At 40.4% G+C, this 121,896-nt stretch overlaps 9 protein-coding genes across 9 annotated transcripts; 5 read left to right on the forward strand and 4 right to left on the reverse strand.

Moving 5' to 3' along the window:
• The first annotated feature begins 2,138 nt into the window (after positions 1 to 2,138).
• On the forward strand, positions 2,139 to 34,109 carry LOC306742221 (neprilysin-like). The gene is made up of 23 exons (XM_079224564.1): positions 2,139 to 2,447; positions 5,516 to 5,692; positions 6,977 to 7,012; positions 8,428 to 8,589; positions 20,682 to 20,762; positions 21,150 to 21,245; positions 21,338 to 21,456; positions 21,618 to 21,686; positions 22,260 to 22,394; positions 22,983 to 23,084; positions 23,190 to 23,326; positions 23,481 to 23,574; positions 24,301 to 24,429; positions 28,281 to 28,379; positions 28,481 to 28,558; positions 28,777 to 28,880; positions 29,224 to 29,282; positions 29,389 to 29,508; positions 29,873 to 30,006; positions 30,424 to 30,489; positions 31,259 to 31,354; positions 31,570 to 31,646; positions 31,841 to 34,109. The coding sequence occupies exons 1-23, from the start codon at positions 2,405 to 2,407 to the stop codon at positions 31,938 to 31,940; spliced, it is 2,313 nt and encodes a 770-aa protein (XP_079080690.1). The 5' UTR covers positions 2,139 to 2,404; the 3' UTR covers positions 31,941 to 34,109.
• Positions 34,110 to 59,379: 25,270 nt separating this feature from the next.
• LOC306742082 (extracellular calcium-sensing receptor-like) lies at positions 59,380 to 63,270 on the reverse strand (the record flags this gene model as incomplete). The annotated part of the gene is made up of 10 exons (XM_079224422.1): positions 63,041 to 63,270; positions 62,565 to 62,868; positions 62,235 to 62,321; positions 61,961 to 62,068; positions 61,672 to 61,838; positions 61,054 to 61,531; positions 60,711 to 60,941; positions 60,481 to 60,604; positions 59,902 to 60,374; positions 59,380 to 59,820 (listed from the first exon to the last, which is right to left on the reverse strand). The coding sequence occupies exons 1-10, from the start codon at positions 63,163 to 63,165 to the stop codon at positions 59,380 to 59,382; spliced, it is 2,538 nt and encodes an 845-aa protein (XP_079080548.1). The 5' UTR covers positions 63,166 to 63,270.
• Positions 63,271 to 75,068: 11,798 nt separating this feature from the next.
• Positions 75,069 to 78,254, reverse strand: LOC306742357 (extracellular calcium-sensing receptor-like; the record flags this gene model as incomplete). Its single annotated transcript, XM_079224726.1, has 6 exons — positions 75,069 to 75,982; positions 76,115 to 76,238; positions 76,346 to 76,576; positions 76,666 to 77,478; positions 77,621 to 77,906; positions 78,049 to 78,254. 6 exons carry the CDS (start codon positions 78,252 to 78,254, stop codon positions 75,069 to 75,071), a joined length of 2,574 nt encoding a protein of 857 aa, XP_079080852.1.
• Positions 78,255 to 78,862: 608 nt separating this feature from the next.
• On the reverse strand, positions 78,863 to 84,901 carry LOC306742083 (extracellular calcium-sensing receptor-like; the record flags this gene model as incomplete). The annotated part of the gene is made up of 6 exons (XM_079224423.1): positions 78,863 to 79,761; positions 82,645 to 82,768; positions 83,040 to 83,267; positions 83,360 to 84,166; positions 84,386 to 84,674; positions 84,765 to 84,901. 6 exons carry the CDS (start codon positions 84,899 to 84,901, stop codon positions 78,863 to 78,865), a joined length of 2,484 nt encoding a protein of 827 aa, XP_079080549.1.
• A 1,948-nt stretch (positions 84,902 to 86,849) lies between these two features.
• LOC306742085 (extracellular calcium-sensing receptor-like) lies at positions 86,850 to 89,872 on the reverse strand (the record flags this gene model as incomplete). The annotated part of the gene is made up of 6 exons (XM_079224425.1): positions 86,850 to 87,757; positions 87,918 to 88,041; positions 88,137 to 88,364; positions 88,446 to 89,201; positions 89,282 to 89,570; positions 89,652 to 89,872. The coding sequence occupies 6 exons, from the start codon at positions 89,870 to 89,872 to the stop codon at positions 86,850 to 86,852; spliced, it is 2,526 nt and encodes an 841-aa protein (XP_079080551.1).
• Positions 89,873 to 93,394: 3,522 nt separating this feature from the next.
• On the forward strand, positions 93,395 to 97,050 carry LOC306742086 (extracellular calcium-sensing receptor-like; the record flags this gene model as incomplete). Its single annotated transcript, XM_079224426.1, has 6 exons — positions 93,395 to 93,627; positions 93,812 to 94,109; positions 94,230 to 95,024; positions 95,164 to 95,391; positions 95,489 to 95,612; positions 96,137 to 97,050. The coding sequence occupies 6 exons, from the start codon at positions 93,395 to 93,397 to the stop codon at positions 97,048 to 97,050; spliced, it is 2,592 nt and encodes an 863-aa protein (XP_079080552.1).
• Positions 97,051 to 98,895: 1,845 nt separating this feature from the next.
• Positions 98,896 to 102,042, forward strand: LOC306742087 (extracellular calcium-sensing receptor-like; the record flags this gene model as incomplete). Its single annotated transcript, XM_079224427.1, has 6 exons — positions 98,896 to 99,059; positions 99,167 to 99,455; positions 99,619 to 100,431; positions 100,512 to 100,739; positions 100,872 to 100,998; positions 101,123 to 102,042. The coding sequence occupies 6 exons, from the start codon at positions 98,896 to 98,898 to the stop codon at positions 102,040 to 102,042; spliced, it is 2,541 nt and encodes an 846-aa protein (XP_079080553.1).
• A 5,272-nt stretch (positions 102,043 to 107,314) lies between these two features.
• Positions 107,315 to 110,502, forward strand: LOC306742089 (extracellular calcium-sensing receptor-like; the record flags this gene model as incomplete). The annotated part of the gene is made up of 6 exons (XM_079224429.1): positions 107,315 to 107,424; positions 107,526 to 107,814; positions 108,006 to 108,818; positions 108,903 to 109,130; positions 109,351 to 109,474; positions 109,589 to 110,502. Exons 2-6 carry the CDS (start codon positions 107,560 to 107,562, stop codon positions 110,500 to 110,502), a joined length of 2,334 nt encoding a protein of 777 aa, XP_079080555.1. The 5' UTR covers positions 107,315 to 107,424; positions 107,526 to 107,559.
• Positions 110,503 to 118,084: 7,582 nt separating this feature from the next.
• Positions 118,085 to 121,487, forward strand: LOC306742090 (extracellular calcium-sensing receptor-like; the record flags this gene model as incomplete). Its single annotated transcript, XM_079224430.1, is given in 7 exon segments — positions 118,085 to 118,287; positions 118,426 to 118,696; positions 118,809 to 119,612; positions 119,806 to 119,943; positions 119,946 to 120,038; positions 120,322 to 120,445; positions 120,571 to 121,487. Coding segments are annotated over 7 exon segments (2,550 nt in total).
• Between the last annotated feature and the right edge of the window lie 409 nt (positions 121,488 to 121,896).

Consider the following 121,896-nt stretch of genomic DNA (forward strand, 5'->3'; position numbering starts at 1 on the left):
CACATCTTTCATGTCGGTGAGGCATGGTTTGCATCCAAACGTTCCTGACGCAATAGGCGTGTTGCCACATGTTTCGTGCGTATCTCTGTGTTTGGCACTTGTTGGTTTTATTAAGAAATACTAGAGGACATAAAGAGTAATGTAGAGTGCATGCACGCCTGTGTATCTGTCTTTGCACACATGTGCCTATTTTTGCAGCAAAAGACTGTTTAATACCTGTGTCACCCCGGGCTCAGCGCAATTAAAATCCAATATGCTCTAGGAATCTATAACATGCTGGGTTTACTGACAGCGAATAGAGCTCAAATAGCCAACAGAGAAGGGGCGAGGTGTTTTATTTGAAGAGCACAGCCACAAAATAATGGAAAATGTGATCACGGAGGTTGCATTGCTGGCAAATGAGAACAACCTTTCAGATGCATTGACAGGCAGCTGCTGTGTACATTGCTGTCAATTCAGCTTCACAGATATTCAAACGATGTACACAGATGGACATTCTTTGAAAGTAAATCATGCTGTTTTTTAATCGGAAGCAATGGCACATGGTATGATAAGGTGACACAAATAGGCTTGCTTGAACATGTATCATTAAAGTTCAGTGTCTGTCAATGACACTGGCGCTGCAAAGAGAGCAGATGCAGAGATGAAGTGGTTCGGGATAAGATTTTTTTTTTTAAATGCAGTTTCCCAACCCTTTAGGTGACATTCATGTCCGTCTGTTTCAGCAGATGACTACTCAACCTCACTTAAATCTAACTGGTAAATAGTTATATCTAAATAGTTAAATGCACATGCAAGCTTAAAATAGATCTCCTGACTACCATGTGTCACTACTCTGGTGTGAGGTAGGCTTTTCTTTCTTCTCACATTAATGTTAACTTTCACTTTTAGACACAACATACTCATGTGTTTGCAGAGTTAAGTTGAACCTTCTGTTGACAGAATTCAGTTAACGTTGATCATTTTAACCACACTTCCATAAAAGGTGCAGCTAACTGGTTCTGTTATTGACATTGTGTGTGTTGCTGTGTGAGGATGTGTGGACACCAGTAAAGGAACCCAAAAGCATTGTGATTTGCATGTCAAAGGAGTGTCTGTTTAGGTGTCTGGAGTTTCAATTTAAAAATGATGTAGCAGCCTATTATAGAGTTAATATTTTGTATAACCTTGTGTAACCTTTCCAACCATGGTAATGGGGATTTAGTTGCATGCTTAAGATGGTTACTTTCAACATTTAAAATTCTAACACTGGTCTTGCTGCATAGCGTCAAACTGACCGCATCCTGTATGCAGCACTGACGGACCTGACACTATGTGCTTCAATCAAGGGTTTACATGCTTTAGTTTTAAGTGACATGCTTTAGTTTTAAGTGACATGAGTGGTTCCCAAAGTGGAGTACATGGACCTTCAGGTGAACATTAGGGCTATCTTGCAGGATGTGGACCATATAAGCATGACCCTTATAGGAAAAGGTTATATTCAAAAGTAAATGTAGAAACTTCTATTTCACATATACTTTATATAGAGTGTATATACTTTGTACTTTTGCATTTGATTTATTATTACATTTTCTTAAATGTAATATGTTCTGCTCTGGTATTGTATTGTATATATTGAGTATTTTCCATACTTAATATGTTGACGTTTACTCTGTAACTTGGTTGCTGCTGCTACAAACAAATGTCCCCCTGGGGATGAATAACATCTATCTATCTATCTATCTATCTATCTATCTATCTATCTATCTATCTATCTATCTATCTATCTATCTATCTGAATGAAATAATGCCACTAAACAGCTGTTGGATAACAACAACTCACAACAGTGCTCACAACAATGGGAATTTGTCTTTATATCCGTAAAGTGCATTGTCTTTTAAAGCTCTTGACAACTCTGTTTCCAACCGCAATACAGCCCATGATCACACACCTGAACCTGCGCCCGGAGAGCCGCCGACAGGGCCACTTCTAAACGCCGCCCTGACTGAGGAGGCAACGACTCGGAGGACGGGGAACTTAAGAGGGCTGCTTCCTCACTATATGTCATTGGCTGTATAAATATGCGATCTCGCCCCTGTGGATCACACACTTGACCAATTGCGCGCGCAAGAGTCTGATGGGTTATTTGAATTCAGCGATCCGCGCAGTTTCAGTGAAGGGTCTCTGTGCGTGAGTGTGCGCGCGTGTGTCTTCGTCTGAATGTAAAGCCAAAGAAAGAAAGAAGAAGAATAAGGAGAGGTGGAGAGAGAGAGAGGGAGAGAGAGAGAGAGAGAGAGAGAAAGAGAGGCGGGATCGGTTTGCGCCTTGTTGAAATCCAGCGTGAAGCAAAAAACAATAATCTGTAACAGATCGATCAGCACTTCGCGCCCGCTTCTTTTTGGATTTGATGGATCCGTGTATGTGATGCCCATTTATATCATCGACCGAAAATTTCCCGACACATCTGGTAAGTCGCTCACTTAGCACGAGCGCTTCTTTTAACGCGGTGCCATCTGTGTGAGTCTCCGTCTGTGTGTGTGAGTGTGTGTGTGCGCGAGTGCATTATTTGTGCGTGTGCGCGCGTGCCGGCTGGGTGACACGGGGCAACATACACCAGTTGATCATGCCACCCCCTTGGAATTCCCGACGTGCAACAGGAGATGAGGATCTGGCACGTATTTAATCGGCGTTTTGCTCACCATATGTGCTGCAGCTGCATATTTTTATCACTGGAGTTTTAACACCTATTGCATTTGGTCCTATCAGAAAACCTCTCAATCTACTGTCATAGAATCCCAGATGGGTATCCAAGCTTATACTTTGTGGTTTTGCTTCACTGTGTAGCAGCAGTATGAGTGCTATATCCATTTCCTTTCATACTGCTATCAATATCGTTAGGAAAGCAATTTAAGAGGTAGACTTCTTATCAGTTATATCACACCTTTGGGCATCAAGTCACCTCCTCCAAAAATGGATTTTAAAGTGATTTTATTCTGCAGTGTGCAGTTAGGGAGGCCCAGTGCATAAAATCATATCCCAGAGAAGGTGTTATTTTAAGTTTAAGTAGGCCACATTCCTGTACGTATTCAAACTCAATTAAGTACATGACATGTTCATGGCTCTCAGAGATATAGGTTGTAAAAAAGTGACTTTGCACAGGCAGTGTGTGTGTGTGTGTGTGTGTGTGTGTGTGTGTGTGTGTGTGTGTGTGTGTGTGTGTGTGTGTGTGTGTGTGTGTGTGTGTGTGTGTGTGTGTGTGCGTGGGTGTACAGACAAATGTGTGTTTTCAGGTGTCTCTGTGAATGATGGGTTTAATTTTGAAGGAGTTTGTGAGGTCTCACAAGGCACAGGGACTGTTTATGTTTCAGATATATCATGACTGACAAAAAAAGAAGAACAAAAAAAGTAAGAGAGAGTTTTTTAAACATACACACTGAAGACCAATCATCAGAGCCACATCAAGACAAGTATAACCAGTGACTGCGTCCTGCAACAGGAGCAGTCACACCAGCAAATGACAGCTCCCTTTACAAATAACTCACACTCATATTAGGACTTCTTCCCTCACAGAGCAAACATCCTCAAAGGAATCTGTGCCATATTCATACGACAGTGAAAAGTTCCTTAATCCACCCTGAAGCAATGTTGACAGAGAACTGGAATTATCCGACTTTAAATGACTTAAAATTCACATAAAGGAATCAGAAAGCATTACGCAAGGATGATTAGTGCATGTGCAGTTAGGGTTCATTTAGATTCATATCTAACATGCCCTCAGCTCACTTACACATGATTTAGTACCAGTGTCCAGTGTCCATCTCTGCTGTTTTTACGTCCCCCCTCACCCACCTCCCACCACCCTCATTTGTGCACATTCCTTTACTCCATGTTTATGTCCCTTTTCCTTTGAAATAAATTTCACAGACATTTTAATTTCTTAGCATGGAGCTTGCCAGGATTAGCGCATATAGAAATAATACACAGCCTCTCCAATGCTTACATGCACAAAGGAATTCATTAAAGTGGTGAGACTGCTGCCACTGGGAAGTATGTGCTTGCTTGGCAAAGTTTATGCTTCTCCTGCAGCCAACCAGAAGCAGTTTGACGGGAAGTTTAGACTAACACATCAACTTGTGTCATTCTACTGTCTCGTCTCCTGTTTTTAATCTTCCGATCATTCATTTTCTGCCATTACTTTGAGCTGCCCTTATGCCTGCTGTATAATCCCACACAAACCCTGCAAAAGGAAAGGAACCCATTACATGCAGGGTCACCACTGTCCGATCGAGTGGCCCAGAGTGACATGCTGTGTAGCCTATAGTGCTGGTGTGGAGTTGGGAAAGAAGCCTGTTGGGATCTGAATATTTAAGGCCAATGACACGCCTGAATACTGACTGTAGTTTACTTTGCACAGCCTCGAAGAACAATGATATGGGATTTGACATTCAGCAGGTTTGTGGTTATTACAGCAGGTGTTGTTGTGTGTGTATGGCTGTCTGCTCATTCAAAGGAAGCTAAGAGACTTTGTCCTTTGGTCGGGCGGCGCTCTCATCTCAGCACGCAGAGAGACCCACCCATCTGCACAGATGCCTCATGACACCAGCTTGTAAAAGTGTGTGTGAGAGCATGACTGTGGGTGTGTGTGTGCCGTAATTGCACGAGTGTGTGTGTGCCTTCAGTAAGGGATTAAGGATTAATTACCTTCAAAGATAGACTTAAGGGCTTGTTACATGAACTTTGTAAAGTTCTCACTTGGTACCAGAGAGGAAAACAACAGTGAGGAGCAGAGGAAAGGTCTCTCTTGTTTTCCATTCTTCAGAAGTGTGTGTTTCTTCTTTTTGTCTGGAGTGTACTGCCACTAGAGGGTAAGACCTTCCATTGTTCTCACCTTTTGCTACAATACTGTTTTAAAAAAAAAAAAAAGTTTTTGGTTTAGCTTTTTTGCTTTCTTATCACGGTATCTCACTTTCACTCTTTGCTTTTTTCAGCTCGTGTCTAAAAAGTCTGAAGATATAACTGAATGTGTGTCTTATCAATGTCAAAATGTATATACTATAGTTGAATATAGTATTTTGTAGTAATACTCATTTGAGAAGTGTTTGGCATTTTTGGTTGATGGCTTCAAAGATTAATTGATTTTTAGATTTTGAAATGATGCTGACATGATGAAAATGTATGTGTGTTATTTAGTTCATGCATTCATGTATGAATTAGACTTGTTTGTATTTTTTCACCAAACATCTATGTTATCTATGTACGTCTTTATGCCTCTTTCGGGCTGCAACTAATTATTATTTTCATTATCAATTAGTTTATCTTCAAACAGCTTGTTTTTTTCCGACCTACAGTCCCAAAAAAAACAGTACACCAGTGAAGCAGCACATTATCACATTTAAGAAGCTGCAACCAGCAAGTGTTTGGCATGACTGCTTGGTGAATGACAATGTTTTTGATAATTGATATTGATAATCAGAATTGCTGCTGATCGGTCGACAAACGGTTTCAGCTCTACCTCTGTGCTTTTCCCTCTCTCAGGTGAGTTGATACAGCTGGCGGCTGAAGGAGGAGACCTGAGAATGACAGAGACCAACCCCCCCAAGTCGACTAAGAAGCCCCGCTGGACCTCCCTGGAGGTCGGCCTCATTACTATCGTCTCCTTGCTCTTCATCGTTATCATTGCCCTCATCATTCTCTTCGCCACACAGAAAAATGGTGAGTTTTAAGAACAGAGTGAGAAAGATATGAAAACACGAGTGGTCCTGCATAGATGAACAGACTATTGTTGACAACAATTTAGTAAACCTGACAAAAAAACGGTGATGTCCTACAATCAACAACTTGTATGTTGGGAGCCATTCAGCTTAGAGGAAGTTATTTGATTTTTCTTGCCACCACATTGTTAAGTGTCTTTCAGAACTTTTGAAGTTCAATTCTAGCTGAGTTCATGGTTAATGGCAAGCATGAAGGAGCGTGCCTGAGAGCAGCATTTTGTTCAGGTGATTCGAAGACACTTGAGCTGTGTGCTTTTAAAGCATAGTGCAAAAGTACAACTACTGAGCCATAAAGAAGAATGCATTGTGCAAAGGTCCTTTTTAGACGTTTCCTTCTGTTTCAGGCATTTTCAAACAACCATGTTTACCTCAAAACATTGAGCTTTTTCACAATTTAGACTAATTATCTAACGTATCGGTATCTAATATCTTGTTGTAAATGTCATCAATTCAAATGAAGCATTTAAAATAGACACGGTGAAATCAAACAGACACCCCCACCAATCCTTCCTAACTGATGATGTATTAATCATTAGCAAGTCCTCCGTGATGTGGTACAAGAAAATCTATATTCTAGTATGAAATTAACATGAATAGTAAACAGCTTATTAATAGATCCACTTATTCAGCATTGACAAAAAGAACAACTTGGAAGTTATCAAAAACCTAATCAAATTAAATCTCATGATACATACCCAATTGGTTGACATATTTGTGTGTGTGTTGCACTATTATTATCTTTCGCAATCTTGTGATTAATAAACGTGGAAGCTGCCATGCCAGAAAAATGTTTAATCACTATGTTTGTACCTGCGTGCACTCAGCTGTGTGCACATCATGTGCATTCACACGTACCACATGAAGCAATGTATTCATAGTCAAATGACAGCTCGCTGGTGTGTGTGTGTGTGTGTGCGTGCGTGCGTAAATGTGTGTGTGTGTGCGTGCATTGCGTGCGTGCGTACGTGCGTGCGTGTACAGACAAATGTGTGTTTTCAGGTGTCTCTGTGAATGATGGGTTGTGGGTGTAAATTATTCCTGACAGAATGAAAGCAACACTTCTAAGTAATTTGGGCTTATATGTGTGAGAAAGATGAAATTGCAATAAAATTAAGTAAAAGGCTAAAATGAGAAAGATGAGATGAGAGAGTATGAGCATTTGACGTGATGACGGATGACTGCAAAAATCCTACTGAATAATGATTTGTTTGACCTTTTCCTACAGATGAAATCTGCACATCCGCTGACTGCACGCAGTCAGGTAAGCATTGTGTCTGTTTTTGTGTGTTTGTACTTTCTCTTGATTGTCTCATTCTGAAGGCTTTCCTTTCTCTCAGAAGGGGACGGATTGTGAAAATTGAGACTGCTGCAGACACACTTAGAGAAATAAGCCACTTCAACTGTGAATATGTTGCCATTAAGTCAAAACAGTGATCAAACAGGAACAGTCCTGATAGGCAGAAACATGTTGCAAAGGGTTATTGTTATCAGATCAACAACTGCACAGGAGAAGTTGTTAAACTGGTAATGTGTATAAGCATGTGTGTACGGCTTTTATGTGTGCAGCGTGAGTCCAAAACTGAAATATTTCAACACATCCAAGCTCTTATAACTTAACTGCAGTAATGCTGTTGAAGCCTTTTTTTTATCACACGCACCCATTTTCACATCATTTCAAAGTCTTTTAGCATTCCAGAATATACCAGTGTCAATCAACAACCTCTTAAATATGACATTTTTCTTTTGACAACAGTTTATTGTAAATTAAAGATAAATAATTCTTCCTCTAGTTTCCAGCAACAGACAACGAATCATTTGCGATGCATTTTTTGGAAACCAATGTCCCAATTCAGTCAGATTTGCCAGACAGACTTGTCACTAGAGATCGGTCAGCTGTCTCATGTAATTTAATTGCAGCTCAGAAAAGTTCACACATTTGCAGGACTGGTGCCAAATTTATCCCAATCAGTGCCATGATACAGTTTTACTTTTTCTTCACGGGTCTATTGATGATATTTGAATAAAATTGTTTCCATTTAAAAAAATGTGTTTCGGGGTAAATGTTCCTCGCTACAAGAAGAGCAAGAAACATTTTGCAAGCATCCAAGATTTAAAGTGGTCTGTAATCCTGAACTGAGCTTGGTAATAGTCAGAGGAGAACATTGATTCCACTCTTAACATCTGTCCATTGCCTGTGGGGCTTCATCCAGCAGCTGCTTATCATGGCTCAGCTCAAAGATCAGAAACAGGTGGAAACACCAGGCCTGAGTGTGTCTGAAGGTAACAAAACCAACACCTTTAAAGCTCACAAATGAACACAGTATATGTAGTTTAAAAGTTTAAACCAACACAGTATGTGCCAGGCGGACCGGCACAATGACCTCTGCTAAGGAACGTTTGTGAGCTTTACAGTTGCTGGTCGGTGGACCCTTAGTCAGAGTTTGTTAGCTTCTCTTGCGTTTCCAGTGTTGTGCTAAGCGAAGCTAACCGGCTTATACTGAACTCTCCAAAATAAAACAAATAAGCATATTTCCCAACTATTAAATGATAAAATGGTAGTCATCTCTGACATCCTGCATACAAACAGTCTATGTATATATAGACTAGTGTATTGAAGTGTTTTTAGGTAAGCATTTCCTCCAGTTCTCAGGGCTTCTTTCCTCTCTGTCCTTGCAGCTTCTCGCCTCATTGAGAACATGGATGCCAGCGTGGACCCTTGTGATAACTTCTACCAGTACGCCTGTGGGGGCTGGCTGAAAAAGAACATCATCCCTGAGACCAGCTCTAGATACAGCACCTTTGACATCTTAAGAGACGAGCTGGAGGTCATTCTCAAAGGTCAAACACCTGCTCACACACCCACCCACACAAACAGATCAAGATCCACAGACAGAAAGGCCGTAACGCAGACAGACACGGGAGCTAATTGAGTGTTGATACTGTGTTTAGTCCATGATCAAAAGTTGTAAAGCGAGACTAAGTCATCTTGCATTGTAAGAGGACGGAGAACAGATTGATTAAGTTCTTTGAGAACACAAGCTGAAGTGGACTGTCCTTTCAGGCACTGCAGCTCTATAGATATCACGGATGCCATGGGAGTTTGGCTTCAGTAACACCATGTGAGTGGAGAGTTTGTCAACAGAGCTGGCATTATCAGTGTGTGTTGCTTTCTGGCTGTTTTCTAAAGATGTCAACTAGGCCGTGAGAACAAATCTTAGTTGCAAGTTTGTATGTGCGCGTGTGTCTCATGTGTTTTCCCAGCTTTTAGCGAGCAATAGAGTCTTGTTAGTGTCCTTTTGGCATGCTTGATATAGAGCGGGTCAAGTTACACTGCAAACAGCATGCGTGAGCGCTAGTGGATTTGTGTGTGTGCGCCAGGGTCCATGTTTCACTTCGACTTGTCTGTGAGAAGGCCAGTCGAGTCCTGAGCAGTGGGTGCTAAATCTCCAAGGCGCACAAACTTTCCACGGACAACTGAAACTGTTCTTCTTCCATAAATTTACAATTTATATGCCAGTGCCTTCAACTATGAAAATGACAGTGCAGATATACTGCAGAAGAAATAGAGTGATTCAGAGGGCTGAGAAAGATGGATCCTTGGAGGGAAGGGAAAACCTGGGTTTAAAGTACAGCCTGTCTTGTGGACTCAGATCATCACCACGAGCAATGTATCTTTCCAATCTAGATGGAAAAACACACCATTGTGTCTTGGGACAACATTTTTTCCTTTTGCCATCTGGCCTGTGATGACAATTTTATTTTCATAAGGATAAAGCTGAATGTGGGGGGTAATGGCGAGATGTATTTATTCAATCCAAAATGAGATATGCATGGTATTTAGTCTTTCACAAAAATTGGTTATAACACATTCTTGTTTGAAAGGATAGCGCTGCTACCATAAAATGCTAACTTTGTTCAATGTGTACTGACAGCTTTCACATTTTCTTTCTTCTTCTTGATAAACACCTTTTTACAGATCAAAAAATGTTCATTAGGGTTTAGACATTTCATGTAATGGTCAATATGCTTTTGTATACCTTTTCTTTTGCGGTTGCTTGTTGTAGCAAAAGTGCGTCTTCATTCCCTCTGAGTTGAGTAATTATAAAAATGAAACTCTGGCTCTTATTCCTTCACAATTATTTGCTTGATCACAAGCTTCTATGTGATTTAGATATCGCTCATTAGATTTAGAAACCAACGTGACATGTTGGTTTGCAGGTTGCAGGAAAAAAGCATGCAGGCAACTATGTGAGTTGTCAAAAAAATTATGCATGTTAACCTTTTGGTGTTATTGTACATTGCCAACAACTTATTGCCCAACTTTTTTGTTCTGCTTTGCTCTCTTCTCCTCGCTTTTACATGACTTAACACACATACAAATCACATACAGGGGGAGGACAAGGAAAATAAACATTGCTCAAAATGGGCTCATTTGCATTTGCGTACATAGCATGTCTATGTGTAAGTGTGTGGCGTCATTTCACACTTTGTTGTATTTGTACTGCAATTCATCCGATTTATCAGAGATCTTTATAGTTGCGGCCTGTCTGAACGCAGGGAGAGAGATACAAAACCCACTTCTGCAGCTCATGATGAATTATTGGACAAAGTGCAATGGTTGATGTTTTAAAATCATTGACTTAAGTGATCTAAATTCTGCAGTTACCGCAGAAAGTAATGGAGCAGCTAAAGAACTGGTCAACAGCTTAAATCTCCCCGCCAACCGCTGTTGTTGTGCTCATTCCTTCAGGGCGTCTGGCTTACCAGTCAGAGTTGGAATGCCTCCGACTGTACTGTATCACATGTTCAGGTTGACTTTGTGTGTTCGGGTATGTGCGTGTTGTAGAGAGCAATACAATCGCCATGATGTGTATATACAATCATACATGATATTTCAAACTAAGGTATGTGCGCATTCTATTTTCTCGAACATGTTCAGTAGCAACGAGACATACTAGCTGGCAGAATCTTTTTCTTTCTGAATGACTAGTGCTTCGGCAGTGTGAGGCCCGGTGGCGGGCCGTGCAAAACCTAGCTACACTGTAAAATCTGATAAGTATAGTCAACTCAAATAGTTTAAGGAAACCGATTGCCTTCAACCATTTAAGTTAAATAACTCAAATAGTTTCAGGAAACCGATTGCCTTGAACCATTTAAGTTAAATAATTCAAATAGTTTTAGGAAACCGATTGCCTTCAACCATTTAAGTTAAATAACTCAAATCCTTTTTGTGGAAAAAATGCTTAAATGGAGTACTCCTAACTCAAGTATTTATTGTTAGGTATACCCAAGTACATACATTACTAGTACTAACTCCATTCTTTGTATTGAACTTAAAACATATTTACTATTTAAACGTATTTTTAATGTTTGTATGAACTCAAATGGAATGAATTTATTTGAACCAATATGATTATTTGGCCAAAACATTACACATAGTGCTGTGCGGTATGCCGGCTCTATTTGAAACCGGTATGAATTTTTCATATACCGCATGACCATAACGACTGTTGTCGCTCTTCGGCAGGCAGCCACCTTTATTTCTTCACCACTGAGGGCGCTGCAGTCGGAGCTACTTACGTGTCATGGTTGTAACTTTAGTCATGGTTACAACATTATAACAACAATCAATAACCCACAACTAACACTCTTTAACAAGGTAAAACACCGTGACACAAACTATTTGTAACACTAATAATTGTAATAATTGTGCCGAACTGCATGCTGGGTAGACTCGCCCACTTCACAACAAGCAGAAACTCCGTCGCAGGAAGAGACAGACCCTTCCGGTCTGCTGGTTAAAATAACGGTGTTATCAGATAGTACAGTGTATATTTCTCGGTAACTTTTGAAAAATCAAAGTGAAAAAACGCCGAAAAATGTACATTTACAGACACCCGTCTTAACGACAGATCAAGATATTGAACACATCCACTGTCTATAAAATCAATTTAGTTCAAATGAGTTAATACAACTCATTGGAATTGATACACATAACTTGAAAGTCTACCAGAAGTTGATCAAACTCCAAATGACTGAGTCATTATGACTGCAGTTCACTTTCGAGTTCATGTTAGTGTATCACTCAAGTAACTACAACTTTCTATGCCATTTAAGTTGGGTTAGCTTACTTCTTTTATTAAGATGTGCTGGTAGGTTTTACAGTGTAGGCCTGCTGTCTGATATGTCACATGTAGTTATGTATCTGAGGGTTTATCTTGCGCCTATACTTCACTTTATTAATAAAACAACAACAAGATATTTGCACAAGACGGCAACCACTTGCATTCTCGTTCCACACTTCACTAGAGCATTTCCTCTCCTTCCGTTTTTCCCTTCACAATAAAAGCCCCATAAACTTACATCAGAACACTGCTCCGTAGAGAACTGTCCAAGTAATCAATATAATAGCTTAGTTAGCTGTATGGAGGTGTGAGCCAGCGGAGAGCCAAGCAGAGGGAAAAAACAAACACAAAAAGCAAAAAAAGCTGTGCACTCACCCGATGCTGTCCACTTATTAATAAAGACAAAGTCCATCCGCCTCTCGTTAACACAGTTCAATGACGTGGTTGTTCAGTTCATCTGTGCGCTTCAGTGAGGATCGTCAATGCCAAAACATGCTCAACCCTTCATGAGAAAGGCATAAAGTAAATCCCCCACCAAGTCCAGGTCTCCTCCTTCAGACATTAAGTGTTAAAACACGTAAAACACTAAACATTACTTGTTTCAGCATGAACTCTTTTTAATCCTGGCAGCATGGTAGCTTTCTGTTGTGTTGACAGAATTCATGCTGGCACACTGACCAATCACAGCGCATGTTAATCATTATATAATTATAATACATGTAGTGTATTTATGAAAAACAATTACATTATAAAATAGATATAACTTGTAATTGTTATAAAAAAAAAATAGCTATAACTTTGTGATTCTGTTTAGGCCAGTAGAGAAGGCTTAGCAGGCCCTGACGGCCCGCCACTGGTGAGGCCTCAGTATAGAGCTGTGACCTCTACTGTGGAGAGCAAACATGCGACCTCTGATCTCGGGACTTGCTGCTGCCACCTGCTTGGATACCACCGCCCGCTGACAGGCGGATCCTTTTCGCTGTCAACAGCTGCAGGGGCCTGGAAACACCTGGACTCTGCAGCGCTCTAAGCTGCAAGACAGCAATAAAAAAGACTGCGTGCATGTGTATGTGTGTGAATAGCTGTGTATATTTGTGGTTGCTTGTAAATGCCTTGGATTGTTCTCTGCTGCTGTAAAAGGCCATAAATGATTCATAATGAGGACACTGATCGTGACCACAGCCTTGTGTGTGCATGTGTGTGTGTACGAGCCCGTGTGAGCTTGTTTTTCCACCTCCCCCTACTCAGGTGTGGCATACTGTGCAATCATTTACCCAATTGACCGAGAGCATTTTAATTACGAGCTAGTTTGTGACAGGAAAGGGAAAGGAAGGACAATAGACAGAAAAGATGGAAAGAATATATTTTTCAAGAGTTTAGTACTGAAGGGAAAGGAAGGACAAAAAAAAGTGATGAAAGAAAATAAAGGGGAGAAACACACATGAACCAGGAGGCTTTGAGGTGAGGTGAGGAAGAGCTGTGTAAGCTTTCTAAGATGATAGTCGATTGAAGAAAGCTTTGAGGATAGGTCACCAAATGTGAAACAGCATGTGGAAGTCATCTCCAAGCTAAGCTCTATGCTGACATCCATCCGTGTTTGAGCATATGCGTGTGAGCACGCTCTTCTTTATTACACAAGGTGCTTCTTACTCCAGGTCTAAATCTCACTGAGCAGAGACATTTCTCGCCAGAGGCAGGCAACACAAGAACCAGCGAATGTTTCTTATAGAACTTGGCATCAGCATCGAAGCACGTCTGAGAGGTGGCTGTACCGATAGGATAGTACTCAGATGTATAAAATCAGAGACTGAATGTCTGTGTTTTTCCTGTGATGACAATCACTGAAACAGAACCTGCGTTAAATGATACCGACTGCAACAAGACTTTTTCACGATAAATGGTTTGTTCACATGACCTTCAAGTCAGAACCATTGCATAACACCAGTTACAGTATTTCTCATGAACACAATCAAACACGCATAGCAGACCAGATCTATGTGGCCAAGTAAAATAATATGACTATTAATGCAGCAATTCTTGGCCAACAAAAATATATTGAATAAAAGATCCTGAATTGAACTTGTTTATTTGCCACCAAGGATGAGTATGAATAACAGGAAATAGTTTAGACCCCCATCAGAGTAGAAATATGATTGGTTAGCTGTTTCTCAGCCAATAATGGGTACATTTCATTTCATCTACGACTTGCCAAGGGGCAATACTTTGACTGATGACATGTTACTTAGTCAATGACATACTTGGTATTTGGTGTACAGTAGATGGCCAATGTTTGGCTTGATGACAGGCCAGTGGGTAAGTCAGGAGCTCCCCAAAATCAATTTTTTCTTGTTGCTGAAAGCTTATTTATTTTCTACAGGACACTGTAGCAACCACTGTAATGATGTTAGTTGACGCCATAGTTACAAAGTGAAAGTGAACTGGTTTGTTCCCATTTTAATTTGTTGTCTTTAGAAAAAAAAAAATAATAATATATATATATATATATATATATATATATATATATATATATATATATATATATATATATATATATATATATATATATATATATATATATATATATATATATATATCGATCAAATAGTTAAGGGAGTTTCTATTGAGCTGTTGTACTGGTTTGAATGGCAAGTTCCCTTTGTCAAATGTGTTCCCTTTCAATGCAGTCTTCATTTGGTCTTTTATGTTTGTTATATGCTTCATAATGATAAATTGAAAGCAGAACTCTAGTAGGAAAAACACTGAACTGTGTAACTAACGGCAGTCAAGGATAAAATGGCAATGCAGAGAGATGAAACTCCAAATTCAGATACTGTATCATGCTGAGTGGTTTGGCTCAAATTGACGTGATGTCTCAAACAAACATCAGGTGGCACAACATCTATTCTCAAATAAATCCAAACATGCACACACATGGGGCGTGAGAGAGAGAGAGACAGAGAGAGAGAGGAGTTAAGCCTCTGCTGTGGTTAAACATTAGCACCAGGCAGTCAGTAATCCAATCATACACACATGATTTGTGCCCTTTTGCAGGAAGCGCCCTGTGAAGGGTCCCTATCACAGAAGTTCATTCAGATTATATGAGCACATAAATAGTGCACACATGGTAATGAGAAAATGGAAGGATTAGAAAAATGAAAGGATAGACAGTGAAAGGCAGTCATGCAATGAGTGAAACAAGTAGACATAAGGGACATAAATGACTTAAAGCGCTGAGCAAATGAAAATAATTGAAAAAGATTATGATTAAATATGGAATTACATTTAGAATATCTTGGGACTGCTAAATTGAAGGAGACTGGATATTTCATAAATTATGCAATAATAAGAGGTGTTTTGAACACACGATGATCTGTTTTGACATTAAATGAAATTGGAGGTTTAAGAAAGGGATAAACCTTTAAATATGTTTTCTCTAACAGTCTTTAATGTGACATGAGTCATGGACTCAGGGGAGAGTCTGGTGTCAGTTGGCTGTGTAATTCAAGATCCAGCCTCTTTCCTGTATTGATCTTGGCATTGCATTGAGATGTGCTGTTGGATGGTGTATATCTGTTGATCCTGATGCAGTATTTATAAGAGTTAACTTTATCAGTGACCATCAGTACAGAAACCACGAGTTGTGTGATGGTCTATCCAAATCAAAAGGTTGTCCTACTTTCATGATACCCCTTTACAGGGTTTCCTTTTAATTGGTAATGATATTTAAAGTTCATTCTTCAGAAATACTTTTAACTTCACAGCTTGACAATACCTAACATATCTGCCTATACACGCACTTCTGAATCTCTCTGCTTGTATCTTATTTGTTTAATCTGAACAGTATGATCTGATCTCCATGTTATGGGAGGTTTGTGTTTTTCTTGGCCAGTAACCTCCTGAAGGCTCTATTAGTTGCCTGGCAAGAAATAGTCCAGCACAAATCACTGCATGAAACGACAAATAGTTTTTTGCCCTTTGGTTTCCGATTAAACTTGAGGTACAATATATGTGTGTTAATATGTGAGCTTTATGCTTTATGGTTCTGGTAGGTGGATTTTCAATCTTTTGACAGTGCCAAAGCACCTTACAGTCGTTGTTCTTAGCAAAGCTAACCGGCTGCTGGATGTAGTTACATATTAAAAGAGTCTTAGTTACATATTGTAACTCTAGGTTTTACAGACGCAGCCCTCTAACCCCATAAGCCCTAGGTCATTGTTTTAATAAACTGACTTAATTGCATACCTAAACTAAAAAGGGTGTATCTCTGCAACCACAAGGTCTATTTTAATAATTCTGGTGTTATAATAAACAGTACACTTGTGAGACATTGTTCAGATGTGTTAATACCACTAAATATGCTACTGTTTAAGAGTAAATGAAGATGGCACACAGCCCAAATTAGAGATTTCAGGTTTGCCTAAAAAAGAAAGCACTTTCAGGATGATTATCTCCTTGGAATGATGCATCAGCATGCCTACGCCTCTTCCAAAGGTAGCACAATATGTGACCAGTCTCTCTGCAAAGTTTTACTTTGAAAAAGTGAAGCAGAACAAAATTAGAGCATTTTTAGTAAAGGAAGTTTAGGCGAGGTCCCCAAAATGGACATTTGGGAATGAATCATCATCGTAAGCCGGGTACTCAGCGTCCTTTTGGACTAATTCAATGATGTCACAAATGGAGAAAGTTTGCTTTTTCACAGGTCTTGACATCGTAGCTAAAACAAGTAATTCTGAAGTTCTACAAAGTGCTCAAAAGGTCTACAAAGTTCTCGAAAGGTCTACAAAGCAGTGCGTAATAGGAGCTAGAGAAACAGTTGTTTTCCGTCCGTTTGTCTGGTGCGTAATGAAGACGTTTTCATCCCTGGCCACTTATGACTACGCACGGCGTTATCTCGGTAATTAGTTGGTCGATTTCAGAAAATGAACTATCCCTGGACTCGTCACAGCCTATAGAATCGATCTGTAAACTCAAAAAGACGATTGACAGCACTGTGAGCCAATAGGCTACAGATAGGCGTCGTCATTGGTGAAGCATATGATCCGATACGCTGATAGTCTGCCCATCTACCTGGTCAGAACGGCCCCTCCCAAAGTTTGCGATGATTTGAAAGAGACACAGGATATCAGTTGAAAATAAAACAGTGTGGATTTACCGGGAAAAAAATTGTTTTCTACGTTTTATCATCAAAGGTAAGACGGATTGGCTGACCGTAAAGCGATAAAGCTATTTGTGTTGCTGGTGTTCCTTTGCTCATAAGTTGCTGATACTTTGGGTTACAGGGATTTGCTTGATATGTGTGGAATCTGTGTGGAAGCGGCTTGCTTTCTGCCATCTCACTTTGTTTGCTAGCTGCTAGATACGGATCGCCTGGTCCAGAAACCTGCCGTGAGAGTATATTTATGGCGATTTTCGTCTATACTATATTTGTAATCTTTTATTTATTGTTTGAGTTGTACATGGTAATGCAATATTCTTGTAGCCCTGATTTTACTTTTTTTTTCTTTTTTTTAGGTCTTATATTTCTGTGTTATTTAGATTATTATCTAAAGTCCCCCAATAGGGATACCCTCGGGCTGATGGGGCTAAGAGCCGTCACCATGGGGTCCATCCCAGTGCACAATCACAGTCATGATTTTTTTTCCACGCCCTTCTGCCCTTTACGGTCCGCTCTGAAATCTACACTTGCGACGTATAAACGCTGTGTCTCCCATTGTAGACTAGTATTTATTCAGAACCAGAGGGACCCACAGCTTAGAGGGCGTTATACAGCTTGCATCCTCTCTATTGGAAGGATGGCGAGGCTGACACATAGGTCACTCACTCACTGAGCTGATGTGAGGGCGAGCAAGAGCGTTGTCTTGAGAGAGATTTAGGCTATCGGCTCAAACCTACTTGGCACCCCTAAAGATGCGCAGAACCATCTGTAATATTTAAAAAATAGATTTCACATTGAAAAAAAACGCTTCACCAAATAGTGCTTCAAAACAGATCTCTCTGCATGGCCTTTGTGGCAGGGTGAAATGGCTTAAGCATTGCACAATGGGAGACGTTTGGCTGGTGGCTGCTGCTGGTAAAAGTCTCCACCAAAGAGATTTTTGATGATGCGGAGAAGGAGAGAGACGCTTTTGCCGGGCTCAGAAGAGAACTGAGCCAGCAAACTTGCGTCCATGCCAGCGGTCTTCATCCGGGACCCAATAGCACCAGCTCTTTGAGGGCGGAGCCTTCATGCAATAGATCAGACAGGAGAGTGCATCCTCTCATCTACCTCTTAGCAAGAACGCCAGTGAGCAGTTTCCCTAAAACCAAGCATAACTCTCATTCTTCGTGAATTGCTTTCATTTGGAAATGTAGTGAATTATGTAAACTGTAGCAGCATTTATTTTGGCACATTTTATTGCAAAAGTGGCAGGATTAGTTTGAGGCAGGTTGGGTTTGACATTGCTTACTCATGTTTGGTTCATGGTTTGTCTGGCAAGTTGACAGCCACATACAGTTTTCCTTTTTTCAAGTTTTTGTATTCTTTTTTTTACATGGAATTCATAAAGGCGAGGAAGCAATTGGTATCATTAGGTCTACATTTACAAGTTGCATAGAGATGACGTTTGTCACATAATATAAAAAAAAATAGTTGTACATCATCCATTATTGATAATGCAGTCTTAAAGAACAAATAGATACATCATGAAGTTACGCATGTATAAAAATGCTCTTTTATTTTACATAATGATTTATTTGTCAGTTTAGTTTCTTCAATTAGTGCTGCTCTAATGAGCCATATCATAACCAGGTGTTATGAAATTCAAGGGATCCCATCAAAACATTATTAAAGGTATAATAACTATTCCACGTAAAAATGTCTAAAAACAACTTAGAACACTATCACAACAAAACACTTGCATTCACCATGGTGTTTTTTTTAGCAAATACCGAAATCACCATGTGAGTTGACTCTTGATGATCACTCACTCTCATGTTCGATGCTGCTGAGACGCGTCTGCGCATCCTGAAGGAATGGTTACTTTTTAAAGCTACAATATGCAACTTTGTGCCTTGGGTTAGAGCAGGAAAAGTGCATTGTTGGTCCTACTCTCTTCCCCCTCAGTTGAGTAAGTTTACACACTGATCACTCATTTTGATGAGCTGTCTACCTAGAAACTCTAGCCTGGGGCTGAGCTACTGGCATTCCTGCCCACAACAGGTGTTGGAAGAGGCAATGAACGCAGACAATAAAACAAGCAAAGGTGTTCATTCTTGTTTTCAAATGGCCTTTCACTGCCACACCTTCAGCTTTGTTGCTCCCGGATTTTGTTCCAGCTTCTTATTTTTGCTATGACATCCCTGCTCTGAGGTCGCTGGCCTTGCCTTGATTACATGTTGAGAATTCCCTTTATAGCAACTAGGGATAAACATTTGCATTACACTGTGCAATTTGTGGTCTATATGAGTGTTGACCTCCACAACAAATGATCCAAATGATCTTAACCAGTCAAATGCAAAAATCCATTGCAATGCAAGTACTACACATGTGTTGAACCATTTAGTCAATCCGTCAAAGCAAAGATTGGCCATGCACAGTGTAAGGGAACAATTTCTGATCGTGCACTGGTGTACTTGCTATTGCTATGGTTCCTGGTTCCTGGTCTATACGTTAATTAATGCTACGTTTCAGTGCATTCAGTGTTAGATGAAACATTTTATCTTTTCAAAGCTGGCAAGTGAACTGTTGCACCATTGCCAGAATAGTGGAAACTGATTGGCTATGTCTGTTTAGTAAGGGAAAGTCTGCATTAAAGTTACAATGTGTAAGATGTTGCCCAAAATTTTATTTTGTTAGTTTTGTCAACTGGATTAAATCCCAAGTGGTGGAAATGAGAAAATGACTTACACCCTCGGCTCATCCTCCCCACAGTCCAGAGACTACTTAGCAGGGATTATTGCGTGTGGCAATTTTTGGAGATGGACACACACTTTAGTTAGTAGTTAGCTCGAATTCAGCCAGATTAAACCTCAGCTCCAGCAGTCTGATCCCATGGTTCTGCCCCGACTTCCCGCCGAATCAGCAACAATTCTGTTGCTCCCAATTCACAGGTTAGTCCCAGCTCTCCATTAGTGCGCTGTTATTCCCGTTCACTGGTGTTTTTGCCGGTGGAATCCGGGTTGTCACAGCTGCCAGCTGAAGCTCTTGATGCATCGCATTCTCCACTCCCAGCGATGCCTCCCTCATAGGCGAGGCGGATGAAACAAAACACAAATCATTCCCCATCATGCCTCTGCCACCCCGGAGTCAAGGCAAGAAACAAACTATCAAACGAAGGTTTTTTTAAGGTTTGTCTTGACTGATAACCGTAAATGTAGATTAGTCGAAAAATGCTGGAACCTATTTCTTTGGAGCAGGTGACTATGCGTTACACAGTGCACATTTAAAAACAGTGTAGTCATTATACACAATCTTCAAAAAAGATGTCATCTGAAAAAAAGTTAAATTTGTTTTTTTGTTCTTTAAATTCAGTCATAACATTTGTCTTGTAACGTTCTTGTTTCCCACCCCGTGGATCAATGTCACATTGTGTGTTTTGTCACTGGTCCATATGGATTGTCACAGTTTGAAGTCATCACTTTATATTAATCGGGGCTGTCTGACATAGGGGTAGACAAAGTGCCTTTATTAAAATGATGTAATGCATCTGGACGGCAGCTGGATGCTATTTTAAATCAACAAAGGCTCATTCTTCCTTCATCGTTATGTCTTTGTCTTTATTTATTTATTTCCTTCATGCTTGCTCTGTTTCTCTGCTCAATTTGTAGGTGTCCTTGAAAAAACAGTGGAGGGTGAAGCTGCTGCTCTTTCCAAGGCTAAGACCCTTTATAAGTCCTGCACCAATGACAGTGAGTCAAAAGGCATTACAACTTAACACAGACTATTCATTTTTGTATCTTCTATTGCCTTACAGTCGTCGGAGGTTCGGTTTGTCATTACGTTTATTGCATTGTCAAACAATAATTAAAAAGCTGTCATCTTTATCAATTATTAGTTTAAAAACATTTATTGTATTTCAGTTTTACAGTTTTATATGATCCAAACAAATAAGTTATTCAAAAACATTTCTTTGAAGTGACATCAATAAACCCTCAAATGCCCTATAAGGCTTTATAATAACTACAATGTATGAACACCGATTCTTTTCTTTTTGCTGAATTTTTATTGGCATAAAATAAATGTATCCATTATTCTAAACACATTGTTTGCTTGTTTGTATCTATGTTTCTCGTAAGGTTTAATTGAGCTCAGAGGAGGGGCTCCTTTGCTCGACATGCTGCCTGATGTGTTTGAGTGGCCCATAGCTGTGGACAACTGGGAGACCGACTATGGTAGAGTTTTCTTTTCCACCGTCACGCACAGCAGATGTTATCGACAGGCAATCCTTTTCTTTTTCACTTTTCCTTCCTTGTCCTTTACTCAGGTAAAACATGGAAGTTGGAGAACGTCATCGCCAAGCTGAATGAGAAATATGGAACTCAACTCTTGGTTAACTTTTTTGTCGGCACCGATGACAGGGACTCCAATTCACACATCATTCATGTAGGTGTGAAACTATAGCAGAAAACTCTCGATTGTATAGACCCACATCCATACTCACACTCATGCATCATATCCATCCAGCTGGAAACCCACCAATGTATTCCAATTTCATGTCTTTATAGAGATAAATATGTATTTTTTCTTGTCTTCGTCTTTGCCAGTTTGACCAGCAGACAAGCCTCGGCCTCTTGTCCAGAGATTACTACGCTTGCACCGGACCCTATGCAGAGGTAGGGTTTAGGTGTACACACATGCACACTCTCGTAATATCCATCTATCCATCCATTTTCATCCGCTAATCCGTGGTCATGTCGCGGTGGCGGAAGGCCCAGCAGGCTGACCCAGGCTTACCTCTCACCGGCAACATTTGATATAATATTATTAAGGATTTCAACTGATGCACGATGATAACAGCTACATTTGTTCATTTGGGCCCAGGAGTTTGATATGGTAAACCGGATACCCAAAGAATGGTGAGGGCATCAGTTGATACATCAGTACCTGACGTGACTTTATGTTTGTTTCTACACTTGAATGCATTTATGACCAGGTGTGTAAGGAACAATTAAAATGTGCTCTGAGGCAGTAAGTGATGATTGAAGTCAAAGAGGCAAAACAAAACATATTTGGTTGTGTCTCAATCCAGACCAGATGTGTGCGATTGGAGCAAAGATCCTCTGCTCTGGTTTTACTTTAGAACTTCCATGGAACCCCGGTCATCGGTTAAAATTCAAACGAGTGACCTCCTTTCCTTCCTGTTAAATTCAAAATATGATTATCATGAATGAATGTGTGTTTGACAGGCATGTCGGGCCTATGAGCAGTTCATGATTGACCTGGCAAAGCTGATCCGCTCAGACCGGAGATTGGACATCAATGAAACCCGCATCAGAGAAGAGGTGACACGAGTAATGGACCTGGAGAGGGACATCGCCAATGTAAGCATGCATTCATTCTTTTTCCCAGCAGAAGTCTAAATAGCTGCTCTGATCAACCTCTTCAAGTCTCCAAAAAAAACTATTTTTTTGTTCCTGAGGGGACTAGTTTTCCAGCAGTAATGCATACCTTATCTTCTATCTTAGCTTCACACAACAGGAGGATTTTAAGAGCAAATTACTTCTGATAGAATTACCTTCCACTCCTCCATTTGTAGCCCAAACCTCTCTCTCCGCATGTGTTTGTGGCTCCAGTCTGGAGCGGCTTCTGTGTAAAACAAGCCGTTAACCAGCTTGATCCCTTTTCTCAGACACCAACAGGTTTCCACGCTCCACGTTTGTCATTCTCTGCTGGTTCTGTTCTCTGCTCACTGCCACGCTTTACTTCCCCTCTGCTCGGCTGCTGGCTTTTACAAGGCACTCGCTCGCACCTTTCAAGCCCTGGCGTTTTCAGACCTGAAGCCTTCTGGGACTCCAAATATGTTTGTTGCTGCTGGACCTGCACTGCCGTTGTACACGTGTCAGGAAACAGGAGAGTTATGTTGTGACAGCGTTCTTGAATTTCTACCTCCCTGTCTTACTCACTCCAAGGCTACTGATACTCCAGAGGACCGTAACAACCCAGTGTTGCTTTACAACAAGATGGAGCTGGGTGAAATGAACGCCAACTTCACCCTTGAGGTTGAATCCCAGGTAAAAAATAGGCTATTTTTCTGTCGAAATGTTCTCTTTCTTCTTTACCTTTTATCCTCTTTCTAATGCTGTTTTTCCTCTTTGTCTGTGCTTTTGGACTTGAAGGTATTTGATTGGAGTTACTTTACAGCAAAGATAATGGGTACAGTCAACATCAGCGTTCCTGACACAGAGAAGGTCATAAACTACTCCCCCAACTACTACAGACGACTCAACCTCATCTTGGCCAGATACAACAAGAGGTGTTTGTGTTTGTATTAGCCTGTAGTTGTGTTTGTGTATGATAGCCTGGTTGTGGGGGTGGGAGTGCACTGCAATGAAAACGGCACACGACTGATATGGCGTAGCTTTATGTGAGTAAGATAGTTTCTTTTAACATCCCTCCTCTCCCCGCAGGGATCTGCAGAACTACATTGTGTGGCGTTTTGCTATGAACATGGTGGTGGGCCTGAGCAGGAATTACAGGGACACCAGGAAAGCCTTCCGCAAGGTACACTGCCACTTAATCTTTCTGTATCTTAAACGTTCTGGTTTCCAGTTGTAGTTGACCAATCACGTTCGGGCAGGCTTTGGTTTCATGCAGGTAAACGACCAAATGAGGTGGAGCATATTGCCGAAAACGCTATCCTGTAACCCGATGGCTAGCATTTTACAATGGTTTTTATTGTGATTGGCTTAAAATGAGCTTTTAAACTTATTTGGATACATTCCAGTCTTTTTTTTTATTTAGCTTTCTGGGAATGTCATTAGGTTTGCAGTTATTTCGTCTTAAACCACAGTAGTGGGCCTTGTCAAATTTTGACGTGCTGGTGGCACCTGATGGAAAATGAAGGGATCATTTAAGTCAATACAAATAATTCAAGCAATGCTGCTGGCACAAACCTGTTGGTGTTGTTGCTGTTGGTGTTTATCCTGGTGATAAAAACAAACAAACATGTAAAATTGTTTCTGAATTATTCTTTACTGCAGGTCCTTGCTACAGTATTTACAGTATCAGCTAATATACCGTATCAGTTGGGCAGACGTCCACTGCATTTAGATTTTTCCTCCAGATTTATAGCTGATCATTTCTCTTTCATCCTGTTTCTTTTAATCCTAGAGTGGTAATGCTACATGAAGGTGCAAATACAGAATTGGCACGAGTCTCTTTACCCAACATGCTGAATGGTTTACACTGCATCTTTAATTGATCGATGCCTCTTAACTTTCTCTGCAGGCTTTGTCTGGTACAACGTCAGAGGCAGCAGTGTGGCGACAGTGTGCACTTTATGTCAACAACAACATGGACAATGCTGTGGGACGACTGTATGTGCAGGAGGCCTTCTCTGAGAAGAGCAAAGAACTGGTCAGTAGGGGGTGGATTATGCTTTAAATTATTTTATCAGATTTTCTGCAGAACAAAAAAGCGAGAAGAATTCCTTATTAGACAGAGACGATTCTGTGTGATACAACATTGAATGTTATGTGTTATGGTTTATTGACTCTAGAAACTACTATTGAATAATAAAAATACGTCTGTGGTTTATTCAGTTATTGATACATGCAGTATTTTGGATGTTAAATGTGTTTTTGTATCTTACTCTTTTGTCACATTTGTGTAATGTGTCCTCACCACAGTTCCTTATTTTCTGCACCCATTAAAGGCAGCTGAGGTTATCACCCCCACACGGCTGTGTGTCAGATTGTGAGAAGAAATTATCCTTTATAAATTCTTCTCTGCATTTGACCCATCCTTGGTTGGGGGGCAGTGGGCTGCCCTGGGGGCCACCCGGGGAGCAGCTAGGGGTTGGGTGTCTTGCTCAGGGACACTTCGACATGTGAGCTATCGGGGGACTGGGGATCGAACCGGCAACCTTTGTGTGTGTGTGTGTGTTGAAAGTGACACTGAGCTCCAAGTACGTATCAACACCCCTTTGCCCAAATACATAGCCATAATGTGTAGGTGTGTAATTGTGCTGAGGTGACTTGCAGCTGGCACACATGCTGCACTTCTTTTATACCGACCTTCTCTCAGCACTTTACTTGTTGTACTACTAGATTGTAGAGTTACTTATACTCTACTGGAGTACTTATATTCATGCTACTTAATAAGGATACTAGCTTACTTAAGCAATAAGGTACGAGAGGCAGTACTGTGTCGTGCAATAATGTACTGTTCAAGGGAGTTGTTAGGCCCGACGCGCAGCGGAGACACAGTTGTATTGTAAACACAGTACTGCCTCGAGTACTTTATTGCTTTTATAATACGGGTACCTGCGACTTTATAAATAGTAATAGTAAGCTCCCTTTCAGCACAAAATAGTTGAAGCCACCAAACGTTGTGTATTGCATTTCAGCGACAGAGAAAATAGTCCCGTAACGCACATACGAGACTATAAAACTGACTGCCTGGTGGTCGGTTGGAAGCAGGTGGAGGATGACACGCAGCCACCGATGTAAAGAAGTGCTCTCGCTGCTTCTGTCCGTCTTTTCTCCGTCATTTTTCTCCTCCGTGATGTTTAGAGAACTTGCCTCGCGTCGGGAAATGACCGACGTAATTATCTCTCACTCGAAATTATCACAATTTTGTGGTCAAACCCTTTTCATTCCTCATCTCATTTTAGGGAGGAAGTGACGTTGTGTTGTCGTTCGTTGTGCTAGTGTGGGGGATGCTAAGTGAGCTTGTTAGCTGTTCCGTTTGAGCTAACGTTACTGTTAGCGAAGAGCCCCGTTGCAATACTGTGAACACTCAAGCAATACACCTGCAAGTTAAGGAAACCAACGTATGCGAGTCGTTACTGCGGACGATACAATATCAAAGTTTACAAGAACATGTTTGGTAACTGTCAAGCTTGAAATGACAACTAACGGTCGCGCAATTTAAATCTACCTGTTATTTTAAGTGCGCACTGATATGGAACGCTCTAAATGTAAACAGGCTGTACAGTACTTTATGGCTGAATAAACTACACCTTGTGACTCACTCTCAACCAATCAGAATGCTTGATTTGATCTACCCGTATTATAATATGATTTAGAGGCAGACCGTTGAACTACAGTCACTACTGTAGTTCCTACTACTACTACTGTAGTTCATTTTTCTGATAAATATTTCACAAGCAAATGGCATCAGCCTTTACAATATGATGTTTTCCTATAGATACAACGATAAAACAAGTATTAACTAAAAATATTAACATTGTCAAGACTGTCACAAGGGGGGGGGGGGGGGGGGGGGGATGGACCAAAAAACCGAGAGACATGCGGGAACAGAAGGATGATCATTGGTGATTTTGATGATAAAGGAAATCTTCCAAAACAAGGCAGGGGAGTCGAACATGTATACCAAACAAACTTAAACAAAATCCAGAATTGGCAAAACACAAAACAGGGTCAGATAACACAGAAAAAAAAATAGGAGGGAGACCAACAGGGTAACAGGGAAACATACTGGGAATAGAAGCAGACCAACCAACATTGAGACAGGAGACACACAGGGTTTAAATACACTGGGGAGGTGCAGGTGGTTAGACACAGGAGGATTCTGTCAGGGGCGGGCAGACAACCACACAGGCGGGAAAACATCCAAAGGCAGGAAGTGAAGTGAACCTAGGACACGAGAGGCAGGGAAATTCAAAATGAATCAGAAAACCAACTAAGACCATGACAAAAATACTAGCTACACATTAATACTAATCTAAAATATAACATGTCATATTATATCACTTATGTGTGGTGAGTAATTCAACTTTTGATTGTATATACTTAGTGTATATAAAGATATATTCATCAAATCATTCCATTTCATACTATCATGATACATAAAGCTTTAGTAGGCTAACCATTGCATTATAAACCCATGTAATTTATATTATAGCATTTCACAAACAGATATAGACACACACACACACACACACACACACACACACACACACACACACACACACACACACACACACACACACACACTTGTGTATGCTGAAAGGTTTTCAGAAAAAGCCTCATCAGTATTGTCCCTGGTGGTTTGAGGCGAACCGCAGCGTGTTGTCCGAGTGGTCATGGAGTGTGTAAGCGAGGGGTCTGCTGATGTGATGAGACATTGGAATGCCTCTGCAGTCCTAGAAGGTCGACCTTCACTGTCACTGCAGTTTTGTTATTTCTATCTCCTATAAGCCTTTCATAATTTTGTGAATTATTCAAATTTAGTTTTCATTTTGTTGGTGGACAATATTTGGCCTTTCACTTTCCCAAGACCATGGTACAGTTCATGGTTTGCACAGTATTGTGCCATTATGGTGGCCTCAGTAAAATACTGCAACTCAAGAGCAATACATTAAAGAAACGTTTAACTTGCACTACAGGTTACCTCTGGAAATTGTGCTTTTGATTTTGGGGCACCTTACTGTGTGAATTCGTATATACAACATAGAAATAGTCATGATTGTGAGAACTTTACATTTGTGCCAATATGTAATGTGAAGACAAGAATGCTGAAATGGAAATATTTGTTCTGTTACACACAATTATTCGTGAATCATTAATAAGTTAAAGCTCCTCTTCTACACAAAGCTTTGGATTATTATTATTAGAAAAGTATTAAGACAACAACTTGAGCCTTTAAGCAGTAGAAATGTCCCAACACGTATTTATTTGTATTCCATCTGTCCTAATAATCACATTACACTTTAGCCATGTTAATAATAATCTGCATGTTCACCACATTCTACACAGAGGGAGTCTAACCCTAAGTGTGTCTTCTGTACATTGATATGTGACTATGTAATGATGAGGACTGCTTCTGGGAAGTTTATTTTTTGACTGCGTTGCACAATATGTTGCAAGACTGTGTGTGTGTGTGTGTGTGTGTGTGTGTGTGTGTGTGTGTGTGTGTGTGTGTGTGTGTGTGTGTGTGTGTGTGTGTGTGTGTGTGTGTGTGTGTGTGTGTGTGTGTGTGTGTGTGTGTGTGTGTGTGTGTGTGTGCTTTCCACTGGGTCCTCTCTGCAGATCTTATGAGGAAAACGTATACACTACACTGACAGTTGGTGTTTTTTCATGATATGCCTTTGATTGTCAAATCTCAGTGACGTATTTATGATTGTAGTCTTATTCTCCCTTTGTTTGTGTGTGTGTGTGTGTGTGTGTGTGTGTGTGTGTGTGTGTGTGTGTGTGTGTGTGTGTGTGTGTGTGTGTGTGTGTGTGTGTGTGTGTGGACAACAGATGGAGGAGATGATTCAAGATATTCGTTCAGTGTTCATTAGCAACCTTCATGACCTGACCTGGATGGATGCAGAGACCAAGATAGCAGCTGAGGAGAAGGTATTGTTATAATGAATTGTCTATTGTATTGCTTGTACTTTATTCTATATGTGATGACTAAGTCGTCTGTCTATCAAATTGTCTCCTCTACTTTTCCGTAGGCCCGAGCTATTCGGGAACGGATTGGCTATTCTGCTAACATCACGGATGACGAATATCTTAACAATGAGTACAAAGATGTGAGTCTCTGAAAAGACGCAATTGTGAATGTTTTTCTTCTTTCGCGGAATGAATAGCAGAATCCAGTGTGGGTTTATCGTAGCAGCGCATCAGCTTTGTGAAAACATCTCGGTAAATTCTTGGCTTTTATGAGTTTTACTGGAGAATATATGACCAAGTGTTGATAGGTCTCATCAAGGCTAATCCTCCTATTTCTCTGGCTGTGTGTTGGTGCTAGCTGGGGTACAGTGCAGAGGAGTACTTTGAAAACATCCTACAGAACCTGGAGTATGTGCAGAAGAAACGCCTGCGGAAACTCAGAGTCAAAGTCAACAAAGAGGAGTAAGATTTAATTGATGTCATACTGGGGACAGGATTAAATCATTGCTCTGTAAACTGTAATTTAAAGAGGTAATGTTAAGTGTTTAAGTCCTTAAAAATAAATGACTTATTTGCTTATGGTGCTTGTGGTCGACACAGCAGCTTACATTTAGCACAGTGCCTTCTCCCACACAAACTCCTACTCACACGTACAGTTCAGCCTTCCACTAAGCACAGCAACAATGCTAATATTAGCTCGCTGTTATTGATCCCGGGTTAATTCTAATATCAAATGTGAATCATGCTGAACTATGGTGCTCCTTACTGTATCATTCTTTAATTACATGTTCCCTGTCTTCTGCAGGTGGGTAACTGGAGCTGCTGTTGTCAACGCCTTCTACTCATCCAGCAAAAACCAAATAGGTATTTTCACATGTGCACCAGCAAACATTCATTTGTGTAATTATTAAACATTCTACATGTGTCAGTTTTGTGAAGACAAACCTATTTTGTTATTCCCTGGTGGCAGTTTTCCCAGCAGGTATCCTCCAGCCGCCTTTCTTCAGCAAAGGTCAGGCTAAATCTCTCAACTACGGTGGCATCGGCATGGTGATCGGTCACGAGATCACACATGGCTTTGATGACAATGGTATGATTTTCCACACTGTTGCTCTCTGTTTCGCCCGGAGGCAGTTTTGGCAGATTATAATACTTTGGATGGAAATATTTCCCTCTCTGTAACTGGTACCACAGAAAAAAAGCCTTTTGAAATGCCATTTTTTTTTGTGCTGCCTCAGATCATTTTCCACGGCTTTCATTTTCATTGGGTTATGTTAAGTTATTATGTTCAATGTCAGGATTATTTTTATAATGATATCCACAACTGCAAGCCACCCCGAAATCCAATGGCAACGGTGGTTGGGATTAGAAAAGTGTCACAATCCTTTTTTTTTTTCTTGTTGATGAAAATCCAACCAGCCAACCTTTTATGCATTTGGCTTCTTTTTTATAAGGTCGTAACTATGATAAGGATGGTGACCTCAAGGACTGGTGGACACCAGCCTCCACTCATAGGTTCCTGGACCTATCGAAGTGCATCGTCAATCAGTATGGCAACTTTTCCTGGGACCTGGCCAATGGACTACATGTATGTCTTCATAGACAATCTCTCTCACCTTCTTCTCCCCACAAGTTTTCATAAAATATAAATTTACTCAAAAAAAATCCCAAAACCTTGCTCATTGTCTCATTTGTTTGCTTTCCTGTTCCCTTTGCCAGCCTATCAATTTCTATCTTTCCCCCAGTTTTGCAGGCTCATCTCTTCTCTGCTTCAGGTGCCTTTCATATTCTGTGTTGACATATCAATCCCTCTCGCTCTCTTTGTTTCTCCTCCTCTGTCCTATTGCTTTAAACAATGTTTCATTTATCCCCTGGGACAATGATTTCTTGTATCCCAAAAAAAGCGATATCTGTGATTTGCTGACATAACTGTCGAAACATGACCACCTCCCTCCCTTTTTCACTGCCTATCTATGTGTTTTCCCTCCTTATGTCTCTACTCTAGTTAAATGGTAACAACACCCTCGGGGAGAACATTGCTGACAATGGAGGGATACGGCAGGCATATCAGGTAATGAGCCTGAACACAAACCAGGGAACTCGGTTTATAAACACTTGTTTAAAGATGACAGAGGATGGATTGAGTGTGGTTTTGTTTTTGTTATCTGCTTGCTTTCATTAATATATGGGTAATGGTGCCAGTTCACTGACAGGCTCATTAGCTATTGTAAACACAACTATGAAGGACATGATTTTGCTGCTGATTTCATCAGTTTTTACTAAAGGTGTTTAACAAAGAAAGGGCATTCACAGATTAATATGCAAGACTTGAGATAATAATAATTTAGGTATGATTTCATGTAGTATTTATATTTCATGTATTTATATTAAAATTGTCCATTTGAGGCAAAATGGAGATTTGATTTAATTCATGAGAAACACCGTTTCAAACAGGCAACATGCCGGTATTATATTCTTAGTTTCACACTGACTTTCTATTACACAAAGTGACATGATTTGGCATTGACATGATAATCGAAATGATGGAAACATAGGTTAGATATAATGCTGCAGCAACTTTCAATGTATTGCAATAAACCAATTGCAATTGAGTTGACCAGGCTATTTTCGAAACAACACAGTTTTACTTTTTAGCACACACACACACACACACACACACACACACACACACAATTCAACAAACAATCCTGCATGTAAACTGTCTAAGAAATCTACAGGAAGTATCCATAGGAAAAATACATTTTGACGAAGACAACAACAAGACAATAACAACCAAAACTGCAAACATGTCTTTAAAATGTCTCATATTAATTCTGCAGGCCTATAACAACTATGTGGCGGAGCATGGAGAGGAGCCATCACTGCCCGGCATTGACCTCTCCCACAATCAACTCTTCTTCCTAAACTTTGCTCAGGTAGTTGATGGATATATGGTATATATGGTATACTTGACTGATTGATTTGCTTGATGACTGATGGATATATATATATATATATATATATATATATATATATATATATATATATATATATATATATATATATATATGGATGAAAGATTGGAAACAGTGCAGTATATTGGAAATGCTATAGGTCGATTGAGGTACGATCCTAATCTTTGTTATTTCAGGTGTGGTGTGGAACAAATCGACCCGAGCAAGCTGTTAATTCCATTAAAGTAGATGTACACAGTCCAGGGAAATTCAGGTAAATTAAAACAATAGTATTTTTCTGTTACATCAATGTGCCATGTGAGGCAAAGGGCAGGAAGCAAATTACAGTAGTAGCTAACATTTTAAAACCTTGAGAAAACAACATGCCTTTGTACGTTTCAATTTCAAGTAACTTTCAAATACAACAACTTAAACCCCAACCTACAACCTCTTCTGTGTGTGTTACAGAGTACTGGGCTCCCTTCAGAATTTCCCAGAATTTGCCAAAGCATTCAACTGCAACAAGGGCAGCTACATGGTCCCTGACAACGTTTGCCGTGTGTGGTGATCCACAGACTTCTGGGACGAGGACAGTTCTGACATGGGTCGTCCCTGTCCCACTGTACCTCACCCCTCTGACTGTTGGAGCCCTCGTAGGAGCTACAGGGAAGTGGAATCTCCTCTTAGCTCTTTACTGGATGGACTAGGGCCGGTGGACTGACACTGCAGTATGCACTTCCTCTGATGAAAGCAGTGGACTGCATCCTCACGGACAGACGGAGCATTGTCTCTCCGACTCTTATACTGTAGTTCATTCAATCAGTTTGATTATTCTGCTACTCACTGGATACAACCACTCCTTGTATGTTTAATTTTTTTTCTCTCCATTTTCATCTTATTTTACTCATCATTTGTGAGTCGGCCAATGCGAGTGTGAGTGTATTTCAGTCAAAATACTGTACTTGTCAAGAGAGGGGAGGACAGACAAATGTGCTCAAATCCACTGGCATATGAATACAACAGCCGCCCACTCACACTCAAACACATCTAACAGGGCTGAACCACTGTACTGTATGTGGGACTGAGCTGGATGCCTCTCATAAAACCTCAGCTGGTTTCAGCCTTCATCTACATGCTGATACGCTCTACAATGCATCTGTAATGTACTCTTTGTTAATATGTATAACCAGATTAGATAAATCATTACAGATAATCTGAATTTGCTGAATAGATCAGCACATAGTTAACCCTAACCATATATTAAACAATACTATTCTATATTTAATGATAATGACTTTACTGCAGTTGAAAGGCAGCTGCTGTTCATTAGCAGTATGTCAAATAAACCAAATTTAAATTTATACCTTTACCAGTGGTCATGAATCATTGAGCTGACAATCGACACCAAATCCTTTTTATATGTTCATTGAGCCTCCTGGGTGTTTCTGCGTGGATGTATGTCTCTATGTATTTTCCAGTCTTTTTAAGTCATCATGATCACTGCCTACTGTTTGTCAAACAAATTGGTATGCCTTATGATCTGCTGTGCTGCTGTGTCTGAGAGTTAACAAAGAATGAACAAAGAATACGAAAGTCTATCATTAAAGCAATAGTTTGACTTTTTCACAAGGAGGTTTTTTTGCTTTTCTTGCCAAGAATTAGATGAGAATATCGCTACCACTCTCATGTCTTTCCGCTACAGCCAGCAGACAGTTAGCCGCTCTGTCCAAAGTTAAAAAAAATGCCTGCCAGCATCTCTAAAGCTCACTAATAACCCTGTTTCTTCTCATTTGTGTAATTAGTGTAACAACAAAAAATTGTAGTTTACAGGGCGTTATGTGCCAGCATGACCTCCTGAAGTCTCCGCCAGCTGCCTGGCAACCTGACGATGAGTCTTTACCCTTTCCTCTATGGATTAAATGTGCCAAAAATAACATTAATTGGTTAGCTTTGAAAGTGCTGGTAGGCAGATTTGATTTTACCTTTGGACAGAGTCAGGCTAGTGGTTTGCAGTCATTATGCTAAGCTAACCCTCGCCTTGCTGTATGAGAAGTATCAATATGAGTAGTATCAATATTCTCAATTTACTCTTGAATGTGAAAAAAGTGAATGTGTGTAATTCACAAAATGTTGAAGAAAGGTGTAGCGATATTTCAGTTTGATCTTGGATTAATCACATGGAGAACTTCGTGTGACACACGAATGATTTAATGATTTTTATTCATTTAAGATATTGACAGACGATGATATGATTAAGCTTTCAAGGGATTTATCTATTTTAAACTGCGGCCTGAGTCTTTGCTGGAACCTGATGGATTTTTCAATAGTGCATGTATTTTTCCAAATGCAGAAGCTTGTATCAAGTTAGTGAATCACAGTTTAGCATTCATGGTTTTGTATGGCTTTATTTTCTAAGTGAGGCTGATTCTTCGCCTTTTCTATTGCAATTAATGAATGATGCGCCATGATCATGTAGACCACTTCTTCAGACAGTATACAACACCCTCCATGTCCAGCCTTGTATTGTTTCCTGGTGTTTTGTTCTTTTCATCGTATGTGCAAGCTTTCTGTCCATGTCAACGGCGCTCGTTCCCTCAGGCTTTCTTTATTTCTGCCTCTCTCTCTGTCACACTGTAGAAAGACAGATATACCTCAGTTGCCTGTTTTTAGATACTTTATTATAATGACTGATAATCATCTTGAGAAGCATTTTTTTCCTTTCAAAATAAATATTTAAATAACACGCTGAGGCTGCAAGTGAAGGTTTGTCTATTTGTGTGCACATGTGTTGTTTTAGCATCTGAATCAGTTTACATGTTTTACATGTAATCTCTAAATCCTGATACAAAGACATGTTACAAAAACATTCCTTTAATGTCAGACTTTTGCACGGCATAACAGTGTGAGTGCACATCATATCTTGGTTCTGCTGACTTGACTTATTTTTTGTCTGGACTTCAGGGACGTTATATAAAGAAATGATATAGAAATGTTCTACATCAAAGCAGAGGTTCTGCAGCATTTCCGTTCCATTCTTTACCTGTAGTGCTGCCTGTGATATTCATGAAAAGGTTAAACTAAAGAGAGACATTCACTTTCTGTTTCACTCATGGTTTTAACTTAAGGGGAGTATTATGATTATGGGCTTTAGTTTCATTTTGTAATTTCCACAGAGAAAAAAAACGAGAAGTTAATTTTAATGCAGCATTAGCCCATACTCTTTTCTCACTAATTGGACCTATAAGCATTGGAGGAGGAAGGGCTATTGTGTGAAGTTAGCCAAAAGCACGATGCAAACATATGCATGTGCATTATCTTTATCGCTGCTCCCAAGCTGCCTACTGGTAAATACACCCCATGCTGCAATGAACCAGAAAGCGTATATATCCTGGCACATGGAAGGCTTGTACCCAGGCTGCAACTGAAGAGGTTGTCAGGGATGTATAAGGAAAAAGAAACTTTTTTTTTTACGGGATAAAGGGCAGGGGTGCGTAGGAGCACCAGAAATACGGCCAAACTTTGAGACCGTTGGGGGAGTGCAGGAGGGGCCAAAACCAACACACTTGCGCAAATACACTTAGGATAAGTTGGGAAGTTCATGACTTTTATTTCATTTATTTGTTCATTGAAAAAAAAAATCTTACAACAATATAGAAATTCCAACCGATTTGTGACCAGTTGAGTTGTTTCAACAACTCAAATTTACTTCACATTCCACACCACAATGACCAAAATGAGCAACCTAGCAGAGTCAAAAAACAACCAACTACAGAATGCATTTCTTAATTGTTTTTTAAATGTTCATTTTGGCTGTACTTCATTTCATGTTCGGTAAGTATAAAAACAAGCCTGTATTATAGTGACTCTGAGATTCATTCAAATACTAATGTCAGCAGTATATCAGTTGCAATTGCTTATTTACATCTCGGAGTCTCTTTTTACCCTCGTTGGCTGGAACAACTTTGATAACTGATGGTTCACACCACCCACTTTCCTCGTGCTCTCACCCTCCCTGTCATTAGCAGCTACGCTTGCTAACATCACAGCTAACATTACAACACCTCAGCATGTTCCTGGGAGGCCGGACAGAGTGTTTTGCACGTTGTACACCATAGACAGCTGAGGTTTTGCCCTGAATTAACACAGAAGACAGAAGGTTGTTTACAACTTTTAATCTTAATAAAAAATGACTTGATTAAATTACATTTGTCAGTGGGAAAAAATATTATTAACATCGTGGCACTTTAAGCCTTCGATTGTAGGAAGTCACCAATGTAAGACTTACTTTTGTTTTTGCTCTGAATACAAAGTTCTGCTCCCCTCTGTTACCCTCTGGCCATAAAATCACTCAGTTTTCCTTCATGTGCCCTTTGGGCGACCCTAACAGTGGGTCCAGTGGTATGTGTGTGTGTGGAGGGGGGGGGGGGGGGGGGGGGGGGGGGGCATGCAGCCTCTGGAATGCTTTTCAGTGTGTGTGTGTGTGGAAGTGTGTGGTGTCCGAGGTGTATGGGAGAGGAGCACAGCACAATTATATGTGTGCACACACACCACGTATACACTTTTAAGAACACATGCACACAAGTACACATGTATGTACACACATATACAAGTGCAAATTCTGTATTAGGATCATAACTAAGATAGTTTTTTAGGTAATTAGAGTAGGCACTGTGCTATTGCACACTTTATTTAAGAGGCTCTTATTGTGAAGCACGCTCTCTATGTGCACTCATTGTAAAAGGCCACTGATCACCGTCAATTCTGATTTTAAAGAGGCTGAATTTTCTGTTAAAGTTTTTAATTGCCATGGCTTTGATAACAATACTCTTTCAGGCACTGGTACCCAGGTAGCCAGTGGAATCGACCAAATTGCGGCTGAGTGTTGGCTGACTCGGCTGTGTTCCGGCACGATGCTGCCGAATGTGAGCCAGCTTTGGCCCAATTCATTGTTGGGATTCCTACGACGACTGGAACACGGAGGAAGAGAGGTGCAGACCCCCATGGGGGTCTGTCGAGCTCTTATAATAAATATTAAAAATAATATTTTTCCCCCATGCCCATTTTTTCCCCTGCCCATTGTATTTAGTGCTCTCGATTTAATACATACATGGACTTCTTCTATTTAAATAAATGTTGCATTGACTGCTCAGTGCACAGAAAAAGTAGACAGTGCACCTTTTAACATACCTTTTTTTAATCGTGTTAGATGTGACATCATCTGACAGGCATTGCAAATGTTTATTTAACTACAACCAACACCGTAAGCTTCAAATAATCAATATGTACACCATGTGTATAGTATATATATTACAACAAATGCCTACTCAAATATTACAGTGACTAGTGACGAACCCTTTCACAATGTTTTCCAACTTGTAGCCATCAATTGGTAGCGACAAATCTAGAAACAACAAGTTTCACTTGATATCCCAGAATACACATTGCATATCTCCTGTTTGAGCCGTCACACACTCGCTCCATAATTCATGTAAAACAGTGACATCCTGTGGTTGTTCAACATATCTGTGTTCTTCAGCTGAGCTTACACTGGCTGACTCGAGAGCAGTAACACGGTTTACTTAAAGCCAGCATTACATTTCTTTAAAACAATACATGTCATTTTGTTCCTTCAAATGGCAAACGTAAGCCATCTGTTGATTTCGGCATTGCATTGTATTTCTTCTTCACAGGTTAAGCTGCATGTTGGCTTTTTCTAATGCACTTCAAGAAACAGGTACTGACAGCTCACTCCATTTATAATTTAGCAATCTGGAGCCAGTCATGCTTTTCTCGTGACATTTGGCCACAGCAATGCACTTACCTGTTCCTATTTAACCTATCCCCCACAAAAAGGAGCATTAAGCCCTCAAATCCAGATGAGTAAAGCTTTCATCGAAGGATTTTGAAGTTGTTTTAAACCAGCTTTAATGAATCAAACACATTTGTCTAGAAATCTAATCTTGATTAAGGGTATTGTACAGTTACTGCGGCTGCAGCCATTAAAGTAACCATTGATCCTCTGTTAGATGCAGACAGGTGAAAGATCAGTATCATTACTTTTACATCTTAGCGCAGTCAGTCGCACTGTAGACTATTCAATTCTGATTAACCGCTTCAAGTTAGGGAATGGCATGAAGGTCACAGCACTTAATTGATTCAGCTGTAACACATTTTCTGTCACAATATTTTAGACCATACTTGGCATAAATGACAGTATAAGAGCAATAAACTATGCCAGGTTGTGCCTTTCAAAAACTATACTATAATATCTGACGTTTCAGTGTGTCCCTGCGACAGACTTTCATCTCTATCATCATAACGATAGTCTACCCTGTGCAGCACGCATTCATCCAGATTGCACTATAGTAATATTTCTACAGTATATTCTAACATCGGCTGCCATTTCATCTTGCATAATTTACCAAAACCACATACGTGGTGAACTACGTGCATTATCGTTGATGTGACAAAATAAAACGCAGTTAATGATGATTAGTAGTGATATATTTACTAATAGTGTTTACTAGTGTTAAATTGATAATACGCTATCTGTTCTTCGTTTTTTTCTAGCTCAGTGCAGGAGACTCTTAAGATTAGACGTCAGACATGATCAGCGGTTCAACTCTTGATGGGAATCGTCTGTCCACTGTTTTATGTCGACAGTCAACAAGTGATATCTTCATCATGAAGATGGATAACTTTTCCTGATAATGCTGTCAAAATCCTAAATGAATGCTGCAGCAAGCCGCTCCATCGTAGAGTTTCAAAAGACACACTAACTACTGTGTATAGTTATTCAATTATAGTAACACAATGAGAGTTAAATCATGTTTAATCTGGATGAATGCGTGCTGCACAGGTTAGACTATCGTTGTGATGCTAACCACGCTTAAGCTAGCTAACCTTATCAGGGGAGTTCAGGACGTTAGCTAGAAAACGTGTCCTGAGGACCCGAATAATGCTGTAAGCTGACTAGTCTGTAATGAAAGAACACTTTTGTATTTATAAGCCATGATGTTTGAGCACAGACATGTGTAACAACGCCTCGCACTGCATCGTGTAACTGTTTTAACCGAGCCAGCTGGTTTACAAAGGCAAGCAGGATTGGAGTAGCTTTAACGTTAATGTAATGGACATGTGGCGAAATTGTATTGTAATGTTTTATCTCCTGAAATCAAATGTATACTTACGATCTAGCAGACGTGGACGTGTCAGATATTATTACATTATATACAGACACGATATTCAATACATAAGGAGTGAGAACGGTTTGCAATACTATTGATAGATTTACCATTTATGTTTTGTAAATTGTAAACAGTTGTTTGTCTGTGTTTCTACCAGGCTGCAACCTACGGATTTTTTATTTTTGGACGTGAAGCCATGCCGGAGTTCTATTTTTAATTTAATTTAATTTGACCCTGTGTGCATTAAGTTAATAAAAAAATATTTACTGTAAGATTTTGATCTACATGTCTTATTTTATCATATTGTTATACAATAATAATTAATTCAACCCGACCCAAGCAGAGTCGGCAGCCGGACCCGGGCTGACGTGTTTCTTCTGGTGTGCCGGCTTCGGGCCGATGCTGGCCCCGGTTAGTTTTGATTACGGCCCAGTTGCAGCCGAATCGGCAACCGGACGCGGGCCGACAGTGTTTCTTCCGGTGTGCCGAACCCGTGCCGGATCTGGGCCAGGTCGTTTTGGCTACCTGGGTAGCGATATGAAACAGCACACAGTGTTGTATCACACGTTAATCTGTGAGGATCATATTTCCACAGCTGACCGTCATCTCTCCGCGGTGTTTCAGTATATTTCTTTAGCAGGTGTATGACCACCACCTAATTATTGGATTAAACTCCACTCCCTAATTTCCAAGTTCATATGGGGTGGGAAACAACCACGAGTTAAGATGTCCACACTACAAAGGCATGAAAATAAAGGTGGTCTTGCAGTTCCAAACTTTAAATAATATTTTTGGTCTTTTGTTTTGAGACCATTCTCAATTTGGTTGAATCCAGAGGCATTGGTATCTTGGAAGCCAATTGAGGAAAACCTTGCCGCACCACACAGGTTAGAGGACCTGGTCTATTCCAATATTCCACTTAAACAAGCTAAACTCTCACTTGGCCCAATTATATCGTTCGCACTATCAACATGGCGAATGGCTGTAAAAGAGACCAAAACAAATCTCAAATGGCATCGCGATACCCCAATCCTTAATAACTGTCTATTACTTACTGGTGGTGTCCCATTTTCTTCACCAACATGGGCAAGCAAAAAGATACACAAACTAGCAGATATCTTTAATGAGAATGGTTTAAGGTCATTTAATGATATACGTACCACCTATGACATACCTGGCTCATCTTTTTTTTCTATATCTACAACTAAGATCTTCACTTAAAGCATACGGGGTACCATGGAATGACCCTCTGAGATCACATCACCTGCATTCTATTTTGAATATGCAAGGCCAAACCAAGGGATTAGTCTCCAAACTGTACTCTTTTTTCTCTGTATCTTCTTACAAACCCTTTCATATTGAACAGGTCTGGGCCAGAGACCTCGAACACATGACAGAGAATGTGCGGCTGGACTGGGATTATATTTGGAAAGGCATAACTGGAACCTCGAACCATCAGCAGATTCACCTAAACTTTTTACACCGAACCTATTATACACCGAGGAAAAGTTTCTTAATGAAAACAATTACATCATCAATATGTACCCTTTGTACAGAAGGACTTGTGGGCACCTTCATGCACATGTTTTGGTCTTGTAAAGATGTTAATCTTTTTTGGAAAAAGGTTGTAGTTTTTTTGACAAAGATCCTGAACTATGTAGTTCCATGCACTCCTGCAGTGCTGCTCCTAAATGACTTTTCCGCACTTCAATTATCACAGCATCAAAAACGCATCTTATTAACCGGCCTGACAGCCGCAAAGAAAATGCTGGCAATGCGTTGGAGTCCACCTCATACCCTTACGAAACCCCAGTGGTTAGCTAGCTATCTTGACGTGGTGAACATGGAACTCTCAATTACTAGAATGCACGGTGCTGAAGAAAAAACTATTTTATCCTGGTCTATGGCTTTAAGCAAAATCCAACAATGTATGTAAATGTATAATAATATAATGCATTCCCCTGTATAATATTTGTAGATGTATAAGGGGGGAGGGTGTCGCTAATAGTGAGAGGGGGTAATTAACACTGTGTGTATGAATGCAAGTATGTATGTGTGTGTGTGTGTGTGTGTGTGTGTGTGTGTGTGTGTGTGTGTGTGTGTGTGTGTGTGTGTGTGTGTGTGTGTGTGTGTGTGTGTACATGTATGAGGGTGTGTATCTGCGTATATACATATGTATGTGTATTTGCGGGTATACTCCTATGTATTGTTATTTTTATTTGTATGATTATATGCATGTGTATCTTTTATATATGTGTATTGTACACAACTTTTTCTTTATATGCATATCTAGAAAATCAATAAAAAAATTGATCACAAAAAAAACAGGTGTATGAATGCATAGGCATCAACTTGACACCAGGTTAATATATATATATATATATATATATATATATATATATATATATATATATATATATATAATACACGTATATGACGGACAACAGCGTTTTGTAAAGGATTTATTGACGTGAGTGTTTTGAATAGGCATTGGCACCTTCCACCAACTTTCACTTTCACTCTTGTCCTCGCTATGTGTCCTCGGCGTCTCAAGGACAGCCTCACGGCCAGGCAGTGAAGTTTAAAGCAAACTGATCTGTTTATAGTCTCAGCGGAACATCTGCCTCACGCAAAAATAATAAACCAGTTAATTCAAAACCAGTTACTCCCACACAGCAGATGGCATCGCAGGGACAGTACGCTGTGTTCACAGTGGTGCGAAACGTCAGATATTATAGTGTCGTTTTTGAAAGGCACAACCCGGCATAGTGTATTGTTCTTATACTGTCATTAATGCCAAATATGGCCTAAAACCGCTTGCTAAACATAACTGTGTCACTGGCGTGAATTTAGTTTACTGCCAATCCCTTGAATATGCTGTATGAAGGTATAGTGAGTCATAATGCTCACGGTACCCGCGGTACCTGAAGGCAACGTGGTTGAGGCTGGTTCTCAGCCTTCATTGTTAAGCTGTCACTCATGAGACCACGCCCCTGCAGTTGAAACCACGCCCCCCCGCCAAATCCAGGCCAAAAGTCTGAAACTGAAAAAAAATTATCTGAATCTGAAAACATGTTTTGAACCTGAAAAAAAACGATCTGAATCTGAATTTTAAACCTAAAAAAAAGATTTTAATCCGAAAAAAAGAGATTCAAAACTGTAAAATTAAAGAGTGAAAGTTGAAAATATAGAATCTGTTACTGAAAACTGAAAAAATATATTATTTTATTTAAACTTGATTTTTCAGGTTCAAATCTTTTTTTCAAATGAACAAAACATACTACCTGTATTTAACTCCATAGACTGGCTGTAATGCTTGCATGAAAATGTACTACTTTTACATTACTTAAATTGTGGTTTTTCGCATCAGGATTTATTTTAAGGTTTCATTGATAGCTTTTAAAAAACAAAACAACTATTAGAATAAGAAAGAAAACAAGGGAATATTGTTATAGAACATATTTTATTAAATGTCCATAATTAAAACAGTTTAACAAGCTGTAATTGTGCACACATTACATTAATAATTATTACTACCATTTATGTTGTTATTTAGCAGGGTTTAAATATCTTAGGATGGAATAGCAGTCGCCTTTGGGTCGACAGATATCCGTTAATGTATCACACCTGGAAGATATCTTCACCATGTGGTGCACAACGATCTATTTTGAGGACAGAAATACTAAATTGAGGCTGAGAGTGTGCAAGCTGGGAGGGGTGTGTGTCTTGCCGAGTGGAAGTGAGGGGCACTGTTTTTTGCTGTTATTGTTAACAGATTGGGCACGTTACCAGCCTAAACAAGTCCAGTTACAACAGCAACCCGATGCTTCATAACTACTAGAAGTTGTGTGTGTGCAAGCTTCATTGTGTATGAATGAGAGTGTATGAATGAGAGTGATTGGATGTGTTAACATGTTTGCCTGCATGAAAATATATGTGCACGTTTCGATTCACATGTGGTTCTGCTAACCCTGTCACATTGCTGTGGTGTAGAAAGTTTCCATCTCAACCTCATTAGACTGTCGCACCGATGTTTGCATCTGGTGCACATGTTCAAGTATAATGCCAAGTATACGTGATTATTTGGCCTGTGCAAGTTTATATGGCTCACACCTCCTGCTTACTGGGAAGTGGATGTGACACAACCTGCAGTAACGACCAGACTATCTAATTCCCTGTTATTAAATGGAGACTTGAAAATGCTCCTTTAAGCTGACCATGCTACTATTACAGATTTGGAGGCTCAGTTGTAATGGCAGGTTGTAAGTTGACATTTCAGGCAAAACATAAATTGCTTTGAGCTGAAATTAAGTTGGAGCTGGAATTAAGTTTTAATCTGGAGTTTCTTAGTGTGCCAGAAGTAAATCAGTTCATCAAGTGCGTACTTTTGATGAAACAAATTATGAGAAAAAAGTCCCCCAAGGCTGTCTCTGTACATAACAATTAAACTTGTTTACAAAAGTGCAGCTCCCCACCCAATTTTCTTTCCATTGTTTTTCTCTCCTATGAGAGTGTGGGACTCCTCAAAATAAATAAAAAAGACCTGTGGTAGCCATGGCAACGACATTACCAGTCCTAACACCCAATAGTTTTGATGCCCAGCAGTGTGACATGCATACACATAAGACACACCTCACAGGCACATACACAACCACGTACGATCCTCATTGTCCTCCCCGTTCTTTTTGTTTTGTAATTTATCTCTGAACGACTGGTGAGTGAAGTGTAGCAGCCTGAATACACAAAAACGTAAATGTATCACATCTGACATTGATCATAGAAAACAGTTGGTGTTCTCATTAGGATATCTAGTTGAGGATAAAGTCAAAAAGGCCTTAAAGCTCTAGATTTATTATGATATTAAGAAAGGAAAATGACGCACTACCAGAGCTGTACACGGTGCTGCTATGTCATTCCTTTGCAGTCCAAATATGGTAACTTCCATTCAGTGGGTACAAAATCGAAGGTGGCAACGGTCCCAATCCAAGATGGCAACGGCCAACAAACTAATGGGTGACGTCACGGTGATGTCCACTTCTTATTGTTCACACACAGAACAAGTCCTGTGTTGGTTTGACACATCCATCACACATCACACATCCTGCCCCACTTAAGCAGACTCTAATACACCTAATGCTATGTCACTTGCTATAACCGTCCAATAGCCTCTCTTCTACGATTTCTGATGCTGTGTAGCCGTGACCAACCATTAGTATTTGACGAGATGAGAGCGAGAACATGTTCAAGATCCAGCAGCCAAATTGGACTGCAGTCAATGCACCGCTGCCGGCCCGCTGACTGCAGAGCTCTGAAGCTCTTACACAGAGTACTGTGTGCTTGTTTATTCAAAGTGTATTGATATTGAATGTGTCACATGTCCAAATTGTACCAAATTATATATGTACCAGCCAAGTGTGAAGTAGATCGGATGAATGGTTCTCATGATATGCGAAGAACACATAGTCAGACAGAGGTTTCTTTTCTTTTTTTTTCCATTGAAAGACAATTATTAATATCAAAGGAAACTCTCTTCACAGCTAAACATCATTACCACTGGACAATGGAAAATATTCATTGCAATCCAGTGCTCACTTTTAGCATTGCCAAATCTGCTAAAATAGCTGATAGTTCACATCGAAAAGAAAATGAACATCAAAACATAGTGATGATCTTTTCGTCCCTGTGTCCCCTGGGAGCAGAATTTATTTTCTGCGATGAATTCAATTTTTCCCTCGCGCACCTCTTTTCTGCCAAAGAAAGAGAATCAAAATCCATTAGTAAAAGAAACACACAGGCTGGAGCTGCAGAAAAATTAGCAGTTTCAGCATGCTAATATGCTAAATAAATGCTTACATGTTGACATTTAGCAACCATTTTCACCAAAGGATTGATATTTCGACCTTCTAAGGGCACTGGGTAGGTGATTACCAAAGTTATAACAATCAGCCCGAGGGATGATGGCAACCAATCCAGCTTTAATAATTTTCCTCAACAAATATCAAGATTCTATACTAGGAGGAACATGAATGTCTCTACGGAGTTTAAAGTCAATCTTTAATTGTTGAGCTATTTCATTCTGCATCAAAGTGGTGGACAGTCTGACAGACGTTGTATATACAAGCATGTTGTAATCTGTAAAGATTGAATCATTTACCCAAGCAAAAATGAAGACAAAGTAGACAACTGCTGTGCAGCCAACAATCCATCCTACCATCAGCATAACTGGGACGAGTTTGTTGGACGAAGCTGTCAGACAAATACAGAAAAAATGACAAAAGGTTGGGTTACTTTGAAATATCTGTTCCCCCATATGTAGGTCAAATGTGGCTTTCTTACCTCTCTTGGACATGACACCTCTCTTTGCTGTCATCTTTTTGTTGTAATGGGTGCATCGCCAGGCTCCGTGCTGTGAAAAGTTCACGCTGGCATCCGGCAGGGAAGGGTGGAACGAATCATGGGAGCTTGGATTTAAATCCATGCTTCGCCCTTCATCGGTCCCATCTAACTCTATAGCCTGTTCCCTACTCCTCAACATTCACAAAACAGATTGTAGACAGACACTTACATTTATTTATTTTGTTCCACTCATCTTTTGGAGGTGAGGCCATTCCAGTCACATCCTTTTCTCTGTGGACCTGGTCCCAGCTGTGCTAGGCCCTGTGCTCTTCTTCCTGGATTCCCCTGGAGGAGCTGCTGCAGCTGAGGCCGACAACTTTGTCTCTAGAGGGCTTTCTGCTTGTTCTTCAGTTAGTCTAAAACAATAGGTCAATATCAGAGCCACAGGAAGACAAGTACAACTTGTTTTAATGAACAGCATCTGATCAAAATGTTGTTTTATAAATTTAGCTGAACTGTTTTGTGTGAATTTTGACATGCCTAACTAGGTACTAATACAGAAGCTTTAAATAATCTTTTGACATTTTGAGAAATGTGCTTATTCTTCCCAATATTTAAATAAAATAGCTATAACTTTCATGTCTGTTGAAAGAATATGAAGGGACTTCCAGATACATTTACCTCACCAGATGTTGATTTAATCTATACTAAAAGCTGCGTAAAAATGCCAAGGGGTTATACGCAGGACTCCTTCTTGGCCGGAAGTTGTGACTTTGAGTCTCAGCTTCAATAAAGCTTGTCATGTTTTCAACTTTGTTTTTTGTGCAAAGTAAAGCAATTTGATAAATGTTGATTAGTGAGATTAAGAGGTGCTGGGAGAAGAGACAGGCTGGCTGTTTTCAGTCATTCATATTTCCCAAAATATCAAACTATTCCTTTCAAGGCCATAGAAAGAGGGCAAAGGAGAGAACATGAGATGAGAGGAGCGGTAATTACTGGAGAGACTTGAAGAACTAACAAAGATTGAAGGAGGAGAGCAGATGAAGAGAGAGATCAGGCGGTCTGGAAAGTGGAGAGCAGAGGAAGAATGAGAGGACAGGAGAGAGGGGCACTCATGTTGTAATTGGATGAACACTTGTCATTTCCAGGACTGCTCCTGATGACAGCTCTCTTTTTCTCACCATTTCATCTTTTATAGGCCACTCTAATTAACCCCTCCTGCCAATTGTACATCTCAGCATGCTTGCGTGTAACCTATCATTAGCATGGGGATATTTGATAGATATGGGGTCAAATTGATTGCATGATTACATGGAATTACCCAATCCCTGCTATCACTGAAAAGTGCGGTTGTTGATGACTATTAAATATACAAAATGATGAAAAAATCTGACAAAATGGAAAATGGACTACATTTATATGCACTTAACAATTTGCCTCTCGTTCTCATATTTACACACAGATGGTGATATAGCTGTCATGAAGGCGCTGGTGTTCAGTGTCTTCCGCATGGACAATTTAAGATGCGGAGAGGAGAAGCCAGGGATCAAACCCCTCACCCTGCAATCAACGAATGACCTGCACGACTTAGAGCCGCAGCCGCCACCGAAATAAGTGCACAATAAAAGAAAAGCTGTAGTTATATTTGAAACTGCTTTCCACGGCAATCTGAATGAACACACATGGGTTTTGCTTCTTTAGTGTGTTAGCTAACGGGACTCTCACTCTCCCTTAAGTAACACACTAATTTCCTCCTCCCACTAAGACACAGTCTGATTCCCCTCCCATGTGGCAGTGATTACTGTCTATCAAATGTTTCGTCCTCCTCTTCCTTCCTTTGGACCTACTAGAAATAACCAACAGCTACTGCTGCTCAAAATAGGTGTTGTTATCAAGTTAATAATTACAATAATAATAATAGTAATGGTTATAGTGATACACTTTATTTCCATAGCATCTTTCATACAAGAAATGCAGCCCAAATGTACAGTTTTAGGAAGATGGACATAGAATGGACATTGAAAAAAGCCTCCAATGGAGGAAATGTGAGGCTTATTAAATGTTAACTTGAAGGTATGACGCCTTCTGCACCATTGATAATACCCAAGTGTCTAAAGCCATGTGTTAACAAATTAATGCTGTTTATTCTTTGAAAAGTTGGATTTCCTTTACTGTGCTGCTCTCTTCCGAGTGATGCGTATCTGTGCTCTGCTCCTCTGCTGCCTGCCTGGGATTATCCAGGGCTTTATGGAGGGGAGTCCTGCAAGCTGATGGTAAAGTCTATTCCATATGGCGCTTGTCAGGCAAACGATAGAGTGACTGGGGCTCTGTTCACTGTTCATGTGAAGGCACCAGAGCCTGAGTAGGATTTTCGGAGCTGAAATGAAAGAATTTGAAGAATTACACATTTTCTTTTCTTCTTTAGCTGAACTACGTATATACACTCTTTCATGAGCTGTCTTGGTTTCAGATCTTTCTGGCTATTATTTTCCTGTATCTCACCTGCTACAGTTTGACCGGGGAGCTTATTGTTGGCTTCAGGCTATGATCTTCTCAGTGGAGGAAATTAACAATAACCCAGACCTCCTGCCCAACTTCACCCTTGGCTATCTGGCAGCTGATGCTTGCCAAGCAGAGAGCACCACTCTGTTAGCAGCCATTGCTATGGTGACTGAACAGGAAGCTCATTTGGAAAACTCAGAATGTGGATCTGTGTCTGTACAGTGCCAGTTATGTTGGCAATGCATTCACTTCAGCAACCATTGTTGTGTCAAACACGCTTGAGGTGTTTGATATGGTGAAGATAACTGTGGTGCAAACATAACGATGATTCATGCACATGTTAGTTTTGTTGCAAAGTCTTTCTAGTTTTGTATTACACTAATATCTAACATATGTCTCTAATTTGTGCTTGTCTCTAACATTTGTGCTTGGCTCGCAATGTATTCTCTGTGTTCATGTGGGTTTGTTTTTGTCACACCGCGGTGAGGGTTGTCTTGTCTGGGGTTTTTGTCTCTTAACTTACTGTTTTATTTTGAAGCCTGACTCTCCTCTCGTTTCAGATCACTTGCCCTTCCTCATGTGTCACTGGTCTGATTGTCTCCCCTGATCCCTGAGTGGTTCCACCTGTTCCCTATTACCCTCATGTGCTTATAGTCTTTAACTTCCCTCTGTCCTGTGCCAAAGTGTTTTTCCTTGTCCATGCACCAAAGCAAGCGTCCACAGTCCTAGTTAGATTTTTCCCGAGAGTTTTTGTGCATAAGTTGTTTTTTTTTCCCTGTTTTTCTTCCCTCCTTTGGGAGTGTTTTATGTTTGAAGTTTTTGTGAGAAAGTTGTTTTCACAGCCTAATGTTTTTTTCACTCGTCAAAGAGGATCTAAGGAAATAATAAAGTGCACCTGTACGGATATCCCCTGCATCTGGGTCCTCCTTTTAGTCCAGGCCTGACATTACACTGTGGCCAGTATGGACCCAGCAGGGATAGAACAGCTCACGGCAGCCCTGCGAACCCAAGAAGACCGGCTCTCCCATCAGGGGGAATTCCAGACCGCCATGGCGTCCCAGATGGGCCTTCTCTCGTCACAACTTCAGGGCCTGCACGACCATCTGGTGCAGACGACTACAGCCCACGAGCCTCCGTAAGTAGCAGCTGATGCACCCGTGAGGCCCGCCCTGACTGTCCCGGTCATCGGGTCAGGATGTGAGTTAGCCCCACCAGCGCAATTCTCTGGAGAACTAGGGTTATGTAAAACATTCCTTATAGACTGCTCCATGCACTATGAACTAAGCCTCCATGCTTTTCCCACTGACCGATCCAAGATTGCATTTATGATTTCCCACCTTACCGGAAGAGCCAAAGCCTGGGCCTCGGCAGAGTGGGCCCGGGATTCGCTAGATTGCAGAGTTTGAACAGGCGCTGCAGAAGACTTTCGACCCGGTAACGAGCGACCGGGAAAAGGCTCGGGAGCTGAGCGGGCTGAAACAGGGCAGCGACTCTGTAAGTGACTACGCCATCCGTTTCCGCACTTTGTCAGCGGAGAGTGGCTGGAATACTATGGCCTTATACGACGTGTTTCTGAAGGGACTGGCAGCTCCTATCCAAGACCTTCTGGTCCCCTTGGACCTACCCACAGATCTCAACTCACTCATCACACTTGCAATTCGGACGGACAACCGAACCCGCCAACTCAGGCAGCAACGCCTCACGAGACCCACAAGGATGGAGAGACCCCTACGCACTCAAGCACCAGGGTGGTCGACCACCCGTCGATCGCCACCAGAGCAGCGTCGTTATCCCTCTCCTTCTGGAGAGGGAGAGCCCAGGCAGCTAGGGAGAGCCCGACTAGCACCCGAGGAGTGACAGACGTCTACAGGAGGGTCGTTGCTTTTACTGCGGTGAACACGGTCATCTCGTCGCCAACTGCACTGCCAAAAGGACCATGGTGGTGAGTGAATTCAAGGTTTCTGGCATCACCGCACGTACTCTCACGACAGTCCAGGTAATGCACCACACCACCACTGAACTCAAGACGCTCATAGACTCGGGGGCTGATGAAAGCTTGATGGACGGGGAACTAGCAGAACAGCTGGGCCTTAACACAGAACTGTTAGCTAAGTCCATCAGAGCTGAGGCCCTTAATGGACAGGAACTTTTTACAATCACACATATCACAGCACCTCTCAAACTGTGCATTGACAATCACCAAGAGAACATTTGCTTCTATGTATTCAAGTCACCTTCACAGACTCTAATTTTGGGACAGCCATGGTTATTTCGCCACAATCCCCATATAAATTGGAGAACAGGAGAGCTCCTAGCCTGGGGAGGGGACTGTGTGAGCGACTGTCTGAACCTCTTGGTTCGGGAGAAGGGAGTCGCAGGCATTAATTTGATCTGTCAGTCCCGCCGCAGATCCCAATTACCCGGACCTGAGCTCTGTGCCTTCCTGCTACCACCACCTCAAAGAGGTTTTTAACAAAGCTAAAGCCCTATCGCTTCCTCCACACCGACCCTATGATTGTGCCATTGAGCTGATTCCAGGCTCAACCATTCCCAAAGGCCGCCTGTATGCGGTTTCTGGGCCAGAGAGGGGGGCCATGCGGGAGTACATTGAAACCTCCCTTAAAGCGGGGCTGATTCGCCCCTCGTCATCGCCGGCTGGAGCTGGTTTCTTCTTTGTGGGCAAGAAGGATGGCTCCCTAAGACCTTGCATTGACTACAGCCCACTCAATGACATAACTATAAAGAACTGCTACCCACTTCCTTATATCATCTGTGTTTGACCAGCTCCAACAGGCCAAGATCTTCACCAAGTTGGATCTTCGCAACGCCTATCACTTGGTACGGATAAGAGAAGGTGACGAATGGAAGACCGGGTTTAATACACCTAGTGGGCACTATGAATACACAGTCATGCCTTTTGGCCTCACCAATGCTCCTGCCGTGTTCCAGGCCATGATTTAATGATGTGCTAAGAGACTTTCTTGACCATTTTGTGTATGTCTATCTGGATGACATACTTATCTACTCCCCTGACCTGCATACACACGAAGACCATGTGACTCAGGTATTGAAAAGACTGCTAGAAAATAAACTCCATGTCAAAGCAGAAAAGAGTGAATTCCATGCCGACACTGTCTCCTTCCTGGGCTTCATCGTAGCCCCTGGAAGAGTGCAGATGGACTCGGCTAAAATTAGCGCTGTGGTCGATTGGCCTACACCTGATAGCCGCAAAACGGTTCAGCAGTTCCTTGGGTTTGCTAATTTTTACAGGCGGTTTATCAGAGGCTTTAGCGCAATAGCTGCACCTCTCCATGCTCTCACCTCCACACTGGTGCAGTTCCACTGGTCTCCAGACGCTGATGCTGCCTTTCGTATCCTCAAGCACCGCTTTACCTCGGCCCCCATCCTCACCCTGCCAGACCCTCGACGATAGTTCGTTGTAGAGGTGGACGCCTCCAACGAAGGGGTCGGGGCCATCCTCTCCCAGCGGTCAGAGCAGGATGGTAAGGTGCATCCTTGTGCTTTCCTGTCACGGCGGCTATCCAAGGCGGAGCGGAACTACGACGTTGGTAACCGGGAGTTGCTGGCGGTCAAACTCGCGCTGGAGGAGTGGAGGCACTGGCTCGAGGGGGCGGACCATCCGTTCATTGTCTGGAGTGATCATAAGAATCTAGAATACATCAAGAAAGCCAAAAGACTCAATTCTCGCCAGGCCAGGTGGGCGCTATATTTAACCGATTCTCTTCTCTTTCATACAGGCCGGGGTCCCGAAACGTCAAGCCAGACGCCCTGTCTCGTCTCTTCGAGCCTGTTGCCAAGGACCCAGAAACGATCCTCCCACGTACCTGTGTGGTTGGAGCACTGACTTGGCAGATAGAAAATGAGGTTAAGCAGGCTAATGGTGAGGCTCTGTCACCTAGTGGGTGCCCAGAGAATCGCTTGTTTGTCCCAGTTGATTTGCGCCCACAGGTGATCCACTGGGCCCACACCTCACTGCTTTCCTGCCATCCGGGAGTTTGAAGAATGATGTTCGCTATCGCCCGGAGGTTCTGGTGGCGCTCCATGGAGCCGGAGGTCCGGGAGTACGTAGAAGCATGTTCGGTCTGGGCTCGAAACAAGACGTCCTCCGGGTCACGCATGGGTCTCTTGCAGCCACTTCCCATCCCCTCCAGACCGTGGTCCGACATCTCAGTGGATTTCGTCACGGGGCTTCCGGCCTCTCAAGGTAACACCACTGTCCTCACAGTGGTGGACAGATTTTCCAAGATGGCTAGATTCATCGCTCTGCCAAAACTGCCCTCCGCCAAAGAAACGGCAGAGATCATGATGATCAATATTTTTAAGGTTCACGGATTTCCCAAAGACATTGTCTCGGACCGGGGTCCCCAGTTCGTCTCCCGGTTCTGGAGGGAGTTCTGCCGGCTCATCGGAGCTAAGGCCAGCCTGACCTCGGGTTATCACCCAGAGGCCAACGGCCAGACCGAACGTCGTAACCAGCAACTGGAAACTGGCCTCTGGTGTATCAGAATCCCTCGACATGGAGCAAACACCTGGTCTGGGTCGAGTATGCCCACAAACTACTGCCCACCTCGGCCACAGGTATGTCGCCGTTCAAGTGTGTGTTTGGTTACCAGCCCCCTGTTTTCGCAGACAACGAGCCAGAGGTGTCCGTACCCTCCGCCCATGCCATGGTTCGCCGCTGCCACCGCATCTGGGCAGCCGCCACGCAGGTATTGATTCACCAAGGGGACCGAGTCAAGAAGACTGCGGACCGCAAGAGACGACCCGCCCCCGCCTACCAGCCAGGACAGAGTGTGGCTCTCCGCCAGGGATCTATACCTTAATGTCCCGTCCAAGAAGCTGGCGCCGCGGTTCGTGGGTCCGTTCCCCATCACCAAGCTCGTCGGCCATGCAGCAGTTCGACTTCGCCTGCCCCGATCCCTCTGTGTTCACCCAACCTTCCACGTAAGCCGGGTCAAGCCCGCCAAGGAGAGTCCGATGGTTCCAGCCGCTGCCCCTCCGCCTGCCCCCAGAAGTGATAGAAGGCGGTCCGGTGTACAAGGTCAAGCAGTTGCTGGCGCTTCGCAACCAGGGCCGAGGTAAACAGTACTTAGTGGACTGGGTAGGATATGGTCCTGAGGAGAGGCAGTGGGTCCCGTCTCGCTACGTTGTCGACTCTACCCTCATCACAGACTTCCATAGGGACCACCCTGACCAGCCTAGGCCGTCAGGAGTCGGCCCTAGGGGGGGGGGGTACTGTCACACCGCGGTGAGGATTGACTTGTCTGGGGTTTTTGTCTCGTAAATTCCTGTTTTATTTTGACGCCTGACTCTCCTCTCGTTTCAGGTCACTTGCCCTTCCTCATGTGTCACTGGTCTGATTGTCTCCCCTGATCCCAGAGTGGTTCCACCTGTTCCCCATTACCCTCATGTGCTTATAGTCTGCGTCTTCCCTCTGTCCTGTGCCAAAGTGTTTTTCCTTGTCCATGCACCAAAGCCAGCGTCCACAGTCCTAGTTAGATTTTTCCCGAGAGTTTTTGTGCGTAAGTTGTTTTTTTTTTTTTTCCCCGTTTTTATTCCCTCCTTCGGGGGTGTTTTATGTTTGAAGTTTTCGTGAGAAAGTTGTTTTCACAGCCTACTGTTTTTTTCACTCGTCAAAGAGGATCTAAGGAAATAATAAAGTGCGCCTGTACGGATATCCCCTGCATCTGGGTCCTCCTTTTAGTCCAGGCCTGACAGTTTTGCTTGCTCCAGTTGTCTTCCAAATCAATTATTATACCCCTTTTCCACCTGAATTAAACACCAGAAGAGGATGTGTTTGCACTGCTTGGATGGAGACGGACGGAATTTGTGGCTGAGATGCCAGAAAGAAAGCAGCGGAAAAGGGTTCGGAAATTAGCGGGTGCACTTCGGTGTCCTGTTTCCATCACTGCAGAGCTGGAGCCGATAATATCCATGACTACTGCAGTCATTTGCCCAGGAATTAATGCAGATTGTAACCTTTTCCACTGAAGACAAAGCCAGATGTTAGTAGGTGTTGATGTGGTTTTGTCCAGTGGGAAAGGGGCTTTAACGATGCTCCCACAATTGCATTTGACAAAAGCACGAGTCTAAAAAAAAAAAAGGAGTTCTATACAGTAGTTAAGAGGGATATAATTCATTAGTATCACTTGAATGTGTATTTCTGTTTTGCAAACTGTTTTTCACTTAACTATCTTTGTTTCCCCATCTATCCATCTACCTATCTGTCAAATAACTGCTCCTATTCTTGTGAGCTACCTGTGTAGGTTTGAGTAATAACAGGACTATTCTGTAATATCAAGATGTACCCGCTGTTCTTCTGCACAATGTCCAGCGATGCTGCGCCTCATGGGGCACACTTGGGTGAGGTCCGTGGATGATGATGATTTCGGCAGATTTGCTTAAATGACAGCTGAAGGCGTTGTCATTTAAGACAGAGTTGCTGCTTGAACTGACCTCGGCTAAAAGAGTGTGTGTGTGAACTCACCACCCTATCGGTCCACTCTAGTTGCTTCTTCCACTGTTGTGACCATACCAGGGCTACTCTCAGATCAAACCCTGTGTTCCCATTCTTTCAGGTCGAGGGTTAAACGGTTGGATGGTTTATGTGCTCCAACTCTGCGAAGGACAAGGAAGCATAATACATCACCATGTTTCCATGCTCTTTGATGTACTGGTGAATGTAATGTGCAGCATTAGGCCAGTGCTTATAGAACTAGGGTTGCAATATTGTAACTTTTATTCTGGTCTAACTCAAACCAAACCGTTTGATTCCTCAGCAGGTGTATTTCCTTTATTACAATGGCTCCATTGGACTAATCCTACCATTGTCTAAACTGTTGTGGCAGCCCTGACAGCTGCCATGTTTGCCAAGTTTCTTTTTGTGGGACACACTTCTTCTTTTTTTGTGTAGCACCATCAGATGACGCCATATTACATATTGGAGAGAATTACATCGTAGTTTCATCATGCTGAGAGAATAGTTGTGTAATGATAAACATCCTGATCAATTAACATCAAAATTGACAAAAACAAAACAGACCATGCTGTACTTGACCCAGAATCGCCTTGCTTCAATATCTCTTTAAAGTCTATCTCTTATAAAATTATGTTTTATTGTTCACACACATCTCCACAGTCAATTATCGAAATATAAATGCATTATATATAAATATTGATTTCGCTTTCCTAATACAATATCTGCTTCAGTTTTCATTTTCTTTGTATTTTAAACAAATATCCCTCACCATCTCCTGATCAAACCTTTTTTTCCCATCTGAGGGTTATGCCTGACCCTGTCTCATCCTCAGCCTAAAGAAAAGAACATATTGGACCACCGGGGACCCAAGGTCATACTTAAATGAGCCATGGGCTCCATAGTTTTGGGCTGGCATGTTTCAGCCCGCCCCTGACCTTCCTAGCAAGGAAATTCCCTGACGACTTTAATGAAGCCAAACAAATCACCTTCAGCATGCTGATCTTCTGTATAGTCTGCGTGGCCTCTCTGTTACCCATACACTTTCCTGGGAAGTCAATTATTGTAGTGGAGATGTTTGCCATCGTGGACTTAAATGATGGCCTTTTGTTCTATATCTTTGCCTCCAAGTGTTTTCTTTTTCTTTTGAGGCCTGAGAGAAACACTACAAAACATCTTATGTTTTTTTAGTGGGAAATACCAAGGACTCATGGTCAATGAAGGCATAAAAGACTTAAAATGAAAATAAATGAATTTCACAGAAGACTTAAATCGTAGTGTAGTATAGTATATCCATGTGACAACAACATCAAAAGAAAGAAAGAAGCAATGAATAAATACATATTCTTGACAGAAGAATATTCAATGTTAATAATATTCAATGTTATTTCAATACAGTTTATTTTATATAGCCCAACATCACAAATACAAGTTTGCCTCGGAGGGCTTTACAATCTGTACACATGACATCCCTATCCTGGGACCTCACATCGGATCAGGAAAAACTCCCCCAATAAAGATAGTAAAAACCCTTTCACAGGGAAAAAAGGGGAAGAAACCTGAGGTAGAGCAACAGAGGAGGATCCCTCTCCCCGGATGGACAGAAGCAATAGATGTCATGTGGCCAGAATGAATAACGTATCGGAGTGACAGCACATTCAATGAATGCGACAGAAATTATTCATATAATGAGTAGTATGCATGGTCGATGATCCAGATAGCCACAATCCATTAAGCAGAAGGAGGTAGCGAGGAGGGGCATCCCAGGGGCAGCCGGAGGAGAAAGCAGGGCCATGGCAGCTGGCAGGCCTGGTTCCAGGCCGGTTCCATCAGCAGGGCCATGGCAGTAGGCAGGACCGGCTCCAGGCCAGTTGCATCGGGTCCTCCCCCCTGGTTCCAGGCAGCCACGAATCTATGGGGGGAAAAAAAAAGTAGAGTTAGTAATATACATTGAAGAGACAATCATTTATCCAGAAGGAGAGAAAGAAGAGGTGAAGAGGAGAGGAGAGAAAAGAGGAAGAGAAGGAGAGGAGGAGCTCAGTGTATCCTAAGATGTCCCCCAGCAGTCTAGGCCTATAGCAGCATATCTAGGGGCTGGACCAGGGCAAACCTGAGCCAGCCCTAACTATAAGCTTGAAACAGCCCTAACTATAAGCGCTATCAAAGAGGAAAGTCTTAAGTCTACTCTTAAATGAGGTGACCGTGCCTGCCCCGGGACTGAAAGTGGAAGCTGATTCCACAGAAGAGGAGCCCGATAACTGAAAGCTCTAGTCCCCAACCTACTTTTTAACACTCTGGGAACCACAAGTAACCCTGCATTCAGTGAGCGTAATGCTCGTCATTTGTATTCAAATATTGTCCCTTTTCTTCTGTGCTCATGTTATCTGTAGTGTACATGAACATGCTATTGAATATTAGTGAATGTACCACAGCAAAATATCTGCATGTATTTCTGCCTAAATGGAAATAATATTTCATCAGCTGGAGCTAATATTACCACGAATTGGTGTGGTACCACCCTGATATTCCATCATAAACATTCACTCATCAGTGTGTTGCAGACTGTGATAATAGTTTGCTTTCACATATATTATTCAGTGTTAGAAACTCCTCATTGCTGTCTCTCATTTGCATTCTGTCAACACATTTCGTATCTGTCCTCCCATTTGAGATAATCTGGACAATTAGCCTAATTAGATAAGCATAGTGACTCGTACTATATCCGAAAAAAGCCATCATCACCACCGTTGCTTCAATTTTAGGGGGATTTTGAGACCATCACATTATTGTCTGCCCTCTATATTGTTGACTGCCGTATTGGTCCCAGTGAATGGTGCTATTGTGGGAGAGACCATTAGTTTCGGCTGCAGTTTCTATGGAGTCCATCTCCTCTGTGATACCGGCTTTCACTACATAATAGGTGAAAGAAAGTTGGAGAAAAAGATACCTGAAAAGAGTGGGATTCAAGAAGAAAAAGAAGAAGAAAAAAAACAGGATTATGATGAAAGAGATTTTATGTAATGGTGAATCTGTGCAAGACATGATTCAATCACTCAACGCTGTCCCCTTATTTAATGATAATGCAAGACCTCCAAGACCTTTACCCGGACTTGGTGGTCTCTCTCTGGGTCCACATCCGGACAGTAATCCACAGTGACTGATATGTTCACTTACCTCCACCATCTGTGTATGAATCTGTGTCGATGGGTGACTGAGAGTGACATTTTAAAACTATTTGTCCAGAGACTTAGAAAGCTGTTACATAAAAATGCGGTACATTAGAACAAATATCCATATTATTAATATTTTTGCCTAATATTGTCGTAGGTTTAGTTATGAATACTTTTGCTGATCAGTTTCCCCTTTATTTAGCATACCTTTTCAACATTTTTAAACTGTTCGCCTTGTAATTATACATTTTGTGTGTGTGTTTATAACCAATAAGATATAAGACATCTCTGTACCTTTGCCAGTTATCTTGAAAACTCACAAAAGTGGTGCTCGTCAGACTGAAACTGACACGTAATGTTGATTGCTGCTTTGTGATTTGCCTCCTGAATTGCTGGTGCTAGTTGCAAAAACTTCCAAATTAGGTGGGAGGATAAGTCTCAAGCAGCAGAGTTGTCAAGTACAAGTCAAGAGGAGGGTCAATAGCTCTATCTGAAAGGCACTACAATAGACAAATGATTTCCTCAAAACTGAATATTAGGCAGAGACTAATTACACTTTTGACTTTTTCAAAACAAAGCAAGCATCAGATGCTGCACCAACATTATATTTAAGGTGTTTTCTATTTTATCCATCCCTTCGCTTCACCCCAAAATATCACAATACCATATGCATAACAAAATATGTTCTAAACTTCTCTAATCCCTGTCTTTGATGAGGTAAACCCCCGTGTGTCCAAACATCTGGTCAGCATTTACGTCATGTTTGGAGTTTGCTTTTTCAGTATTTCGAGGAATGGATTTCTAGGAATTATTCTCTCCTCTCACTCATTCTTTTAATAGTTTTTTTTTTACAGCCATGCACACTTCCATTTTACATCGGTGTGCCTGTAATTTGATGGCCCGTTCATTTCATTATTATAAGTTTTTTTTTTTAATCATTCAAATCATCTTACCCTCAAATAGAGATGGTCTATTCTGATTTCCTTAATTAAATCAAGCATGCTACTATCTGAAGGATCACTCATTGAAATGAAACAAGAGACTATCTTGTGATGGGACACACCAGCCGCCATGCCAATTCAGGCCAAGGGCTGTAGTGCGTGGAGCAATTTCCGACTTTCAACCCCCCTACTTCCAGTGCCCTTGCTTGGATAATACCTATCTTCTAACTCTGCCTTTATTTTATATTAACTATATACCTCTTTCGCAATCCCATACACAGCTAAATAAAGTATCCTCAGGAATGCATTTTGCCATGATGACACCCAGAGAGACTCATAAGGAAAACACGTACAATACTAGCAGCCACATACTGCATACTACTGTCTCATGTTGAAATGTATGTTGCAGTATAGAGAACAAAATGCAAAGACTAAGTAGAGTAACAATTGGAAATAAATGAAGTAATTCACTGCCAATACCATTTTACTGTCCATCTGCCCATACAAACACCTTTTTGACCCCAGTGGATATCAAAGACCGTACATCTCTCCATCTTCCGATTTGTCTGTCTTGGAAGGAACAGATCAATTAGTGGCGGATAATCAATGTTAGCCTGAGAGCAGCTGTGGAGAGCCGGAAAAATGTATGGCGTTTTAGTTTGTTATCGTAGGGAACAGCCAAGCGTGATGTTTATATGTAAAGGCCTCCAGAGTTTGAAGGTTTAGATTAACCATTGATGGCTGGGATTTCCACATAGCATACCTCAGAGACCCTGGGCCTCATTATTCTATCTCAGGTCAAATCCGCATGAACACTGCTGCCAAATCCCATACAGATCTGGCAATGAGCTGTCCTTCACATTTCAATGGAGAACGTCAAAGAAGTGTCATGTAGTTGGAAAAATAAAACCATTTGTAAACTGCTGGTAGTCTTGAATTGCTTGGTGTTAAATACTATAGGGGCTTTCAAACAATAACATCATCTCATTATGATATTTCCCTTTTATGTCTTTTATATTGTTTGCATTGATTATACCGTTTGTTTTTATGTTTTCACCACTGACCAAATAAATTCATAAAGTTAAGGAATATCGTTAATTATGGGTAATAGTTTAAATAATAGGAGCGAACATAGTACACTGGAAAATGTACAAAGACATTGGGGAAAGTTATTGGAAAGGATAAAGGTATGCCACAAAGAATACCAGATGGAAGCATTAACAACACAGTACTGCCATCTAGTGGTACATTTTAACTGTTTATATTTGAGGAATATATGCTAATGCATTTAGTCTCTATTTACATATATTATATTCATCAGATAAAAAACTAGTGAAAGAAATACATGAAATGTGCATGGAATAAAGATGATCTCCTAAAATGTGTTTGTGGCAGATTTTGACATCAGGTGTTTCCATGTGTTCTTTTCTGGCTTGAGAAGGATTATGTAGCACTTTGGTGCAAAGATGCAACCCAACAGTCCATAACTGGAGGCCAAGATAGCAAACACCTCTGTGGCTGTGGAGTACTTCCCAGGAGAGCTGATGTAGGCAGGAACAAAGGCTATCCACACTGCACAAAAAATTAGCATGCTGAAGGTGATGAGTTTGGCCTCATTGAAATTGTCCGGTAGTTTCCTTGCCAGGAAAGCCAAGACAAGGCAGAGGCAGGCCAGCAGGCCAATGTAGCCCAGGACGAGAGCAAATGCTACAGACGAACCTTCTTCACAAACGATAATGACAATAATGCTCTTATGTGGCATTAGTTGGTGTGGAGTGGGGGGAGCAACAACCAGCCACACTGTGCAGATTATTACCTGCATGAAAAGAAACATGTCTTATTCAGATATTTGAGAAAATGCCCTAATCAAGGTGCATAATGAGTCAGAAATCCTTACCTGGACCAGTGTACAAAAGGTAATGATTGCCTTTTGCTGTGCAGGCCCAAACCATTTAATTACATTGATGCCTGGAAGTGTTGCCTTGAAAGCCATTAGCACCACTATAGTTTTCCCCAGAACACAAGAGATACAGAGGACAAAGGTAATTCCGAATGCTGTGTGTCGCAGCATGCATGACCACTCAGTGGGCCGGCCTATGAAGGTCAGAGAACACAGGAAACACATAATCAAGGAGAAGAGCAGCAGGAAGCTCAGCTCAGAGTTGTTGGCCTTGACAATGGGGGTGGCTCTGTGACAAGAGAATATGGAGGCCACAACACAAGTGCAGAAGGAGCCCATGAGGGAAATAGCCATCAGGGTGATGCCCATAGTGCTGCTATATGAGAGGAACTCCACCTGTTTGGGGATACAGGCTGTCCTCTCAGCGTTAGACCAGAACTCTGGCAGGCAGCGCACACACTCTATGGCATCTAACGGAAAGACAAGAAGACTTTAGCTGTTATATTGGGACTTTTTCACCACTGCAACTGTAGGTTAGTTTCTATAACACAATGTGGGCAAGTAGCCTTTCCTTACCAGTCTGATTGCTAATCTTGCCAGCTGTGCAAACCACACAATCATGGCAGCAGATAGGGAAGTTTAGTCTGATTGCCTTCCGGGTACCTGGGGGACAAATGCTGCTGCATGCTGACAAGGGAATCTAGGCAAACGAGGGAGCATACACTACACTGATCACAACAGTCACATAAGAAAAAAAATATCATTGAACAAAATTACATTTTTTTTTTTAATATTCAGATCCCTACTTCGGTTTGGTTGCCATTCCATTCAATTATATGTTCCTGGATCTGGAGTTTTTGCTTTCCACCTGTGGTCGTCTCATCAAATTTGCCAATAGTGACAAACTCCATTTCACCATCTGGTCTCAGCTGCCAGTTCACCAGGTCATACATGGCGGCAGGGTCCCCGTTCTCGTCAAACTTGGTTTCATCGCCAAAGGAATTCAAGTACTCCACACCTTTTATGTAATGAAGTAACTAAGGGAATACAGTGCATATAATTTAGTTTAGCAAGATATATAAAAAATATTTTAGGATCACTGTAACTTTTGTTTATCTGGAGTGAATTAGTGAATACGTGGGATGGTACCTGCCATGGCTGTATATTGTCTGCATCTGGGCAGGCCTGCTGAGGAAATGGCCCGTTTCCTTTCACACAACTTCTCATTGCCTTAAGCGCATGGACAATGGCATACACAGCCTTATAGACATTGTAGGAAATCCTTAGTTGTGACACATCTGAATAGATATTCGTCACACTTCCCAGCTCTTCTGCTCCGGAGCACGGAGGTTTACCTTCAATATTGTGTTCCTGACCTTCAGCCTGCACACCCAGGCTGCATTGAAACACCTCTTCCCAGAAGGGTATAAGGAAGGGATCTGCAAGGGCATCAGGGCTTGAGGGATGCAGGCGAAGCAGAAAGTCTTGCAATCCAGGGATGTGTGCTCGCCGAATGGCAAATCCCATAGAACCTTGGAGAATGTCGTGGTGCTTTTGGGGGGTAGAGAGGACGGCAGCTGTGCTCCAAGCCTCACTGGCCAGCCACTGTATCCCAGTGATGCCCTCTCTAAATGAAAGTGATACGAGATGTCATTTCTTGCAATGATAAACATATTAGAAATAAAAACTCAGTAAACCTGTAATTGTAAAAAGTAAACAAACCAAACGTTGATAGTGAAATTGTAGAAGATTCTGAACCAATCATGCCTGTGAGCTTCGTCAAACAATGCGGCTGCATCTTGTTCCACAGCAAACACTAGAATCACTCGAGCCCCAGAGGAGCGAATCTTGGAAACAATTGATGAAATTGTTCTCTGTGCTCGGTTCTTCGGGATGATCTCATGAAGTGCAACACAAGCACCCAATTTTCTAACCTGTGAGCAACAGGAGGGATGCATGACAACTTCATTTTAAGTTCACAATATATTCAATAAGTAATACAATTAAAATGACTTAAGTTAATAGCTAAATTATCTATTAATGGTGTGTGACTCACCTCATCTGCAAATATGTTTGCCCCACCAAGGCCATATGCATCATCCCCTGCGATCACACCCACCCAAGTCCATCCAAAATGCTTGACAAGTTGTACTAATGCATCTACCTAGAGAGAGAGAGAGAGAGAGAGAGAGACAGAGAGAGAGAGAGAGAGAGAGAGAGAGAGAGAGAGAGAGAGAGAGAGAACATATTTTAATACTGCCTGAGATGAAAATGTGGACTAACTTTGTTTGTGTATATAGGTTATATTGTGAGTGGCTGTTGCCTCTAACCTGAAAGAAGTCACTGGGCATAGTCCTTAAAAAAGCAGGAAACTCTTGTTTGTCACTTAGACAGGCACAGCTGGAGAAATAACTAACCTGAATGGAAGAAAATATATATATATATATATATATATATATATATATATATATATATATATATATATATATATATATATATATATGTATATAATATTCCATTTAATATCAACATTAAAACATTAGTACATTCTTCAAATGTTAAAGCCACTATGAATTTTAAACTGTTGAGCCTCCCCGGTAGCGGTAACAGCAAACAACAATCTGGCAAACACAGTTGTTGAGTAGCTGTGACTCTCTTACCTGTGGCACATGGAAGACTCCTAGGAAACGGGCCACGACGAGAGACTGAGTAGAGCCTCCGTCTCCTATCAATGCCGGTACCGTCCCACGACAGGTGCCTTTACTCTGTGTCTCTCCTTCAACCTCTGAACTCTTCTCACTCCCCACTAACTCCATGGCAGCCTTCAGTGCCTGATGGGGTGTACTGCATGAATCATATATCCTATAGCCCAGTGTGATGTTGGGAAGGAGTTTGCCATCTCTGTTAATCTCCTCAATGGCAAAGATCATAGTTTGCATCCAACGGAAAGTCCGGAAATTAAATCTGGAAGAATGGAGATGACGCAATTATAATTTTCAACACAACTATGAGTGCGAAACCCTGTAAAAATGACTTAATTTCACTCAACATAGTTTACAAAAACACAGAACTATGGAACTAATACAATGAAGAGAAAATGTGCAGCTACATTAAGACTAGCTAAAGAACCGCTCACCTGGTGCACTGTTCAGGAGGAGGCGAAGACGTGAAGTACAGACTGGGCTCCACCACCATGTTATGAAGGGAGAAGAGTCCCCCCAAGATGATGTCCCCCTTTTTCTCCAGCACAGGCAGGGCCATCGACCCTGAGATTAGTTTGCATTGCTGACTCTGGTCTTGGTTGGAGTTGTAGGGAAAAATCAAACACCATAGGAGGCTCAAAAGCACAAGCGCTGTCCTTCTTCTGGAAAGATTGAACTCTTCTGATCTCATCCCAAAAAATGTCATCCTTTCTTTAAGCTATCACCGTACACCCTAGATAGCCAACATCTATATTAGTTCAACTCATACATTTTTGATAACATACAAACAGTGAATACTGAACTAAACAAGCACTTAGTAAGCTGACAAAGCATCAAACAATTTGTCCGATGAACAAGGTACCTACAGCAATTAGGTCAGATAGGAATTATTTAACTCAATTAATTTAGTAGAAAAAACATCTTATCATCAACCGAATCATCAAGTTGAGTTATAAGTGGGAGATGCTGCCCTGTTGCCTATATATGCTACCTGCTTCATATCACAACTGTCAAATTGACCTAATTTCCCTTGGGCCTCTGGTCAGGGGAAAAAGAGTCCCCAGCTTCACAGTGAGCAACAACAACAACAACAAGGAACTGGAATCAGCCCTTGACCAAAACGGAGAAAGACACGAGCGCATGTCACGGTGGCATGCCTGACTAGGCCTAACTCATTCTTCAATGATGTGAAGAGGCAGGCGGTAGAGGCCCATGTCACAAGGGGCTGCTGATCTAAGATGCATGCCTTTCAAACACATAGACTCAGAAACACAATAAGAAGTGTTCATTGTGATAGAAAGAAAGAGGTACATAAGATGGATTATTGTATTGTTTTGAACATACATTTAATCAAGCATAACAGTGTTACCTGGCACACAGTACATACATACAGTGCAGTATTTCTTTTACAAATATTCTGTCCTTTTTTCTACTTTTTCTTATTCTTGCGTAACAAATATCCTTCCGTAGTGTTAAACAGGTGTGGTGAAATCCATGAGTCCTTAGTGTGTTGTGCATATCATTAAGAGGACAAACCCTGCAGGCTACATAACAGAGCACCACTGAGTGTGTAACAAAGACACGTTTAATGCTGTATGTTGTGCTGCCTCAGGTCATATACGGCAGGTTTCATTATTCATTTAATATGTCTCTGTGGGATGCTCAGAGGAAGGGCAGAGCTGCACTAAAACAGAACGCTCAGTATTATGACACAGTTGTTTCCTTTTCTTGTAAGTACAATTTTAGAATTGGGGTATATGCTCTCAAGGGAAAGGGATCAGCCTTATTGTTTCTAAAAACAAGCTGATTGGAAGTGAACAAAAAAGGCATTGCAAGTGTATCAGTTGTCCTCATAGGGAGATTCAAGATAATTAAAACCCCTGCGTATTGGATGTTTAACTGTATTCTGTTAATATTCAGTCTGGCAAAAGACAGAAATAAAGATGAAGAAAAGAAGAAGAAGAAAAAGGCAGAAACACAATCATATAGATAGAGTGTTGAAAACCACAGAAAGATACAAGCAGTTGGCAGCAAGTAGAGAAATATGCTGAATATTTTGAGTTAAAGCACAGGTTAATTCGCTGTAAACATGGAGGGCTGTTAGAGTGGGTCATCTTCTCATTGGAAGATAAGCAGTCTCTGGCTTCTTCAGTTCTCATGTTGATGTATCTTTGAGCAAGACACTAAACCCCAAAATGCCCCTGTCAACCTCAGTGTGACTGTGCGTGAATGTACATTACTTTAGATCTTAATGGACAGAAGGCATTCAGTGTATGAATGTGTGTGAATGGGTGAGTGGTAACACGTAGTGTACAGTGCTTTAGTGTTCTGAATACTAGAAAGGTGCTATATATAATCAAGTCCATTTACCATAGACAATGATTCGAAGGAAATGAAGACAGACAGTCAGACAGACTTACAGACAGACATACAAGAAGTTTAAACAAATTGGGATGGTACAAATAAATAGATGGGGATAGAATACAGAATGAGTATACTTTTTGTGTATCAACATATTTAAAGGTTGTATTTAAAAGAAGTAATTGTCAAGTTTGCTAGATGTTGATTTGATTTAATTTGCAAACGTGTGTAAAACCCGACAGCTAACAGGATTTTGCTACGGTACATGTTCTGCTTTGATGAAAAAAAGACTTCCAAAATGTAGAAATTATTGAGATTGTAGTGTTTTGAATATTTTTACACTCATACTCAGGGTGAGATGCTTGACAAATGGAATCTAGTCAAGTTGAAAGTCATGACCAGAAGGGCTTCTGTGACTGTTGTGGCCGCCACTAAAGAACCCAGTTGTCCACCCTTGTGGTCGAAACATTTATGGTTTGGTGGGCAGGTCACTCAGCAAGATAGGCATCAGAAAGCCAGAAAAGGCTGCAGTTTCTGTAGTTGCTGATTACAAATTTGGGGATTGGAGGAGGAGGACTTTGAGGAACTCTTTAGCCCAACAGAAAGGCTCTGTGTCTTACAGTGCACTGTAGTATATGACCAGCAGAGGAGTCTGCTCAAACTCCTCAACCATAAGGATTATGGTCTGGGAATATGAGTCCAGTGTGTAACCCTATTCATATTACCATACCAGAGTAAATTGAGATTACATTAATCAACTGACAAATAAATAAAGCTAAAAGCCCAAAAGGTGAAAGTCATGAGACAGAGAAAGATCCCAGTCAGTCCAGGTGAGCGGACAAGCTGACCCCACCCTCCAACCCCATGCAGGTAGAGGACAACGAGTCGTGTTCAGAGGAGCTGATACTGGTTCAAAGTGCTGAACGAGCATTATTATTATGAATTTCTTCATCTAAAGATGATTTATAGCTATTAAAGACAAACACAAGTTAAACATGTAAATCTTTGTTAGCTGTGAAAAAACTTCAGGGTGAGGAGTATTCCTGCAATAAAGTAATTTAATGATAAAAGCAAACAGAACAATCAACTGTCTATTCTAATGAGTAAAGTGGAACACGGTCCTGCTGTGTTTAATAAGGCGGTTTTCTTCTTCTTTTTTTTACTATCCAACTGCCAACAATGATGAGCAACTGGTGCCCCTCGGCAGTGCATGTAATGTCAAGCTTCTTTAAGAGAAACACAGTGGTGACACAGGACAGAAAAAAAGAGCCTGATCTCACAGAAATATGACAGTTCGTAGTGTTTGGATCACGTGTCCGCACCACGAAACAGGATCGCATGCTTGAATTTGTCCATCATATGAGCCTCAATGTAAAATAAGGAAAATATTAATAATCTTAATTTCAAAAGAAATATTACCATTATTACCAAGGATACCAGTGCAGTTAAATGTAATTTCCTACTATTGGGACTGTAAGTGTGATGAACGTTCACCATTTATGATGCAATTTATAAAAATATACTTAGAGAGTTTCCATGCTTTGGCCATTATGACCGTTTACTGGGAGCGTTCATTCAAAACCCTAGTTTTGATCCTTTTAGCCATGTTAGAAATAACATAATTGCTTCCCCAAAATATTGAAAAAGTAGTAAACACAATGAATCTTTATGAATATGCATAGATAATGACATGTTCACAGATCTGTCTCATCTAGGGGAATATAATGATGTAAGGCTTGTGGGTGATTCCTTGTAGCCACCAGGTGGCAATGAACAGCCACAGCTCCCACCAGTGCAAATCAGTAAAACTTGACTAAGATGGATGCTTTCTATCACTGAGACCTAACCAATCCAACCAACAGGAGCAACGAGTAGCCAACCAGAGATAGAGTAGTGTGGGTCATGCCTTCCATAGCAAGAGTTGTACGTTTAGTTTTCAATCAGCCCAAACTTGACTGCAGAACCGCAAGTAACTAAAGCCTGCCATTTTTGGTGAAAATAACATATGCATTGATGAAACATTTTGGCAAGAGCATAGATGTATTTCAGTGTTTGACTGTGAAATTTGATAGCCTTATTTCCCTATAAATAGTAGATGTTGTGTTTCGAATCATGGTGCATTTAAGTCAGTGTGCGAACTATGCCCAGGCAATCTGAGTTCCCGTCATTTGTCTAAAGGGGGTCCAATAAGGTCCACAAAAGTCAAGACAGACTCGCTTCGTGCAACCTGTTGTGGCTTTGGCTGGCTGTGTAATTTACTGCAGAAAATGGTCTCTCCCACATTTACTTTTCATATTTGTCAATAAATGTTTTGCAGTTTGAATGAAGAAAACTGCTGGCCATTGATGAGCTTTTAAAATACATGTTAGTGGCCTTTTAGGGACAATTTTAACTGAAAAATAATTGTGACCCTCACAAAGTTTTGCTCTTGAAGGTTTCAGGGGGTCTGAAATGTCAATCAAAGGGTCTTTGGGTCCCAGACCCCCGTATTACTCACACTGGTTTAGGTGCTTTGGAAAGCTCAGAATTGGTTGTTTCCAGCAATACCAAACTCTTCTTAACTCGTTATTTGATGCTACACAAAAGGTAGTCTGACGTCATTGACTGCTGAGATTGACAGCTCCTCTGAGAAACACTATTGCACATATTCAGTTGGCCGCATACCCAGGTAGTAAACCCGGAAGAGAAACTTAGTTTTGAGCAGTTATCAGCAAATATGTTGATGGTAAAAACAGACATTGAAGGAGGACCTACTATCATAATGAATTATGAAGCCGCACCATTTGAGGTTCATACCTGCTTGTAATAAAGTGTGTCAGGACATGAAGGCCATGATTAAAATAATCTCCATCAAGTAACTTTTGTTTAGTTATAGTAACGAGAATTACAATTTCCCATGTTTCAGGACTTTCACAGATGTTCTACATTTGAGGTAGGAACTTTACAAGATGCTGAATTGAGCTCTCATTGTCAGTGTCACATCTTTTGCACCGACAGCCTTGAACCCTAATTCAGCAAAGGTAGCTAAAGGTTACCATTAATTAAGTTTTAGGTTGAGATATCAAAACTAATTTGTAAGAAATACAGGAGATAAAAGAAGGGTTCAATAAATGATGCCAGAAAATAACTGGTAGGCCTTCTTTTATCGAATATAGCTACAAAACAAAAACATCCTGATTAAATGTTTGGGACAGGCACCATATGGAGAGGAGGCATGATTGTGTGATGTGAAGCGGTGAATCACAACACATCTGGGAAACACTTAAGCTTGTTATTGTGTATATTTTGAAGTTGGTGTCGTGACATCATCCTAAACCTGCCAATTTACCTTTTACTCAGGGGAATGAGGGGGAACATGGGGCCAGCTGGGCAAGAAAAGACAAGCAAGTGTTTCCAACCAGACTGATGACATCTGGGCCTGAGGCTGTGAAACAACAGATCAGCAGGTGTTCCGTTGGAAATTAATTAATTTTTTGTTTTAATTGGAGGTGATCTCACCACTTTCAAAACAAGCGGCTCACATTAATTAGCAAGACTACAGCAGAATCATTATTTACTACCAGCTACATTAACTAGTTTCATATTGGAGAGGATGTAATCTTTAAGTAAAATGTGACAAATCTTGCATGTCAAAGTCCAATGCAATACAGCAATATAATTCTCAGAGCAATCAAAAGGTGCCTATTGAAAACATACATGGTTATTTTAAGTATGAAATACAATGAAATATTATAATTAATTGGCTTGGCAAGGGTTTAGCATTAGATGTTGGTGGAATTACTGCTTTAATGCATCTTGGCCTGCTCTCCAACCATCCTTCAAGAATTCTAAAGGACTTTACAGCTTTGTTTACAAAATGTTCCTCTAATTGCTGCTGGATAACATCACATTTTAATGGGGGTTTACAGTATTTCGGCTGATGTTCCTCCATCCACAATTTGGATGATATTTAATTAGGCTTTATGACATAACTGTCCTGCTGCACCTGGTCGTCAGAGTTGGGATGATCTGAACAGGTTTTCATCCACAAGGATTATATGTTGTTATATCCACACATCATTCAGAGATGTGGTTCAGCCTGGTTATGGTCTTTAAACATCAGACAGCCAGATCCCACGAAAAATAAAGTAAAGGGGGAAGTAAATAAAAGTCAAGTTGTGTTTTCTTTAACTGTGTATTTTTGTGGTTGAAGATAGCTTCTAAGCTGTTTGTTGTAAAGTGACACAAACCTTAGCCATGGGAAGAGCTTGTAAATATACCGTGTATTTATTTAAGTCAATGAGGCACACTATAGTTGGGTATTTTGGAAATCTTTATCATTTTATTGGGAGGAACGGGCCTTTCAGGATGTATCCTAGAGACAATGCAGCCCCTGAATTTGGGCACAGCTTCTACTTTAATTCAAAATCATTTTATATTTCCAATAGCAGTGCTGAATCTCCATTTCCTGTTTTTATAGTATTAATGTATCACGCACTGTAAGAAGACCTTCACATATTTACTGCTCAAATACATTCATAATCCTTTTATTTGTGTTATTTCTGATAAAAACAACTCATCACTTCCTGAAATCAAATTTGTGTTTTTAAAAACTTTGTAATAATTTGAGTGTATGAAACGCAATAAATTAAAGTTCCTACAACAAAAAACAATAATGTTGTACTGGTTTTATATACATTTTATAGCAGCACAGTTTCTTTGTTCTTTGGTCAGTTGTGTATCTCTTATTTTGCATTCATGTTTGCATTAATTTTCAGTTGTCTCTTAATGTGTGTTTGTTTTATTGCTTTACTTTATGCCTTTGAGTTTTGTGCTTTCAATGTCATAATAATGATAACAATAATTAACATCATCATCAATAGCCACAGCATCATCTTTTGCAGCTTTTCAGCAACTGCACAATTTTGCCACGAGATGGCAACATTGTCCATGCTATCGCTATGTATGCTCCACAGTTTAGGAAAGACTGAGTGCGTGGTAGTGTGTGTATACTAATACTATTAATACTTTTGGATAGATAGATACTTGTATTAATACTTTTGGATAGATAGATAGATAGATAGATAGATAGATAGATAGATAATGTATTCATACCCATGGGGAAATTTGTTTCTAGCAGCAGCAAGCAAAGAGTAAACATGACAATATTATGTATGACTGTATACTCAATATATACAATAAAATAAAATAAAATAGCAGAGCAGAACATATATAGGAATATGTAATAATAAAGAAAATGCAAAAATGCAAAGTACTGTAAATAAAGTATATACAGTGAAATAGAAGTTTATACATTTACTTTTGAATATAACCTTTTCCTATAAGGGTCATGCTTATATGGTCCACACCCTGCAAGATAGCCCTAATGTTCACCTGAAGGTCCATGTACTCCACTTTGGGAACCGCTCATGTCACTTAAAACTAAAGCATGTAAACCCTTGATTGAAGCACATAGTGTCAGGTCCGTCAGTGCTGCATACAGGATGCGGTCAGTTTGACGCTATGCAGCAAGACCGTGTTAGAATTTTAAAGGTTGAAAATAACCAGTTTAACCTCTGACCTCAAGGTTCTATGCTCTGATCTCAGGGTTTTATCTCTGATCTCAGAGTTCTATGCTCTGACCTCAGGGTTATATGCTCTAACCTTAAGGTTATATGCTCTAACCTTAAGGTTATATGCTCTGACCTTAAGGTTTTTGCTCTGACCTCAAGGTTCTATGTTCTGACCTCAGGGTTTTATGCTGTGACCTTAGGGTTCACTGATCTCAGGGTTCTTTGATCCCAGGGTTCTATGCTCTGACCTCAAGGTCATATGCTCTGGTCTCAGGGTTCTATGCTCTGACCTCAAGGTCATATGCTCTGGTCTCAGGGTTCTATGCTCTGACCTCAGGGTTCTATGCTCTGACATCAGCTAGTTCCAAAATATAGATGTGCAAAAGAACCAGAACAAGCCCGTCAGCAGCCAGCAAGTGAAGAAATATGGATCTAAAAAAAATTGTGAACCTGAATGTTCTTCTTGAATAAAGATCTGGGCTGCCTGTGATGCCACATCCTCATATGCTACACAGGCAAGCTTGATGGAGGAAAAATCAAGCAATGAGAGTTGTCCTTGACATGACTCAGGGATCAGTGGACACAATTTCACATGCGACAATCTTTACCCCACAAAAGCTGGGACAGGAGCTCTCAAAGAGGAAGCTGACCGTGGTGGGAATGGTAAGGAAAAAAAAGTCTGAGCACCCACCTCAACTGCTGACTACACAGAACAGGCCTGTCAACTCTTCCAAGTTTGTGTATCCGATGTGCCAAAGAAGGGCAAGAATGTGGTACTCATGACTACACTACACAGGGATGGGAGAATCTGTGGCCAGGAGCATCACTCATATCTTGATTATAATTGATTTTCTTTTTTTATTACGCTTTATAAATACATTTAAAAAAAAATGAGTAGCACATCAATTGATAAATGTGATCTAACAAAGGTAAAGGGCAAATGTTAACCATACATGCTGTTTATATTTCTTGTAATTGGGATGAAGTAAACATCTTTTGAGTATTTTAACACAAAATTGTAAGATTATGTTGAATAAAAAAAGTAAAAAATGCAACGGGTCCACCAGAAAATGGTTGAATAACAAAAGTATGAACACCACACCACACAAGGGTTAAAGGGATCATGATGCAACAGCCCTGATGGGAATTTTCCAGTGTAAACTGAGGGGAGAGCTGTGGTGTGGAGGCAGACTGGAGACACTGTGAACTCTGGAGGGAGATTGTTACTTTGTTTGTGTGCTTGTGAGTGGGAAGAGCCTGAGGTTTAGGGCATGGTCAGGCCTGAGGATGTGCTCTAATAACACCCCAAAAGACATACCCTCCGAGGTTTAAAGTGTTTCTAACAGTCATCTCTACAAACATACAAACACATATTTATTTTTAATTAAGGAGGGCCTAAGAGGCATATCAACTGACTAAAATGATGAACAATAACAATAACACCAACTTAAATGTCACATGGCTCAATGACTTGGTCTGCTAAAGTTGCTACTTTGATTACTTGTCAAAGGTGTAGGATTAATTCCCTTATACAAATGCAAAAGTCTCAAAAAAGATATTTTAAATCTAGGCCGAAATAATAGAAAATTAAATGTAAATGTGCCAAAATCATACAGTAATTTGTGGATGAGGTTAATTATGTGTATATACAGTCTACATTATGACGATGTCCGATCACTGTTTATGTATATATGTATGATTACATTATATATTTCCTATTGACTTAAAGCAGTTCAAGATGTATGATAATGAGCCTCAGTTGTACTTCATTATGCTTAGATGTACCTTTGAGTTTTGTTTGCATACTACTGTACCATGCTTGTGTTGCCACGCTCAAACTTTAAAACCGTGCATGCTACTGTTACATATTCTATGCTTAAATTTAGTCTGTTGTTCAGTGACTTTATAGAAATTCTGATAAAGTATTCTGATAAAACAAATTCTTTAATATGATAGTGTACATACTATATACTTATATCTAAGTCATTCTCTTGTTGCCTCCTACTCACCTGGTGTCCATGAGCAAACAAATTAAATAAACTTGTTTCTCCCTGAGATTCTCTGAATGAGTCTCATGTTAAATGATTATAAACTGTATGTCTTAACTTGGGTACAGTGAAAGGTTCTAGATAAATGAGTGACAGACCAAGAACTGAGTGTTTTAATATGTTTATGTTGAATGAGGAATTCCTGAAGTAGTTATAAAATGATTATGAAAATGACTCTGCAATATGTGCTGTGTTATGTGTGTGCTGATTTTTTTACTGTAATATGAACACTATAGAGTTAATCACAAAACAATAATGCACATTTCATGCAATATTGTATTTATTTTTTGTTATGCTGATACATATTGTTTGAATGCAAAAACAAATATGTGTTTACATTATTCATGTTCATTTTCAAGTTGAATATGGAGATTAATTATTTACCTTTGAAACACATCTACTAGTGATACATATAGCACGGCAAGGCAAAGCAGCGCCGCTGTGCCTGTTTTCGGATCATTTTTATTTTATTTTGTTTGAACGTTTCCTTAATTATCTCCAGAACCACATCGTTGTTTAACTTCATTTATAATACGGGTAGATCAAATCAAGCATTCTGATTGGTTGAGAGTGAGTCACGGTGTAGTTTATTCAGCCATAAAGTACTGTACAGCCTGTTTACATTTAGAGCGTTTCAAATCAGTGCGCACTTAAAATAACAGGCAGATTTAAATTGCGTGACCGTTAGTTGTCATTTCAAGCTTGACAGTTACCAAACATGTTCGTGTAAACTTTGATATTGTAACGTCCGCAGTAACGACCCGCAGACGTTGGTTTCCTTAACTTGCAGGTGTATTGCTTGAGTGTTCACAGTATTGCAACGGGGCTCTTCGCTAACAGTAACGTTAGCTCAAACGGAACAGCTAACAAGCTCACTTAGCATCCGCCACACTAGCATAACGAACGACAACACACACGTCACTTCCTCCCTAAAATGAGATGAGGAATGAAAAGGGTTTGACCACAAAATCATGATAATTTCTAGTGAGAGATAATTACGTCGGTCATTTCCCGACGCGAGGCAAGTTCTCTAAACATCACGGAGGAGAAAAATGACGGAGAAAAGACGGACAGAAGCAGCGAGAGCACTTCTTTACATCGGTGGCTGCGTGTCATCCTCCACCTGCTTCCACCGACAGTCAGTTTTATAGTCCCGAATGTGCGTCCCGTACGTGTATGGCGGTTGCATATTTTCTCTGTTGCTGAAATGCGATACACAAGGTTTGGTGGCTATTTTGTGCTGAAAGGGAGCTTACTATTACTATTTATAAAGTCGCAGGTACCCGTATTATAAAAGCAATAAGGTACTCGAGGCATTACTGTGTTTACAATAACGTACAGTTCAAGGGTTTGCCGGCCCTCCATTGCGTGTCGGGCCTAACAACTCCCTTGAACAGTACATTATTGCACGACACAGTACTGCCTCTCGTACCTTATTGCTTAATTAAAGTTCTACAGTTCCACAACCTTTGTGAGAAGATACATATGGTGTAAAACATAATTAAAGTAACTGTTAAGTTTAAGTATTTTCGTAAACTCCGCCGACTATACTGCTGCTCTGCTAGTTTGCTGCGGCGGCCGTAAGGCTTCACTAAATCCATGAGAAATACCCTTTACAAAGTCGGATTTCCCGAACAAACACATCTCAGTAATTGTACAGGCTTGTGGGAGTCTAACAAAGTAATCAGAATCCTTACGAACTCAATATTAGTACCTGTAAAATCACAAATCGGCCGGAGGTTTCTTTTTCTTCTTCTCTGTCTCACAAATCCGCTTCCTGTGACTTACTTGTACCCCCCACATTTCTAGAAACACCTCACACAGCAAGGGGGAAAGCTTATGCAAATTTTAATACCCAGCAGCCTCTGGTGAGACAATGTTTTGTCATAAAACAAGCAACCTTTCTATTTTTGATCCGAACGACACGTTTTTTTTTTACTAAAACACCTTCACAATATATCAAAGCTTGGTTTTACAGTGGTTTGTTGCATATTCTGATTATTTAGGTCCTAAGCTTTCCAAAAAGATGTCCTATTAGTATTTTGGATGTTGGTAAGGGCCTGAACCATGGAGTTTGTAAAAGTTCGGCTACTTTTTTGGGGGGAAATCTAGCATAGATCATGCTGGACATTAATAGTTATGATCAAAATATGTTAAAAAAGTGTTTTTTTTTGAAAATATGCATTTTATTCACAAATAAATTCTGAAAAAAATATATAAAATAATACAAGTAATATAACTCATTTGGGATTCATACAACTACTTGAATAAAATAAAGACGTAAAAAAAGAACCATATACGAGCCTCAGGTTTCAAGAGGTTAAATAATAATTTTCTGAGCCCATTACATGAGAAAACTTTGCCAAATTAAAGGGTTTATTATTAGTTATACATTTTGAGTTGTTGATATACAGACATCATAAGGATATTAGACAGTTCCTCTCGTACAAAACAATTGGGGACAGAAAATAAAAATAAATATACTGCTGTGATTTACTAAATCAAAGGGCTCTTCGGGTCACTTTACTCAGCAAATGTGTCTTTGTATTTTTCTCAGGCTTTAATAAAATGATATAGCACTTTGGCAAAAAAACACAAAACAGCATTCCATAACTTGAAGCCAGAATTGCAAATATCTCTACAGCCACTGTGAACTTCCCAGGAGAGCTGGCATAAGCTGGGATAAAAGTAATCCAGACTGCACAGAATATCAACATGCTGAAGGTGATGAATTTAGCTTCATTAAAATTGTCAGGTAACTTTCTAGCCAAAAAAGCAAGTACAAAACATAAAACGGCCAAAAACCCTATATATCCTAACACAGCCCAGAACCATACAGGTGATCCCAGTGCACACTCAAGAATAATCTTCTCTTTATAGTGGCTCATATTTTTTAAGGGAAAAGGAGGGTTGATTGTCAGCCATAGTATGCAAATTACAACCTGTATGAGAGTAAAAACCAGAACACTGAGTCTCTGCTGCGCAGGCCCAAACCATTTCATCACATTACTACCTGGAAGTGTGGCCCTGAAGGCCATTAACACAACTATAGTTTTCCCCAGAACACAAGAGATACAGAGGACAAAGGTGATGCCGAATGCTGTGTGTCGCAGCATGCAGGACCACTCAGTGGGCCGGCCTATGAAGGTCAGAGAACACAGGAAACACAGAGTCAAGGAGAAGAGCAACAGAAAGCTCAGCTCAGAGTTGTTGGCCCTGACAATAGGAGTCTGTCTGAAGTGGAAAAATATGAGGGCTATAGTCATCGCCAGGCAGGCACCAAATATGGAAAAGGTGACCAACAGTATACCCATCAATTCTCTGAAGGTGATGAACTCAATATCTTTCAAGTCACAGTTATTCCTCTCTTCGCTGGACTTGAACTCGGGAAGGCATTTGTCACATTTCACTGCATCTGAAAGCATAAATATGTTTAGGCTGTACAGCGCACACATCCTCAGATAGACCAGTAAAGTGCTTGCAGTGATTTTACCCAACAGAAACACAATGAGTGCTAGAGTAAAGGCTAGGAATCCTGCCGTCTCACTTGTACTGTTGCTGAACTCCCCGTCAGCACAGGTGATGCAATCAAAACAGCAAATAGGCTTGCCCTTCGCAAAAGCCCGGCGGGTGCCTGGCAAACAACTCTCACTGCAAATAGACCTTGGTACCTGGTATTCAAAAAAGAGAATTGTTTATTACTCATGATGAAAAAAATATTACGCTCAGAATAAAATTCAAGAATGCTCATTCGGACAGGCTTTCGAGATTTACTTACTTCAAGATTCTCGCCTGCCCAGATAGCTCTCACATCTGCTTTCATCTCAAACTGCTGCCCTTCAGGCTGTGAGGCATCATAGAAACCAATGGTTTTAAAGACTATGTAATCTTTCTCATCCATCTGCCAGTTTACCAATGCATAACGTGCCACAGGGTCGCCCAATTCATCAAAGAAAACCCTTTCACCAATCTTAGTAGTGAAGTTGACCTGCGTTAGGTAATGCAGAACCTGCAGGGAAACAGATATGTTCTTATTTAAATTATAATTATCTTATACAGTAGTTTGACTTTGATACATCTTTTTATTTGTATGTTTACCTGCCATGGTTGGGCATTTTCCCAATCAGCACAAGTATTGTTCTCAAAAGGCCCCTGTCCATCTTTGCAGGTAAACAACATGTGCAGAGCTTGAGCGACAGCATATGTGGCCTTGTAAACATTGTTCAGTAAACTGGCATCTGAAACATCGGTGAAGCGTGTGTTTGTGTCCCACAGAGACTCCTTCCCAGTGCAGGCTGCGACTAAACCCTGAGCTTGGGGAGTCAGGGTGCAGCCGAACGCCGTCTCCCACAACTCCACCAGTCCCCGATCTCCCGGTGTGGTGGAGGGCCTGCTGTTAGCGAGGAACTCCTGCAGTCCAGGGATGTGAGCATTTAATGCTGCAAAGCCCACCGCCCCCTGCACCACAGCATAGTTTACTTGAGAGGCAATATAGCGATAAGTGATCCAACCCTCACTGCCCACCCACTGCAAGCCTGTCACATTATGAGCATGAAGCTCCTTTATAAGTATGTCAAGGTCTGTGCCATCAGCAAACGCCACTATCACCTTCGAGGTGGATTTCTTAATGATATTCACCACCTCTAAGAACCACTTCCTGGGATCAGTTCTGTAAATAGCCACTGAGTACTCAACACATACACCTTCCCTTTCTGCTGCTTCCAGGAAAGTGGCCATGCCACCATTTCCATAGTCACTATTAGTTCTGATAGCCCCTACCCAGGTCCAACCAAAGTATTTCATAAGCTTTGCGAGGGCTTGGCTCTGGTGAATGTCACTCGGTATGGTTCTGAAGAAAGATGGATAGTCTCTTCTTTTGCTAAGACATGCACAAGTGGCTGAATGACTGATCTGGAACACAAGTAAACAGAGAAATAGCTCATTTTGAGATGCCAAATATAAAAACATTTTCACATATTATCTAACTTCTCATTCAACAAAAAACCCTTGACAGCTTAAGTGTACAGAAACTGTGCATGTCCCGAACACTCACCACAGGTATATTGAAGGGTCCCATGGTGCGTGCAATACCTATTGTAGAGGTAGACGTGGTTTCCCCTATGACAGCATGCACGTTTGAGAGTTTGCTACAGCTGCCTTCCCCACTCTCATACCTATTCATCAGGTTAAGTGATGCCCTAATGGACAGAGGGATACTGGGGCATGAGTCAAAGATCCTGTAACCCAGTGTCACTCCTGGCAGCAGATCTGAGCTGTTGTTGATTTCCCCTATGGCAAATATCATAGTGAACGCGTATTGAAGCTCTCCTGGATCCAGTCTTAAAAAAGAAGAGGAACCATATTTTACAACTTGTGAAAAGTAAAAAAAGATAAGAAACACACACAGATTTGCACTTAAAACATGAATAAACAACACATATTGTATTGAGAATACAGACACTTTTTTTTAATACCGCTTACCCTTCACACTGGATTGTTCCTGGGTTGACTTGGTGAACTGGATTGACACTGACGGGGTTCTGATGGAAGGAGAAAATGCCTCCAATGTTGATGTCTCCTTCCTTAGAAAACTGAGACTGTTCTTTTGTCCCATATGTTTGACACACGGGCTTCCCTCCTCTGACAGTCAGAAGGGAAAGGAGTAGCAGATCTGCTATCAGCAGCATTGTAGCTCACCTCAATATTTACCACACAAGGCTGAAAGCTAAAATCCCTCAACTCTGAGCATTTTATAGGGGTTTTCTTCTAACTATCACAAAGCCACAGTGGCCTCGGAGCAACCTATGCAAATATTGTGTGTTTTTCGTCCAATGACAGCTGCTGATGTGACTGAAAGATGAATGGGCCTATTAGAGGGACTACTTCATTTGTATGTCATCATTGTTTTTAGCATAACCAATAATGACTTACAATAATTATTTCAGAAACCAGCGTCCAAGCTCTTGAGTGTTAGTATTTTTATTTCAATTTTTTTATTTAATTTTGAGGAAATTATGGAAAATACATTTTGGACAGTTTGATGCAATACATTATTGTTACTTTTACTTTTTGAGGCATTTAATTCACTGCAGCTGAGAACATTCAACATAGAATAATATAAAGCTTCAGTAATGGTAATGACAGAAATTGTTAATTGCATTTAAAAAACTGCAAATTTGGTCTGAATGCTGCTCGGCTCATGTCCTGCAAGATCATATTTAACCCACAGCCTTTATTAAATTAAGACTAGATAGCAATTCAGCTCTTTTAGTCTTACTAAACTCATCCATGATTTTTACTGGTTTCTCCCTATCATGTGTTTTTTTGTATTTCTCTCTGGTTTTAGCAGTAAAATATAACATTTTGGAGCAAATATACAAAATAGCAAGCCAAAGCTAGAGGCCAGAATAGCAAATATCTCTACAGCTACAGTGAACTTCCCAGGAGAACTGACATACGCTGGGATAAAAGTAACCCAGACTGCACAGAATATCAGCATGCTGAAGGTGATGAACTTAGCTTCATTGAAATTATCAGGCACCTTTCGAGCCAAAAAGGCAAGGATAAAGCATAGCACAGCCAGGATTCCTATATACCCCAGCACAGCCCAGAACCCTATAGGTGAACCTAAATTACACTCAAGAATGATCCTTTCAGTGGCATAAGCTGTATTTTTGTAGGGGAATGGTGGGGCAATAATTAACCACAGCACACAAACTAACACCTGCAGTAATGTACAGCTGAGAACACTTGTTCTCTGAAGTGGAGCTGAACACTGAGGAACTGTGTTTGCTGGCCTTTTGGCCTTAAAGGCAAGCACCACTGCTAAAGTTTTTGCCAAGATACAAGATATGCACAAGGCAAAGGTGATGCCAAAAGCTGTGTGTCGCAGCATGCAGGACCACGCAGTGGGCTGGCCTATGAAGGTCAGAGAACACAGAAAACAAAGAGTCAAGGAGAAGAGCAGCAGGAAGCTCAGCTCAGAGTTACTGGCTTTGACAAGAGGTGTGTGATGAAACCGAAAAAAGACACATGACACCACCAGTGTTAGACTTGCTCCAAACAATGAGAAAGCGGTGAGAAGGGCGCCCATGGTTTCTCCAAAAGATAGGAACTCAATCACCTTTGGAACACACTGGCTGTGATCTTCATTTGACCAGTACTCCAGTGGACAGCGAGAACATTCGCCCGGATCTGAATAAAAAAACATGGAACACTAAAATGTGTTAATGCTGTAAGATGCAGGTTCAAACTCACTCACTCCTTTACTGGACTCTGTTGTAACTTTCCTCCAATCACAACACACATTCGTCCTGAAAATGTGGGTAAGTTTCCCAATCAGGATGTGTCTACCAAACTTTACAATATATATGGCAGCACACCCCACTGCTAAGCTATCCTTTTTATCTTCAGCAAATTGTGATTTGCCCAGTGAAGTCACCGCTTCAAGAATTTTGTCAGGAATCTTGTCAGTGTCGTCATGTCCCGACCTCACATCCATGGGACTATCTAAGCTTTGTGACAGAACTTCACTACAGCTTCTTTCAGTACTTCGGCATTAACCATGCAGAGAGCGGTGTTCAGCAGTCTGCCCGGCCCGCTGAACACTGCCCAAGATTTTAAGCCAGCAGTGGTGGGATTACTTTCGGCTTGTTAATGTGATGGTTCTGTGATGGTTCACTGCTATATCCGCTGCTATGCTATATTCGCTGCTATACTTCGCTGCTATGCTTCACTGCTATGCTTCGCTGCTATGCTATATTCACTGCTATACTTCACTGCTATGCTTCCCTGCTATGCTTCGCTGCTATGCTTTGCTGCTATGCTTTGCTGCTATGCTATATTCACTGCTATACTTCACTGCTATGCTTCCCTGCTATACTTCACTGCTATGCTTCGCTGCTATACTTCGCTGCTATGCTTTGCTGCTATGCTTCGCTGCTATGCTTCACTGCTATGCTTTGCTGCTATGCTTCGCTGCTATACTTCGCTGCTATGCTGCTTCGCTCCGTTGTTCTCCATCATTCTCCACACGGGAAATGGGAGGGATTGAACCCAATGTCGCCATGTCTGCTGCAGCTTTTTCAAGTTGGTCCTTGCTGGAAATGGTTCAGCACCATTGACCTAAAGGTGCATACGTTCAGGTTCTGGTAGCTTCGAAACACCAGATATTCTTACGCTTCACCTTCCAGGGATAGCCAATGAGTACACTGAATGTAAATAGTCTGCTGGGCTATTGAGACATGAAGCTCTTCTGTAATCTCAAGGACCTCATCGTCATAGATAAGTCGAGTGTTAGAAGTCCGGAGGAAAACTGCCATTGGTTCTTGAGGACTTGAGCACTCCTCTCTGAGAGCGTTGTCATTTAAGACAGCTTAGCTGCTTGCACTGACCTCAACTACAAGAATATGTGAACTATCCCCCCTGCCGGTGCACCCCGATTGCATGTTGCTCCGTTCTGACAGTGGCGGGCTGCACCCAGACAAAATCCTTCCTTTGTTCCCAAGAACTTAAGGATGTCTTTCATGTCGAGGGTTATACAGTTGGATGCTATTCCATCCCATGCAGGGCAAAGAGAGGCAAAGTTACATCTGGCATGTTATGTTGAACGCATGGCTCCCACTGACCAGCTGTTTGTGTGCCTAGGGATTGTGTGGCCAGAAAAGCCATAACAGGGTTATGCCGTGTTCACACCAAAAGAGTTGTGAATATTCGCTTTTTTCTGCTTTTTTCCGCAGAATTCGCCCGATGTGGAGTTGCGAAAGCCAATCGCCGTTGAGAAGCTCCGCCCGGCATCACCGCCGTCCTGCCGTTACTGAATCAAACTACTGGTCCGCTGAAGGAGCGCTGGAAGCGGCTTCATTCAGACACTCGTCCTGGAGGAGTCGGAGCTGTGTGTGACTACGGATAATATAATGAACCCAGACACGGGGGCGTTGGATGTTCCCACGTTTGTGGGACTTCCTCAACAAGCATAAAGCAGAACTAGAGGTTATTTCAATGGTGAATGGTGGAAATGGTAAATGTTTTCACAGAATAAAGTCACAGAGATAAGCCCCGCCCCCTTTCCGCAGCGAATGGTTACGAAAAAGCGGAAAAGGGAATGAACCACATAAAGTCGAGCGAGTAAAGTCAGGCGAAAAAGCGTTGCGAAAATTTGCTGTGGTAATTAACCTTTAGTTGTTCAGGATCAATGTGGTTCGGTTGAATTTACATTGGCAGGGCGTGCATTCAACAGTGCAGAGGGCCGAGTCTGTTTACCTTAAAGCCAGTGGCGGCTGGTGGGAACGTGCAGCCATGGTCTTGATGAGAATAGCCCTCCCAGAAGTCTTTTTTAGAGCGCTGATTGGATAAATTGTATGTAATTCATTTATTTCTTTAATTGGTGATTGGCTAAACTGCGTATTAGACCCGTCTTCTTGGGCAGAATCGCTTGAGTCCCACGACGTGCACGTACATTAGAGACATGCACTGGAGCAGAGAGGACGTGCTTGAGCAGAGGGTACAAACAGGAAAAGCAGATTTTTGGCGCAGATATCCTATTTTACAAATATTACTGGGTATATTCCATAGCTCAAAAACCCAAATATTGACAATGTGTATAATGTATTAATATTATTATATGTTTTATAATTAATACTATTATAATATATATTTGTTTTTGGTGGCTGAAGGTGGGTGGGGCCAAGCCCTCTATTGGCCGGCCACCACTAGTTAAAGCAAAGGTTTAAATATTACAACCTTAGTTATGAATAGAGTGCATAGATTTTGCAGTGGGCTGTGCTGCCGTATACTGTGGGGTTCGCGTCTATTGGGTTAGGTATAGCCTCATTGGCCGGCTACGCTTATGCAAATGTTCAGTGAGTGAAGGCATGCTCATGATTAGGAGAGATTGTTACTCATAGAGTCCAGTCGAGGAGCAGAGCCTGTGCTTACGGATTCATGGTTACAATATCGTAACCTTTGTTTTGAGAACAGAGCTCATTTTAAAATAAACGCTTACTGGAAGAAACTGGAGAGCATTCATTTAGTACAAATATTAGACAATAAATTAGAAATAAGAAAGCTTTTACTCACTGCTGGAGTTGCTGATCCCTCCAGCAGCACAGGCGATGCATGAGAAACAGCAGATGGGTTTGCCTTTAATCACAGCCTGCCGGAAACCTGGGAGACAACTCTCGGTGCAGACAGACTGTGGCCTCTGTAACAACAACACCACTCATGAACTACTCATAGTTTGCTGCCCTTGTAATAATAATAATATTAATGCAATTTTTGAGTCTCCAAAAACTTTTGACACTTTGCTTGTCAATCTGCAAACTATATTTATAAATGTGTTTTTTTAGACTTTTATATGATTTCCTCAACAATGCAGAATGTACCTATTTTTCATGATGAAATGGCTCAAGGAAAAGTTATTACTTTGAAAAACAACCTCCACAATTAGTATATCATACGAAACACATTGATACCTTTGGGGATTCAGCAGCCCATGTTGTGTTTATTTCGTTCACGATAAACTGTTTTCCTTTTGGTAGAGAGGCATCGTAGCTCCCAACAGCCATAAACACAGTATCTCCTGCTTGGTTTCTCTGCCAGTTCACCAGCTCATAAATTGCTGCAGGGTCTCCATTTCCATCAAAATGGACTCTTTCTCCTAATGGAAGAGTGAAATTCACACCTTGGAGGTGTTTCACAACCTACCAAAAGAGATCAAGCTTGAATAATGTATATTTAAGGGAATTGTTGATTATTTCAAATTATTTCCATAATCCTTGAAGGCACCACTTACCTGTTTCATCTGTAGATTATCTTTCCAGTTACACGACTGATTCACTGCTTCATCATTTTGTTCACATTTTAACATGTTATGCATTGCATGAGCTACAGCATACACAGCTTTATAGACATTGTTAGATATCCTGAGCTCTGTCACATCTGTGAAAGGATTGTTGATGTTCTCTAGTTTCTCAGAGCCTGAGCACTGGGTCTGACCATGCAAATTGGATTGGAAACTGCAACCAAATGTGGCTTCCCAGAACTCTCTCAGCAGATTATTATGTGGGTTTTGACTTGGGTTAACCTTCAAAAGAAACTCTTGCAGGCCTGTGATCTTTGTTTTTCTGATGGTAAAGCCCAGAGACCCTGTTAGGATTCCAGAGTACCTCTCAGTGGCCAGATGACCAGCCGTGATCCAGGACTCACTGCCCACCCACTGCAGCCCAGTCAAGTTCTGCTTCAGAGCTTCCTCAAGCAAAATGTCAATCTCGCCCTGGGCAAGGAAGGCAACTAAGACCCTTGCACTGCCACTGTGGATCACTCTGACCACCCTGGCAACCTGCCAACTGGGGTCAGTCCTAGAAATGGCCTCTGAGTACTCAACACAGACCCCCTCCTGGCTTGCAGCTGCAATAAATGTTTCCATGCCATTGTTACCATAGTCATTGTCACTTCTTACGGCCCCTACCCATGTCCAGCCAAAGTGCTTTACCAGTTTTGCTAAGGCTCTGCTCTGATAGTAATCACTAGGGATGGTTCTGAAAAAAGAGGGATATTCCTTTCTGTTGCTCAGACAAGCACAAGTAGCAAAGTGGCTGATCTAAAAGAAAAGAAAAGGAGGGAAACAAAGCTTAACATTGATAACGTTTGAGTTTAAGTCCAACTTTGGCAAAATGTTGTTTGACTCAATATCTGACTTTGTTGAGGGTCAATCTATACTAATTGTATCATAAGACACATTCAGATAATTTCAAGCCCATCATAAAATGAAACAGGTTGAAAATCAGAAATGAACAGACAATTACTGACAAATAATTACCACCGGTATTTGGAAAATCCCTGAAATGTGTAGCATCACAATGGTTGAGGAGGACTCAGAGGTCCCGATGATGGCATGAACAGATGACTGTCTTGGGCAGGTTTTACCCAAAGTCCTTTCCTGCCCATTCATTAGAGCCATCACTGCACGCATTGAAGGCAATGTTGAACCACAGCTGTCAAATATCTTATAACCAATTGAGATATTAGGCAGCAGAGAGCTGCTGTTGTTGATCTCCTGGATGGCAAAAATCATCGTTTGGGCAAAACGAAATTCTCTAAAATGTATCCTGAAAAGAGTAAGAACAGTTTTGACCAACATTTTTCTGACTTTTTTGGTTAAGAAACCAACAAATGACAAAAGAGATGACAATCATTACCTGGAACATATGAGAGATTTTGGAGCATTTGTGAAGGAGAGCGAAGGCTTTGATATTTGGCTATGGATAGAGAAAACTCCTCCAATAGTGATATCTCCTTCCTTAGATAACAGAGGAAACTCTGGGCTTCCCAACATCTCACAGAGTGCAGTGTCATCCACTGCTCCACAGACTCCCACAAAGAGAACAAAGAGTAACATTACATTGACAGAGTCACACATCTGTCAATGTAATATCACTGACCAAAATACGTATCTCCTTTCATCCGCAGAGCTTTATACTTTCTGCATGTGATGATGATTGCGGTTGTCTTAAGAAATCACTGTATGATGACGTCAGATAATGTTGCTCCTCTTCCTTTGTCTTTATATTTGCGTTCATGTACAACAATGAAAAGGGAAAAAAGAAAAGCTGGAAATCTAACTCAATAATCTGGAGAAGATCGAGAGAAACACTACTTAATATGTACAGACAAATATTTTAAAAACGATTTGAGGAAGTACATTGATTGAATTCTTAAAATTATGATATACCTACAAGAGTATCTACAAAACCCAAAAATGTGATAGGTCTTTTGATTCTAGTTTGGGGCAGAGGTTTCAGACCAATACATTAAAAATGAGTACATGAGAGTGTACTCCCTGACACTGCATTTGATCTTCATGTGAAGAAAGCGTCTGAGTGTACAGATCAGTGGTTCTCAACCTTTTTCAGTGATGTACTCCTTGTAAAATATTATTTCAGCCAAATACTCACTAACCAGCGCAAAACATTGTTGGTTGGGAAAAAAAGATGTAATACACAGCACTGTGCCATCAGTGTCTGATTTAATATAGAATATATACAATTCAGTTTATAAACTTACATTTGTATTTGATTGAATATTTATTAAATAACTGTTTTCAAAACATTTTTTAATGGATGCTAAATTGAAATATATTTTTTACAAATCTCACATACCCCCTGGAGTCCCTTCACTAACCACTGGTATAGGTAGTGCTATAGATTGTATCGTTTTTTGGTTTTGGAGCAGCATATCAATACATTTCAGGTGGGAGTGGACATGTAGCAAGTCTGACTTCAGGCAGGAGACTAGAGTTTGGATCTCCTTTACCATTTACAGTTTTTTATTAACCTTATCCTCAGTCTTTCAATTCAACTTTGCAGATATTGTATTAATTAGAAATTCTACAAATGTTGGAATTTAAATTAATCTGGGGCTTCAATTAATTCCCAAACATTCTTATTATTGAATACCATATTTATATTATATGTACATATTAAAGAAGTAGTATTATATGAATGGATTTATCCCAATCCCAATATATTAACTGTCCAGCTGGCGTGAAGAACATCCTTTTATTTAGCATGCTGAATATATGAGATATATGTTATGATCTTATGTATCTTATGCTCGCTTATGCTCGCTTGTGACTTTGGTTCAATCCACAGCATAGTGATGTGTCCTTTTGAAAGGCCTTCATCTCCTATTCTAAATCAGTGGAGCTATGGACTAGCAAGGTTAAAAATTAACAATTGTATTAGGTGGCTGAGTTTGACGTTACTGAAAAAAAAGAAACGGGTTCACAATGGAACTTCTATGAATATATTGAGGTACGATCCTTGAAAATCCCTGTGAATTTGGGCATACTGAAAACAGAACAGTTTGTTAGATTAGTGTGATTTTCAGGTTATTTTAAAGTATTTATTTCATAACAAAGTCTTTTTTTTTTACATTTTTGTAAAACATGTTCATGCTACACTTGTGATGACAGTGTATGTTAAGGCCTGTACAGTAATCTTTCCTTTGCAGGCCCTAGTTGCGCAAAACAAAAGAGTTAGGGCTTCATGGATAGTTTTTATTTTCTTATTGTCCAATCAAGTGGTAACAATACAAGTTTAATACAAGTTTATAGTCATTAAATCATGGTAGTCATTAAATTATGGATTTATATATATATATATATATATATATATATATATATATATATATATATATATATATATTACTAAAAGAAAAACATGCAAGAGTTTAATTGGCAGTCAACAAGGTTGAATACAATTTGAAAATTTGAAAGAAAAAAATTAATTGGATCCTGTTTTCCCCATCATATGTTTTTTTGTGTTCAGTTCAGGTTTGAGTACAATAATAAAGCATTTGGGTGCAAATATACAGAGAAGTAGCCCATAGCTGGAGGCTAAAATAGCAAATATCTCCACAGCCACAGTGAACTTTCCTGGAGAGCTGACATAAGCTGGGATAAATGTGATCCAGACTGCACAGAATATCAACATGCTAAAGGTGATGAATCTAGCTTCATTGAAATTATCAGGCAACTTTCTAGCCAAAAAAGCAAGTACAAAACATAACACAGCTAGGAGACCTATATATCCTAACACAGCCCAAAACCCCACAGTTGATCCCAGGGTGCACTCAAGAATAATCTTCTCTTTATAGTGTTTCATATTTTTGGAGGGAAAAGGAGGGTTGATTGTCAGCCATAGTATGCAAATTACAACCTGTATGAGAGTGAAAGACAGAACACTGAGTCTCTGCTTTGCAGGCCCAAACCATTTCATCACATTACTACCTGGAAGTGTGGCCCTGAAGGCCATTAACACCACGATAGTTTTCCCCAGAACACAAGAGATACAGAGGACAAAGGTGATGCCGAATGCCGTGTGTCGCAGCATGCAGGACCACTCAGTGGGCCGGCCTATGAAGGTCAGAGAACACAGGAAACACAGAGCCAAGGAGAAGAGCAACAGGAAGCTCAGTTCAGAGTTATTGGCCCTCACCAAGGGAGAGTCCTTATTGATCAAGAATAGTGTGGCCACAATTAAAGTAAGGAACACACCAAACAAAGTGAAAAATACAAGGATTATACCCATAACCTCAGTGAAGTAGAGGAACTCGACATGTTTCAGAATACATTCATCTCTGTTTTGATTGGACCAATACTCTTCAGGACACTTTTTGCAGTCATTAGAATCTGTAATAGGAAAATGCTCACTATTATTGTGATTCTATCAGTTACATTCTAAAAATGTAAACACGAGACTGTAGCATAGTGAACTTTAGCATGATACATAGAGTGTGGAAAGCAAACAATGTATGAAAATTACCATATCTATGGTCTGTGGTACATATACCTGTGGTGCTGCTGATTTCTCCCTCTGCACATGATATGCAGTCATAGCAGCAGACCGGCTTTCCTTTCTGAAGGACCTTATAAGTTCCTGGACGACATCTTTTACTGCACACTGACACAGGCCACTTTAATTCAAAGAAGAGGATCGATGTTATGTTTTTATAAACAACCATTCAGGACGAAATTTGTGCATTGCATTACTGTCAACAATTATATTTGCCTCTGTCTTCCCTCCAGGCCACATTATGGCTTCAGTCTTGAGGACAAACTTCTGTCCAGGAGGTAGGGAGGCATCATAGTAGCCGACAGGTTTAAAATGGACCGAGTCATCTGATCCACGCTGCCAGTTCACCACCTCATACCTAGCCACAGCTGCTCCAGTGCTGTCAAACCACACCTGGTCTCCATTATTAATGGTAAAATGTACCTGCTTCAACGACTCCACGACCTACAAAACGATAAGACAATATGCCAACATGTAATTAAAGAGAGCTAATTAATAAACCGTACAGTAATCTGTCCTTTTTACCTGCCAGGGAGTAACCTTTATTGTCCTGTCACAGCCCGGACTTTCTGAGCACTTTAGAATACTGTGCAGAGAATGGGCCACAGCATAGATAGCTCTGTAGATGTTATTGGAGTATCGCAGCTCTGCAACATCATCATCATTGTCTTTAAACTCAATTAGATCCTGGTTTGCTTTGCATGACACTGTTTTTGCCTTGGTGTCCCTGTTTGTCTCCTTACACTTAAACTCTGTGTCCCAGAAATCCTTGATTAAAAAATCACCCAGGCCACTGATGTTGGCCTTTTGCACAGCAAAACCCAGTGAACCTCCCAGCACACGAAAGCTGGTGGGAGTCACAAGGCTGTCAGCAGTGATCCATGCTTCCACACCAATAAACTGTAAGCCTGTGATGTTGTGCAGAATTAACTTCTCGAGAAGGTTGTTCATCTCCACGTGTGCCATGAAACCAACAATGACCCGGGCAGTGCTCTTTCGGATCACTTCTACAACTTTCATGAGTTTTTCTGGTTCTGCCCGGTGAAATTTCTCTGTATACTCCACACACACTCCTTCCTCCTGGGCTGCAGCAAGGAAGATGGCCATGCCGTTGTTGCCGTAGTCACTGTCACTGTTGACTGCCCCGACCCAGGTCCAGCCAAAGTGCTTGACCATCTGGGCAAGAGCTTGACTTTGGTAGCGATCGCTGGCAATAGTTCGAAAGAAAGAGGGATACTCTTTCCTATTGCTCAAACACTCACAAGTAGCTGAATGACTTATCTGAGAATACACAAAGAGAGAGAACCAATAAGAAGAATTTGCACGTAATATACACAGTGATACACAAATATTGCTCGTACCACAGGTATTTTGAATGGTCCAGTAGTACGGGACAGCACAATGGTTGAAGAGGATTCAGACTCCCCGATAATAGCGTGAACAGCTGATTGACCCGAACAACTCTTTCCTGCAGTCCACTCATCACCGTTCATTAGGGCCATCACTGCACGCATTGAGGATAATGTTGAGCCACAGTTGTCATAAATACGATATCCAATCGAAACATTTGGAAGAAGAAATTTGCTTTTGTTTATTTCTTGGATTGCAAAGATCATGGTCTGCGCAAATCGAAACTCCCTGAGGTTCACACTGAGACAAAAAGAGCAAAATTAAACTTTGTTCACTGACACAACTCATGAGGACATATTTTTATACAAAGCTCAAATTTACCTGGAACATGTGAGACGTGATGGTTTCTCTGTAAAGGAAAGCGGAGGCTGTGTGATTTTGCTGTGGATGGAAAAGGCTCCCCCAATCATGACATCTCCCTCCTTAGACAGCAGAGGGAACTCTGGACTCCCAAGTATCTGACAGGAACGAGCTTCCTCATTCACTTCTCCAAATGCCAACAGATGTCTCAAGAAAAGCAGCCCTATTATCACTTGTGACATTTTACACTCTCAAATCCTGATTGTGCAGAGCTACCCAGCCAAGTCCTAATCAACGCATCTTAAATGTGACATTGTATTATCTTGGCTGACGATAGGGGTCACTGGCTTCTTACCAACCAATCAAAGATGAGATACGACAGTCTTGATTGTGTCTTGCCATGATTTGTATTTATTTTTTTAAAATAAAGGTGTAGTTACTAGTTACTTTACAGTTATCTGTACACAACATATGATACGTTATCAAATATCATGAATTGTTGTAGATTACATTTTGTAACAGTGTAGAAAATAGAAACAATATTAGCTTCACAGTAACTAACTTCATATTGTAATATATATATATATATATATATACACACACACGTATATATATATATACGTATATATACGTGTGTATATATATATATATATATATACGTATATATATACGTATATATATATATACATATATATATATATATATATATATATATATATATATATATATATACGTATATATATATATATATATATATATATATATATATATAAAATAATAATTTCACTTTGAATTATCTAAGTACAGTATATTTTTCTGACAATACTTAAAATGACAAGCATGGTGGAAGCCACGGCACACATTACACATGAATATTAATTATTAATAAATTTAGTTCCTCCCACTGTTGCTGCATGAAAATAAACAAGTGATACAATTCAAAACTAAATATATTTTATTTACATTGAGATGGCAGTCTTTAATGTACTTCTATGGACAACTATTGTCTGTGTTTTGATGCAAATGGTTATTCTTGCATTCTATTTTTATAAACATTTCTAATTTTATGTTATTTACCTAGTAGAGTTAGGAGTTATTATGATAGATCAAATAATAAACACTTCATGCAGGTGAGGCAGAGTATAAACTTCCTTTCCTGAAAAAGGATGTTCTGTTGTACAATCTGTTCACTACATTGTACAACATTGGTAAAAAGGTTGTGGTCCATAACATGTACTACCTACAATACCATAGTCAATGCACATTTAAGACAGTATTGATGCAAATATCAACACAAAATATAAATATATATCTTAAATATCTTACAAATGTGGGTTTAAATGTGGGTCAATATATTTTTTTTTTCAAATGCCATGAATGTGAAGAAAAAAAACATTTGTGTATTTTACACAATGATCATCCTTATCCATAAATTAATGTCAAATGATTTTGGCACATTTATATTTTATTTTACTGTACTTTACCATACATGTCACATTGCTTGTAGTGAATTATGCATTTGGATAAGGAAATTAAAGTTACACTTTTGACAACTGATCAAAATAAACAATTTAGCACAGCTGATTTAGCATGTCATTGGGCCATGTGATATTTAATTTGGTGTTGTTGTTATTTTTAAGTCAAAGGGATGTTAATTGCCAGCTGATATGCCTCTCAGGTCTTCTTTAATTAAAAATTAATTGGTGTTTGTATGTTTGTAGAGATGACTGTTAGTTTATGAAACACGTTTGACCTCTCCAGAGAGTATGTCCTTTGGGGGCTGATTGGAACACATGTGGGAAAGTACAGGTGCCTCAGGCCTGTCCATAACTTACACCTCACAATCGTGCTAACAAACAAATAAACTCCATCCAGAGTTCAAAGTTTCTCCAGTCTTCCTCCACACCACACCTGTCCCCTCAGTTCACACTGGAAACTTACTGTCAGGGCTGTTGCATCATGATCCCTTTACTGGAGAATATTAGGCCTATCTCAAAGCTGTGGCCTGCAACAGTTGACCACAAGTTTGTGTATTGAACTCAATAAACTTAATGAATAAATATGACAAATAAAGACATTGAATTAAGGTTGTTGTTTTTTAACCATGGATATACCATATGTATATATATATATATATATATATATATATATATATATATATATATATATATATATATATATATATATATATATATATATATATACACACACATTTGTATATGACAAGGCCATTTTGTGATTACCCAAACATTGCACACCTGTGTGACTGTTGAACATATCGCTCTAAGTGATTCCCTCCAAAACCATGGTCATTCAAATGGAGCTACAAAACTCGGTTGCATTTTATAATAAGTGCACAATATTTAGCATTAGTGAAGCATGAATAAACAATGAATAAGTCATTTATAAAGCATTATTCTAACATGAATACTCATTAGTAACTCATTCATAAACACAGTTATAAATGTTTAATTTGTGATGATTAAGTGATGATTAATAAGATCATTTGTAGTGTTAGTAAATGATAAAAACAATACTGCAATTCATGATTAATTCAGTAGTTACTACTTGTTAATTCAGTAGTTACTTTTCGTTAGTTAAGTATTAGTATTAGTTAAACATGTTCTGTAACCTAATCTAAAGTGACGACTATCTATGCTTTACAAAGCATTAATAAATGTCATGATCAATTCCGTAGTTACTACTCATTCATTTAGTAGTTACTGCTCATTAGTATTAGTTAAGTATATTATGTGACCTGATCTAAAGTGAGGACAATCTATGCTTTACAAAGCATTCATTATTTATTTTTGCCTCAAAGATGAAGTCTCAAGCAGAAGTCTCAAGTTATCTTCTCAACAGAAAAGGGAAATAAACACAACACAAAGTGATAAAGAACATTAATATGATGGTGCTGGGGGGCCATGTCTGTCAGTGGCTCGAGTATTCCATAGTTTGTTGGCACATAGCTACACATTATTGATTATGCTAGCTATGGCTCGCTTGCTAGCTCGTTAGTCCGCTATCTAGCCAGCAAGCAAGCTTGTCACTGGTCCAGAGACCGGCACGCGCCACGTCAGTTGTAAGTAGAGTAGTTAGAAACATGCCACCACTCGTGCTACTGATGTGCATCGGCTAACATCAACTGCCTGGCGCGAGTCACGGACTGGAGGTGACACGTCATCAACGTGGGACGTGTCATCCTAGAGCATAAACACGTGTAATAGTAATACATATTTTCGGTTTAGGCTCCCATAAAAAGCATAAACGGTAACATCAAATTGGTAGGAGACCCCGGGGAAGACCGAGGACACGCTGGAGGGATTATATCTCCCGGCTGGCCTTGGAACGCCTCGGGATCCCCCAGAATGAGCTGGAAAGTGTTGCGGGTGAGAGGGAAGCCTGGGTCGGCCTGCTGAACCTGCTGCCACCGCGACCCGACCCCGGATAAGCGGCTGATAATGGATGGATGGATGGTAACATCAAATTGGAAAGAACCAATGAATGATTGTTTTGAAAAGTACCTGTGCAGGAATGGTGGATGGCCGACTCGTGATCTCTTTGCCAGGTATCAGCTTTAATTTTCAATGGCCCACAAGCCTTTTTTGGGAACCTCCTTCTTCCTGCCCCACCACAGAGATGAAACATAATTGTTCTATTATTATTTGCCATGCATCATCAAAATGTATAAATACCATTGAAAGTTTTGAATTAACATTAAGGCACACATGATGCCACCCAGTGATTTACCTCTCTTTGACAGTATGCTATCCACACAGAGGTGGCCAGAGCAGGGATGGGCCCTCTTACAGCTCTTGCTGGTTGCATCTTTCTCTCAGACTGAGGAGCTGGTGTGCAGGCAGAGAGGGAATCCTGAAAGCCCCCAGCTTTATAAGGATGGGGACGTTATCTTGGGAGGGATATTCTCTTTCCACAGCAGCTGGAAGGACAGACAGGACACCTACATTCAAAAACCACTGCCACTGCAATGCACAAGGTAAATTATACCCAATAAATCTATTTTGATTTCAGGATATCTAAGTGGAAGTCCTACTGAGTATTTTAAATGAGATTTCACTGTAGTGTGTATTAATACCATCAAATAATTCTAATTGGTTATGCTTTTGTTTTTATTTCAAGGATATTTCAAATTACAACAATGTATAACTGTCTGCATCAAGTCTGAATTTCAGAGGGTTCCAGTTTGCCCAGGCTATGCTCTTTGCCATAGAGGAGATTAATAACAGCACCGACCTACTGCCTGGAATTTCTCTGGGCTACAAGATTTATGATGCATGTGGCTCCATTGCCAGAAGTGTAAGGGTTGCATTGTTATTGGCTAATGGTAATGAAGTAGCATCGGCCCCTTCCCAGGCACCGTGTATCAGACTTTCCCAAGTGCAGGCCATTATGGGAGAAACCTCGTCTTCTCCTTGCATGGCTATAGCTACTGTCATCGGACCCTTTCACATCCCAATGGTGGGTAAGATTGTTTAATTGTTAACAATTGTGAAAACAATATTACAATTCTTAAAATCTTCCAGCTGGTCATATCAGTATATTTAATATCTTGGGATATACTTTTTTTTCTTCTTTTAGATCAGCCATTTTGCTACTTGTGCTTGTCTCAGTGATAAAACCAAGTACCCATCCTTCCTCAGAACAGTACCTAGTGACTACTACCAGAGCAGAGCCCTGGCCCAGTTGGTCAAGCATTTTGGTTGGACTTGGGTTGGAGCTATTAGAACAAATGATGATTATGGCAATAATGGCATGGCCACATTCACAGAAACTGCCCGGCAGCTAGGCATCTGTCTGGAGTACTCAGTATCTTTCTTTAGAACAGATCCACCAGACAAAATACAAAAGATAATTGACACTATCAAGACTTCTACTTCCAAGGTCATTGTCGCTTTCCTCTCCTACATGGATATGGATGTGGTATTACATGAGTTGTCTCACAACAACTTGACTGGATACCAGTGGGTAGGCACTGAGGGCTGGATACTTGACTCCCAAACTGCAGCAATGGATAAGCATCACATTATGGATGGTGCCATAGGCCTGTCCATCCCAAAAGCACATGTCAGTGGCGTTAGAGAGTTCATGTTGGATGTAAAGCCGCTCAATTCATCTAGTAATGAAATGTTTACAGAGTTTTGGGAGGCATTATTTAGCTGTACGTTCAGGCAGTCACAGTCATCGTCAGGGTATCAGAGAGGATGTACTGGACATGAAGATCTGGCTGGAGTGCAGAACAGCTTTACTGATATGTCGCTGATGCCAATCTTTAACAATGTCTACAAAGGAGTGTATGCTGTGGCTCACACGCTTCATAGTATTCTCAACTGTAACAAAACCTGCAACAACACAGTGCAGCTTGATCCATACAAGGTGAGTTGAACACCATCAATGATTATAATTTTAAAGTCACTATAACAAGGAAACTATTTTGTTAACATTTTGAAGCTGAGCCAATAAGCCTATGACATGTGTGTCAGATAATGATCTACATTTATGCATATCTTCTTAGATTTTACAGCTTCTGAAAAATATTCAGTTCAAAACAAAGGAAGGAGAAGAGGTTTACTTTAATGAGGATGGAGACCCTGCAGCAAAGTATGAAATTATAAACTGGCAGCCAACAGAAAAGGGCATTGTGGACTTTGTCACAGTTGGTCTTCATGATGCATCTTTACATGCAGACAAACAGCTGAATCTGCAAAATAAGACTTTGATTTGGGCACAAAACTCACAACAGGTATGATACAATGTTACAACTGAAGCTGTTGAATACAGTGTATTTGAATTGTTATAATTGCCCATACATCTTTCTCATGGTTGTCCTGTTCATGCAGGTGCCTTTGTCAGTTTGCAGTGAGAAGTGTCCTCTAGGAACTCGCAAGGTTCTCCAGAAAGGAAAGCCTGTCTGCTGCTATGACTGTTTAAGATGTGCAGAGGGAGAAATAAGCAACATTACAGGTGTAGTAATATTATACAGGTAGGAAATAAAAAAGGCCTACTCCTCGTGGTACCTAAATATGCAAATAGTTTTGTTCTCACCAACTGAGGTTTTGACATTTGACATTCTCTATCTCTGAAACAGCAATACATCCATTAAGAGTGGATGCAATAGTTTGCGCAGTATCATTGAACATTTCCATTTGAAAATCTTTATCATGCTTAGTTATTGAGAAATAAAACCACAATACCAATAATACCTATATGTATGTATGTATGTATATATACATATATATATATATATATATATATATATATATGTATGTATATATATATATATATATATATATATATATATATATATATATATATATATATATATATATATATATATATATATATATATATATCTTGTCCACGTACAATGCATCTTGGACTTATGACGTGTCTATCTTGTATCCGTAGAAAAGATGCAAATTAAAGAAATAATAAATGACAAATATACTAAGCATATCCAACGCCAGCTTTATTTTGTTTTTCTTCAGATTCTATCACCTGTGTGCGATGCCACCCTGAGTTCTGGTCAAATGAGAGAAGAGATGCCTGTGTGAAGAAGAAGGCAGAGTTTCTATCATACAAAGAGATTATGGGAGCACTGCTCACTGCAGCATCGTTATTTGGAACATGCATCACTAATGTTGTGGCACTCATTTTCTTCATATACAGAAAAACCCCTATTGTCAGGGCCAACAACTCTGAGCTGAGCTTCCTGTTGCTCTTCTCCTTGGCTCTGTGTTTCCTGTGTTCTCTGACCTTCATAGGCCGGCCCACTGAGTGGTCCTGCATGCTGCGACACACAGCATTCGGCATCACCTTTGTCCTCTGTATCTCTTGTGTTCTGGGGAAAACTATCGTGGTGTTAATGGCCTTCAGGGCCACACTTCCAGGTAGTAATGTGATGAAATGGTTTGGACCTGCACAGCAGAAACTCACTGTTCTGTTTTTCACACTCGTACAAGTTATCATATGTGTCCTTTGGCTAACAATTTCTCCTCCTTTTCCATTTAAGAATTTTAAGGAATTCAAGGACAAAATCATCATAGAGTGTGCTTTGGGTTCAGCTGTAGGCTTTTGGGCTGTACTTGGATACATTGGACTTCTGGCCATGCTTTGTTTTTTTCTTGCTTTTCTGGCCCGTAAACTGCCTGATAATTTCAATGAAGCCAAATTCATCACCTTTAGCATGCTGATATTTTGTGCAGTATGGATCACTTTTATCCCAGCATATATCAGTTCTCCTGGGAAGTTCAGTGTTGCTGTGGAAATATTTGCTATTCTGGCATCAAGTTTTGGACTGCTGTTTTGCATTTTTATTCCAAAATGTTATATTATCCTATTGAAACCTGAGAAAAATACAAAAAAGAATATGATGGGGAAGGGGGTACCAAAATATTTCTAAAAACTGAAAACCATTTTATGCCTGCCATATTTCAACCCTGTCTCCTAAAAATTACGTTCCCCCAGAACTAATACGCATTCCCAATTACGCCGTCAGGCCGTCGCTAACGGCCTCCTTCGCGCCGGCTCCGGTCTTCTCTGAGTCGGGTTGTTTGTGAATGCAGCCCAAAGTGTGTGATAAACTCCATCTAGTGCAGTAAACCACTGCGATCACCACATCCACACATATTTACTGTAACAGTACGTTGTGTTTGACATATTACAACATTTCTGTAAGACCAGTACAGTAAAGATGTTTGGATGTGGTCAGAAATGTTCTGAACACATTCATATCAGTTAGTATTTTGAAAACCGGATGTTGGGTCCCGTGACTCCTTCCGCCCGTTTGAATATTTTTCACGTCAGATTCTGCACTTGATGTGACCACAGAGATCCGAGTGTCTGCTGATGATCAACAACGGCGGGCAAACGGTCTTCGCCTCCCGGTGCGGCCGGCGCCCGGCCCGGGCCGGCCGGCTCTCACCGGCTGGCTGTCACTGGCCTCACCCCGCCCCTCTTTTCTTTTTTCTCCGCAGAGTTTAAAAATTAAAATATGCTTAAATAAAGCAAGAAAACAATAACACAAACACACGATTATAAACGTATTTGTAATACGTCAAACACAAACATAAAAACAATAAAACAAAAATACGTGTATAATCAACATACGTGTTTAATCAACGTATGTGTAATACGTCAAACACAAACATAATCAGGGAGGAGATACGTTTCTTATCAAACGTAATTGGGAATGCGTATTAGTTCTGGGGGAACGTAATTTTTAGGAGACAGGGTTGCATATTTGAGACTTCAACAAAAATATATAATATTGTGTCTATCTTTCACCAGTCTAGCATATCCGTGTTGCTCTGTTTTGGTTTACCTACTGCAACTATTTTTCTTGATGTTAACAGTCCATCCATTTCCTTACACTTACCCAGGACCGGGTTGTAGTGGCACCAGGCCAAGCAAGGTTGTTCAACATGTCCCTTTCCCCAGCAGCCTTTTCAACATTACCTAAATCCCGGCTGCAACTTTTTCACTCTCTCGCTCTCCTTCTCCCTTCAGGCACCTGCTCTGATCAAGTTTAGTTATGTTTACTTTCTCAGTTTATTTTTCTTTCACGTTCCGTCAAACCCTCACACGTAGTTACACCTCATATTCTAATTATTCAGCGCATCTTCAATTAAGTTAAATTTGGTTCATCTGATGACATTTGGTTTGTTTTGTGCAATAAAATGTATCTGTTTAAATGTTCACATTGTGTATCTCCCTTTTGTTGTGGCCACTCCAGCGAGGGAGAAACAAATTTGCGGCTCATCTATTAATCTTAGTTGTGTGCCGTTCACAATTCCGTCTTAAAGGGTTCCTGATTTGAGATTTCTCTATTTGGCAGTAGGGTGCTTCGAGTAGGGTAGGGTGATTGTGTCTTTTGGATATTTTCTTGTAGTGCGGTGGGAATGGGTTAAACCATATTGGTTTCCGGACTGCTATATCTCAGGGGCTAATCTACAAGATTTTCATATTTACCAATATATAAATAAATATGTATATAAACAACATTTAATACAGTTCATAAAAGCGTGGAATAAAATCCACATTTTCAAAGACAAAACATATTTGGCTTAACTTGTTTGGTTTCCTGTGATCTCCTGAGGCATGAGTTCAACCATGACAGCTTCCCTCTTGTTGTTGAAGGTGTATAAATGCCTGTCATAAGCAATAGAGCAGATTGGCCTGGCCTGAAGAGCAGAGCAGAGCTATGCCATTGTTGAGGTTGCTCCTCTTGGCTGTGCTGATGGGAAAGATGGGAAAAGGAGACTCTGTGTGCCGACTGCAAGGCTCAGCACAACCACCTGAACTGACCCAAGATGGCGACCTTGTAATCGGAGGCATATTTTCTTTTCGCACAACGCAGGATTATGTCATTAACACATTTCAGACATTTCCAGAAGTACGAAAATGCAACACGTATGTATTGTTAGGTCTATTTTAAATTGTGTATCTGTAATTTGTATTGCATTTGAGACAAATATATATATATATATATAATTGAATTCTATCTTTCATCAACCCAGCTTCAATTTTAGAGAATTTAAATTTGCTCAAGCAGTCATATTTGCTATAAATGAGATCAACAAGAACACTGATTTGCTCCCGAATGTTAAACTGGGCTACAATATATATGATAACTGTGGAACTGTGGACATTCTGAGAGCTGCACTCACCCTGGTGAGCGGACTAAAGGGAGAAGTCAGTGACGACAACTGCAATACAACTGAGACAGTGCATGCTATCTTGGGACATTCAGGATCGAGGCCAACTATTGCATTTGCACAAGTTGTTGGAAGGTTCCATATACCTGTGGTAAGTCATAGAGGAATGATCATTGCAGTTAATGCAAACTATTTTTTACTTTTAGTTAAGTGTGTGGTTAGAAATATCTATATTATGAAGCTACTGTATAGTCATTATGCAAGAATCTTAAATATTTGCTCTACCAGTAACATGTTTGTATCATTAACTGCAGATCAGTCATTTTGCCACCTGTGCCTGTCTGAGCAACAGGAAAGAGTACCCCACTTTTTTCAGAACTATTCCCAGTGACTATTACCAGAGCAGAGCACTGGCAAAGCTGGTCAAGCACTTTGGTTGGACCTGGATTGGGGCTCTAGCTGTGGACAATGAATATGGCCTTAATGGCATTGCTGCATTTATCCAAGCTGCACAAGAACATGGAGTGTGCATTGAGTATTCTGAAGTATTTTCATCGTCACATCCTCCTGAAAGCCTGCAGAGAATAATAGAGATCATCAAGCATGCCACTTCCAAAGTGGTTTTGGCTTTTATGTCTCACAGAGAAATTAAGGTGCTGGCAAAAGAGTTGTTCAGACAGAACATTACAGGAATGCAGTGGGTTGGCAGTGACGCCTGGGTGACAGATGACTCTCTGACCGACAGTGAGGGACACAGTATCCTGGTGGGCTCACTAGGCTTCACTGTCAGCAAAGCTAAGATCCCGGGGCTGGAGGAGCACCTGAGGCAGCTCCACCCTTCACAGTTTCCTGACAGTCAGTTTGTCAGAGATTTCTGGGAAGACGTGTTTGACTGCGCCCTGAATGACACTGCAAACACACAAAGAAAGCCATGCAGCGGCTTTGAGAGCCTGCAGACAGTTGAATCAAAGTTCACTGATGGGTCTGAGCTGAGATTCACCAATAATGTATACAAGTCAGTTTACGCAGTGTCTCATGCTCTTGATAACCTGATTAAATGTAAGGAGGGTAAAGGGCCTTTTTCAAATGGGATCTGTGCTGATACCAAACACATTCAACCATGGCAGGTGAGGAACCACCAGTTAAGTGTGAAAGAATGATAACAGCAGGAATTTGTAGTTTAATCTCTCCATTATGTATTTATTAGGTCTTGCATTATCTCAAAACTGTGAATTTCACCACTGAGGAAGGAGAAAGAGTTTATTTTGACAGCAATGGAGATTCACCGGCAAGATATGAACTTGTAAACTTACAAATGACAAACAAAGGAACCATGAAAGGAGTAACAGTTGGCATTTATGATGCATCTCTTCCAGAGATTAATCAGTTTATCTTGAATAGCATCCCAGTTATCTGGGGAAATCGGCTGACCAAGGTAAATTAGAAACTGAGGTTTGGACATCTTAAGTGTTCACTGACAATTGTAAAAACCTTGATATAGATGTTGAGATTTATATGTTGTGTTTATTTCACAGATTATGTTTATGAATTGTGTTTATGTGTGTAGGAGGTCCCTGTCTCAGTCTGCAGTGAGAGCTGTCTCCCAGGAACTCATAAGGTCCTCCAGAAAGGCAAGCCAATCTGCTGTTATAATTGCATACCCTGTCCAGCAGGTGAAATCAGTAATTCAACAGGTAAAGAAACAATTTCATTTACTCTTTCAGATGCAATAAAATATATTACACGTAAAGAGAAAAAAATGAAAATCCTGAAATGCAGTGTTGACCTCTGAAACCATCTTTATTTTATATCTTGCAGACTCAATACTCTGTAAGAAATGCCCATCAGAGTGCTGGTCCAACAAGAAGAGAGATACTTGTGTCAACAAAGCATTAGAATTTTTGGCATATGATGAAATCCTTGGAATTTTGCTTGCCTCATTTGCTCTGCTGGGAGTTTGTCTATCTATGATAACAATGCTAGTCTTCTACAGCCACAAAGAAACTCCTGTAGTACGAGCTAACAACTCTGAGCTGAGCTTCCTGTTGCTCTTCTCCTTGGCTCTGTGTTTCCTGTGTTCTCTGACCTTCATAGGCCGGCCCACTGAGTGGTCCTGCATGCTGCGACACACGGCATTCGGCATCACCTTTGTCCTCTGTATCTCTTGTGTTCTGGGGAAAACTATCGTGGTGTTAATGGCCTTCAGGGCTACACTTCCAGGTAGTAATGTGATAAAATGGTTTGGGCCTGCACAGCAGAGACTCAGTGTTCTGTGTTTCACTTGCATACAGGTTGTAATTTGCACATTATGGCTTACAATCAACCCTCCATTTCCATTCAACAATATGTTGCTCCATAAGGACAGAATCATCATAGAGTGTAATTTTGGCTCAGCTGTTGGGTTCTGGGTGGTGTTAGGATATATAGGACTTCTAGCTATGTTATGTTTTGCACTTGCTTTTTTGGCACGAAAACTGCCTGATAACTTCAATGAAGCCAAACTGATCACCTTCAGCATGTTGATATTCTGTGCAGTCTGGATCACCTTTATCCCATCATATGTCAGCTCTCCTGGGAAGTTCACTGTTGCTGTAGAGATATTTGCTATTCTGGCTTCAAGTTATGGAATGCTGTTTTGCATTTTTCTGCCAAAATGTTACATAATCTTGTTCAGGCCTGAGCAGAACACTAAGAAACACATAATGGGAAAGACGTCTAACCATGACATAAGTTATTAACCATTTCCCAAATCACTTAAAATATATGGTGGCAATGGTGACAGACAAGGCTTGCATGATCTAACCACGGAATTGAAAGCCTCTAATACCGGCTGCACGATTGTTAATTGTCATGATGTGAGTTTGTCTGTTTCCTGTTTTATTTTGTAGTCCTTGTCTTGTGTGTCCGCTGTGTTTCCTGCACTTCCTGCCCCTGTGATTGCCTGTTGATTGTTCCCTTGTGTGTCCAATCACCTGCCCTCCCCAGTGTATTTAAACCCGGTTTGTCTCCTGCCTCAGTGTGGGATTGCACTGCGTTTTTGGCTGTCTGGTTCTTCCGTGTTCCTTCCCCGTGAGTAAGATTGTCACTATATATATATATATATATATATATATATATATATATATATATGAGTCTTTTGGAAGCCTTTCCTCGTTTTTGTTTAAATAAATTTACTTTTTTCACCCGTTGCTCTGGCATTTGGGTCCTCTCCTTAACCACCACGCAACATTAATACTCTTCAGAACCATATGTATGCAGATGATAATTCAGTTCTAATCTTGAACAGTTCCTTACTATATGTTCTGTGTATGGTGTGGACATGATATAAAATGAAATGCCAATAAGAGTGACAATAAATTATGTGTCTGTAATGTAATAAAATATATTGGACATTTTATTATACTGATTTCTAATATTTTAAAACAATGCATTTTTATTGAGCATTTGTGTGTAATTTATTGTAATTTTGTCGATCGCCCAACCAGTCCAAATAGGGCCTCTGGTGTGTGCAAAAAAAAAACAAAGGCACATCCTGGCCTTACAAGTCAATATAAGTCCATGTTTTATGTTTATGACACTATTCCATAATAAATATGAACATAAACCATAAGGGTCAAAGGGACTCAAGAGTGACTTGGGAAAGCACCCAGAGTTTTGAAAATATGCCATTTCATATTGATAGCATGAAGATACACATGTTTACCATACAGTTTTGGAATCCTTGGAGCCTAATGAATCCACCAATAATGCCAACCTTCTCCAAGATACGCACAACATTGCCATTTATGTCCTGCAAATACAATTTAAATGGACTTACTTCTGGCTGAAATAAGATACATCAGGCCTTGTTTAGACTCCTTATGCTGCGTTCACACCAAACGCGGCGCAAATTTGATACGCGACCAGATTACATGCAAAGTCGATGCAAAGACGTGATAGGTTGCGGAAAAACGTTTTTTCCGCCAGGCGGCGCGAATGATGCGTTTAAATTGGCTTGGGCAAAAAAGGTTTATGAGTAAACACCTACGAAATCATTTATAAAGCATTGTTCCAATAGTATTACTCACTCATTCAACACAGTTATAAATATTGTATTCTTGATTAATAAGCTTGACTATTATGCGTTTCATGATTGGGTTCTCATACTTTATAAATAATGGATTCCCCATTTGTAAATTAAGTAATATATATTACAAACCAATTATTAAGGACTTATAGATGACTAATGATAATCATTTATAAAGTGTTAGTAAATTATCATTATTATTCTTGCATTTATTGCATACATATAATGATTTAGATATACACTAATGGTTAGGGACTACGTTAACATGTGCTTCATAAAGGTCTTTTAATATTGCAGTTCATGATTAATTCAGGTAGTTACTAGTCGTTAGTTAAGTATTTTATGTGACCTCATCTAAAGTGAAAACTATCTATGCCTTACAAAACATTTATAAATTACATTGAAAGACCAGCAGTGCCTCAGTTATCTTCTCAACAGAAAAGATAAATAGACATAACATAAAGTGATAAAGAACATTCATATTTATTACAAAACGCAAACAATGTACTCATAGTGGGACACGTTTACGCCATGTGATGCGATGCCAGTCATTGGCACGAGTGGTGAGTATTTTTCTTAGTTTGCTGGCACGTACACATTATTGATTATGAGTAGCTAGCTAGCCAGCTAGTCTCGAACTAGAGGTCCTGAGACAGGCATGTGCCAACCCGCCCCCTCAGTTGTAAGAAGACCAATCCAGGTGATAGCTAGATACTCATAATCAATAATGTGTACGTGCCAGCAAACTAAGAAGCATACTCACCACTCTGTGTGCCACTGACATGCATCGCCTCACATCACCTGGCTGGCATTCTTTCTGCCCGCATCCCATAATGAAACGTGTGTCCCGCGCTGTTGACGCGTCACCACCGTGGTAAGGACGCAATCGGACCCGGGCTGACTGAAGATTATGTTTGATATTGAAATGGTATGTAAATGTAATGCATATGTCAAGAGGTTATATTCATAATTCATGATATTCACAATTGACATGTGGACAAGTATTATTAATTTAGTGTGCCATGGCTTAAAATACATGATATGTGAACTGTATGCTCACCACTTTTTAATATATAGTAGTATAAGTGCATATACTATACGTATGCTGCAGTTAAAAGTATTTTGGCTGCAATTCAAAGAATTTCTTATTTTTCCTTTAATAATTTATATTTCTCCCTTTTGTAATTGCACATAATCAGATTAAAGGATAGGTTCGCATTTTGTAAAGTACTCACATGCCCATATACACATTAAATGAGTTATCATCTATTCTGTCATACTGGAAATATGGTAACACAAATTGTCAATATTACTGACAGTGGTATGGTGGCCTTTTTTCACATAATCTCTGTTTATCAGTCTAAATCCAAGTTGCACCTCTCCATGCTCAACATCAATAATTGTCCTTCCTCTCAGCTTTTTTTCATCTTTGCTAAAGTTTTCTGAAACAAATATGGAAAGCAAATCAATAAAAGTTAAAATGCAACAATAGTGGATAAAGTGAATCTGAAGGAGGATTAATTAATTAATTAATTAATTAAAATAAGTCTCTCAAGTTAAAATATACAATGATGCAATACAGCAGATATACAGGTCACACCTGTACATAGACAAAAACAAGACTGAAGAAAACAATTGAAGATAATTAAGTCCCCATCTGTTGTAAGCATGACTTCATTACCCAGTGGCTCGACTCCAGTGGGAACGCTCCAACACACCGACACTAGTGATTAAACATTGCAGATTGCTTCATCCTTTTAGTTGACAACATGAACAACAGGTGGCTTATTGCTTCAAGCAGAAAAACAGGGTACATTTTAATTAACATCCTTGTCACAACAAGTAAATGTTACAATCAAAATCAATTACGGGTTTGTTTTGATCTTTCTTTTCCTTCCTTGTTAATCCCCCCCCTGTTTAGCTCTGAGATCAGGTCTGCTGTACCGTGCCAGTGTTTGCCTAAAGAGCAAACTAATATATAAGTTGGATTCTAAACCGTTTGGCACTATATAATAAACCTATAATGTCACTATTGATTATGTTTTGGATTGCTTGCTCTTTAGTTAGAGAGCCCTGAAGGCCCTAACTGTCCTCTCCAAAGTCCCTCAATAGTGTCAACATCGAACTGCTGTCCATAAGCGCTCAACTTAAAATAATTATGCAAAATTATAACGTATCTTTCTGACATTTTAGGAAAGACAGGTAAATGCCCCAATGCATGCATACTGTATGCCCTGTATATTCTAATTGTGCAGGTAGAGGCTGTAATGGAAGATTTTCCTTATGATCTGTTAAAAAGGAATGAAGTCTCTGAATCAAAGTTGTCTTAAGTCCGTTTATTCCTGCAGGAAGGAAAAGTCTGTCACTGCTACTCGGCGCAGCCTGTGACACAGAATTCGAAGAAGCAACATTCAACACCCCACACAATCAGGGTCCCACCTCCTAAGTACCATAAAACACAGAGTCCTGGTCTGTGCAAAACCTGTTCATCCATTAGTCTTTGAACACAGATAACGCTACCTAGTCACAGCCAGAGAAGTCAAACCCCCATCCGTTTACGACCCCCCAATATACAAGTGAAGACAGATCACCAAGCCTCTAACCCCAGTACTTTTCCATGTCCTGCCTCGGCCATTTGGTGCCTCATCTCTGAGGGTCATTTAAAGTTCAATTCAGGCTCTGTTAAACTCACAATATTACAACACTATATTTTACCATTACAAGGCCTACATGACACCACATAAAGAACGCTCAACCACTGAAATGCTTTTCATATTCAAATGTACTCCCATTGCCATGAATACGATTTAGTTGCAAATAAGTATACGGGTTATTCCCTTTTACCTTCACCCCAACACCATTGAGCTTTACACTACTTTTTGTCAAGTTGACCTATATAAACAGTGCAATCCTGCAGCACATTTGTGGTGGTGAAATATAATCACAAAAAAACGATTTTACATTATTTCAGCTTTCCAGCTGCCTAGTTGATCAGCTGCCTGCATCACTTCTATGGAGCAAATATCTATGTTTGGCCACAGAGCAATGAACATGGTTTCACATTTTTGGGGTTGCTTAATTTCATTGTTTGTGGTGTGTGTTGAAGACTTGATCAATTAACAAGTCCGTAAATATATAACTGACGTTTTAAAGTCAGACAGCATCCCCACTAGTTTTTTGTGTTTCCATAAATGGGACCTATACAAACTGTTTAATAAGATATACTGTGTCAATTATGAAACACTCATAGAGTGCATACCCACAATGTCATAATGCATTATTTATTTATTTATATATATATATATATATATATAGAATGTATATGAATGTTTATAATGCATTATTGTTGACAAGTGTTGTCAACATTGGTATATGGATATGAGTTGGCATCAAAATGCCAAATAAAACTTAAAGACAATTATGGGAATCAGAACATGCATCATTTATGTTTTCATTAAACTCATTTCAGAATTACATGAACAAATTGTAATGTTGACAAATCATAACATAAAAGAACCTGAACCTATACCTTGTTCCAGTTTGTCTTTGAGGCAGGGTCAGGACATCACTTTCTGTCACAGACAAATAAATAGATGGGATAGAAGATTTTGATTTCAGCTAAATAGATTAAAGTATTAGTGTTACAAAATGTTGCCTACTGCATAATGTTCAATAGCTGGACACCAAAAACCTTTTTTCTTCGGTCCCATGGGGCATCTAGCTCGTTTGTCTCTGCACCCAGGTGCATCAGGTCCATGGATGTGAGCATGGACATACACGAAGGCCTACAGTAGACATGGTATAAAGAGTGACACAGGGGCAGAGTAAATATGGCCGGTCAGTGGAGCGAAGGTATGTCACGACTAAAGCTGGTCCTCCTGGTTCTTCTTTTCAGGAGGGGAACACCTGTGTGCAAGCGGCAGATGGAGGCACAACCACCTGAGCTGACAAAAGCAGGAGACTTTGTCACAGGTGGGATTTTCACCTTTCGTACTGGATACAGAGGCAACGTGCCCACCTTTCAAACTGTACCCGATCCTGCAACGTGCCTGGAGTAAGTATCTGTGTTTTGATGTTGTTCAATTATTTGCTTTATTGTTCAATACGTTTTGGAGCAAATCAAATGATTTATAAGAAATGTCTTTTTTTTTCCAGCATCAATGTAAGAGAATTCAAATTTGCCCAGACCATGATCTTTGCAATTGAGGAAATAAATCAAAATCCTGCTATTCTTCCTAACCACACAATGGGCTACAATATATACAATTCCTGTGGAATGATAAACATTATGAGGTCTGCTCTAGTTTTAGCCAACGGGCGGAGGGAGCTCATAGATGAGAGAAACTGTACAAAGGCTGACACTGCACAGGCTATACTTGGCCACTCTGGCTCTGCACCCACTGTGGGATTTGCTCAGATTATAGGAAGGTTCCAGATACCAGTGGTAAATATTTTACTTTTATTCAGTGTGTACATTAAAGATTCCTTTAAGATTATGTTTCTAAATCACTTCAATTGAGTTGAGATTATCTTGGAGATGTCTAATTTGGGATTTCAAAGAGCGTATTTCTTATTTTTCTTGATGATTAACATGTAATGCAAACATTTTTGTTCTATCTACATTTCTTTGCACAGCTCAGCCACTTTGCAACCTGTGCATGTCTCAGCAACAGAGAGGAGTTTCCATCCTTCTTCCGAACTATTCCCAGTGATCTCCACCAGAGCAGAGCCCTGGCAAAGCTGGTCAAGCATTTCAGTTGGACCTGGGTGGGGGCAATTAGTAACAAAAATGAATATGGCATCAATGGGATCACCACATTTATTAAAGCTGCACAAGAAGAAGGGGTGTGCATAGAGTATTATCAGGCATTTGAGCAAACGGGTCCTCTTCATGAGTTAGCAAAAGTAGTTGAATCTGTGAAGTACTCTACCTCTAAGGTCATTGTGGCCTTCATGTCCCACAGAGAGGTCAAGGTGCTGGTGACTGAGTTGTTCAGACAGAACATTACAGGACTGCAGTGGGTTGGCAGTGACGCCTGGATCACAGATGACTCTCTGACCGACAGTGAGGGACAGAGCCTCCTGGTGGGCTCACTAGGCTTCACTGTCAGCAAAGCTAAGATCCCGGGGCTGGAGGAGCACCTGAGGCAGCTCCAACCTTCACTGTTCCCTGACAGTCAGTTTGTCAGAGATTTCTGGGAAGACGTGTTTGACTGCATTCTGAATGACACTGCAAACACACAAAGAAAGCCATGCAGCGGCTTTGAGAGCCTGCAGACAGTTGAATCGTATTTTACAGATGTCTCTGAGCTGAGGTTTACTAATAATGTATACAAGTCAGTTTACGCAGTGGCTCATGCTCTCCACAGCCTGGTCACATGTGAAGAGGGGCGGGGCCCCTTCTACAACGGGCGCTGTGCTGATACTGGACACATTCAACCATGGCAGGTGAGGCAGAAAACATTGACGTTTTTTTTTTCCAAAAGAAAATGAGCTTGCTGTGTTTAATTAAGTCCCTCCTCCTCTTTACAGGTGCTGCATTATTTGCAGAATATCAACTTCACAACAAATCAAGGGGAAAGAGTGACTTTTGACCAGAATGGAGATTCACCTGCAAGATATGAACTCGTAAATTTACAACATGTGACCTCAAGGACAATGCATGTCGCTACAGTTGGGATTTTTGATTCCACTCTGCCCAGTGAGCGTCAATTTATAATGAATGGCATGAAGATAGTTTGGGGAGGAGGAAGTCATACGGTACATACTCATATTGCTTTGTTGGGTTATATCTGGGTTGTTAGTCACAATGCCATACTGCACAATATTTCATAACCCGCTTCTATAGTACAGAAAAACTGTTTGTATAACCTAATGTAATATTTCTGAATGAAATTCAAATGGCATGTGAACACCAATCAAGTAAAACAGTGAACACACTATGGGTCACATACAACTCCTCCACATTTTCATGCACCAGGTGCCTGTGTCAGTGTGCAGTGAGAGCTGCCCCCCGGGAAAACACAAAGTCCTTCAGAAAAGAAAACACATGTGCTGTTATGACTGTATACCGTGTGCAGAAGGAGAAATCAGCAATACTACAGGTTGGATTTTTTTTAAACGATTGTTTACATATGAAAACTGTATCTGGAATGTTATTGTGCCTTTCCATGATTAGCATATGACCTAATCAATGTTTTTCTCTCTTTCAAAAACAGACTCCATTGAGTGCTTCAAATGTCCCATTGATTATTGGCCAAATACCAGAGGAGACACGTGCATCTTGAAGGAAATTGAATTTTTGACTTATGCAGAGATCATGGGGATCATATTAACATCCTTGTGTTTGATGGGGGTGACTATGACAACTGTGATAGCTTCGGTTTTCTTTCACTTCCGGGAAACTCCTATTGTCAGGGCCAACAACTCTGAGCTAAGCTTCCTGTTGCTCTTCTCCTTGACTCTGTGTTTCCTGTGTTCTCTGACCTTCATAGGCCGGCCCACTGAGTGGTCCTGCATGCTGCGACACACAGCATTCGGCATCACCTTTGTCCTCTGTATCTCTTGTGTTCTGGGGAAAACTATCGTTGTGTTAATGGCCTTCAGAGCCACACTTCCAGGTAGTAATGTGATGAAATGGTTTGGGACTGTGCAGCAGAGACTCAGTGTTCTGTGTTTCACTCTCATACAGGTTGTAATTTGCACTCTTTGGCTGACAATCAACCCTCCTTTTCCCTTCAAAAATATGAACCACTATAAAGAGAAGATTATTCTTGAGTGTGCACTGGGATCACCTTTTTGGTTTTGGGCTGTATTAGGATATATAGGTCTCCTAGCTGTGTTATGTTTTGTACTTGCTTTTTTGGCCAGAAAGTTGCCTGATAATTTCAATGAAGCTAAATTCATCACCTTTAGCATGTTGATATTCTGGTCGGTCTGGATTGCATTTATCCCAGCATATATCAGCTCTCCAGGAAAGTTTACTGTGGCTGTGGAGATATTTGCTATTATTGCCTCCAGTTACGGACTTCTTTTATGCATTTTTATCCCCAAATGTTATGTTATTTTACTGACACCAGAACAAAATACCAAAAGGCACATAATGGGCAAAACAAAAGATATTCAATGTTAGATTTATACTGTTGTGATTCCTGTCTTTCACTACTTGTGTTTGCTATTACATGGATTATGATACGATTATAAACAGTTACCCTCCTTATTCATTCAATGTAAATTATACATTTATTGACTTTTTTTAAAAAAAATAACCATCTGAAAAATCTATTTAAAAATGGAAGATTTCACATCAACATTTCATATTATACTTGGTTTTCAATCACATCTAAAATTCAGTTCTCGAGATTGGTTCCAAAAAGTCTAAAAGTCTGTATCTTTTGACTGACTTACACTAGGAAATGTAATCTGCCATTCTTCTTAGCCCAGAGAGTTTGTTGGTTCATTGTTGAAGTGTGATTATTTTTTAAGTGTATTTTCTGCACAAATCTGAAAAGACACAACACATGACATGATTCACACAAAACTGCTGGGGTCAGCATGATGTCAATTTCATCATCTGTTAATGTCGTCAAGATGCATGGATTTGTGGTGGACTACAGACCTATAGTTTCATTTCGGCTCGTCAAAAGTAGTTTTAGTTACATAGATTCACCTTGTGTGGCGGGAAAAATTACAAACATTAACATATAAAACATATAGACATTGATGGGTATAATGGAATAATGAAAGCCAATAATGATGAGCTGTGACACTGACATGACTTCAACCTTACTATGTAAACATTGTGGATGCAGTGACATATGAGTAGACACAAAAGCACACGGAGTTAATCAACACATGTTAATTGATGTGGTGATGTGTTTCTGGGTTCTTTCCTCTAATATTAGTATAATTCCAGGTAAAAGCCAGTCAGAGAACAGTACGCTACCTTTTGTTATCAATCACGATGTTCCAGAGACAGACTGTTACTTCAGATTAACTTCAAATGTATAAAGATGGACTGTTCGAAATACTACTTTGCTCACAAGTGTAAAGATTCTCGAAAATAAAACATTGAAAGACATCTTCTCTCTTCTGAGTTTGTTTTTGCTATGAGAAACTCAGGAGGAGCAGAGACTAAGGCAGAACTGGGCATCTCAGGGCCTGCGGGCTCTCCCAGTCTGGCCCGCGTGAGGTCAATCAAAAATGAAAAATAAATAAGGTGCACGCCATGAATGCAAAACAAACGGCACTGCTTTTACTTTGAAGGCGATTTATGTATGTGTGCGCGCACGCTTACGCAGCCTCACGACGGGCAGTGTTGCCGACTTGGAGACTGAAGTGAACGCGTATTGTTCTGCAGTTTCTGTCCTCAGCGAGCAGTGGGTGCTGCCGCGAGGCCCCCGCCTCCCAAGGAGCCTCGCGCTTTGATTGAAAATTAATCGCGCAAAGCCGCCGCGGATCTTACGTTGTTCATTCTGGTCACATGACATCTATTGCTTCTGTCCATCCGGGGAGAGGGATCCTCCTCTGTTGCTCTCCTGAAGGGTTCTTCCTGTTTTCCCTGTCAAAGGATTTTTACTATCTTTATTTGGGGAGTTTTTCCTGATCTGATGTGAGGCCCCGGGACTGGATGTTATGTGTACAGATTGCAAATTTGAATTCGTGATTTTGGGCTATATAAAATTAACTGAATTGAATTAATATTCATATATTCAATATTCACACACTCCTCAATGCTGCGTTCACAACACACTTTACTTGCGTGAGTTTACACATTGGACTATTTGTGATAGTTCGCTCCATTCCCAACCTTTTTTTTATGTTATGTTCAAAAAGGCTGAAGTTATAACATTATCATGTGTGTTGTATTACCTTGTGTCCTTAAGATGCACTTTTGGGTTTTTAATTAAGTGTGAAAGGGAATATTTCTGTGTTTGGCATACTGTGATGCTTTGGTCGCGGCTTGTCATTCCGGGGTGATGGTGAGTCCTGCAGCCAGACCAGTTGAACCACTGCCCCAGACCACATGCATGTTCTTATTAGAGGTATGTCCTTCTCAACTGTGACAAAAAAGCTTTGTCTTTGTTATTTTCATCTGTTTTAAGTTTGATCTTTAATAGAGTAATGTGGGTTTCTTAACCCTAAATTAAATGGATTTATGTCATAGTAACAGAGACATTTTCATTTTGGGCTCACGGGGGGTGTAGAAGGGATGGGGTGATGTTCATGTGTGCCCATGTGTATGATGTGACTCTTTGCGGTAGCACAGTAAAAAAATGTGGCTCTTAGTCTCTGACTGGTTGGCCACCCCTGGACTAGTTGAACACAAGGAACAAGGAGGTATAGAAGCCCCAGAGCTCCCATTTTTGTGGGGTCTGGGGCTCAGAAGGTTTTAACTAAGTTGATCTCAGTAAACAGGTTAAAAGTAAGACTGATCGTGAGGGAACATGGCCCATGTGTATTCTTGTCAGACGTATTCTTCATGCCTGACATCCTTCAGGTCTTACATATGGAAAAAAAGAAAAGAAGGAATTTGCATGAATCTCTGAGAATGGACCACTAAGTTGCCTCCTACACCTGAGTAGCAGACAGGAAGCTATAAAACACATCTTTGCAAGAATCCTGACTGTGCCAAAGGCGAGGCTCTGAGATGTCAACAGTTGCATTTGTCTTCTTAACACTGTTCACTTGGATGGTGTCATCTGGCACACGGCTCAGACTGGACCAGTGTACTGAGATCAGTCAGTATGGATGCTATGAAGAGACTAAAGGCTGTGGCTGTGCATCATATAAAAACACTGTTATTCATGACAAACTGACATGTGAAAGGTGAGTAAATTATTGCAAAATTGCGATGTTTTCTCTCCACTTCATCCACTTGTGTCTTGCTGTTTGTTTTTGACAAGGACCTAGATAACCCAGTGCTGTTTCCCACAGATTCATCAGCAATTAGCTTGTAATTGTATAATTTCCTTAGCGGGGAAGCAGTCTACATTATCGGGGCCTAAACACCATATTGAGAGATACAATTAGACGATCTCTACAGGGGCTTTTAGGAGTCAATTTCAATTAGAAGTAATTTTAATTATATACAAAGACACAGTCTTACAGTTGAGTTATTATGGTTACTATGTTGCACTCTTGGATTTGAAAAAAAGGTGGTTTCATTTGCCAATTTAGCTTATGTCTCATTACAAATGGTGAGTCGTTTAGTGGATAATGCAATGTATGACTGTTTAGGGTGATGATTATGTGATACTTTGCTCCATAATATGATTCTGAACTGATTGCTGTGTTTTTTTTCATTTGTGTAGATTTCCTGAAATGAGTGTTGCCTCAGAGAGGATTATCCCAAGGAACAGGATAAAAAAAGAGTGTACCCTCTTGCCTAGTGTGACTTTGAACTACATGATATGCTATGACTGTACGCACCTGTTGCAAAGAGTGAAGGAAATTGTGGAGCAAAACAGGCCTGTCTGCAAATGTAAATTTCTGCAGTTTTTGCTGCATTTCCGGTCGAAGACCAGCTGTCTGCTACTTACAATAGAGGTGAGTGCCATAGTTATGTTAACAGTAATCCTTTTCATCAAATTGCATGTTAAAATAAACCTGAATTTGAATTTAAAACAATGCACTGCAGTAATTATTGCCTTGATTGTATGTAGAACTTGTATTTCAGCTCACGCCAATTTATTATGAAATATATCAGCAATCTTTTGTTTGTTTGTAATTGTCCTTCAGACTGATAGTCACATCACACATTTTAATTACAGAAATCAGTCCTTCATTTGTTTTTCAGAGAGCTCACTGCTCCAACATCATCACCATTGTTCTACTAGACCACTGGAAAACATTGGATTGCATCTGCATCTGTAAGGTATGCAACCTAGAGGTCAGAATCCTGCAGATGTTTTTGTGCATGGATGTGCGATGTGTGTGCAGTAAACTTTTACATCTCGTCATCAGATGCCATCAACGTTTTCTGCATCCCACTGTCTTAAAGAAGCACGAGCAGGTGATATTGAAAAACAAAATAACAATACCATGCATTGCAAGAAAAGCATGGTTTCATTTTCCTTATGTTAAATAGTAATCTAACACTTTTTGTAATCTAACTTTTTTTGTTCTCTACAGGCAGAGTGAAGAGTGGGAGATTGATAGCAATATATTTTCTGTCAGCTGTGTTATTGCTTGGAATCTACATGACAAGAATACAAATATCACCAAACAGAGTCCGTTCTGCTCATGGCAGTAACTCCACAATGGTGATGTTGTTTACCATGACATTGTACTGTTTTTCACCTTCGGTTACCATCCATCAGCCCCCTGTGTGGTACCCGGCAGCTGTCCGGATCTCCTTTGTTCTCTTCCTCTCTTGTGGTCTGGGGAGAACTGTTCATGCGTTAATTGCCTGCAGGGCTGCGCATACTGTCATGAACTTGTTGTGTCCCATACATCAGCAATTTAGGGCTCTGCCTGTCACTGTGTTGTTTATCTGGTTGACTTCCAGTTCTCCTTTTCCAAGTAAGAACAGAAAAAACTTCTTTGAAGACACACTTGTTGAGGGTAGACTCGGATACTGGGCTGTGTTAGGGCAGATAGAACTACTGGTTACGTTGCTCTGTGTGTTCGTATTACTTTCCAGTTTACTACAGTCCATCCTGACTAAACTAAATGTTTTGAGTGTCCTCTTACATGTGCAACTAGTGTCCTGTCTGCAGAACTCGAGGGGATCAACACAATATGTACTTGTCATTAATATCAACAGGGTCATTTGAAAAATATACCATGAACCATATCCTGTTGTATCTAACTTTGACCAGTGTACCAGTTCCATTGACATCAGCAGCAGTTAAGGTGATGGTGCTCTTGGTGAATATATACTTTCTTAAATTGTTTAATCTTGAGATAACAGAATAGCATACGCTCGATCGAAGACCTTGGCACAGCGATTGAATACCTTGACAGTTAAATGTAATAAGCCTCTGTGGCTACATTTTCATCAACTCTACAACAACATTGCACACAATGTCTGTCTGTAATGAACACTTGTACAAAGCTCTTTATAAGCTTATTAAAGATTTTCTTTTTTTTATTTGTCTATTTGGAAAAGCTTGAATCAGCTGGTCATTGGAATCTGAGTGAGATTATCTCTACAACATTGAAAGTTAGGTGAGGCACTTTGTTTTGATAAAAGTCTTCGTGCAACAAAAGGTTTTGAATAAGATTTTCAAGAGCTATTTCATGTCAATCATTAGGTCTTATGACTTCAAAAGATAATACAATCGAAGCAAGAGATATAGGAAATCAGAAACGCGTTTGGAAGATTCTCATACAAAATATTTAAAATGTGGGGTTGGTTGTGGGTCAATTAGAGTGTCATAACTTTGATTCATGGCATTTGATATCTGGCTCCTCATGTCAACATTTGAAAGGTTTATTTGCGAAAAACAGATATTTTTTTTGTTTGGATTTTTTATAAACCAGTGCATATCAATCAAATTTGAGTTGGTTATGCATTTAAAGAAGGCCTTGTATCTGAATGAACCCATTCATTTATTGAAGTGTACTTGAACAAGACATTGAGCCCTAATTGCTCCTGAGGGGTCTATAGGCCAGGTCCTTGTATGGTGCTGCGCTGCCATTAGTGTGTTATTGTGTGGATGAAAAGGTCCATGAGAAGCAAACTGTTGGTGCTTTGGATATAGCTGTATATAAAGTTGATTATTAAGTGTGGCTCAGCCGCAAGGGCAAAAAGAGCTCTGCAGCAAGCACACTTTATGTTCTCCTGCGAGCTTAATCATCAGAATAATCACAGCCCCACAAAAACTTTGGCGAGTATCTCCTCTAGCAGCATTGCCACCACATGCGTCAAAATACATGAAAACGTGCGGCCTGATCAGGAATCGTGTGCTATGACTTTTCTAAGAGATTTGACCGGACGTTTTCCCGAAAAAAGCGCGAAAAACGGCGAGAAATTGTCCTATTCACTTGAATGGGGTTTCGGCGTGAAGAGAGCAAAAAAAACATTCATCTTTGTGCCCACAGTGACATGAAGTCTATCTCCATCCTCCATTAAACTCATGTTAAATCGGACCACAATCTTTTTCCATTGCGCAAACGTGAGCACTTTCTAAGCTGAAATTACGCTCTCATTTATAAATCCTTACACATATTTAAGTAGACGGAAACATTCTCAGAAGTCTTGTGCTTCTCATGATTACATTATTTTCGCGATGGGATCCACAGTTGCACACACACACATTCTTATATATCATACATTGTTGGACATACACACACACATACACACACACACACACACTCACATTCTTGTATATCATACATTGACAGACATACACACACATTCGTATATATCATACATTGTTAGACACACACACAGAGCATTTGCATGCTCTTGGGGAAGAGACAAGTGAATTTAATGTCAGCAGGAAGTGACCTTATGTTACAGGAAATTGCTGATTGTATGTGTGTGTCTAAGTTCGCGCGTGTGTGTAATTACGGTCGCGTGAACATAGTGGAGAGACATAGAAGTGAATTTGATTGCTCGCATGACGTTAACTTTGTGTTAGACAAAGCTAACTGACTGTGTGTGTCTGTGTGTGCGTGAGTGCATGTGCACGCGTAAACGGCCGTGCGAGTGTGTGCGCGTGAACGACCGCGCACACGCGTTAATTTGGTCGCGTGTGTGCGCGCGAGTGTGTATGTCACTGTGATCAGCTTCAAGGGCGGGAAACGGGGATGCAATTTAGAGTGAGGAGATACAACTTGTTGTAAATTGTTGTAACTAAATTGCAGCCTCTTCCTCTCGGACTTAAAAAAAATAAAATAATAATAATTGCCGCCTCGCCCGCCCGCCTGCATATTAACAAAAAAAAAATGTTTTTTTCTTCTTCTTCAACATGTTATGTGATATTAAATGAAATATCAAATGATATCAAACTTTCTGAACTGCCATTGCGCTCTTTTCTAAACCCTCAATAACACAACTTACTACCGGTAATGTATATATATATTTCGACGTCTTACGGAAGGAGAAGCCACACTTTCAAAATTTCTTGCGAAATGTTCTAGTTTAATAATATAATTATACATGAGTGAAATTGATATTGAACTCAATCTGTTATTTTAACTCAGATGTAAACTAAGCATGAATAATTAGCAAAATAAAGGGTTAGTCCCGGGTTAGTTAAAGGGTTAGTCCAGGGTTAGTTAAAGGGTTAGTCCAGGGTTAGTTAAAGGGTTAGTTAAAGGGTCAGTCCAGGGTTAGTTAAAGGGTCAGTCCAGGGTTAGTTAGGCTTCTAGTCCACATAGAAGCTGTGAAGACTGCATAGTCCACACCATCTTAACAAGTTTATAAAGTTCCTGGGAAGGGACTGAGAAGTCTAACAAGTACTGCACAGCACAGTATTTAATCACAGCGTATTCAATACTTCACTTCCTTTTCTCCTTCCTTACACCTTACATCCATTTTCAGATTAAAAAAAAAAAAAAAGGTAAATCAGACCCTCTGTCCTTTACAATTCAATCAGTAAGATCAGTTTCTCAGAAGTGCAGTAATACTTAAAAAAACAAAACAATCTTTCGAAAATGAAGTGTGCTCACATTGGCTGCTGATGTTTCTCATATGGAAAGAAAAGCTATAAAGGGCAGCTCCCAGGTCAGAATTTCTTCACTGAAAGGGAGGGTGGCTCGTGATGGGTTGGATTACTTGTATCTTATTCACTCTGCTGGCAAGGGCAAGATCAGAAAACCAAACATGCAAAGTGATCGGGCAGACAGGGTTCATGGAATTTTCAGAAGGAGGTGATCTTAACATAGGAGGGATTTTCTCTATGACTAGTACACGCAAACTGATTAGTAATGGCTACCAGGCATCTCCACACTCATACTGCACTAAGTATGTAAAAATATGTAAAAACTGTATGCAATGTATGACAATAGCATGGTTTATGTGCCGGTTTGATCTATTGCTAAATTATCAGCTATAATAACTTGTTTAATAGTACGTTGCCAACACTTAACACTGTATTTGCAGGTGGAATGACAGGGAATTAAAGTTTGCCCGAACAATGATTTTTACTGTGGAAGAGATTAACAAAAATACTAAGATCCTTCCCGGAGTGAGTCTGGGCTATAAGCTGTACAATGGCTGTGGGAGTGAAAACCTCCTACGAGCAGCTGTAGAAGCAGTAAATGGAGAAGATGCAAAGGGCTGCAGGGATCAGATCCAAGCTCTCATAGGCCATTCATCCTCTGGAGTGAGTAAAGCCATGAACATCATACTAAGCCCGCTATCTATTCCACAGGTAAGAATAAATAATTGCAACCAGTTTTCATTGTGTTTATTTAATATATGTTTATTTGTAATTACATCTTTGAAAGATATGTAGATTTTTTATTTATTTATTGTCTTTGAAGGTTAGCCATCTTTCAACCTGTTCTTGTTTGAGTGACAAAAGACTGTACCCCACGTTCTTCAGAACTGTGCCAAGTGACCACTTCCAAATCTTTGGTCTGATGCACCTTATGAAATATTTTGACTGGCGCTGGGTGGGGATTATACATTCTGTGGCTTTGTATTCAGCAGAAGGTACAGCTATGTTCAACATGGAGGCAAAGAAAGAGGCCATATGTGTTGAATACACATTACCTTACGCTAAGACAAGTCAAACCAAGTTGAAGGCTATTGTAAGGATGCTAAGGGAGTCCTCTTCAAAGGTGGTCCTGTTGTTTATGTCCTTGTCTTACACCAAATCATTCCTGTCAAAAATTGAACAATATCAAATCACTGGAAAGCAGTGGATTGGAAGTGAGTCTTGGATCTCGCAAGTAGACCTGGCTTCTGTCAAGAGAAAGGATATTTTACAGGGGGCAATGGGCTTTGCCACCCCTCTGACAGACATACCAGGTCTTGGTAAATACTTACTCAGCCTGAAACCTTCGGATGAACCACATAGTACTATAATTAAAGATTACTGGAAGAGGTTCTTTGACTGCAGCTTCTCTCCATCAAATACAACTACTATGTGCACTGGCAAAGAGGATCTCAGGATGGTCTCCAGTGAGTACACAGAGGTGACACATTTCAGGAATGCGAATAATGTGTACAAAGCTGTGTACTCGGTGGCATATGCCCTTCATGCACTATTGCAATGTGAAAATGGCTCAAATCCCACCACGGGAAAGGCCTGTGTGAACAAGAACGAAGTTCAGCCTAAGCTAGTAAGTTCTGGTATATTCATTCAGGCATAGCATACATATTTAGTATTTAGTGATTGTATGTTTTGTGATTAATGCAAAGCGATTAAATGTTACATAATCATTTCGGTAACCATTTTAATACTAATGTCTTTAACATTTCTGTTTTGGATGCCAGTTGTATGTTTGCTAAAATGTGCTGATTGTCTCTCTACAGGTGTTGGAACACATGAACTATGTGGACTTCACAACTCCGAATGGGGCCACGGTTGTCTTTGATAAAAATGGAGGCTCGGTTGCCCAGTATGACTTAGTTAACTGGCAGATGAAAGAAACTGGCTCTTTTGAGATTTTGAGAAAATTGGTCAATATGATACCTCTTACCCAGAAGGGGAAAGATTCAAACTAAAAGACAACACCAAAATAGTTTGGGGAGGACATAGTCATGAGGTAAAGTGAACAAAAGGTTCATGTGTAACCCAGGGTCTCTGAGTGGAAAGACTATGTTTTCACCCAGCGTATCTCATATGTAGAGAGGCCGGCCTCCATAGGGACAGCTGTTGAGTTGCCAGCACAGGAGATGTGTCTGAAAGAGTATGCAGGTCAGCTGTCCCTGTGGGCGTCAGTCCACACACATGCAACACTAAAGAAGACATGTATCACTTTAAAACTTTATAAACATTGCAATGTCTGACATACAAAAAAAAAATGACATTGTGCTTTGCCGAATCAGGTACCGAGATCTGTCTGCAAAGAACCATGCCCAGTCGGGACCCGTAAGTCCATAAACAAGTTAAGGCCTGTGTGCTGCTTTGACTGCTTTGAGTGTCCCGAGGGAACAATAAGTAATCAGACAAGTAAGTCATTATTATATTGCATTAAGGATAAATTACAAAAATAGTATGACAACAAACATATTCTTTGATTATACTTTATTTTGGTTTACGGTTTGTATTTCTGTATAATTACATTTCTTTTACAGATTCTCCTGAGTGTTTGATCTGTCCACCTGAATTTTGGCCAAATGAAAAGAAAGACTATTGTCTTCTAAAACCGACTGAATCCCTTTCCTACAAAGAGACCATGGGAGCACTTTTAACTGGATTTGGCTGTGTTGGCGTATTTCTATCTCTTCTGACATCAATCATTTTTTTTACTCATAAAGAGACTCCTATTGTAAAAGCCAACAACTCTGAGCTGAGCTTCCTTCTGTTGTTCTCATTGAAGCTGTGTTTCCTGAGTTCTCTGACCTTCATAGGCCGGCCCACTGAGTGGTCCTGCATGCTGCGACACACAGCATTCGGCATCACCTTTGTCCTCTGCATCTCTTGTGTTCTGGGGAAAACTATCGTGGTGTTAATGGCCTTCAGGGCCACACTTCCAGGTAGTAATGTGATGAAATGGTTTGGGCCTGCAAAGCAGAGACTCAGTGTTCTGTTTTTTACACTCGTACAAGTTATTATTTGTATTCTTTGGCTGACAATCAACCCTCCATTCCCAAAGAGGAACATGAAATACTATAAAGAAAAGATAATCTTAGAGTGTGCCCTGGGTTCGGCTGTTGGATTCTGGGCTGTGTTGGGTTACATCGGACTTCTTGCTCTCATGTGCTTTATACTTGCCTTTCTTGCTAGAAAGCTGCCAGACAGCTTTAATGAAGCCAAACTGATCACCTTCAGCATGCTGATATTCTGTGCAGTCTGGATCACATTTATCCCCGCATATGTCAGCTCTCCTGGGAAGTTCTCTGTGGCTGTAGAGATATTTGCCATTCTGGCCTCAAGTTTTGCTTTGCTGATATGCATTTTTTTCCCAAAATGTTATATTATCATCTTTAAGGCAGAACAAAACTCAAAAAAACATGTATTGGGGAAAATACCACCAAGAATCACTTTGTGATTCTGTAATCACACAGTGTCCTGCAATTCAAATGGCTTTAGTACAACAACAAATTAATCCATGTTATTGCATATTAATAATTTAAAGACATTGCAATTCATGCTTTTTTTTTCTTGAATAAATTGAATACTCTGGTCTTTTTTCCCCAATTCTTATTTTATCATAAATAATGTAAAGTAAACGATGTATAGAATGTAATTTGTAACTGTGAGATTAATGTATGTTTAATTTGTGGTAAGAATGCCAGTGTAACTAAAACTATGCTGAACACTGTTGTATACGCAGTGTTGTCTTTAGTTTGCACGAGTGATTCATTTTATACTTTAATGTAAGTAATATCCAAAGCAGCCAGCAGATGTTAGCATCTCACCACGAGGTCTGTGCATCGTATTCACGCTTCCTTGTCAAG

The sequence above is a fragment of the Taurulus bubalis genome, assembly GCF_910589615.1.
Source record: "Taurulus bubalis genome assembly, chromosome: 10".
In the NCBI taxonomy this organism is placed as follows: Eukaryota; Metazoa; Chordata; class Actinopteri; order Perciformes; family Cottidae; genus Taurulus; species Taurulus bubalis.

Coding starts and splice junctions, on each gene's coding strand:
- LOC306742221 (XM_079224564.1), top strand. CDS start 2,405: ATGCCCATTTATATCATCGACCGAAAATTTCCCGACACATCTG. Junction 28,881..29,223: donor GTCAAAGTCAACAAAGAGGA/GTAAGATTTAAT, acceptor TGTCTTCTGCAG/GTGGGTAACTGGAGCTGCTG. Junction 30,490..31,258: donor GGATACGGCAGGCATATCAG/GTAATGAGCCTG, acceptor TTAATTCTGCAG/GCCTATAACAACTATGTGGC.